This window comes from Microtus oregoni, unplaced genomic scaffold (genome assembly GCF_018167655.1).
Source record: "Microtus oregoni isolate MIOR12 unplaced genomic scaffold, Mior012 000016F_ref0000370, whole genome shotgun sequence".
Lineage (NCBI taxonomy): Eukaryota > Metazoa > Chordata > Mammalia > Rodentia > Cricetidae > Microtus > Microtus oregoni.
The window spans coordinates 40,620,037-40,762,457 of NW_024543075.1; the positions used below are offsets into that span (position 1 = coordinate 40,620,037).

The 142,421-nt window shown below is 43.4% G+C and overlaps 6 protein-coding genes, 1 long non-coding RNA gene and 1 pseudogene across 9 annotated transcripts; 4 read left to right on the forward strand and 4 right to left on the reverse strand.

The window, feature by feature from the left end:
* Nucleotides 1–19,621: 19,621 nt before the first annotated feature.
* Nucleotides 19,622–30,619, reverse strand: Cckbr (cholecystokinin B receptor). Its single transcript, XM_041667210.1, has 5 exons — nt 30,089–30,619; nt 23,076–23,327; nt 22,675–22,924; nt 22,209–22,378; nt 19,622–22,030 (listed from the first exon to the last, which is right to left on the reverse strand). The coding sequence occupies exons 1-5, from the start codon at nt 30,237–30,239 to the stop codon at nt 21,498–21,500; spliced, it is 1,356 nt and encodes a 451-aa protein (XP_041523144.1). The 5' UTR covers nt 30,240–30,619; the 3' UTR covers nt 19,622–21,497.
* LOC121458085 lies at nt 27,878–45,347 on the forward strand. The gene is made up of 3 exons (XR_005975799.1): nt 27,878–27,904; nt 28,830–28,918; nt 45,118–45,347. It is a non-coding gene; the product is annotated as an uncharacterized LOC121458085 (long non-coding RNA).
* A 1,492-nt stretch (nt 45,348–46,839) lies between these two features.
* Nucleotides 46,840–50,268, reverse strand: Cnga4 (cyclic nucleotide gated channel subunit alpha 4). Its single transcript, XM_041667274.1, has 6 exons — nt 50,207–50,268; nt 49,996–50,097; nt 49,708–49,814; nt 48,837–49,482; nt 47,797–48,146; nt 46,840–47,311 (listed from the first exon to the last, which is right to left on the reverse strand). Exons 1-6 carry the CDS (start codon nt 50,266–50,268, stop codon nt 46,854–46,856), a joined length of 1,725 nt encoding a protein of 574 aa, XP_041523208.1. The 3' UTR covers nt 46,840–46,853.
* Nucleotides 50,269–55,355: 5,087 nt separating this feature from the next.
* Nucleotides 55,356–77,648, forward strand: Fhip1b (FHF complex subunit HOOK interacting protein 1B). Of its 3 annotated transcripts, none has more exons than XM_041666645.1 (12): nt 55,356–55,502; nt 65,634–65,962; nt 66,077–66,718; nt 67,038–67,196; nt 67,362–67,448; nt 67,649–67,816; nt 70,490–70,569; nt 70,756–70,961; nt 71,541–72,332; nt 74,535–74,713; nt 74,872–75,034; nt 77,131–77,648. In XM_041666645.1, the coding sequence occupies exons 2-12, from the start codon at nt 65,825–65,827 to the stop codon at nt 77,487–77,489; spliced, it is 2,973 nt and encodes a 990-aa protein (XP_041522579.1). In that variant the 5' UTR covers nt 55,356–55,502; nt 65,634–65,824; the 3' UTR covers nt 77,490–77,648. The 3 variants fall into 3 exon arrangements, with proteins under 3 accessions (XP_041522579.1, XP_041522580.1, XP_041522581.1); XM_041666646.1 differs by having other exon boundaries at nt 70,756–70,919; XM_041666647.1 differs by lacking the exon at nt 77,131–77,648 and having other exon boundaries at nt 74,535–74,736; nt 74,872–75,028.
* Nucleotides 77,649–77,958: 310 nt separating this feature from the next.
* CUNH11orf42 (chromosome unknown C11orf42 homolog) lies at nt 77,959–81,431 on the reverse strand. Its single transcript, XM_041666648.1, has 3 exons — nt 81,079–81,431; nt 78,363–79,161; nt 77,959–78,092 (listed from the first exon to the last, which is right to left on the reverse strand). The coding sequence occupies exons 1-3, from the start codon at nt 81,148–81,150 to the stop codon at nt 77,959–77,961; spliced, it is 1,005 nt and encodes a 334-aa protein (XP_041522582.1). The 5' UTR covers nt 81,151–81,431.
* A 5,162-nt stretch (nt 81,432–86,593) lies between these two features.
* Nucleotides 86,594–87,589, reverse strand: LOC121457475 (olfactory receptor 52W1). Its single transcript, XM_041666163.1, has one exon. The coding sequence runs from the start codon at nt 87,587–87,589 to the stop codon at nt 86,594–86,596; it is 996 nt and encodes a 331-aa protein (XP_041522097.1).
* Nucleotides 87,590–113,675: 26,086 nt separating this feature from the next.
* On the forward strand, nt 113,676–117,626 carry LOC121457383 (olfactory receptor 52B2). Its single transcript, XM_041666055.1, has 2 exons — nt 113,676–113,710; nt 116,669–117,626. Exons 1-2 carry the CDS (start codon nt 113,676–113,678, stop codon nt 117,624–117,626), a joined length of 993 nt encoding a protein of 330 aa, XP_041521989.1.
* A 7,993-nt stretch (nt 117,627–125,619) lies between these two features.
* Nucleotides 125,620–126,517, forward strand: LOC121457451 (annotated as a pseudogene).
* The last annotated feature ends 15,904 nt before the right edge of the window (nt 126,518–142,421 follow it).

Below are 142,421 nucleotides of genomic sequence, written 5' to 3' on the forward strand. Positions count from 1 at the left end.
AAAAAGGGGAAATGATGGAGGAAGGTCATTGGCTAATAAAGGAACTGCCCTGGCCCATTTTATTGGTTAGAGGATAGGTGGGAGGAGTAAACAGAACAAAATGCTTGGAGGAAGAGAAAGTGAGGTCAGAGTCTCGACAGCTCTCCTCACGGGAGCAGACGCCTCAGAGAGACGCCATGCCCCAGCTCCCAGGCAGACGCACACTATGAAGCTCCGACCCAGGATGGACATAGGCTAGAATCTTCCCGGTAAGACCGGTTCTCACAGATTATTAGAGATGGGTTGATCGGATAACAGAATTAGCCAATAAGGGCTAGGGCTAAAGGGCCAAGCAGTGTTTAAAAGAATACAGTGTCTATGTAATTATTTCGGGGCATAAGCTAGCCGAGCAGGTGGCCGGGGTGCTGGGAATGCAGTCCCGCCGCCCCAATTACTACAGTGCTGGGATTAGAGGTGTGCGCCATCACGGTCCAGCTATTCCTAACTTTTAAGAACATTCCTCTGAGAGAAGAGGAATGGTGGACCAAGGTAAAACAAAGTAAACATGCCATTCTTTATGATATGGAAGGTTTATCTGCTGACTTACCCTGGTGTTGGTCACAAGTGATAAATCTGCATTTTAATCTTTTACACTCATCAAAACGCCTTAATCATGGTATTTCAGATTAAGTTATGTCTAAGGGGTAGCCTTTATGGAAATAATGCACATTGTTTGTTGGTTTGGAATGTGAGTTGTCATGCAAAAATCTCACCCCTAAATCATGTTAGTGGATCACAGCGAGATGATGGAAAACCTTGCAATATTTACAGTATTCTTTGAGGGGCGGGAAAGACGATTCAAGTGGAGTCCAGATGGCTCACACAACTACCTGCAACACCAGCTCCAGAGGAGCTGACATCCTCCTTAGGCCTCCAAAGGCACCGTGCTCATGTGCACAAACCCACACGACACACACACACATACACACATGCACATACATGCTCGCACACATACATACATGCACATACACACACAAACCCACACGACACACACAGACACACACATACACACACAAACCCACATGACACACACACATACACACACAAACCCACACGACACACACACACACATACACATACATGCTTGCACATACATACATGCACATACACACACAAACCCACACGACACACACAGACACACACATACACACACAAACCCACACGACACACACACACACATGCACATACATGCTTGCACACATATATACATGCACACACACACACAAACCCACACAACACACACAGACACACACATACACACACAAACCCACACGACACACACACACACACATACACATACACATGCTCACACACATTTGACAGCAGACGGACTTTATTAAATATAGAGAAGTTTCCACCCGCATCTGGGAAGCTGCTCAACGGCACTGCAGCTGGGATACATAAGAAGACAAACAGCAGGACCCAGGCCTCTGCGCTTCCGATGAAGGACATTAAAGGAGATGAGAATGGCTGTACTCCGAACAGCTAATCTAAAGACTCATGCATTATAGATGACCATCAGCTGATGAGTGGGTATAATACAATTTCATTCAGCTGAAAAGAAAAACGAAATCATGAAAATTGCAGGAAAATGGATATACCTGGACGATATTATGCAAAGTAAGGTAATCCAGGCTCAGAAGACAAACACTGCATGTTCCCTCTAATACAAATTTAAAATTTTTTTTATGTTTAATTGACAGTGTCTAAAGAGGCCAGGCAACTCATGACTGGTACTGTGAACCTGACCAAGAGCCCATGGCTATGGAGGCCATAAGCCTCAGCCTCAAGGGGACCAGGACAAGCCTTCTAAATATTTATTTTTATCTCCATAGATTCGTGGGTTGTCAGCCTATGTAGGAGACACTCAGTTTTGCAGTGGTTATTGCAGAAGCTCACAATGATCCCAGTGCAGTGCAGAGAGTAAGTAATGAAAGAACGGTGGCCCCAGCCAGGCATCTGTGTCAAGTCTTCCAAGGCCCCGGAAACTTTGGAGAAAGAGGGACTGAGCAGAATGTGAGGCAGAGGATGCAAAATGTCATCTTCTAGAAGTGACATGACCACTGTAACCATGAACTCACGAGAGCTGTGTTACAGTATTGGACCTGTCATCACTTCCTCACGCATGGCCCTCGTCACACACTGCAGGACAATGGGCACTTGCTTGGATGCCACTCTCTTTGTTGACATAGCTACCGATACATTGCTCATGTTCTGGTAAATAACCTCCTGCTCGTACTTATGCAAGTAACCATTATTAGAGCTATGAAGATTATTTTTACTAGTAAAAACCGCTAACAATTGTCTGTTGCTCCAGTTCTAGGGGATCCAGTACCCTCTTCTGGCCTCCATGGGTACCATGCAAGTATTTGGCACATACGCACATTCAGACAAAACATTCACATGCATAAAATAAAAATAAATAAACCTTTAAAAATGGAATGATTGATAAAGAATTGCTGAATTTTTCAAAGATCAGGCAGGGAAAATATGTTTCATCTAAAAATTTCATTTCAGTTTACAAAAGCAAAATCTATGGAACTGTGTGTCTTGAGGCTAGCGGATAGTTCAGAGGTAGAAAGTGTGCCTAGAATGCATGCACAGGAGCCTGATTTCACCCTCAGCACTAAACAATGAGTGCATTTAAGTGTATGGGATGTAGATAACTTAGCTTCCTTGCATATCTAGACAAGACATGAAAATACCAAAAATATTTTAGACTGATAGCTATAATAATCTCTCATTGGTTCTTTCAGTTCTATGTAATTAATTCCTTTTTGTGTGTGTGCTGGATCTCAGGTTAGAAATACTATAAACCCATCGGCTTATCGACTAAAAGAGCTCAGGAAATTCTGAGTTGGCCTGCGGGTCCTGTCCTATAGTGACTTAAGCAATGGCATCAGAAAACCGCACCTAAGGTGTACTGATTAAAGTGCCAGTAGCTTAAAGTACTTGTCCATATCTTTTCAGTAGTTCCAAGATTGTCTTTGTTGAAGACAGGGATATACCAAGCTTGTGGTTGATTGTAGAGCATTGAAAAAAATAATATAACATAATAAATTGTATAACATAATAAAATAAAAACCTATCCATGGGTAACAAAGACTCCAAATGACTTTGGTTAATTGCTAATGATTTCTTAAAGAATGATCTAATGAGATCCTATTACAAAAATAACCAATAAAGAATTTGTAGTGTGCCATGTCAGAAAAAAAAAAAATCTGATCCTCTATGTTCAAAAGCTTTATAATGCGCATCTACACTGTTAATAATTGCTACCATTTTGGAAAAATACAATGATATTATAGTTAATTTATAAAAATGGACAAACAGAGGGAAAATTTGGAGATGTAACATTTATAATTCTTGAGTCATAATGTAAAGTATTTATCACCATCACTGAGTATGTAGTAAAATATTAACTAGTGAGATATGGAGTCTACCTTAAACAGTTGTACTAAATTAAATTTGATTAATTAATTTCCTAGACAAAGTCTCACATAACTTAGGTTGCTTGCAGTCAAGGACAACTTTAGCTTAGATCCTATTGGCTCTACCTCTTACTTTCTGGAATTTTCAGCATCTGCATTTTAGTAAAATCCCATGGACAAGTCTGATGGTCAACCCTATGTGAAAATCACTAGCTTATGGGACTCAAGATTTGGCTCCCAAAGGACCCAGGATTTAGTTCTCAGCACCCACATGACGGCTCATAATCAGCTGTAACTCTTGTTCCAGAGGATGTGTTTCCCTCTTTTGGCCCCGACAGGTACCACATGCATGTGGTGCACAGACATACACGTAGGCAAAACACCCAAACATTAAAAACAAAAAGTTTAAAAAACAAAGAAAAAGAAACCACTGGCTTAGAATCTGTTGAATTCAAGTTTAAAAGTAAGATTTCAGCCAAGCAAACACTGCAAATGATAACCAAAATCATCAGTGATAACAACACTGTGCTGCTGTGCTGTTTGCTGCCTAACATGGACAAAGCACTATCGAGATTGGTAAACCGAAACACGGACAAGTCTTCAGGGGCCACAGAGGAAGTATTCAACTTCTTAAATGTTTATTATTTATTTACTTTGTGTCCATCTGTATGTAAGCACAGGTGTGTGTGTGTGTGTGTGTGTGTGTCTGTGTGGCAGTAAAAGTACAAATATTGGAGGCTTGGTTCTTTCCTGCTACCTTGTGGGAAGTGGGAATCTAGCTCAGGTGTCAGCCTGATTGCAAACACCCCTCTGCCATTCATTGGCCCATATCTAACTTCCAATGCAATCACACCAGCAACGCTAAATGTAGGGAAGAAAATCTGAACACACTTCTTTCCTAGGTGGACAAAACTCTCATGAGATGCATCAAGAGTAGTGTAACAACTAAAGCTCAATTGTTTCTAATGAATCAGTTAGGATATCAGCAAATTGAATGCAGCAAATTATCGACTTTTCTAGGGAGTGATGGACTCCTCTTCACCGGAATCTGATGTGTTTATTTTACTTTTCTTTTTTTTCCTTTTTTTTAAATAAAGTATTTATTTATTATATATTCAATATTCTTTCTGCATGTATGCCCGAAAGCCAGAAGAAGGCACCAGACCTCACTACAGATGGCTATGAGCCACCATGTGGTTGCTGGGAATTGAACTCAGGACCTTTGGAAGAGCAGGCAATGCTCTTAACCGCTGAGCCATCTCTCCAGCCCCCTAGCCTAGGTCTTTCTATCCAGCCTCTGGATCCTGGCCTTCCAGGCAGTGTCAGGGGTGGGCTTCCTCTCACAGCATGGGTCTCAACTGGAACAGTCATTGGTTGGCCACTCCAACAATTTCTGTTCCGTATTTACCCCAGCACATCTTGTAGGCAGTACAAATTGTAGGCTGAAGGTTATGTGGCTGGTTTGTTGTCCTGATCCCTCCACTGGAAGTCTTGCCTGGTTACAGGAGGTGGACAGTTCAGGTCCTGTAGAGAGTGATAGACTCTTAAAGACATTTTAGGGCGACAAAAATTGTAAGAGTCAGGAGGATGGGGAGGAGTGTTATGAAATTACTGTTTTCAAGACCTGACATCAGTCACACACACACACACACACTCAGACATACAAATATATACACACACATATGCACATGCATACACAGTCACACACACATACACACACTCATGAAAACACATACACTCACACACAAACTCAGACATGCAAACATATATACACACACATACACACATGCATACACACACTCACTCATACACATATTCATACAAAGTCTCTCTCTCTCTCTCTCTCTCTCTCTCTCTCTCTCTCACACACACACACACACACAGACATGAAGGTAGGCTAGGAACTAATTACGAAGAAAGGAGTTGACAGGAGTGCAAAGGAGATAAGAGGGCACAACAACAGGTAAATATGATCGCAGCACATTGTACACCCCCCTCAAAATAAAGAAAAACTTTATGGATTCTGATTAAATTTAATTACATATTGATACACATCTTTTCATAATCTTAAGCTTTAGGAGTGTCCTGGCTAGTTTTTATGTCAACTTGATACAATCTAAAGTCATCTGAGAGGAGGAAACCTCAGTTGAGAAAATGCCTTCATGAGAAAGGACTGCAAAGTCTGTAGGGCCCTTTTTTTTTAAAATTAGTGATTGGTGGGGGAGGGACCAGCACTTTGTGGGTGGGGCCATCCTTGTCTGGTCTATAGCAAAGCAGGCTGAGCAAGCCATAGGAGCAAGTAAGTAAGCAGCATCCTCCATGACTTTGCATCAGATCCTGCCTCCAGGTTCCTGCCCTGTTTGAGTTCCTGTCCTGACTCCTTTGATGGTGAACAGTGCTGTGGAAGTGCAAGCCAAATAAACCCTTTCCTCTTCAAGTTCCTTTTGGTCATGGTGTTTCTTCATAGCAATAGCAACCTTGACTAAGACAAAGGTAATGCTAACTTTTTGACCAGTAGATCTGTAAAAGGTTAGAAAAAGTATTCCAAAATATTATTGCAATATACCTGACACTATTACTTCAGAAAAAACAACTCTTTTATTAAGCTACTTACATTCGTTTTACAAAGACTATTTTCAGTTGATACTGCTGGGAAAGGGGATGTCTGTTTTCTCCAATGGAGTGAGTGTCCCTGGGCATATCAGCCACACCCTAGGGAAGAACCCCAGCAAGTGAGTAGCTGCCAACACAGAACAGACTGTGCTTTTTGATTTTTGTTTTGGGGGCATGGGGATTTTTCTTCCTTCCTTCCTTCCTTCCTTCCTTCCTTCTTTCCTTCCTTCCTCTTTCTTTCTTTCTTTCTTTCTTTCTTCCTTGTCTTTTTGTCTGTTGGTATTTATTTATCTATTTTAAGAGAGAAATAACAAAGTTGGGTAGAGAGGGAGATGGGGAGGATCTGGGAAGAGTTGGGGAAGAAAAGGAGAATCATCAAAATATATCACTTGAAGAAAAATTTAACAAGTCTTTTTAAAGTAGTTAAAAACCAGCAGCAACAACAAATTCAGAGTTTGACTATTATGAATGACTGGGGATATTTGAGCTTCTGAACTGTGACTGATTTATTACTAAAAATGACCAGAGTACTTTTAATTTTTTCCAAGCGTCTGGGAAAAGCTATAGGAACCCATATGAAGTTTCATTAGCAGTTAAGGAAGAAGCTAGCTCCTATGCAAAGGGAGCAGAAATTAAGTTGTTTCAGGTTCAGAACTAAGGAGGCTTACATGATGAAGAGCATATGGCAAGTGGAGACAAGAAATTGCCTTAAATATGAATATATTGAAAGGTGGAATAAAAAGTTCTGCCCCATGTATATACAAACATTACTGTATAAAGGAATCAACCAGATATCTTGTTAAAGTGCCGATTCTGTCTTAAGTCTGAGTTGGGCTTAAGGTCTTTTGTTCCTAGCAATTTTCCAACTGGATCACACCTTTAAGAAGGGAATATGGAGCTGGGTGGTGGTGGTGCACACTTTTAATCCCAGCACTCAGGAGGCAAAGGCAGGTGGATCTCTGCGAGTCTGAGGCCAGCCTGGTCTACAAGATCTAGTTCCAGGACAGCCAGAGTTGTTACACAAGGAAACCCTGTTACAAAAACAAAAATAAAAAGCATCAGCAGCAAAAAAAGAAGGGAATAGGGGCCCTGGTGAGATCGTTCAGTGGCTAAGATCACTCGTTTGCTGAACCAAGATTTGGTTCCTAAAGCCCACAATGCAGCTTGCAATTCCAGAGAATCTGATGCCTCCTTCTGCCTCCACAGACACTGTGGTAGACAGTGCACTTGCAGACATTCAGACAAAAACACTCGTAAGACAACTCACAGAATCAACTAACTTAGGCTCATAGGGTCTCACAGACTGAATCAACAATGAGGGAGCCTGCATGGGGCTGACCTAGGCACTCTGCATATATGTGACAGTTGTGTAGATTGGTCCTCTTGTAGGACTCCTAACAATGGGAACAGGGACTGTGTCCCATTCTTTTACAAGCTTTTGGGACCCTACTCCTATATTAGGTCTCCTTGTCCAGTCTTAATACATGAGAAGGTGCTTAGTCTTACTGCAACTTGATATACCATATTTTGTTGATACTCATGGGAGACTCATCCTTTTCTAAACAGAAATGGAGGAAGAGTGGAATGGGGATGGGAACAGAGAGGGAGTGGGGAGGATGCGCTGAGAGGAGAAGAGGGAGGGTAAACTGCAGCCTGGGGTGTAAAATAAATAAAAAAAGTTTATTTAGAAAACACTCATACACGTAAAATAAAAATGAATAATTTTGAGAGGAGGGAATGCATTTAGACAAAAGACAGGAGAACAGGGAGAAAGGCAGTGAAGACACATTGGAGATTTACAAAGTTAAAAGATCCATCTATTGTGCCATAGCTAGGAAGGACTGGGAAACGTCAGGACTTGAACCCAGGCACAAATATAGTGAGATCCAAGAAAGGCAGTTGGCTTTGGGAATGCAGAATAGTCTGACGGTTATTGAGGCCATGAATCCCTTCTCCATATCATTATAAAAATAAACATTAGTGGCCAGAGTATTCTCTGGGCTGGGTGCCTGTATGAGGGACACGAGGTCATGGAAGTTATTGTGCTAAGGGAAAGGGCACAAACAAAACAATAAGGAACCCTACACGTTTGTGTGTGCTAAAAATTAAAACTGAAAGTCAATAAAGAGAATTTTGGAGGACAATTTAGACTAAGAGAGTAGAAGATATTCTTTTCTTGAGACTTTTAAACAGACTTAACCGAATCAATAGAATAAATTAGTCAAACAAAGAGGAGGGAAACATTTGGGCAGAGGAAATTGCTGACGAAGAAAAGAACATGAGGAGCAACTGGACTTTTACTTTTCTGGGGGAATCTTGTTGAGCGGTAGCCCAGATTGGCCTTGAACTCTTTATTTTCATTTGCCTCCTAAGTGCTGGGATTATAGAGCTGAGACATCATGCCAGACTCCAAACGGGGCTTTTGAACAAATGAAGGAGACTAGAGGCTTAGGAAGCCATCAGGAGAAGTGGGAAATGTTAAATGTGTCAGGGCGTATTAGTGAGGATTTGGGTGTATAGGGATAAAGGCTCTGGATTCCTGGCCAGATATAGAGTCATGATGTGTCTGGAAACTAGGGACAGTCTATACTGACAAAGGAATCAATACTGGGTTGTTAAAACTCCAGATTCCTGGAGTTTGCTTTAGAATTAAAGAATCATGTTTCCAAGGAAAGATAAAAGAAAGGTTCTTATTATAATGGAAATTATGGAAATACTGTTGAGAACCGTTTAGGTCAGAGAATTATCAGGATCACTAGGGGTTCGCTCTCCTCACCTTTCCCTGTACCTCATCTTTCTTGCTCCTACTCACCAATCCAAAGCCCCAGACCAGGAGCTTTTCTTAGGTTTAGTGCTTTAAATAACCACTGAACCCATGTGGATCCTGCACAACAGTCAGAAAAAGAATGGGTAAACACTTTATGCAACAGTCAGGCACACAGGAAAGCCAGCCTAAGAGTTGAGACAGTTGTGACATCACCTCACTTCCAAAAGAACAGAGAACTTCTGTTCTCTGCTTCCAAAAGAAGAGGAAGCATTTTGAAAGAGTTAGGTGTTGTTTGATAAAGGTGCAGCACCCTCCAGCCTCCATTTGACATTACAGAGAAGCCAGCAGGTGTAGCTGTGTCTGCTAGGCCTTGAGAGCCAGGGCCCTGCAAGGTTGTCCAAACAGAGCAGGGTCAAGACCTGTCCAGTCAGCGACTTCCTGGCTTCACAGCAACACAAGCCCTTCTTGGTGAGACTCGTTCCTCCCTGGAGTAGAACTCACTTCACAAGTCCTTTCCTCCATGGCATAACTTCCCTTCCTCTTGTTTCTTTCCCTCTCTCCTCTTGTCCATTTACTCCCCACTTTCTCCAACCTTGCTGCTGCTCTTCTCCTGTAAACCCATTGTCCTGGTCCTGGCTCCTTACTTCCAATTCTTCCTTTTGTTCAACTCCAATTGCTCTCCCCTCTCCCACCTAGTACAGATATTTTCTTCTTTCTCCCCTCCTGGTCCCAAATGTCCATTTTAACTTGTGACATTACTGATTTTTATGTGTCAATACCAGCTTTCCTGACCTCAACCTGTGAGCTTCCCGCGGCTGTTCTTCGTCAGGTGGTAGAAATACAAAGTCCTCTGTTGCTTCGTTCAGGGAGTAGCAGGAGGTCAGGGCCACAGTCCTTGAGAAGGAGAAGCTGACCTGGCTTTTCCTGGGACTTGAAGAGCAGCCTTAACTTCAGTTCTTTCAGGGACCAGAAGTGTGTGTGTGTGTGTGTGTGTGTGTGTGTGTGTGTGTGTGTGTGTGTAGGGGCCTCTCTGGGGGCACATTTAGCGTATTTACAGCTCCTTCTGAGCTGGTTTTAGCTGGTTCCACCTTCAGGCTCTGACCTTGAGGCTGACCTTCCTTCCAAGGAGGAAGTCAGCTACAGAGACCTATCAGGCAAGAACCGAGTCCTGACTGTGGGAGGTTACTCCACACCTGCACTTTGTGTAAAAGAACTGTCCTTGTAATTCTGCGGTTGTTAAATTACAATAACTACGATTAAGAGGGTTATTTGGGAAATTAGAATCTACTGGTGGTGACTTCACAAGAACGCTCAGTATTTTCTCTTCAGAAAGCCCAGATGCAGCCTCAAAGCAACCACCCCACCCCTACTCCTACCCCAAACCTGTAGCTCTAAACTCCCAGAGAAAGACTGAGCAACAGCCTGGGGCTTGGGCTAGTAAAGACTATACTTTGAACACAGTTGAAAACATTCTGTCCTCCTTTCTGCATGAAAATTTTGGTGAAAGGTATTTTTAACCCAATATAGTATTTTCACTTGGGTGAAAGCTAAAGAAAGGTGGGTGAAAAATTTCTTCATTTGCCCCTGCTCAATGTACCTACCTGGTGTTCTCATCTTCCGGTTCTGGCTCCCATTGGGCACCATGCCAAGGGATTGATGGCTCTGATCTCTTAGCTGGATTTAAAAGGACCACCCACCCCATTATGCTGGTGACTGAACCAGGGCCTCGTGTATGCTAGGCAGGTGCTATATTATTAATCTGGACTCTCATCTCTGAAATCCCCTTCCCAACAGACTAAGTTCTCAGAGATGGTGAGAAAAGGTTTTGGAAACCATAAAGAGAAAGATTAGTTTGTATTTATTAGCTTAGTGGACTCAGATAAGCACACTCTTAGCACTGGGAAAGTGAAGAATTGCCACAATTTTATGATAAGCCCTTCAAAGGGCTGAGAAGTCGGTGAGGCAAGGCTTCCCTAGAAATAAAACGGGCATGGGAAGAAAAATAATAATAGAAGATGTGTGAAAGCTGTTGAGGAGAGGGTTAGCTTATTGATTTCCTCCTTAACTCTCTTGTTCCTCTCAACAGACAGAACACTGGTGACCTACCTGGAGGAGGAAGAGTTTAGGGTCCCCCAGGTACCTCTGAGAGCAGCACTTGGCAAACAAGCTGGAAACCTGAGTGTGGATATGGTATGGATATGCATACTAAGTGTCCAGGCAGCCAACCTGCTCCTCTTTCTCCCATGGACTCCCCGAGTTCCAGAATCAAGACTTTACCTCCTAACTAAAGAGCGCAAGAATATAAAAATGTAGATTTCAAAAATAAGTAGAAATAAATAAATATAAAGCTGTAAGCCTAGGAGAATAAGAACAGGCTGTCAGCAGCTTTCTCAGCAGCTTGAGGATTAACTATTAACAGTGAGTTACTTGGCTTTACAACCCATAGCTCTGTTTGCAAGGCTGAAGTGGCCTCTGCAAACTTAGGGTCACTCTGCAAACTGAGGATCAGCTTTTAGATAACCACCCTGACCACTCATGACCAGAAATTGATTTGAGCTTAGTTAACTTTTAAATGATGGGATGTATGTGACTTTTGACTTTTTGGTTGTGCATTTTCCAGTACCCTTCACTGCCCTATGAATCTGACAGTGTCAGGGGAGGTGCAGAGCCTTGGTAAATACTGTCAGGGAATGCTAGGGAAAAACAATGGACTAAATGCAAACACTAATTGAAAAACCTGTTACTAAAAATTGCAAAGAAGGGCAATTTGTATCTGAGTTTCACCTCAAGATTGTAAAAATTCCTTTGTTATTGTCTAATACTTGTTGCTTCTTAATATAAAAAGGGAGGGTTCAAAACCTGTCCTTTGCCACAGCCTCACAAATCCATCTCTGGCTGTGGTCTTGAAAGACCTGGATAAATCAAGACCCCTCTAGCAGAAAAAATAGAGCCAAAAATCTAAGCGGGGAAAGAAGCATCAAAAATCTAGATTAGCTGGTTCAGTGACTCTGTTTCAGGAACTATCTGAAGATAAAGTTAGATTATAATCTCAAAAAACAGGGAGTTAGCCCCTTGTGATTATCACTGGTATTTTCAGAATTTTTCCAATGATCACTGGTAATTTCGGAATTTTCCAATGACGCCCTCCTTACCCACTTTGGATGGTTTCTTCCCTTAAACACTCTTCTCCCAGCTACTCGGGGTTGAACTGTCTACCCCTGAGTGGGAAATGAGTTTCGGCCCCAGTGCCCTGGTTCCTGTCCTGTCAATAAACCTCGTGTGATTGCAGCAAGGACGGTCTCTGGTGAGTTCCTGGGGGTCGTGTTATCCCGAGACTTGAATGAGAGTCACCCCACTACGGAGGTCTTTCAGTCTCAGCTAGCTAATAAGTATTTTGTGCCTCATGGAGATTTTAATTTATTTATTTTTTTCCCTGGAATAAAGTTTGCTTCTGGTTTATTAGACTTTGGTGGTGTGTTCCCATCTTTGCGTGATCCCTGTGGATCCAATGCTAACCAGGAGTTAGGAAAGCATTCTATCAGAGATCTGACCAGCCCTGAAGGAAAGATCTGAACATCTAGGTAATTAAGATTCCCTGCAAAGACCCTAGCCTCTTTACCCCTTGTCTTCTTAGTTACCTTTCTGTCGCTGTAAAAAGACACCATGACCAAGGCAACTTATAAAAGAAAGTATTAAATTGGGGTCTTGCTTATAGTTTTAGTGAGCATCATGGCTGGGAGTATGGTGGCAGCAGGCAGTCATGGCCCTGGAGCAGTAACTGAGAGCTTGCATCTGATGCACAAGCAGAAGGCAGACAGAGAAATTCATATGCACAAGTCATTGCCCTAAAATTTTATCTTTCATGCATACTTTTGACAAAATCTGCTGGATTTGTTAAGCCAGGGTGATGGCCTTGGTCTGGTTATACTATTTAAAGAGGATTAGAAGAAAAAAAAAACAACTAAATAATCAAGCTAGGAAGTATTTTAATATTTTGCACATAGATTTAAATTTAGTATGTATGTATGCATGTGTTTGTGTATGTGTTTGTGTGTGTATGAGTGGGCATGTATGTGCCATGGCACACCTGTGAATGCCAGCGGATATTTGTAGGGCTTGGTCCTCTCTATCTACTTTGTGGGTACTCGTATCATCAATCTTGCAGCAAGCACCTTTATCCAATAAGTCCCTTCACCAGCTCCTATTTTTGTTTTTCCAAGACAGACACTGGTTACATAGCCAGGCTGGCCTTAAACTATCAAGCCTCCTACTTCTAAATCCAAAATGCTTATATTATAGGCCTAGGCTACCATACCTGGAACTTGCTTATTTATTTATTTTTATGGTGCTGGGGATTGGATGCAGGGCTCCAATGAATGTTGAATAAACTATTACTGAGCTACTCTCTCAGTCATAATGAACATTTTCAAAACTCAGCATTAATTTAAAAAGCAATGAGTTAAGGATGGAGCTCAGCTGGTGGTGTTTTTACCTGCCATGTGCAGGGCTTTGGGTCAGTCTCTAGCACCACATAAACCAGATATGGTGGTAGAATCCTGTAATGCCAGCACTGTGGAGGTGAAATACCAGGATAAATCCAGATCCCCTAGCAGGAAGAGTTGAGCCAAAAATCTAGGTTAGCCGGTTCAGTGACTTTGTTTCAGAAACTGACTGACCACAAAGTTAGATTATAATCTTGAGAACAACTTCAAAAATGGGGAGTTATCCCCTTGTGATTATCATAGGTATTTTTGGAATCTTCCAATGACGCCTTCCCTACCCCCTTTGGGTTGTGGTTTCTTCCCTTAAATACTCCTTCTCCCAGATACTCAGGGTTGAACTCCTCTACCCCTGCGTGGGATAGGAGTCTTGGCCTCAGCGGGCTGGTTCCGGTCAATAAACCTCTTGTGATTGCAGCAAGGACGGTCTCTTGTGGGTTCTTGGGGGTGGGGTCGTGTTATCCCGAGACTTGAGTGAGAGTCTCCCAACTCCGGGGGGTCTTTCAGAGGCAGGAGGATTAGAAACTCAAGGTCATTCTGGGCTACACAAAGAACTTGAGACTAGCCTGAGCTATAGAGAGATCATGTCTCAAAATATGAATAAATTAATAAGCTATATTAAATAAAATATTAAAATATTAAAAGCAGGATATAAAAGAGTTTGGATTAAAGTGGAGTGAGGCTAAGTCATGAAACATGGTTGGGGGGGTCTATGTTTATTAAGTATTTTGATATTTATGGGTTGTCTAGGTTAGTCCTACTTAAAACGAGAAAGAGACAGAGACATGGAAGGAAGACTACAAGGTAACAAGAGACTGTCACTGATATTAAGGTGTGTGTGTGTGTGTGTGTGTGTGTGTGTGTGTGCGCGCGTGCGCATGTGCATGCTATTAGAAATGGAAATGTCAGTTAAATCATCCTCCTCCATGCTGGGCAGTGAATATATCATTCTGCCAAACAGAAAAAATAGCAGTAATATTGGCAGCCTGTTAAAAGACATGGAGGAAAGTAAAAAACAAAGCAAAACAAACAAACAAACAAAAAAAACAGGATAAGATATTTTAAGGTGATTCTTTGTTGCAGCAAGAAAATAAGTACAAGACAGGAGCCAGGGACCCTATTTGTCTTTGGGTTATGAAATTAGTTGGCTATTGAAGTGCACCTATGACTAATAAACTCTCCGTACATTTGATGTTTCTATAAGAGACTGAAGTACTCATAGGGAGCAGAAGTTGGCTGGATTCACCGTAGAGATATAATGACCCAATGCCATCTTTAATTTGAGTTTCATAAGTGGGTGCTACTAGAATTGTCTCACTGCTGGGGCCTCTGACACACTGAGCGTGAGCTTTTCTAAAGGAAGATATCTGCTCCACAAGACCCGAGAGCCTGTGGCAAGTATTCACAGATGAGAGATGCTGGCAGCTGAGGGAGAACGGAGCTCAGAAGGGCAAGCATGCTGTCAGGGCTGGTCTTCCAAAGCTGGTAAACGGCAGTGGAGTGGGCTAGGCACAGACCTCTCTGTTGCAGCAGGCTGTGGATTAGCTCCCCGTGCAGTAGCTACGTATTGGTCTCATCTGGCCTGATCCGTTCCTTCCTTGTGTAGTTCTTGTTTGCACTGCGCCCTTGTTCCAGGTTGAAGATGCAGCTGCTTCCTTCCTGATCCACAAGAAGGCCCCCTTTGCTCTGGCTTCAGTAATCAGAAATGTCAGACTTTCCACCACCCCTCCATGAATTGCTCTTGTAGAGTTTAGGACCACAGGAAGGCTGCTTAGGTGCTGGGCTTCAAATGCCATGGAAAGATAACCCTATTATTTCAGGAAAAACCAATATTGCTAAATTTGGAAGCATCAGGATGTCATCTCTAGGTCAGGCAAGAAAGGAATCCTCTTTGCCAACAAGCTGGGTTCTGCCTGGAAGGCTTTGCTTTGCTTCTGTGGGGGTAGGGCCCTTACAGCTAGCTGTACAGCCTTGCACACATTTAGGTAGGTAACCCTGTTTCTTAAAATATACTTGAGGTCCTATATTCCAGTGCGGAGTGTCCTGGCTTTCTGTGTTGCCCAAAGCCTTCTTGCTTTGCCCCGAGAAGCTGGACTTTGTCTCCAGCTACCCTTATCCTTGAAGTGTACATTCCTCAGGAGCCTTCCAGTTCTTATCGATCACGACTTCCGTGCCGACGTAGGCTGCTGACGTCCAAAACTGTTTGATTAAGACAAGCTCTACCTCAGTGGCTCTATTCATTAACTGTTTCCTATCCCTAAGATGTGGCTACATGACAAGGCTGGAAATTATGTTGCCGAAAGCCTGGGTCCTATCCAAAGGGAGGTGATAATCTTTATGCACGTTGCTAGTGATGAAACAAAAGCGTCTGGCTGACCAAGTACTTCCTAAGTTTGAGAATTAGTAAGTGTGGTTCAGAGAGCAACCAGCAGTCCAAGGATCATGGTTGGAATCCACAACACAGGTTGCAGTTTCCTGGAGAGCCCCACATCCACTGTGCCTCCGTGGTAATGCTGAGCTGGGGTCTGCTGTCTTCCCCGTGCCTCCTGCTTTCTTTCCTTTTCCCCTTCCTAGAGGTGACTTGAATGAACAGTCTGTAACTCATCTTCCTCTCTCCACTAGTCAAATCTGATTGGAGATGTGTGTGATGGGACGTGGCTTCTGTACCTTCTAGATGCTCATGGTGACAGCTCCTTCCCTCTAGCTTACCGTCTGGAGATTCTGAGACATCTGCCTTCTTGGGAGATATTAAATGATGAAATTTCCAGGCTGGGTGGTGGTGGCGTATGCCTTTAAACCTAGCACTCAGGAGGCAGAGGCAGGCAGGTGTCTGTGAGTTTGAGGCCAGCTTGGTCTACAAGGACTAGTTCTAGGACAGGTACCAAAGCTACACAGAGAAACCCTATCTCAAAAACAAACAAAAAAAAGATGGAATTTCCAGGACACTACCCAGTACTTTTGCTTTATAGAAGATGATTTCCAAGGGGCTTCCCTATAGGGATTGTAGAACAAGAGCTGCTGAGGGACGGGTCTGAGCCTGTAGAGGTACCCCTGCTGTAAGCCCTGGGACGACTTCGGAGTGACTCGCAGCTGCTCTCAACTATCTCCTCCATGCCTCTATGCCCCCCCCCCCGAAATTAGTCTGGATTTAAGATGGGCTTTGAGGTCAGGCTGAGCTGGGTTCAGTTACTGACTTTACTTTCTAGTATCATCTTACAGCAGGTTCCGATTCTCCTTTTAAACTACCTCTGTCCCTTTTGGTTAGGGGTGGCTATCCCTGTAACAAATTACATGAAACAATTGCCTTATAAAGAAGAAAAGTTGATTTGGCTCACAGTTTCGGAGGTTTGAGTCCATTAATTAAGTAGAGAGCATCTAAACAGTCCCATTGCTTTAAGGCTGTGGAGGGGCCATGATAGAGATCATGTGATATAGCAAAACTATTCACTTCTGAAGGCAGAGGTGGATTTTGACATAGCGGGTTCCGGGCTGGCCAGGGAGCCGGCTCAGTTGATAACGCACTTGCTGTGCAAACACGAGGATCTGAGTTAGATCCCCAGAACCCACATTTAAAAAGCCACATGTGGACGTACATGCTTTTAGCCCCACCTTGACAAGGTGAAGTCAGAGAGATCCTTCCCATTCTCTGTCTAGTCTCCTGTTCCAAGTCAGTGAGAGATCCCGTCTCAACAAACGTAAGGAAAGACATTTGAGGTTGACCTGTCTCCACATGCTAGCATGCACATATGCTAGGCACACTCCACATACACACATGCTCTTACATGCGCAGGTAGACCCACAGCCATGTGAGCACACACAGTTTTTATCACCCTCCCACCCACTTCTCACCATTTTCCAATATCACAAAGCTGGGCTCTAAGGATTTATTTAACACTTCAGCATTCGGGAGGTTATTCTAGACCCAAGGATAGAATGTCTATCTGTAGAGGGCTTGTTTCCTGTTGCTTTTCTTCCTCCTGGTCACAAAGTAATTTCAGGTTTAACCCTTATCATGCCAGACTCAATGACGATCCATTTCATGCTCACTAGTCTACTTAGTTCTGAAATGGTATTATGAATGCAATGTAATTATTCCTATTAGACAGTTGCATCTAACTCATGAGACAACCTGTATAAAATTGTAGTGTTTTTTTAGGGGTGGGGGGACAGGGTCTCACTGTGTGGCCCTGACTAACCTATAACCACAATGTAATGCAGGCTAGCCTTGAACTCACAGACATCCAGCTGCCTCTGCCTCCAGTGCTGAGATTAAAGGCATGCACCACGAAGTCCACCTTCACACAACACAGGTTACCTAGTCCTGTGGTGGGGAGGAAAGGCTTTGGAGTCAGGTGCCTGAACTCAGTTCTGGGCTCTCTTCTGGATGTGGGGACTTATCTAATTCCCCGAAGTTTCCTCAGCTTCACCCTCCTCACTGCTGGAAAATAGGGCTGCTCCGCGAAAGGGTCTTGGGAAGGAAATCCACGAATCTGTCTAACGCCTGTCCCAGGACCTACAATGTCGCCATTTCACCAGCACCCCTCTGTCACCAGGCTCGGTTGTCTCATGTCCTATCATTCTGTTTCCTCCAAAGAAAGAAATGAGGCAAAGAACTGTCAGGAGAGAGAGAGAGAGAGAGAGAGAGAGAGAGAGAGAGAGAGAGAGACCGAACAAGCAGACAGGCCTTTCAGAGTGATCAAACAAGGCCTCCTGGGGACAGTGACAGTAAGTCTGCACCAGACATGGTTGGCCAAGTTGCAGCAAACATAAAACAGATGGGAGATGCTTGGAACTTCACATCTGAAACAGGACATTGCCCAGAGCTGGATGGTCGAGGCATGGTGTTCTGTGAGTGAAAGGCTGTCCGCGTGTGCAGCGGTATTTCTCAGGCGATGCCCTGCATTTACTTCTAAGTCAAGCCTGGGCTACCGTACTTAGACTCACATTGGATGTTCAAAGAAGCTGGACTCAGTCCTCCCCTGCAGCTCCTGCTCTCTCTCCAGGTCCTCAGGAGTCAATGCCTTTCTGATAGAGGAGCCATCCTCACCATCCTCTTAGAAGGTTGTTGGTTGAAGCTACCGAGGAGCCTAAGGACAGCCTATTCCTGCTCCCATAGAAAAGCTGGCATGAGTGTAAAGCCTAATATCTCCTTCCAGCTCCTCGGGCCAGCTGGGATTCTATTTTTAACCAGCACGGCCTTAAGTTGACAGCTTGGAACGCCTTCTCCTTCATTTTCTTCCTTCCCCCAGCTTTTCAGAGCCCAGAACCTGGGAGAAGCGATGGTAAATAGAGAGCCCACGTCCCTCTTCACTGCACTTCCCTCCATCGGGCCATCCTCTAGGGCAGTTGGCTAGTGAGTGGATGGTAGGCAAGGCAAACAAAGCTTTCATTTCAGGGCTCCTGACCTGTGCAGGCCTTTCCCAAGGTGCTGGCTCAGCACTCTAGCAATTTTATGTGTACTCAGTTTGCCTTCTTTTTCTTTAGTAAAGGATTCAAAATTTTGTATACTTTATGTCTCACAAAACTTGGGTCTGACTCTTTCCACCTCGGGGTTTACATCTATATAGTTCTTTAATTTTTTAAAAAAATTATTCTTTGATAATTTCCTACAGTGTATTTTAAATCATATTTACCACCAAATTGTCGTGGACTCCCCTATCTCAACTCTCAGCCTGGAGAGGGAAGAGGCTAAGGAAGTACCAACCCCTAGCTGAGGAGCCATTATTTGTTATTTCTTATTTTAAAGTGATTCACTATTGTTATGTGTGTACGGCGTATGTGCAAGTGTATGTACACGTGCCATAGTGCACAAGTGGAGGTCAGAGGTCAACTTTCAGGACTCAGTTCTCTCTTTCCATCAACAGGATATGCAGTGATATCTGAGAGGAGGGAACCTCAATCAAGACAATGTCTCCATGGGCGTGAAAGCAGAACTGACTCTGCCCCTTGCCCATTGCAGCAAGGGGTGAACTAGCCAGGGCAATGCAGGAGAGCGCCACCCTAGTGGGGAGGACAGGAAGAGTTGGCAGGCAGACCAACCCTGCAACTAACCAGGCCAAGGTTATGAGTTGGTCCACCCTACATCCACTCCATCTGTGATCTACAGGAGTCAGTCCTGCAGTCACAAAGCTGCAGGACCTCCACGACAGAGGGCAACAGGATTTCCAAGAGAAGTCCCAGTGAGGGCCCAGCATCAACACTGTAGCAGACCCCAGGGGCCTTGAGTCAGACCAATGACTCTTCTCAATGACACTCACAAGCAAGCAAAGTTAGTGGACAAAAGGGTTTACTGCATGACTCACTGTGTCACACTGCAGCTTCCATGACAAGATTTCTTTTCTTTTTTTTTCTTAAATTGTGTTTTATTTGGAGGAGGTTTCAAGGGCAGAAGGTGGATATGAAGGAATAGGAAAATGAATAGGATGAAGATGTACAATGTGAAAGACACAAAGAATAAATAAACAGAAAGTTAAAAAGAAGAAAAGAAAATGCCTTCATAAGATCTGGCTGTAGGCAAGCCTGTCAGGCATTTTCTTAACTAGTGATTGATTTGTGGGTGGTGCCATCCCTGGGCTGGTGATCCTGGGTTCTATAAGAAAACAGGCTGATCAAGCCATGTTGAGCAAGCCAGTAAGCAGCACCCCTCCATGTCCCCAGCAGCAACTTCTACCTTTAGGTTCCAGTTTGAGTTCCTGTCCTGAGTCCCTTCAATGACGGACTATGATGTGGAAGTGTAAGCGGAATAAACCCTTTGCTCCCCAGCTTGCTTTTGGTCATGGTGTCCATCACAGCAGCAGCAACCCTAAGCCATCCAATTCTCTATCTATTGCTAGATAAAGGATCAAGGAGTTCTCTTTTTGTCCATTCTCTCCTTATCATCCTCACCTGCTTGCTGCGCTCTCTCTCTCTCTCTCTCTCTCTCTCTCTCTCTCTCTCGCGTGTGTGTATGAAGTGATAAGGTTGCTGTTCTCTGTCCTTCTCTGGGGCTAGATGAGTTTTATGGTGAAAAGAGAAGTTGAGCTGGGAGGCTCACACTGACTGCCAGTTCTACACTCCATCCTCTCACTCCCAGGTCTCTTTGTTGCTACATCTACTGAACGCACTTCTAGTCAACCGTATCCTGGCCAGTTTCTGAAACTAAAGCAGATCAAGTATTTAATACAAAGACCCTACTCTTCAATTAACTTTCCTGTGCCTGCCATAGTCTGGTTCTTGGTATTTCAAACACACATTGAATAATCTAAGTCTTATGTAGTCTTTCACCTTCTATCTTTTCATCAAAAGTTTAACAAGCATTCATTAATATAGTACTTCGACAGTGGCATCAAATGGGAGAATGTACTCAGGAAACATGAAGTGTCGTGAATATCCCACCTGCCATGCTGGATCCCAGAATCATCACTGGACTATGGGTAGATCCAAGACGAAAACCGAGTGAGAGCATACCCAAGACATTTTTGCACAGTGTTGGACACAGGGTTGAGTAGTTGTGGAAGAAAACAGATGAAGAAGCCTTTACACAATCCACACCTGCTCACTTGCCTCCCAAAGTTCAGAACATCCAAGAGGACACTAAGTCATTTATTATTTTAAGAAGTGGTCTGGTGAAAGAAGAGGGTCAGGGCCACAGTCCCTAATAGAAAGGGATAGGGGACTTTTCATTGCGGAAAGGTCTGCATGTTGGGAAGGTATGTGATTAGGCCTCTTGTTATTTTCAGTGCTGGGTGATGAAGGGAATGATGAGGTCAAACTGGGGACAGTCTGCAACGTCCTAGGTTAGTCTGGCATTAGGTATGGGCACTAATGAACAGTGCTATTAATTTACGCACAGGTGCCAGTCAGCTGTTGTCAGAGCTCCCCTTGTGTAGCGAAAATTCACTACTACAGACACTGTGATTGTCTATCCAGTGGGGTCAGTGCCAGGTGTCTAGGGTGGGACTCAGTCCCCTATCAGAAGTGTGCCTCCTTGCTTGTTGAGACTCCAGTCTGTTTCAGGTGGGGCAGCGAAGATAATGCTTTCTGTGTGTAGGCGGCTATCCGTGCTGTTGGGCGTCCACCCGGATGAGTCATGGTGTGTTTCTTATGTGTTTGGATGGATCTGTTTATAGGGATCGTGTGTCCGGTCTTACCCTCCATTCCTTCAACCCCTCATCCAGGTCCCAGTGTGCTGATGGTGGTATAGCTTAGCCTGGACAGTGAAGCGATGGAGGGGGTAGGAGGATCCTCATCCGGAAGAGGCCGGGGGCGAGCTCGTGGAGGCCGTGGGCAACAGCGGACACATGTATCCAGGCAGGCCTGGCGAAAGCGGCGGTGCATGAAACAGTAGACTAGGGGATTGACACAGGCAGAGGCGTAGCTCAGCAAGTGGATGAAAGAGATTGGGGCCCCTGAGAGGGCTCGATGTGCCCCTGGGCCATCGAAGGCGCGCCATGTGTTGGCGCTGTACACTGGCAGCCAACACAGGAAGAAAAGCACAACAATCACCAGCAGCATTCGCACTACCCGTTTCTTAGCCAGCAGCTTGGCCTGGTTGGGCCGAGGGCCAGGGCCTGACCCAGGAGTGGGAGTGGTCAGCGCAGTCATCTCCAGTCGGGAACGCGGAAGTTGCACGTAGCAGCCGTCACTGTCTTCCCCAGCCAGGCTAGTTTCAGGCCGGCAAGCCCCGTTCTGATGGACAGGCCCTGAGCACAGAGCACAAAGCATAGAGCACAGAGGGTGCGATCAAAGCAGAAGGCAAAGTCCTCTAGCCCAACATCCACTCCATGCTCCTTCCCCACGGCTTTTACCCTGATCCACCACTAAGGAGGTCATGTCCATTACCAAAGCTCCGCCCCTCGTGCATTTCACCTTTTCACCCACCTGATGCTGCTCCACCCGGTAGGGCTCCTTGGTTTCGGACCCGACTTTGGATCTCACCATCGTCACCATCAAAGCGAAGGCCAAGGTAAAGCTCGCGAGAGATGAGCCCGTAGGCCACAGCCATAACCACGCCAGGGACGAAGAACAAAAGCATTAGCAGAAGTACTGACCTGGGGACATAACACAGACCAATAATGTCTCCTGTGTGGCCAGTTACAGGTAGAGGAAGAGGCAAAAATTGGCCTGTGGCCAGCTGATCAAGGAAGGGGTGGTTAGGCTTTGGGGATGCTGCTGGAAGGTCAAGAGACTGGCGAGGGACCCCCAAGTTGGAATTCCAAATGTGGGGATGTAGAAAGGGGCTTGGAGGGGAAATTCCTGGAGCGGGAGGACTGCTCTGAGGAAGGGGTGAAGCATCTGAGGAAGGTGGGAAAAGGACTTCCTAAGAGAGTGTGGTGGGTGCCCTCACCAGGTCTGGCGGACACGCGCACTGGGCCAGCGATGCACGCACTGTAGCACTCGAGGCCCCACTGGCTGCACTGCGGTGTATACAGGATAAGGGACCATAAACAGCCCAGACAGCAGCCACGTGGCTAAGATCACCCGCGCTGCGTGGGAGCGGGTCTGCCACACCCGTGCTTGCAGTGGTCTGCAGATGGCGCTGTACCGCTCCAGGGCGATGGCCACGAGATTTAGCGTGGACACACTCACTGACACCCCTAAGCAACATGAGAAGAAACGATCACGTTGGGAACACACACACTGCATGGTGACACTGTGATTTCCTCACCCTCATCGGGAAAAACCCTTGTATTTGCCAAGTACTTTAAGAAGGGAGAGGGCCAAGGCGGGGATGTTTGTCTCACCTACCCATGAGGTAGGAAACGGCCTTGCAGATGACGCTGCCGAAGATGAATGTGCCCATGAGGTTGGGCAGGAGTGTGAAGGGCATACAAGCCACAGCCAGCAGGAGATCACTGACTGCCAGGGAGAGCAGGAAGGCATTGGTGACAGTTCTCAGGCGCCGGCTCAGTCCCAGGACCACAATGATGAGCACGTTTCCTCCAACACTCATGAGAAAGATCACCGCGTAAAGGGTGACTCTAATGGCCAGTTCCAGTTCTAGGTAGAAGAGAGAGGTGGCTGTAGGAGGATTTGAGTACCATATTGGATCATGTCTGTGTTCCCCAAAATACAAACAAACAGAAAACAAAACCAAACCAACCCTTCCCCCAACTAAAAGAAGGGAAAAGCCATTCACTGCTGTGTGCCATCCACAGCCCCTCCTTCAGGGCTGTGACTGCTGTGTGCTGTCCACAGCCCCTCCTTCAGGGCTGTGACTGCTGTGTGCTGTCCACAGCCCCTCCTTCAGGACTGTCCCTGCTGTGTGCTGTCCACAGCCCCTCCTTCAGGGCTATTGCATCCTCTCAGCGCTGCATCCACTCCAGTCTCTTGATGACTCAGTTTCTTGCCTGCACCACGAGCACTCGTGACTCCTTCTTAAGCTGACTTCTCAGCCTTGGAATGAAAACTCTTCATAACCCCCCTGCTTCCACCCCAAACACAAACATTTCCCAAATCTGGTAAATGCCTATAAATTCCTCATCTACCAAGAATCAGACTGATTGCCACTGCTTTGCAAAGGCTATCGTGAGCACCTCATTTGGAGCTAATCTACTTTTTGACCGCTGCGTGTTCCATGTTCCCTACACATTTATTAGAGCCCCTGTTTTCCTCTCCACGTTGTGCTTTAACATTCTCCAAAGATTCGTTCTTCCTCGGTAAACATTTGCAGAGGACTTCCTTTGTGTCAGGTTCTGGGGACAAAGAGGTGACTGCCATTCGAGAGCTGACAGTAGAGAGGGAATCTGAGACACTTAAAGAGGTAATTGCCACACAGTGTGATAGGAAGTGAGTTTGAGAGATGTTCAAGAAGGTATAGGAGCCCCAGGGGAGACCAGTGCTGCTGGGTGAGTCAGAAGGGCTAGAAAGGTGACCAATTCATTTGTGTCATTGTCTATGGGGAGATAGATTCATCCTTGGACCTTTGTATCATAAACATGCAAACCTGAACAAAACTGGATTGAATTGAAGTGGACTGAGTCATCCATACCCACGGCCTCAGTGTCAGGGACATAGGAGCTTGAAGACAGAAAGCCTCCTACACTGTGGGAGTAGGAGTCCAGAGGTACAGCCTCTCTTCCTTAACTGCCCAGCTTGCTTCGCTTAGCTGGCTCTTGGCTTAGTTTTTAAACTGAATTACTGGCTCATAATGATAACTAGCTGATTTAGGGGTTATTCTACTTATTAGATAATAAATAAGCTCTATTTATTAGAAATCCTCAAACAGGGGACTGGAGAGCAGGCTTAGCTATAAAGAGCATTTCTATGCTGGTTGGCGCACAACTGTCTGTAATTCCAGATCGTGGATATTGGGAACCTGATTTCCTATTTTGATTGCACGAATGTACACACACACACACACACACACACACACACACACACCCCACAGGACTTAGCAGTAACATTACTTGCTTCGATCTTGGGGTGTCTGAAATGTCTTGCTGCCTACAGCTGCCTTAGGGCTCAACCATTCCACACACTATTTCTTTCTTCTCCCAATCTGAACTCCTCTTTGCCCCTGTCTCTCTATTCCATCATGGCACCTCACTCTGTTGTACTTCCCTTTTCTGCCAGTGTATCTTAGGAAACACACACTGGAGGGCCTTGATGGACCAATAGCAGGTGACAGGATGATTTTGATGTAGTACTCTTGCTTTTGTATGCCTATTTTTCAAACCTCCTCCTTCTTTCCTTCTTCTTCTTCTTCTTCTTCTTCTTCTTCTTCTTCTTCTTCTTCTTCTTCTTCTTCTCCTCTTCTTTTTTGACAGGGTCTCTTTATGTAGTCCTGACTGTCCAGGAGTTCCCTATGTAGACCAGACCAGCCATGAACTCACAGAGATCCTACGGCCTCTACCTCCTGAGTGTTACAATTACTGGTGTATTACTGACTTAAATTATGTTCTTTTCACAGGGACAGATTATGAAAGGCTTATGTCTGGCAAATTTGAAGTGCATGAGGTGTGTGTGTGTGTGTGTGTGTGTGTGTGTGTGTGCAGAGACAACAAATAAACTCTTGAAGATCTTTGTCAGAGAGGCCCTTGGACGTGGGGCGGGGGAGCAGATAGCCTTTTTTGCATCTTTGTTTTCTCCAAGTTCACTTTCTTCTGTCTCTACCCACCTTAACATTAATTACTACACTTCAGGCTGTGTAGCACTTTGAACTACACAAGTACCTAAAAACTGTCACATCCATTCATGCAGTCGATACACACCCTATGTGTGCTCTTGACCTAGTGGTGGCCCAAAAAGATGAAGCTAGGCTTCCCCTTTATGAAATTCTTAATATACTTGGAATTTTCTGGAAAAAAGACGTTAAAAGTTATAATAAGCATGACAAGCAATTGTATAGCAAATGCGTGTGAACATTGCGAAAGAGTATGTGAGACTGTAAATGTGTGTGTTTATTTGTGTGTGTGTGCGTACATGTGTGTGCGTGTGTGTGAGAGTGTGTGTGTGCGTGTGTGTGTGCATGCATGTGTGTGTGTGTGATCAGCCTGATAATGGCAGAGAAGCATAAGCACAAGGATCCAGACAACATCTAAAGCAAACGATAGGCTTAAGCTGAGGATGTGGTCAGTGGGTAGAGTGCTTACCTAGCACACCCAAAGCCTAGGGTTTGATCCCCAGCACCTTCTAAACCAGATGTGGTGGCACACGCTTGTAGTCCTAGGGATTGGAGGCAGGGGATCACAAGTTCAAGACCAGCCTAGGGTACAGGTAGCTTGTCAACAAACAAAACAAAACAAAACAAAACAGGGTTTTCTAAGAAAAACTTCACAGGAACTGAAGCAGCCAATGCCTTCACCTGGTGTGCTATATTTGGTTTTTTGCTAACAGAGACATCGTTGTAATACTCGTGTATATATGTGTGGTGAGCGTGGATAGGGTTCAACTAACTTGGGGGAATAGCGGGGTGCATGAGACACACCCAAGTGTCAGTGGCATGGAGCAAGTAAGCAGAGGGAATATGCAATGGTGAATTGGCAATATAATTATGCCTTAGAACTTGAGAGTAATATAGAGGTAGGTGAAGGTAGCCCTTATTTATTTGAGTAATAACTGGTAATATCAAATTGAATATAGGCTGTGTTTAAGTTTAAAGAACACCTGAGTAACTGTGATGACAGAGGAGTAAGCAACAACGATAACCAACACTAAGTAACACTTCAGGGTGCAGATGACATCCTCAGGAAGCAAGGCTTGTATGCAGAGCTCTGTATGTGAATGGGGGAGTAATCACGGGCCGGCGGTTCTGACTGAGGGGGTGGCATTAGCCAAGATGTGTGGGCACTATTTAAGTGAGTATAAATGTCAGGTGCTAACACGTCTAGCTCAGCTAAGATGTTAATCTTGATTGTGTGAAATAGCTGAAAGCCTGACTGAACACAGAGACTATCCGAGTCATTACTGAAAATGTCTGAGTGCTGACGAACAATACTGCATGATTTCCTGGGGATATCTTCAGAAGGTTTACCTACGCAGCCTTGGGGAAGATGTGCTATTTTGTAGGTGATTATAAAATAAGAGTAGTATGTGACAGACAAACCACCTCGAAATGACTGCGGACAACACTGAGTGTGGTTATCACCCGTTTTACTATGGACAGCATGTGCGGTAATGGTGAAGTCTCAGATTTGCCTAAAAATAAAGTGCGCAGCATCCACATTTCTCTCGGCAACGTCGTAGTGAGCCAGGTGACGTGTGCGTCTGTGGGGTACTATTTCAGTGAGACTGGCCAGCGCTCTTTGCACGGCGTGTCTGCACACCTGCATAACAACCTGATGTGTCCAAGCAACAGCATCCAGATAAATGAGGTTGTCCTTGTCCTTGGGCTCTGAATCACTGAGCATCTTGCTCCTTCAGCGACCCTCCTCTACTCGCTGCTCTCCCTTGCATGAGAACCTTTAAATATCTCTCTTGATTCTTCCGTACTTTTAAATGCCCAGGATATAACAAATCTGCAGAAAAAAACTTGAAATTGCCATTTTGAGATCAGCCTGGGCAACAAATGAGACCCTGTTTCTAAAGTGTGTGTGTGTGTGTGGGGGGGGGTGCAGTAAAGCTCGGCTACAGCCTACTCTTCCGCAACCACACAAGATTTCTATCACTGTCCTCTTTCTCTTTCTCCCAGCACTTCTACTTCTTGGACACTTTGACTAACTACTCTTGTTCACTTCTTGCTATTCCTTCCCATAGCCCACTCTGAGTCAGGTCTCAGTTTCCACATATCCTCCTAAGGACTAGTTATTGCGCCTAAGCAAACCCATTGTGTTTTGTTCATCTCTGACTCGTCATAGCAATATTTAGCATCACCTACTCCACCTCAGTCAAGACTTTCCTCTCCTTTCTGCAATGACACAGCTACTGTTTCTGTTTCATTTCACTCTTCATGGAATCTCCTCCCTCTGCTTTGCCTTTAAATGACAGCCTTCTGTAGGGGCCCGTGTCAGCTTCCCTGTTCTCGTCTTATACAATGTTTTTATTAAAAAAGATTTTTCTTTCCTGTTCCTATGGTTTCCAGTTCTCCTTCCAGGTGAAGACTTTTCAAGGCTGTATTTCCAGCTCAGCTCTCCTAGGTAAGTTGTAGATCTCTGTACTCAGCTGCTTTGATGAGTTAGCCATCATTGTCTGAACTCCATGGACTCCAAACTGAGTTTATAGTAATCCCCTCTTCCAAAGCTATTTCTGCTCCCTTGTTGCTGGGGACTGAATTCAGAACCTTGCAGTAGCTAGGCAAGGGCTTTAATATGAAGTGCATATCCAGCCCCTCCTTGATTATCTTTCTCATGATATGCCATCTACATCCTTCCAGTTTTCCCAAACTAGAAACTGGATGTCATTCCTTGATCTCATCCACCCTCTCTACTTCTAATCGATCATCAGGGTCTGTTTATTCCATTTCCAGAAGTGGCTCTCAAGTCCATCCACTTCTCTTCATCCCCTCTGCCAGCACCTCTATGTTAGCATCATCTTTCATCCAGATCTGTGTAATGTAATAGCTTTCTAAAGTATCCTTCTGCATTCCATCTCATCCACACATCCATTCTCGACACAACACAACTAACCCTGGAAACACTATTGAATCCTTCATAGATCTCAATGCTACACTCTTGCAAGGTCTTAAAGCTCTCCATAAATAATACTCCAGGCTGGTCCAGCCTGAGTGTTGATTATGTACCTTTAATGGTACATGTTCCGGCCATTCAAAAACTATGTTGTGCTGAACAAATCTGCCATGGGCTTAAACTTTGAGCGTTTTAGACAGCCTGTCTTTACCTAAGACACTTTGTGCTCCTTCTGCTCCTTCACTTAGCTCTCTGTGTGCCATAGTTTTCTGCTTAAACCCATGTCTCACAACCCCAGGAAAGCAATCTTGATTCCCAAGAGCAGGGCAGGCTGGAAGTGTTCCTTGTTTACCTGTCTGTTTCCCTATAAACTCTGAGCTCCATGAAGTAGGATTGTGACAGTGTGTTACCCTCATATCCTTGTTGCCTAGCGCAGTTTCTGCTTCAGTAAATATCTCCTGAATGAAATATTTGAAGTGACAGCGGGTAACAGCCAGACGGAGAAAGAATGGGCTGTTTTATGGGGTAAGTAATTATGCGGATTGTAATTTATTCCAACGTTTCTTTCTCGAACACAGACTCCAACTCTTTCCCTTTCTGTTTACAGAACCCAAGCTCCCAGGCTGCACCCTTGGCAAGGTTATCAGACCCCATCACCCTTGGCTGTCCCTATTTCAATCAGAGCCTTTGCTGGGATTTCCAGGCAATGGTCTTGGTCCCTGTGTACTTGACTGCAGACCGATGATGAGACTGCAGATCCTGTCTAGTTCATACCGGTGTCCCCAGCACTTACCCTAGCAAGTGTTCATTAAACACTGAAAGTGGGTACGGGAAGGGGGAAATGCATCTTAAAATGCTCATTGAAGCACTGAAGACGCTTGCTGATGGGAGGAGGGAGAGTCACTTTAAAGACAGGATGAGTGAAGGCAGTGGGAAGGGATGCCGGTGACACAGGGATGAGACTCATGCAAAAGGAAGGTGGCTCCAGGAAAATGAGACATAAGAAGAGGGGACACTTGGGAGTCTTTGGATGGGACTCCAAAACCTTCAGAAAAACAGAAAAGGCAAGGAAATAGATGAAGGGCTTGACTCTGGGAGCAGAGGAATTTTGGGGCAAATAGAAACAAGAAAGGCAGCATTCCCTAGTGCCAGCTAAATTCAGATTTGACAATCTTTTCTTGGGAAGGCTGGGGTCGGGGGACAGATTACAACTCCAGACTCTCATCCAGGCAGTCCAGAGAGCTCCAGCCCTCACTGACACACTCTCCTGCTTTTTCTTTCTTTTACAGGCTTCTCCTGCTTTTTCTTTCTTTTACAGGCTTCTCTCTTCCCCCCCTTCTCCCTCTCTTCCTCTCTCCCTCTCTCCCTCTCCCTCTCTCCAGTGCTGGCTCTGCAAACTGGATGTTAAAGGAAAAGAGCTAGACCTACTGGCAAGGAGAGGTCCTTGCTCTTTGCTTCCCGGCTGTGGGGTGCTGAGCTTGGGGATGAACAATAGTCACAGGTATAGCAGAGGAAGTAAGAGGCCAGGGCTCTGAACCAGGTTCTGTGAAGGTTTGATGGAGTTGTAAGACCTTGGAGGCACAGTGTGTGGAAGTACTACAAGGGAAAGCAATGGGCAGTTGACAGTGTAGAGGTCGTGAGGGTTATTCATTAGTGCTATGGGGTGCAGTGAGAGGGTTTTAGGGAGGCACCCACCTCTGGTCCCGGTTCCGCGGATGCGAGGGGGCTCGCAGCTGAGGTTCCCGGTGGTGCTACTGTTGAGGAGGGGGACACCCGGGCGGCACAGGGAGGAACCCGGCCCGGTTCCGGGTCCCTGCATACTGCGATTCAGCTTGAGCAGCTCCATGGTCCCCGTGAAGTCCCACTCAGCTCCGCCAAGTGGGCTACAACCCCCGTTGCACCTGGCCCTGAAGCACTGATGGCTCAGGCTCCCGCCCACTACATCGCCCGCCCCTCTTGGTTCCCGCCCCCTGCCCTGTCTCCTACCCCTCCACTTTCCACCAGCCTTGCCTTGACTCCAGCCGGTCCCAGGCTCTGTCTGGGCGGCTTTTGTCCCACCTGGTGACACTTGGCGCACCGCCCCCTCTCCAGAGTTCCACGCCCGCTCCTGGGTGACTGCTCTCCAGGCTCGCCCCCGCGCTAGGTTCTCCACTCTTCTCTTAGATATGTCTTTCCTGCCCACCTCTCATACCACTGCCTCTAGTTCTGGAAATTTGAGCGTGTGTGTGTGTGTGTGTGTGTGTGTGTGTGTGTGTGTGTGTGTGTGTATACAGGGGCGCCTGCGCGCGTCTGCGGAGGGGACTGCACGACGGGAGGAGTGAGTAGCTGCTGCTGAGGGGCCCAACATCTTTCTTTGGTGGTTTAGAAAATGTGGAAGTGGCGGTGGTGATACTGTTTCTGCCCCAGGATCCCACACTACAGAGCAGGTGCGTTAGCCCTCCTGGAGCCACAGTTACCATGCTCTGCCGCAGTGGCCGCAGTAACCACCACAGATCACTCACTACTTTAGCTCTCTCTGCAGCTTTTGTGAGAGCTGGGGTAGCCTCAGCTTCTGCCTCAGACCACCCCATCTTCTATCTGAAACCCAAATCTAAGCTTCTGCTCCAGGGCTTCCAGAAGGTTAGGGAGAGCCGCAGTTGCTCACAACGGAGACTGTACACAGTAAAAGCCTGCCTCTAGTTAGAGTTGACTAGGGCAGTGGAGGCGTCTGGGAATGGATGTGAGAACCGCACTAGCACTAAATGAACTAAATTGAGGTGTAGTGGGGTTCTAGTCCTGGTCCTGTCCCAGATGAATGATGGCAATTAGGTAGCTTGGTCTCTAGGCAGCGTCCATCTGCACCCGAAACGCTGATGCTCCCTGTTTGCCCTTAGCACAGGTGCAGCACTGGTGTAGGGTGCTGGGTTCCCACGAGAGGGGGCCGGAAAAGGACTGAGTCACTGGGATGTAGCGGGAGGGAACAAAGCAGGAGGTGCGTGTGGAGCACAAGACTGAGCGGACGCAGCTTCCTGAGGCAGGCCTGGCCTCTTTTTTCAGTATTGTTTCTTTCATTCTTTCCCATTCCAGTATGAGATAAAGTATCATCATTTGGACTCCCAAAGCGACTGTCAGAAGTGTGGGAGTGGGAGTGGCATTCAGTGGAAGAGGGGATTAGAGTTGGGTGGACTCTGGATAAATGGGGAATTGAAAGTTAGTATCCTTTGACTGCTTTGCAGAGGACCTGACCAGGCACCGCCGAGTTCATAAGGGATGAAGCACTGTAGGAAGGGTTGAGCCTGGGATGTCATCACCCACTCCCCCGTGCTCCGCTGTCTCCCTTGCTCTTCTGAGAGCCCTGGATCAGAGGAACTTGCTGTGCTGTTTGTTCAGCTCCAGCACAGGTGGTATCTCTGATAATCCGATGAATTTTCCCATACTGGGTGACGGTAGCATTGAAGAACAAGGGGACAAAGGAAATACAGGAGGAGAGAAAGATGGAAATAGATGTAGATTGCATTCAGTTATCCAACAAACCATGTATCTAGGTATCAATTATGGGACTGTACACTATTTTCCATGCAGCTAGTCTATCCCTGAAGACCTCCTACTATAGCGGGGATTTCACTAAATAAACCAGAGACTGCAATTCACAGTCCTATATATGAACATTAAGGTGCACAAATTGAAAGTTTAGGAATTAGGCTTGGGGATATGGTTCAACTATTAAGAGCAAGCACCAGCTACTTTTGCAGAGGACCTGGGGCGTGGTTCCCAGCACAGATAAGGTGATTCTCAACTCCAATTCCAAGAGATCCATTGCTCTTCTGGACTTTGTGGGCACCAGACACTTATGTGGTATATATACATATGTGTAGACAAAACATTCATACACATAAAATTATCCTTATCCTCCATGCTCCTCCACCCCTGTAATGGACCTTGTGGTACAAAGTCCAGACTCCTCAAAAAGAAAGGATTCATTGCCTAGAAGACAGTGCTCAAGAATCAGTCCTCTCCAGAAGTTGTCAGAGCAGAGTACCTTCAACATCACTAACTCTTCCTGGGTTATCATGCATCCAATGATCAATCAGCAGAAGAGAAAGAGCCCATTTCCTCATCCCACTGAAGGAATATCTGTTCACAACACCCCAGCTCCTCCTTTGAGGGTGGTTGAGGATTCTGCTGGGTCTGGATTACTGCTCAGCCTCTCCCTTTGCCCAGTCCTATTTTCATCCCCTCTTGCACAGGTGTTGACTTCAAGAGTACTTCTCAGTAAACATCCTTCACAGTGATCTCTGTTTGAGAGTCTGCTTCCTGGAGGATAGAGCTACATCGCTCCCACATTCAATCAATCACAAAGTCCTGTTGATTTTAGCTACTGAACAACTCTGCTTGTATCAACAGTCTCTTGTGCTACTACAATCCCAGGCTCCTAGGATGGCTGCTATACTTTGTTGGTGACCCTTTACATCCAATCCTCTTCCTTATGTCCAGAGTTCTACGTTAAGAATACCATTGGAGTTATGCCAACCTACTGATCTTTGCTTTTAGTAGAGAAGGAATCCGATCTATGAAACCCGTGTGGCCTGGTTTCTGCTGTGTTTCTGTAGTTTTTATTCCCTCTGCTGAACACACATTGGCCTTCCTTGAGTGTTTCCTCCCACCTTTTGCTATGCATTTCCTAGTCAAACAGATTTGGTATACGCTTTCTGGAAGGTTCTCATTTCCTACCTATCTATCTGATTGCATGTAGAGTAGCATTTAGCAAAGACATTTTCCTGATTCTCTTGGCGGGTGATGGCTAATCATGTTCACCCTTGTATAACTGGCCCAGAGACTACAGTGAGGTATGAACTACGTGACTACAGTATGGAAAGTAGAATCAATGTCACTCTCAAAAATGTTGCTCTCAAAAATACAGAAATTACACAGGCAGTCCTGGTCAAATCATACAGGTCCTGTAACAGCCAAGAGTTTTCCCTGGTTGGACCGACAACAGCAGAAACCAGATACTTGAAGAAGTAAGTGCATGTTGAAATAGGGTCTCATGTATCCCCGGTTAGCCTGGAACTCACTGTGTAGCTGAGAATGACTTTGAACTCCTGATCGTCTTGCATTCACTTCCCCAATGCTGGAATTACAGGCCTGTACCACTGTCCTAGTTTTTGGTTATGTGTTTCGTTTTGTTTTTGTTTTGTTAACTTTACCAGAAGCTAGAGTTATCTGGGAAGAGGGACTCCAGTGCGAAAGTGATTTCATCAGATTGCCTGTAGGCAAGACTATCAGATACTTCTTGCTTCATGATCAATATGGGAGGGCCCAGCCTACTGTGAGCATTACCACCTCCTGGGAAGGTGGTCCATGGGGGAGCAAGTCAGTAAGCAGCATTCTTCCATGGGCTCCATACTTCAGATCTGCTCCTAGGTTCCTGCTTTGAGTTCCTGCCTTACTTTGACAATGACTGTGATGTGGACATGCAAGTCAAAAACCAAAACAAAAACAAAACATTTCCTCCTAGAGTTGCTTTTGGCCATGGTGTTTCAGCACAGCAACAGAAACCTAACTAAGATAGCTACCATGCCCAACTTGGTACACTAATGACTTTAAAGACTGAGTTTTAAATTTTTACTTATGTGCATTGCGTCACATTGTCACATGAATATGGATGTTTGTGGAGGCTAGAAGGTTTGTTGGGTCCCTGAATTGGAGTTATAGGCAGTTGTTAGTGTAGTTGCTGAGAACTGAACTCTGGTCCTCTAGAAGAGCTTACTGTACTCTTAACTGCTGAGCCATCTCTCCACCCCTCAACATCCTGCTAATGGCAGAGAGAGGAGAACCCTCTGAAGAAATGACAACCACTGTTACAAGCTAGAGAATTCAGGAGGACACAGGACAAGGACCCGAAAGTTGTCTCTAGCTGAGAGCAGTTACCCTACGGCAGTCAGTGAAACACCAAGGCTTTTAGTTCTTCCTGGAATCTCTGGAATATATTTCATTGCAAATGACAGCTTGTGATACCCTAGACAGAGAATTCAGCCACGCTGGGCAGACTTCTGGCCAACAGCATTAGGAGCTAATAAATGATTGGCGTTAAGCCACTAAATTCATTATAACCTGCTGCATCCGCTGTGGAAAAGTGGCCACATCTTCCAGTGGAGGGGGTGGCAAGTGGAGACCACCGTAAGCCTTCCCAGAAGGATACGGGCATTGGAACAATTGCAGCACTGGCTCATGTCAAAGCACCAATTCAGATGGGCACGGTAATGACTTATTAAAGTCATAGAGATCGTGCAGAAGAAGGATCTAAAAACTGTCCATGAAGCAAGAAGGCAGCATTTAGAGTGTTTGCAGGTAGAGGGTGAGAGAAGGGAATTAGAAAATAAGTCCCTAAGACTTCCAGTAGCTGAATAAAAACTGTAACAGAAACTGTGTTCCAGGCAGGTTACTTTTGATGGATTCCTTCCCTCTCACAGAGAACTATAAATTTAGGCCTCATATTATTTTTAAATTTATGATTATTTTGTTTTAGGAATTTTAAATGAGCATATATAGCATTAGGCTTCATTTTGGCATTTAAAAGTTATTTTTGTTAATTCCCCATGAGCTTCTTCTCCCATATCCCCTGACCTCCTTTTCCAACCCCTTTTAGTCTTCTTTTTGATTTCATGTCATAGTGCCCTATTGCCCTCCCCTACTTCGCAGCACTTCCTCTGCTCACATGGTCTCCTGTAAACACATATCCACTTAGATCCACACACAAACATTGTATGCTAGGATCTGCGTATGAGACAATATTCTATATTTTTTTGTCTTTCTGAGTTACCTGGCTTAATGTAGTATTTTCTAACATCATTCACTTTCCTACAAATTTCATTTGTGTTTACCTCTAGAGTTCCATTGTGTATAGGCTCTGCGATTTTATTATCATCCATCTTTTGATGAGCATACAGAAAGAATCCACTTTCCTGCGGTTGTGATGAATGCAGCAGTAAGCATGAATGTGCAAGAATCTGTGGTCGGACATGGAGTCACTTCAGTATACATACTGGAGTCCTGTAGCTAGGTTATATGGCAGTTGTATTGTTTTTCTTTTAAGCTGTATTTTATTAATCATTATTATTGTATGTGCACATGTGTTTATGATGTGTGTGTGTGGCGGGGTATGCTTATAGCATGGCACAAATGTAGAAATCAGAGGACAATTTTGTAGATTAGGATTCCTCCTTCCCAGCTTTATGTGGATTCCAGGGATAGAATGCCAGATTGTCAGACTTGTGTGAGTGTGTGTGAGTGTGTGTGTGTGTGTGTGTGTGTGCGCGCGCATGTGTAGGCCCGAAGTTGATGTTGGAAATCCTCTTTGTTTGCTCTTCAACCTTTTTCTTTGAGGCAGGGTCTCTCAGCCAAACTCAGAACTCACAGACATGCCTAGTTTCACTGGCCAGGTTTCTGTGCGCTCCCTTCATAGACTGGAATTGCTGCTGGCTGCCATACCCAGTACCTGGCATCATGTGACTCTAGGGATCTGAACTTTGGTTCTCTTGACTCCCAGCAATCACTTTAACTGCCCAGTCATTTCTTTATTTGAGATGTCACCATACTGATTTCCATAATGGCGGGCTAGTTTCCATTCCTACCAGCAGTGGACAGGGCTGTTCTTCCCACATCCTCATCAAAGGGGAATGTGCTGAGTCATTCAAATGCTGTTCCTGGGAAAGAAACTGAATGGCTGAGAAACTGTTCAGAATTTAGTGGCGACCTCAGAAAGAGCCATTTTGGTTAGTAATTGAGGCAGAAGATAGGTAGGTGTACTAAACCTGAATGTGCCTGGAGGGAGTGGAGTGGCTGATTTCAGGAAGGCGTTTTAGAAACGTCATCATTAAGGAAGAGGAAGAACTAGAGAAGAATGTGGAAACGTTGTTTTCAGATGGAATAATTCCAATATAGAGAAGACTTAAGACGAGGCTGGAAGGACGGAGAAGGTGAGTTCATGATGTCAGATTTCCGAGACAACAGGGAGAAGATTCTAGAGAAGCATAGAAGTCCCTAGCTTTCAATAGGAGTAGAGACGCAATCTTGGTGTCAAGTATAAAGGGAGATCAGAAGTGGAAGGTTGTAACAAAGTTGTGAGCACCCGGCTAACAACCATAAATATGTTTTTCTGCAGTGAAGTGTGGCTTGATGGCTAGTGGCTGTGCCTGAAAGACAAAGCAAGGCTTTGCATAGGTGGTGAAGGGGGGAAGCAGACCCTCCCTCCCTGCAAGCTGACTGCAGCTTGGAGGGCAAGCCACCTTTGATGATGCATAGAGGCAGTGTGGGGGAGGTGTGAGGGTGGCGAAGAGGAAGAGGCCTGCATGTTCTTTACTCTGAAATGATTTTTTGCCATCTTCAGTTCTTCTGCACAAAAAAATCCTCCACACACTCAAGTCTCTTTAATTTTTTCACTATTGCCATAGCAACATAATTGGAATCTTAACTAATACTGTACATTTGTGGTTTTGGTGTGCTCTGGAGCTATGGACTGTTAGATATGTGTGTGTGTGTGTGTGTGTGTGTGTGTGTGTGTGTGTGTTGGGGATGTGTCCACACATGCTACAGCTTCTGTGTGGAGGTCAGAGGACAATTTCAAGTGTCTGTCCTTGTCTTCCATCTCATCAGAGAAAGGTTTCTTCCGTGTTCTTCTCCAGTGTGTGTGCCAGCCCAAGTTTCTGAGAATTCCCTGTCGTCACCGGAGTAAGAACACTGGGATTGCAGATATGTGTTGGTAAACTCGGCATTGGGTGAGGTCTTAGGATTTGAACTCAGGTCCTCATTCCTACACAGCAAATACTTTATCTGCTGAGCCATTGCCTTACTGAAAATAGTTTAATAAAGGAAAAAAAAGCACAAAACCAACAAAACCTAAATGGAGTAGGGGTGGGAAGTGAAGAGCAGAGGGGCCGAGTAAGTCTATAGGACAGCAGAGGAGAGCTTTATTTCTTCTGCAGCTTAGCTGGGGATGTTGATGGTTTGGTTCATCAAAGGTAGGAGTTTACCAGAAAAATACAGGGACAAGAGCAAAATACTGAGCCTGGAATCTAAGCTGGAATGGGGAAGGAGCTGTGAGGGCTGTGACAAGGCCTACAGAGAGTAAGGAAGGGCGCAGAGACCTTGGCTGTCCTCAGTAATGAGGGGAAGTGGGGAGTACAAAGAAATTTGCAATTTCTAGGAGTGGGGAGTCTATTGAGAGAGAGGAAACAGCACTTAGGAGGTGTGGGCCCCAACCTGTGAAACACAGGTTGTAAGAGGACGAAAAGCTTTGAAGGGGGGCAAGGAAGATTAAATATGGCCAGAAGCGTCTGGAGAGCTGATGTCCTCACAAGAGAAGGAGAGTGAGCAGATATTCAGACATCTATCTGTCTCCCTTTCCTTCTTCCCCTCTCTCTGCATACACAGGAACGATTGATCAGTCACGTGGGGGCACAGGGAGAAGGCAAGTGTTTTCAGACCCAGAAATGACCACTGTAAAAAGCCGAATCTGCTGGTACCTAGACCTAAGACTTGTAGTTTAAGAACTGTAAACAAATTTATTCCCTTTATTTAAGCTGCCCAGTTTGTGGTATTATGTTATGGTATGCCCATTCTCTAATGGTTTCTCAGACCTTTTCCCATACTTCCTTTTAAAAAAATCTGTGTGTGTGTGTGTGTGTGAGAGAGAGAGAGAGAGAGAGAGAGAGAGAGAGAGAGAGAGAGAGAGAGATTTGTGTGAGTGTTTATGTGTGTGTATATACATTCCTGTGTGTTGTGGTACACACGTGCCTTGGTGTGAGTGTGGCAGTCAGAGGACACCTCGGGCGTTACTCCTCACCATTTTGTTGGAGACTGGATTTCTTTTTGTTTGTGACGGCATAGGCTGGCCGGTCCACACATTTCTGGGAATCTGATGTCTCTGAGTGGATTCTCACTATGGGCTGCTGTGATTACAGACACAGTTCTGTGGACCCCAAGCCAGGCCCCATGCTTGCCTGGCGAGCACTTTGTCCGCTGAACCGTCTCTTAAGCCCTCCACACTTCTTTCATTACTTTTTTCTATGTTTTTGTTTTTGTTCTTGGATACAGAGTTTCTCTGTGTAGTTTGGAGTCTGTTCCAGAACTTGCTCTGTAGACCAGGCTGGCCTTGAACTCGAGATCTGCCTGCTCTGTCTCCAGTGCTGGGATTAAAGGCGTGCACCACCATCACTTGGCTTCATCACCTCTTTTCTCTTTCCTTGTGCTCGTACACAGAGCGTGGCCGCAAATGAAGGTCACACTTGGATTCAGGAGCCTTGAGCTGCTGGCCATTTCTCTTTATTCTTTCTAACAGAGGTTTAAATTGTTTCCATTTTTGTATTTTGATCATATTCTCTCCCTCCCCCAACTCCTCCCAGAAATCACACACCCCCTTTCCCACCAACTTCATGTTCTTTATCCCCCTCTTTCTCTTTAAAAATCCCCAAATCAAAGCAAAGACAAAAAAATGCCAAATGAAACCAAACCAAACCAAACCAACCATTCAACCACCATCCATCCATCCATCCATCCATCCATCCAACCAACAACCAAAAGCACACAAAAGCACAGAGCTCATTTTCTTGACTAATTTCTCCTCAGTGTGAAAGCTCTGCTTATTCACAGTATCTCCCGGCCCTGGAGTGCAGTTGGTTTACCTCCTCCACTGAAGAAAAGAAATTTTCTTTCCCTCAGCAGCATCAATTGTGCACAGTGCCTTGCTCAGGAGCGTGACTTTCCCGCTTCTCTTTCTGCTGGTCTTGTACATGCTGTCACAGACCCCGTGAGCTCATATGTGCACCAGCCCCGTTGTGTCTGAAAGTGGCAGCTTCCTTTTGCTTCTCTACCACCTCTGGCTCTTACAGTCTTTCTATTTCCTCTTCTTTGATGGCAACTTTTTTTTTAACATCATATTTTTACTGATTATTTTATATAATGTAGTCTGATCACACTTGATTCCCATTCTTCCCAGGTTCACTCTCCTATCCTTGTGCCTTTCCCCCCCAAAATGAAAAGAAAATTATATAAAGTCCAATTTGTGTTGCCTATATACTCACTGGAGCATGGTCAAACTCTGTGATACCACCCCCAAAAGAAACAGCCCAGACAGGAAGCCACTGAAGAGACCTTGAAGAAAGGTGAGAAAGAAGCTGACGGGTAGCTCTTCACAGTTGACATAGCATGCTGGTCCTCATCTCCTCTGTCTGCCTGCTGCTGGGTAATGAGAGGTGATGATCAGGAAGTGCTGTAAATAGGCTAATCCAGTGAAAGTTGTTTAGTTAATGAATTCAGCAGTGTTGAAGAGTAAACCTTGGCCTTGCTCATGCTGGACAAACACTCTACCACTGAGCTACACTCTCAGCCAATGAAGTGGTTTATAGGGGGAAAGTAAAGCAGCTACTGTGGAGAAGAGGGACGTCCATGGATGGGGGAGGAAGGGGATGACAATGTGCTGAGGGGATAGATGTTCATTACAACAAAGGAGGAAATTTGGTCCAGGCCGAGGGCCTTCCAGGCTTTGGAGAGAAGGCTGTGCAGGGCCAGGAAATGGGGTATTTAGATAATGACAAGGAATGCAAAGTCAGTATGGATGCTAATAGGAGACAGATGCGGACCCTCCTTCTAGAATCAGTCAAAAACCAACCCACGCGCTCAAGAAGCGGTCAAATTACATGATGTCCGAGCAGAGCCAGGTTCCGGCTGAGAGAAGCTGTTGTAACTTGACCTGCCAGGGTTGTATTTGGCTTTTGTTTGGAGCCTTGGGGCTTCTGGGCCACTAAACTTGACTGGTGTGGTGTGTGGTTAGAATGGTTTACATTTCCCAGGCGTGCTCTGACCCAGTAACACAGGTATGATCCTTTTTTCAGTAATCAATATCACAACTGAGGTGAGGGGGGTACTTGCAGCTTAAGTAAAAGCAGCCAAAGAGAGACCACCTAATGCCCAGCCGCTTAACCTGTGCTGCAAGAACTTACTGCTCCAGGGAGCTGATAGGTCCTCAAAACACTAGTAATTTACTCAGGAAGCCCACCTTTCACACACACAGTAGTGCCAGGATCGTGTAATAAGCTCTAATCCACACACACACACACACACACACACACACACACACACACACATACACACACACACACACACACACACACACACACACACACACACACACAATTGGGGTCCAAGCAGGAGATAAATTACATCTTAGTCCCTGGCTTTCTAGCTTTCTCCTTTTCCCAGTTCCTAAGTCCTTTTCTCTGGGTCTGATTAGGTTGCATTCTCTGTAGTCTGCACCTTTCAAGGCTTTCTCTGCCTTTCTATGATACGTGGATATGCTTCTGTGGTGAGCTCCTGCCTACGCAATCCCTGCCCACACAGGAGGCTCTTCCCTTGGCATAATTAAACAAAGAGGAAAATGGCTGAGAAGGCAGCCAGCTGGAGTCAGGCAATAATGTTGGGCAGCGGAAAGAAATCAGGGGCAGTACTAGCCTTCCAGGTCCCCAGACTTGTGCTGGGGGAGAGCAGAGCCAAGGGCCCAGTGGTCTGGATGATCACACTCGGTGTCAGACTGGGCCCTCAAAGCTGGTCAGTGATGGCCAGAGCTCCGTCAGGTCAAGGCTTCACCCGAGGGCTAATAGAGTCAAAGGAAAGCCACGCAGAGACAGCTCCCAAGAATGTCCCCGCATTATTAGCTTCTGGCATTCCTGTGTAACCTGCTGGAGGCCACGGAAGAAGGTCGAGAGCAACAGGCTGAGACATTGAAACTGGGAAGACACTTGTTAATTTGTTAATCTTGTAGAGAATCTGGGCTCAGCTCCCAGCACTCACATAGTGGCTCATAACTACTGGTAACTCCATTTCCAGGGGATCTGAAGTCCTCTTCTCACCTCTAAGGGTACAAGGGACATACATGCATATATATGTATATATATATATATATACACATAAATTAATAAATCTAAAAAAATTTAAAGTCTGAACAAATGTTTCCACAGACTAGTCAAGACAACAGTTTCCTCCAATATTATCTTTGCCCCTCGAATTCCATTTCTTTCTGGATATTTCCCCTAGTTTTTCAAAGTAATGTAAGTCTGAAGCCTAGAAGAGGGTTGTAAGTGGAGTGAAAAAACCTGGCACCCTCTGCTGGCGATATATGGTACTGCTAGAAGGGCCCACAGGAGCTATGCAACTAGAGCCTCAGAAGGCTCAGAGGAAAATCACAGGTAGAGGATGTAATAGTGACAGACGGCATTGATTGTGGAGAAATCTCCATCTACCTGGTGCTGGTGGAAAGCTGCCATTCATAAATTAATTCACATTGTAAGTCTCTAGTAATAGCTAGGAAAGATTTTGTACATGCTGAGGGGTTCCCAGCTAGTAAGGGCTTCTTCAGAAGCAAACCTCAAGTGGCTACAGTTGTATGCTCTGTCCTACCAGTTGTATTTCAGTCCAGCTGAACAGGTTCCCTGACTCGAGCCATGGTTTTGATCCCGTCTGAACAACCCATCTCTGATTCTAGACTCAAGCCAAACTCCCCTGAGCCCCAAGCAAGAATCCACCCACTCAGTCTCCTGTTGTTAGAGCCTGCATTAGCTCTTACCTCAGGGTGGAAGGCCTGTCTCCATATGAATCAGATCCTTCCCAAGCTTGAGAAGTTACTTCATTTGTCTTTCAGGGCTAGCAGTCAAAAGCATAGGAACAAAGCACAGGAAGGCAGAGGGAGATGAGGGGAGAGGAGGGAATGAAGAGAGGGAGGGAGGGAGGGAGGGAGGGAGGGAGGAAGGGAGAGAGGGAAGGAGGGAGGGAGGGAGGGAGGGAGGGAGGGAGAGAGAGAGAGAGAGAGAGAGAGAGACACGGGCTGGTAATTTTTTCTGCAGGAGAGTAGCTAACTGGAAAAATAGGAGGGTTGAACCTTGAATACCTCAGCCAGGTCAAGGTATCCTGCAGCCAAGAGAAGACGAGAAGACAATGAGCCCTAAGTCTGCTGGGAGGAGGGAGGAGAGCTAAACCTCAAGGCAGCCATGATCTCAGCAGAAAAGCCCTTGACATATTTTGACACTCTGGTGCAGATCTAGCAGCACACATAATGTAGGTGTAGAGATGCTTGCCCTCTACCCCACTTCTCCGGTGTAGCAGTGGTTTCTGCCTTTGTGGCTGCATCCTTGAGATTACATTTGATCACACTGGGCAACCTTGTCGGGAGTCATAGCTTTGCTTTGCAGGAATGACATGGTTTCCCTTGGTTACCACAGCGACTGATCAAAGCACTGTTCTCTGCAAAGGAAGGAACTTGGCAGACTTTAGCCCCAAACCGAGGTTTGCTCTTTCCTATAAAATAAAATAAAAATGACAAGCCTAGGTTTCCTATCATGTGACTGATGAGCCCAGTGATTTGGGGTGTGCTGTTTAATCCCATAGCTTCAGGCTCTTCATTTAAACATGGAGATAATAGCGATATCCTTCTCATATGGTTGTAGTGATGAACTGAGACAATGCATGTGGCCCAGAACCTGTCATAGAGAACTCCTCAACAAATCAAATCTAGTATTTTCAGTTGCTCTATGGGCTCCAGTTTCTGGTCTGGAAAGAGTGAACATAATAATCAACTTCCTGACATGGCTATAAGAACTGAAGAGTTAAACCTATGTCTAGCATACACCTCACTTGCCTCCTTAACAGTGTGAGAAATACTGTATATACCTGTAGAAGGAGCTGTGGGCTGCGTTTCTGCCACCCAGCTCCCGGCCGCCTGGCTAGCTTAACAACTGAAATAACAATACACAAACTGTATTCATTTAAACACTGCCTGACCCATTATCTCTAGCCTCTTCTTGGCTAACTCTCATATCTTGCTTAACCCATTTCTAATAATCTGAGTAGCATCATGAGGTGGTGTCTTACTGGGAAAGATTCAGCATGTCTGACCTGGCGGCTGGCTCCATCACATCTCTGACCTCACTTCCCTTCCTCTCAGCATTCTATTCTGTCTACTCCACCCACCTAAGGGCTGGCCTATCAAATGGCCAAGGCAGTTTCTTTATTAACCAATGAAATCAACACAAAACCCCGAGTTTTACAGATTTTATTAAAGTTTCTAACTAACATTCGGAGGATTTCATCTCAGTTGTATTTTATGGATTTCTGTCTGTTTTCTCTTACCCAACTTAGGGTCTTGCAAATGTCTCTGGCCATCTGGGCAGAATCTATTGTCTTCTGACAGGGCTGGCTGAGATGTACTTGGTTCAAACTTACACACTTTTAGGCGGTGCAGTCTTATTCTCCGGTGCTTCATGATGTTGTGGTCATTCTCCAGGCTCCAAAAGACTCAATTCTGATCTCTTCCTATTCTGCAACCTCTGTGAAAGTGGAGTCCAAGTTTTTTCCTCCCAGGAGATTATAATAGGCAGAAATTTGCCTGTTACTACTCTTGTCTTCTGAATATGACAATGGGAACTTTGCAGATGTAATTAAAATTAATAGCTGGCTTACCTTGAAACAGAGAAATCATTCTGCATTATTCAGGCTGACTTGGCCTAATCTGATGGGGCCCCTTGAAGAAGAGCCTGTTGTGGAATATTTAACCATATAAAGGCGTTACATTTGTTTAATTATAAAAAAATTTGTTGCATTTGTTTAATTATGTAAAGATTGCTGCTGTTTCATCTTGCCTGCCTAAGGCACCTGATTGGTCTAATAAAAAGTTGAATGGCCAATAAATAGGTGGGATTGGGATAGGGAGGGCTGGGGGACAGAGAGAATAAGTAGGAGAAATCTAGGCTAAAGAAGAGGGAAAAAGAAAAGAATGAGGGAAAAAGAGAGAGACATGCCTGGGGCCAGAAGCTAGGCAGCTGCCAGCCAGCCAGACACAGAATAGATATACAGAAAGAAAGGTAAAAAAAAAAAATCCCGAGGCAAAACGTAAAGAGAAACGTTAAAATAAGAGCTAAGATAAAGCCAGGCATTCATAATGAACAAGTCTCCATGTCATGATTTGGGAGCTGGTTTGTGGCCCAAAATAAAATCCTGGTACAAGAGCCTTTCCCTTGCTTTGCTCCTAGAAGTGGTATTGTTTTTTTTTTGGGGGGGGGGAGTTGGGGCATGGTGTTTTAGGAGAAATGTATCAAAAAACTAGAGAGGTGAGTCCTATAGTCTAGACGGATAAATTCTGCGGATAGCTGGGATGAATCCGGAAGCAGATTCTTCCCCAAAGCCTGCAGCTAAGAGCCCAGCCCAACGGCCATTTGAAGAGAGCCTAGATTTGAGTCACACACTGTGAGGTGATAAGAGGTGCTGTTTTAGCCTGTGAAGTTTGTGCTAAGATACTAGAGCAAGGAAAGAAAGCACTAACGGAATCTTCAGTTCCTGTTCCTTTAGTCTTAAGGAATATTTCACCCTCAGGTCCAGAAGTTTTGATTCTTTCAACTCTAAGCCTGTGTAGACAGATGGGAACGTTTGCTTCTGAGTGAATTGTTGTCAAGTCCTAAGGGAACTGGGGCAGAGGTTTCTGATGATTCCTGGTTTGGATGCTGCAGTTCAAAGAACCTTACAGTCAGGGGATGTAAACATTTCAGTTATTCCCTGTGATGGAGAGGAGGGTGAAGAGTGCAGTTCCCAGTGACTGCTTCAGCAACATTTCTTTTCGTACACAGAAGTGTCTTGCTTGATGTTCGTTACATACTAAGGCGTTTTTAGACTAAAAGAATTGATTTTTATTTTTGTTATTAAAGGAACTTAAATTTGTGCTCTAACCTACCTCAACCCAGCACAATCCTGAACCGTGAAAACACTGGCTCCAAATCAGAAATGGGAACTGCTCTACCACTGGAGGACTCCATATGGTGACATCAAAACCCTCATCCTAGAAAAACACAGGAAGAAGATGCACATCTGGCCTTGAAACTTTACTGTCCTGCATAAAGGAGGTTGGAGCTGGTCCATTATCACTGTGTTGCTGCAGATGAGGGTTCTATGGAGTGACAAGATTCACCTATTCTAAGAGTGTCCATCCCACTAATGAGCCTATTTTCAGCTCACTAAGTCCATCATGTGTGTGATGAAATCGTTCACATCATACCCACCCATTCTAGTTCTGTGGGATTTGAGACAGAGATGGGAGCGAAGGCTCTTGAGGAACTGACACTTACTTTCTTTTAACACTGGGCTTCTGTGCTTATGGTGTGGGAGGCCATTTTGTTTGTGTGTTGCTTTTATTAGTTAATGAATAAAGAACTGCTTTGAGCCTATGGCAAGGGCAGAACAGAACTAGGCCGGGAAAGCTAGGCTTTATGCTGGGAGGAAGGGTGGAGTCAAGGAGAAGCCATGTAGCCCTGCTGAAGACAGACACCAGAACTTCAGCTGGTAAGCCACAGCCATGTGGTGGTACACAGATGAATAGAAATGGGTTAAATTAATATGTAAGAGTTAGCCAATAAGAAGCTAGAGCGAATCGGCCAAGCAGTGATTTAATTAATACAGTTTCTGTGTGATTACTCTGGGTTTAAGCAAGCCGGCAGGCCAGGAACCAACAAGCGGCATTTCCTCCAAGATGCTTAGGCTCACTTCACTTTGGTCATCACATGTATATGTGCGCACCCACTATGTACCAGGCAGTTTGGGCTATGTGTGCACCCACTATGTACCAGGCAGTCTGGGCTATGTTGCACCCACTATGTACTAGGCAGTCTGGGCTATGTGTGCACCTACTATGTACCAGGCAGTCTGGGCTATGTGTGCACCTACTATGTACCAGGCAGTCTGGGCTATGTGTGTACCTACTATGTACCAGGCAGTCTGGGCTCTGGCAACATAGAGATGAATGAGATAAACCCATTGCCAACCTTATGAACCTCAGATTTTATTAATAACTCACAAAATAATTACACATTTTAAAATGTTTTAAGGTGCAATAACCGTCTCAATCTCTCCTGATAATGACACTTATCATTCAGCTAAATCTCTAAGTTACACATCAGGTTCATTTACAACCCCACCTGGCCGAGCTCAGACCTGAAGTCTGGATGACCTGTTGCAGCTGAAGTGGTGACCTGGAGTGAACGCAGGTCAGACATTCTATCAGACTTCCTTCCTGTGACTCCAACACTGCCTTTGTCCTACACCAGCAAGGCTCCTTTAAATGACACTCCCCGCACATTCATCATTCTCTGTGACTGTGGGTTACCTGGGTGTAAGTCATGGTTGTGCTTATGAGAATGTGCATGTGTGAAGACAGAAACATTGTATGTGGAGCTAGCCTTGAGCCAGTGCTTGCGGGTGTATGTGTGTGTGTGTTCTGGTGAGTATGGGGCAAATGTATGCTATCACCCACATCTCTAGCTAGGCATCTACAGACCAATTTACCGAAGTCTCTGTGGCCTAGCAAATAGGATGGCAGTTTCTGCAGGCAAGCTTTCCTACCATTCTGGAGTCACTGGAAGCTGGGAGCCCTGGGGTCAAGATGGGGTCATTATATGCCTGAGGGTCCCTCCTGGCCAGGCTTTTCCTCTCCATCCTTGGAAGTTCCTTCCCCAGGCTCAGCCTCATCATCAGCCTCAGCCATGTCCTCTGGCATTGGCCACTCTCGAGTCTGCCACTCCAGTCTTTCAATGCGGTAAGCAATCTTCAGCGCACTGGACTCCAGCTCAGCTAGCAGGCGAGCAAACTTGGTCTGTAGATCATCCAGCTGCTGGTCAAGGCCTTTTAGCCGAGACTCTGTGGCTTCCTGGAGGGCGATCTCAGCTGCCTCAGCATTTACATCCAATTTATTCATTTTGAGCAGGATCTCACGGCCCTTCTCCTCCATGACGGCCTGGGCCTGTGGATACTCACTCAGCACCTCCCGCAGATCCTCCTTGCTGAGGCAGAACAGGTCCGAATAACCTAGACTCTTGATGTTGGCTGTCCGTCGGTTTCCAGACATGTTTCCTGTGGTCCAATGGCAGACAAATGTGGGGAGAGTAGTTAGTAGGGACAGGAAGGTGACATTTCATTTCTGAACCAGGATATAGTCTCCACACTGGTGCTTCTGACTTCCTTTTTTCTGCTTTATTCTAGTAATGTGTTGGTGACCAAGCCCTGTGCTTATTCACCTGCCTTGATAGATATTTAATGGGGCAGTTATATAACAACATGGCTGGTACAGTAACTTTCTGCTGGTCTGTTGGTATTTCCACCAGTGCCCATGGAACATATCTGCTTTGTTTTCTAAGAAACCACTCCAATCACTGACCTTGGCTCATTTCCTCCTCAGGGAACAAATAATGTATACCTTGCTTCTCTCCTGAGTCCTGTAGCAACTCAGACAAGGGCCAGATCTTCTTAATCTATGTGCCCCAAAATACCATCTTGTCCTAGGGTTCTATCATTCCCCAGCCCAGTCCTATCCCTAGCCCTTCTCCTTGGGGACTCACCTTTGATATTGATGATACTGATCTCCCCAAAGTAGAGCCCTGCACCGAGCACAGCATACTGTGTGACACCATCATCTGCCACCACAGCCAGCTGACCCTCACGGATGATGTACATCTCTCGGCCGATGTCTCCTTTGCGGCACACGTACTCCCCTGGTGAGTAGGTCTGGGGCTGGAGCTTTAGCACCAGCTCCTCCAGCAGGCTGGCTTCACAGTTCTGGAAGATCTGGACTCGGCTCAGGGTAGACAGGTGGACAGACACAGCAACCTCTGCCCGCAGCCGCTCTGGCAAGTGCTGCAAGATGGCTACCTCGTTGGTCATCTTCTTGTTGATCTGCAGATGCTGGTACCTGGGAGAAAGGCAGTATCATTTCCTTACCAGGACCTGCGCATCTGCTCCACCCATTCCATCAGGACTCCGCTCAGCCCGGAACCCAGGCACATTGAGTTCTCATAAGAACAAAGGGAGTACCTCACAGTTTTCTGGTCGCCTTTCTTGGTGACAGACATGGCCTGTTCTACTTCCTACAAGGTGTGGTGGCACCTACCCCTCCTTCACCTTCTGTCAGGCCCCACCCCAGCCACAGTGTCTGATACCACTTCTACACTGAGTTGCTTTAGTCAGCAAGCACCTGCCCTCTCAGACAGCTTTGTGGTGGCACCCTGACATTGAGACGTTTCCTTTTATTCAGAACATAGCTTGCATTATCGTGATGTAATCAACCATGTTGGCCATCTCCTGGCTGGATAGTTCCCTTCTCCACCCCCTTTCAGAGTCTCCCGGATCCCCCAGGCCATGGCAGTCTCATTCTCGGGTCTCTGTTACTCTAGTACACAAATGCCTCTTCTTGTCCTCTTTTGCCAGCTCTTTCCCCCTAGTCTACATCTTAGTGGAAAACACCACTGTCTAAGCCTATCCAGCAGACCTACTAATGAAGTCTATCTTCCAACTGCCTGGTATAGCCAGTAGGTAATAAGGACAGGGTCACTAAGGCATCCATCCTTTCCCCTAGCGGGGTCTGCAACCAGCCTTCTCTCACCAGTCAATGACACGCCGCTCCAGTCTCCGGTTGACACGCTGCAGCTTCATGTACTTCTTTACCAGAGCATGGTCTGGGTAGAAGGCTGCATCTGCAGTGTTCATGTTGTAAATGACAGAGCTCATGCTACCCATGATGGTGGCGAAACCCATGACAGCCAGCAGGAAGTCACCCACCATGAAGAGGTACTCTTCCTCCCGGGCTGGCAGTGGCGTGTCACCCACAGTGGTCAGAATTAGAGTGGAGAAATAGAAGCTGTAGAGATACTGGCGCCGCAAGCGCTCAAAGCCAGGCTGTGCGGGATCTGGGTATACCCATGCATCCCGTCCGAACCCCAGGTACCTGGACAGGGCAAAGTATAAGCAACTGTTCCAATGGATGACAACAAAGATGTAGAGCATCAATTTGGCGATACGGAAAGCATTCGGGTAAGCTGTGCGGGTCTCCGTGCGATCAAATGCCTCAAAGAGGCGGGGTACCCGGAGAAAGCGGTTTAGCCTGAGTGTGGGAATGTGGGGACCCAGCCGCACATAGGCTGCGTCCGTGGGCACCAGTGAAGCCAGGTCCAATAGGAAGCTCCAGGTGCGGACATAGCGACTGGCGATCATACCTTTGTCCACCACCAGGATGCCTTGCTCTAGGAATCCTAGGTAGAAAGGAGGAGATAGGGGCGGTCAACTGTGGGCAGGTCGGGAACAGGCCAGACATGAGGGCAAGATGGAAGCATGCATAGCCTTCTCCATGGTGTCTGGGGTGAGTCCTGGGACATTGTCAAGCACAGAAACACGTGACAGTGCAGTCCTAGAGCTGCTTTCTTAACACGTTCTTTAAGGAAATGTGAGGAAAAGGTTAGCCCCAGAAACTCACTGACCTGTGTGGAAGCGCACCCCGATGTCTAGTAGGTACAGCAGGTCACTCGTGTAGTCCAGGACAAACCAGGCCACCAGGTAACTGTGCTGCAAGTCAGGAAAGCAGGCTCTGCAGGACAGGTAGCGGAAGGGATTGGCTTAAAGGTACCTACTGTGTGAGGAGCCTGCTAGAACAGGTCTCTCAGTCTCTTCCTTGAGTCCTTCCAGGGAAGGTGCCCTCCCGGCCTGCCCTTCTTGGCTTCTCTCTTTAGTACAGCGTAAGGTGCCCTCTTTTTGCACCCCTGCCAAACCTGCATACAACGATGATGAGGTTGTACATGACAGGGAAGACCATCGTGTTCAGCCACCAGTAGTAATAATCCCCAGAAGGGTCTAGGACAGGCAGCCTCTTCCTGTAGGGAGAAGAGACTCCTCTTGTTTGTCCACCAGACACTCAGTGCTTTGGCTGTGACCAGGACACCAAGAAAGAGGATGCCCCAGGCATCGGCAATTAGATCTCACCTGGCTTTGGATGGGGCTGAGGGGCTGGACTCTGTTGTCTTCACTTTGTTGTCTTGACTCATTGTTCTGTGACTTGGTCCCAAGCCTGTAGGAAATCCAGTGCTTCTCTGACTATGGTGGCTTGAGAAAGTGGGGGCTAGTACCTGTCTTCACAGAAGAGGCTGCTCTGCGCTCCAGCTATGTATTCTGTCTTTGAAGCTCTTAGCAACATGACTAGGGTAGCAGGTATGGAGTGGGTGGAGGCAACGTAGGTTCAGCACACTGCGCTGTCTCTCAGGGCCGAAGCTGGTTTACACCTGCCCAGCTAAACACCTTTAATGAGGTCCCTGGGGTGGAGGGAGGTGGATGCTTTGGAAGGAAGCTTCACTTTCATTGTTGTCTTTTTTTTTTTTTTTTTGATTTCCCCTTAAACCCATGGTATCAAGAGCAGGAGATCCAGCCTGCCTTCAATGTAGGTTTGAATTCTGTTTTACCTTATGTACCCTCTCCATTTGGGCCTAGTTATTGGTATAACAATTATGTTCCAAGTGGCTCATTCTTGTCAGGTGGTAAACTAGTCTCTAGGGACAAAGGGGTGCCTCTCACATGAGAGGTGTTTTCATTAGCTACATCTTAATCTACGTACATATCACCTAATCTTCTGGGGTGTATGTGTGTCATATTATGATCCTTTGCCCTCAATCTTTTCCTATTACCTTCCATGCCCAATACCACCAGCCACTGGACATATTTCATGGACCCTCAACTTCCTCAACTTTTTCTGTGAACATTTCTTTTCATAATAGAACAAACAGATCTCCTATAATGTCCCCCATCAAGCTGATGTCCCTGTCAGTATCATGATCTTTTTCAGTCAAGAAGTCATCATTAAATTCTAGCTATGTGCCAGGCCAGTATTGTGCTAAGTGAGTGGGACAATCCCACGGAAGCTCAGTCTTGTAGGAGGAATGTTCAGTAGGGTAGGATACATTTAGGTAAATGCACAAGGGCAATCCTTGCAGAGACTGGCAAGTACTCTGTTAGTTGGGTTTGTAGAGGGCTCTTATGGTAGTACCAAGAGTTGTGCTCTGTAGGATAAGTTAGAATTCAGTCTAGAGATGGGAGAATGGACAGGTAAGGTGTTCAAAGCGTGTAACAGCAGAGGCATGGAAAATTGTGGTGACTGGGAGAATATCGATAGTTTCAAAATACTTAAAAAATGTTATTAGTGTATGAGAAGTGTGTGTGTGTGTGTGTGTGTGTGTGTGTGAGAGAGAGAGAGAGAGAGAGAGAGAGAGAGAGAGAGAGAGAGAAGCCAGTGGTGACACACACCTTTAATCTTAGCACATGTTGAGGCAGGTGGGTCTTTGTGAATTCTATAGAGTGAATTCCAGGACAGCCAAGACTAGACAAAACAAAACAGAAAGGAATAAAGAGAGACAGAGAAAGTGCATGGCCACAATGACTATGGAGGTCAGAGTACAACTTTTGGAGTCAGTTGATGTATCTAGGGATCAAACTCCAGTGGTGAGCTGGTGTAGCGAGGGCTTTCATCTGCTGAGTCATCTTGCTGACCCCAAAATTGTCAAAAAGAGAGAGGTGACAAGAAAGGGAGGTAGTGATGAGAATGAGGATGAACGGTGGACAGAGGCCAGATCAGAGGAGTTCTAACATGCACGAAATTAACTTTGATTTTTTTATAGGCAATGGGGTAATGTCAGATTTATATTTTTGCAGTTTCTTGAAAGAAATATCTAAGTCTCTAAGAATTTTTTTGAGATGCTTTTATCCATAGCTTTCGTAATGTTACCATTTCTTGGTTTTCTGTTTATTTCTTAGTCTCTTTTATAAGCTTCTTTGCCCATCCCTTCTAGGTTGGTGTTTCCTAGAACTCTTAGCTCTCACTCTTTCCATCTTCCATACACTTTCTGGCTGATCTTGGTCATTCAAAGAATTGCTTTGACATCTAGTAACTCACGAACTGCCTTGGGCTTCAGCCACCCACACAACTAACTGCACACTAGGTTCTGATTTGATACCCACAGCCACACTGTATTAGCCACTGTCCTGATGCTGCGAAGAGACACCATGAACATGGCAGCTCTTATAAATGAAAACATTTAATTAGGGTTTGCTTACAGTTTCAGAAGCTTGGTCCATTTATCATCATGGCAGAGAGCATGGCAGTAGGCATGACAGGCATGATGCTGGAGAAGTAGTTGAGAGCTACATCCTAATCCTAGGCAGATGGGGGGAGGGTGGCGTGGACTTTTGAAACCTCAAAGCCCACCCCTAGTGACACGCTTTTCCCAACAAGGCCACACGTATAAATGTTTTTAATCCTTTCAAATAGTTCTACTCCCTGGTGACTAAACATTCAAATAGATGAGCCTATGGGGGGTCATTCTTATCCAAGCCCCCACAGTCATTTTCAACCTATTGCATCTGTAGGCTCACCTTCCTCCACCTACTCTTTTTGTTCAACACTCACTTCTGTCCTTTCAGCAAAAAACATGGGACCAGAATTTACTATTATGTAACGTGGGAGATATTTGCAAAAATGACCCCAATTCTTTTATGTTTGTTGCTTATGACAGCCAACTGCTGGGACATAGAAAGAGTGATGGTGTGTGACATCTGAGGCTAGACCAGCAAAGATTTGGTTGCGTCTCTGGGAATGCATATTGTCAGGATCCTCGCTCTTTTAGATCTTGTGTGAAACTCTGGAAGTCTGAGCTGAGTGCAGCCTTTTGGTTGTCCCAACCCAGACATAGTGCACAGGACTAAGTGAAGAAGCCTTTGGAGCAGCAGTTCTCAACCTGTGGATCAAGACCCCCTTGGGTCCTGCATATCAGATATTCATATCATGATTCACAACAGTAACAAAATTACAGTTATGAGGTAGCAGCAAAATAATTTTATGGTTTGGGGTCACCACAACATGAGGAACTGTATTGAAGGGTCATTTAATTAATGCACCATTAGGAAGGTTGAGAGTCATTGGAAGGGGGCAGGTAGCATGCCAATGGGGATATGCCGTTGAAGAGGATATTGAGACTCTGACGTTTTCCATTTGTCCCTTTACTTCCAGGATGCCATGAGGTGAGCCGCCTCCTTTGCCACATACTTGTGCCATGACATCCTTCCTCACCACAGGCCCAAAGGCAACCAAGGGCAGAAATTTCTGAGCTAAGATAAACTTTTTTCTTTTACCTTATTAATCCCAAGATTTGTTGCAGCCATGGACAGCTGACTAGTACATCCAGGATAGTAACTACCGCTACCACCATAACAACAATAAAGAAATACAGCTTGATAAATTCTCACAAACTGAGCTCACCCATCTCAGCACTCAGATGAAGAGGCAGAACTGCTATTGGCCTTAGAGATCATTCTTCTCCTTTCTAGTCAATGCCATTCCAGTGGTAAATACACCTTCATTTCCAATAGCAATGTTGTTTTACATGTTTTTAATTTTTTTCTTTTTCCATTCTTCATGGTGTGTATGTGTGTGTGTGTGTGCGTGCACATGGTTGTATGTGAATGTGGAGGCCCCAGACTGATGAAAGGAATCATACTTGCTTGCTCTTCCACCTTATTCAATGAGACATGTTCTTTCCAACAGACTTAAGAGTTACCTTCAAAGCAGGGTACAGCTGGGCCACCAGACTCACCGGTGTTTCTGTAGGTTCTGGGGAATCTGAACTCTGTTCCTCACACATGCTCAGCCAGTGCTTCAACCACAGTGGTGTCTCTCCAGTCCCCTTTATTGTTTTAAAATTTATATAAGATATAAATATTTACTCATCTCTCCTTTTATAGTCGTCCAGTCTCTAACCCTTCTGATGTCCACGTGCTCCCTTCTCTACAGTCTTACTATCCTATTTTGGCCTTGCTCTTGAAAGACCTTCTGCAAAGGTACCCTGTTAACTTGACCTTGTATAAAATTGTATCTCTCTATTGTTCCAAGAATACAATATAGACTAACATAGCCTACTAGTTCTGCAGTACTTTCTATGTCCATTTTGTCCTCATCTGATCTTTGCTTTGCATGTTTCCAGGCTCCAGACACACTGAACTAGTTGCAGTTCTCAGTGTCTTGAGCATTCTGCCTTCCCTTAGGTCGAATTTCCATTTTTCGTCTTTTTGAATACTTTTTACTGTGAACCAGTTTTCGACTTACAGAAAAGTGGCAAAAATAAAATTGTAAATTCCTTACCCATGTTTCTGTAATCCATCATTTTATGTAACTATTTTATAGAACAATGATCACAATTAGGTAACAATAATATAAGTCAACAGACTTTATCAGACTCTATCTTAGCGTTTCTCACTCTTGTTTCAGCCAGCATCTCCTCTTGGAAGCTATCCTCAGCTGCTTCATCTTCTGTGCCCAGATATCATGTTAAGTGCGGCTTCTAGATGTTTCTCCTTTTACAGCCCTGATATTGCGTTCTAACTGTTGGAGAGACCGGTTCTAATGGATCAGGAACCCAGGCTGTCGTGTAGGAACTTATTCGGCGTTCTACGGGGTCATGGAAGCTTTGGGGAGGGCAGAAAAAGTCGGTCCCCGCGGATAGGAAGGAAGAATCCAAGCGGCGTGCACAAGCCTGGCGAAAATAAGCTACCTTGGTGGCAGTCAGCACAGTCTAGATGCCTTCTCCACAGGCCCTGCCCACAGACTGGCCCTTGGCGCAGACTTCAGAAGAAGCCCCGCCCACTTGACGCTGGAGCACCGCCTAGGACCTGTGGTCCCGCCCCCCGCCCTGGCCCTCGCCTCCGCCCCCTGTGGGGTGCTGTCCAAGGCCAGGTCGTTCCCGGTCCCGAGGCTTGTCCCTCCCTAGGAACAAGTTCTGCCCTCCGGTGCCAAGATTTCTCCTCAGGCCCCGCCCCTGCCCGCAGGCCACCGCCTCTTCTCAGGTCGTCCCCTATGACAGGCCGGAATCCTCAGGAGGGCGGAGCCTGAGGCGGGAAGGGGCGGGGCCTGCGGGTGTGGAAGCGCTTCTTCCTCGGAACGCGGACTGCGACCCCGCCCCTGCGCTCGGTCGTTGCCGGGAAACGAGCGTCGACGCTCTAGCTGGGGCCTGGGCGGGCCAATGAGCTGGCACGCCGCTGCCCAGCCGTGCGTCGCTGGGCGGTTGCGTGAGGTGCGCGGGGGCGCGGGCTGCGTGTGGCGCGGGGCGGGGCGCGGCTGGTGCGCCTGAGGAGCGATGGCGGCGGCCTGAACTCACCTAGCCCGGCCGCCGACAGGCCGGGGCAGGGCGGCGTGGTGCAAGCGAGAGCGACGCGTGGGCCGCGGCGCGCGCACAGGCGCAAGGTGCCGAGGGGTTGGGGATGACGGCACCGGGCTGGGGAATTGCTGGCGTGAGGGACGGGGTGAGGGGTTGGCAGGTGGTGAGGGGCTGCTGCGAGCGGCTGAGGTAGGGGCGGGGGACAGCCTGGGCGCTGTGGACCGGGAAGCCAGGCTGAGGAGATCCTGGGATGCTTTGTGAAGGGCCAGGTTGGGGGAACTCATGGACCCCGTCTGCAAAGGGTGTGGGTTCTCTGAGCTTGGGAAGGTGAGGGACGTCCTGGGACGAGAGTTGAGGGGGTAAGGCCTGTGCGAGGATGAGGAGCGTTAAAGGCCAAGGCGGGAACTTGCGGGGGCTGGCTGTGTCTCGATGGAGGAGTAGAAGGCAGAGCAAAAGAGGAAAGAGGGGCCGAGGGTTGTAAGACTTGGCTAAGAGATAAGGTTGGTTGCGGGGCCTTCTCGGATGTCCAGTCCTGTCCAGGGACAGCAATAGTTTTAGAGCAAGGAAGGACAGTACAGGTGCATTTGTTGTGCACATGGCTGCCCTGTGAGTGGGGGAAAACCAACACAAAACAGCATCATGAGCAATAATAGCTATGGTAATGAAAATGTTTGAGTTTTAGTCCTCCACAGAATAATAACTGAAGCACAGTTTCCTCAGGTGCCGCTTTCGTAAGCAGACTTTAAGATGAGACCCTCACGAAGTTTTTTTGGGAGGGGTGGAGAGATAGAACTGCTTGTATTATTTTCTCTGCCTATTTCTCGACTCCCTTACTCCATTCCTCTTTACCCGTGGTTGTCATCTATATTGGACGCAGTTGCTAATTCTAAGTCACATGGCTTGTCACCTGCATTAGGTTTACTCTCCTCAGGAGTTTGAAACGCAAAAACAAGACATTGCTTTGTGGAGGTAAATTTTGCACAATAAACTGTTCTTCCTTTAAACTGATAAGCTTTGACGTACGTGCACACTTGTAAACCAAGATGCCAAACACTTGTATCACCCTGAAAAGTTTCCTCTATTCATTCACAGGTCATCCCTCCCTCTATACCCTGTAACCGAGTTCATTTTATTTGAATCTAATAAGCCCATCTCCTTACCAACCCACACAGACATGAAGTTTGCAAAGCTGGACTCACTCTGTGAGTGATAATGGCCATTTTCCCATCACTGGGTCTTCTCTACTGACAGTCGGCGAGGTAGCTGAGGCACTGTGAGCCTCCTTAACCATCGTTTCCTATGAAGATCATCCCTTGAGAATTAGAATATCAGCTTCAGAGCTAGTTACTTTAAACTGTGATATAGATATATTTTCTTCTTTCTGGAGGCCAGAGAGTCCTTCTTCACAATGATAAATCTGTTGGCCACCTGCCCAGACTATCAGAACTTATAGGACCTACAAGTATACCAGGCTGGTGAATAATGGTCCCTCAACACTGAGCCATCCAGTTCCTGGCCGTGCACATCTATATGAGATCGGAAGAAAGAACTGGGGGTGCAGCTCAGAGGGAGAGTGCCCTACTGAGTTCAAGGCCCGAGTTTGATCCCCAGTACTGCTAAGGGGGTAGGGTTACCTTATTCCAAGGTTATTGTTCTTACTCTTTTGGTGTTAAGGTACTCTTTGCTGTTCACCGAAGAAATAAATATTGGTAAAGTAGATGTTAAGTTTAAAGAAAATCATGAAAATAAGAAGTGACCACCATATATTTTTTTTCCCCCTCGAGACAGGATTTCCCTGTGTAACAACAATCCTAGCTGTCCTGGAACTAGCTCTTGTAGACCAGCCTGGCCTCAAACTCATAAGGATTCACCTGCCTCTGCTTCTCAAGTGCTGGGATTAAAGGCGTGCACCACCACAGCTTGGCTGACCACCATATTTTTAATTAAAAATATTTCACAGGTTTATGAAATCCTGACGTTTGGAATGATAGTGGTGTATGTGTGTTGTTTTAGGTGGAAGAAATATGTACTTAGTTATTTTATGTAACTTCAGGTATCTGAATAGCATTCATGCTTTCATATTAAATAATAACTCATTTTAAAATTAAAGTTTCATTCTTTACGTAGCAGCCTCAAAATTTGCTGAAATTATATTGATACCTGGTGAAGTAGAAAAAGGGATTTTATTTCAGAGATGAGTCAGGTTCAGCAAGTAGAGGTCACACAGGATAGTGACAAGACACTCAGAGTTTGGCATCTTCATAGTGCTAGTTACTTGAGGAAGGAAGGTTTGTAAGAGAAAGGAAAGGTGATGGAAAGGACATGACATAGTTGTTGAAAAAATTGTGATGAAATTGGGGACCTCATACTGGCAAGAAGTATAGCTTTATGATTTGTAATTGTCTACTTGCAAAAGAGATTAAGGGGACAGAGTGGTCATAGAGACAAGGGCTTTAATATTGTGATAATGACATGGACTAGGCATGTATATTATCTGGTGCATATTCATAATCACATGTTAAATAATTCCTTTTCCTTTTCCTTCCCTCCCTCCTTTCCTTCTTTCCTTCCTTTCTTTTTTTTGGAGACAGGGTCTCACTATGTAGCCTTGGCTGGCATGTTAGAGCATTCTTAGGATTTGTCTAAATTCTCGATTGTGCTAGAGAAAGCACAGAATCTGGAAAGCTTTTTATTCGATATACTAAATTCTTTGTTGCCACAGTAACGCATCGATTAAAATGGGGTTTGACTTCTGATATATAGAGGATTGTGGTAGGTCTGAGAGGACTAGACGTGGATGCGGGTGCTGTACTGATAGAAACATTTTGTGGTGGTGTATGTAGCCATTTTCCCATATCGTTCATATGCCAGCCACTCTTACTAGGACTTGGAAAACAAATTCATTCATTTATTCATTCAGTAAATTCTTGTTGGGAACATAAGGTAACAATAGAAATAAGTTGTTGAAGTTGCATAGGACTTTCATAGAGTTGCACAGAGCTCTTATTTTGGTTTGGAGAGAGAATGACAGTTTTAGTTTAGAGGGAGAATATGGAAATACAAAGAATATATCACAGTGATGTGATTGCTTCTCTATCTGTCTCAGTCTCTTCCTGTGTTCTGTATACATATCCATGTATCTATATTTATCCACAGATATCTTTGAATTAACATGCCTGGAACAGAACTTAAGAGTTTTGCCCTGACCCATTTTTGCATCCATGTGTCTTGTATCAATCCAGAGGATGACTTCGGTGTCATTTTCTTTCTGCTCCTTCTCCTAAATTTAGTCACTAAGATGGTAATGTACTTTCCCCTCCGTTATCTCTATTGCCACATCTTCACCAACCTTAGCCTTAAAGCTTTAAAAGTTGGTCTTTTCTTGCCCATTCCTAGAACGATCTTTCTAAAAATACAAATGCAAGCACGGAACTACACTGCTTTAAAACTTTGGCTCTTTGTAACATGTAGGACAACATCCAAATTTCTTAATATGACCTTGGCTCACCTCTTCATGCCTTGTCTGTTGCCACTCCCTTGTGTTCTAGCTTGAATAAATTGTTCACAGTTCTCTAACAAACATGTTGCTTCTTTAGACTTGAAATCTTTGAAAAGCTGCTTCCTCTTCTAGGAACATCTTTTCTTTGCCTAGTGAACTTTTCTTACCCTTTAGGATCAATTTCACCCAGTCTTTGACATCCTCTTTGTCACCTTCAAACAACAGGGTTAGAGATAACTGTGTGACATTGAGGAGCCACTGTTGTAAAGGCAGTTACTATGTGCTACGAGTTCACTTTGTGCCTATGGGAATCCACTCAGATGAACAGATGTCTGCAAGAGGCCCAGGTAGTATTGGGGAGGTGGTTCATATCCTGGTAGTTCATTTGTCTGAGACATGTAAAAGCGGGGAGGGTACGTGTGAGTTGAGCTCCAGATAGGCTATTAGGTGCCCCCACCCCACTGTATTTCTACAGGTTTAATCAGGTCTTTCCACTTTTAGTGTTTGGGGTAACAGCCTTATCCTCCTTCCTTAGGAAGAGGTCTGTTCTTGGAAGGTCATTTGGTCTCCTTGATTGGTAAAGTCCCTTCCTGCTTCTTTCTCTTTGCCTCTCCCAGGGCAAAGGTTATTAATGGAGGCTGAGGTTGAGCCTCTTCCTGTCCCTGCTTTTCTGAGGTTGGTTGACACCTTTTGCTGTGTAGGCCTATAAAGCTGTATTGTGTTTTGGACCCTGAGGAGAGTGGCTGACACTGGCCATGTGTAGATTGGAGAAATCAACTGCTTCTTTCTTGTTCGTCTTATGATTGAAACTGCAGATAAATGGGGGGGGGGGGGGGGAATCTATCTTTTCTTTGGACTTTGCTGTGGGACAAAGGGTGTCATAACTATATGGCAATTCTGCCTTCTTTATCTTGTCTTGAATTTTGCTTGTAGTTTAAATAGGTGGCAGGAATACCAAGGCCTTTTGTATTTTTAAGTATTTAAGCAAAGCCTAGATTAAGTGTTCAGTTTTGATTTCTGAGATGCATATTCCAAGTGGTTATTTTTCAGGAGCTACAAGAGGTAATAAGAAAAGGCTAAAGCGGGTGTGGGGGGTCATTCTTACATCTGTAGATGCTTTGTCGTAGTTAAGCAGGGGAGCAAAGAGAGGGCACCCCAGATATATTACAAGATAGGAGTTTTTTATATTTTCAAACCTGGAGGGGGTTTATTTTGGACATATTATTTTGCTGGGTTTAGTGAGGCTTGAGTGTGAGAGATACACATTAGAGCAGATTAGATCTCTTATCTCAGAGATGGGAACACCCTGGTCAAACAGGATCAGAAAGGAAAAGAGCAAAGAAACAGTTTACAGAATATGTACTTTATGCCCAGAGTGCTGTTCTCTTACTTAATTCTTAAAAAGAATACTTATTTTCTTAGGAAATTTTTGATAAGGAAAGAGGCTCAGATTTGTGGTTTAAGATCACATAACTGGAACAGGGTGCATTGAGATTCAGACTTTTGTTTGAGGAATTTCGGAGCTCATGCCTTACCTACTATTTGTGTTATTCTTTTCTGAGCATAAGGTTCTATTTGTTTTCAGTCCTCAAATGAGATATGTTGTAGAGAGTACTCTGTAAACAGTGATATTCTTGTATCAGTCAAGCTCCTTGGCAGGTGGCAGGTGGCAGATGGCTCAGGCTGGGTTTCACAAGAGTTTAATTAATAATGGGACTATATTTACAAAGGTATAGGCAGTGATTAAAGAAACCAACATGAAATGTTAGTAGCAGTTAGAGGGAAGAATTTCTATTGTTTAACTCTGGGCTTTGCATTTCTTAGCTTGTATCTTCCTGGGACCTCAAATCTTGGGACTATAAGTACTTCTTCCAGTGCATCCTTTGTGGTCATAGCTGCTAGTGTGTGTGTGTGTGTGTGTGTTTGATGGTTTATAGGAAGCTGTTTATGAAATAGTAAAGCATCCACTCTGGCTTCTCTGCTGTCTCACTCCTTTCCCCTGACTGTTAGTCTCCGGAGTGAGGGGTGACTAGGGGGTAAGGCTGTAGATACTTCCCTTTGATTTTGCTCTCATCCTGTGCTAGTTTTCCTTCCTTCTTGAAAAGGTGGTATATGCCTTTCTCAGATATCTTATTCCTTGTTTTTGTCTGTTATTCCTAACTTATTTATTCATTATATCAACTTTTCTTTCTTCAGACTTGTTTTCTCAGTTGACAAAAAAGACTTGAAGCTTCCTACTCAAAACCCAAACAAAAGCCCCCTCCTCCCCATTTTTGACACAAATTCTTCTTCTGCACACACTGTACACAGGCTGGCTTGGAACTGTGATTTCCCCCTGTTCCGGCCTTCCAGGTCCTAGAGTACAGGCCTGGGCCAGCACTCAGATCAGAACCATATGAACTCTTGACCCCCCCCTTTTTTTTAAAACACAAACTGCCCTATGTTTTTTTCTATGTCACTGAAATTTGTTAAAATACATCATATATTTCTCTGGTTCTCAGTTGTTCTTGAATTTTTTTTATAAGATTATCTAAAAAAAAAAAAAAAGACCCTCAATAAAACCAGTGAACTGTTTTCTATCTTCATTCTACTTCTTTCTATGGGATTTTAGGCAATCTCCCTCCAGTCTCTTGAAACAAACATTCTTGATTTCTATTTTGCTATATTTTGAATGTCTCCTTTAATTTCTGACTACTTTTACTGTTTTTGGTGTCTTGTGTGGTGTGTGTGTGTGTTTTTTTTTTTTTTTTTCTTTTTTGAGGTGGAGGGGCGCAGTGTCTCTCTTTGTACTCCTTAGCTTGTCTGAAGTTCTCCATGTAAGTCCAGGCTGGCTTTGAATTCATATACCTCTACCTCCTGAGTGCTGGTATTAAAGGCATACATACACCATGCCTGGCATTTTTGTCTTGTTTTTTTCTTTTTTTTTTTTGAGAAATTATCTTGTTATATAACTCAGGTTGGTCTCAAACTGACTATCTTTGTACCTCAGCTTCTCAAGTGCTGGGATTATAGACATGCAGCACTCATTACATCTGGCTAAATCTTTCTTACCAAATTCTCTGTGTGTCTTAGGGTTTCTGTTGCTGTGAAGATACCATGACTATGGCAACTCTTGTAAAGGAAAATGTTTAATTGAGGCTGGCTTACAGGTTAAGAGGCATGGCTTGCAGGTAGACATGGTACTGGAGAAGGAGCTGAGAGTTCTCCATCTGGATCAGCAGGCAGCAGGAAGAGTGAGAGACACTGGACCTGACTTGAACATTTGAAACTTCAAAGCCCACTCCCAGTGACATACTTCCTCCAATAAGTCCACACCTCATAATAGTGCCATTTCCTATGAGCCTGTGGAGGCCATTTTTATTCAAACCACCACACTTGGCTTCCCTAAGTCCTGGTGTTCTTAAGATTTAGCTCTTAGTTTTTTTTTCATTTTAATAATATTATTCACAGCTTCCTTATTTGCCTATATGCTGTAACTTCTGAATTTTTTTCTTTTTTTTTGAATATTTTTTATTATTATTAAAAATTTCCACCTCCTCCCATTTCCTTCCCCCATCCCCCACTCCCCCTTCCCCCCTTCCAGTCCAAAGAGCAGTCAGGGTTCCCTGCTCTGTGTGAAGTCCAAGGTCCTCCCCCCTCCATCCAGGTCTAGGAAGGTGAGCATCCAAACAGACTAGGTTCCCACAAAGCCATACATGCAGTAGGATCAAAACCCAGTGCCATTGTCCTTGGCTTCTCAGTCAGTACTCATTGTCCGCCACGTTCAGAGAGTCCGGTTTTATCCCATGCTTTTTCAGTCCCAGTCCAGCTGGCCTTGGTGAGCTCCCATTAGATCAGCCCCACTGTCACAGTGGGTGGATGCACCCCTCGTGGTCCTGACTTCCTTGCTCCTGTTCTCCCTCCTTCTGCTTCTCATTTGGACCTTGGGAGCTCAGTCCAGTGTTCCAATGTGGGTCTCTGTCTTTATCTTCATCCATCGCCAGATGAAGGTTCTATGATGATATGCAAGATATTCATCAGTATGGCAATAGGATAGGGCCATTTCAGGCTCCCTCTTGTCAGCTGCCCAACGAACTAGCTGGGGACATCTCTTTGGACACCTGGGAACCCCTCTAGAGTCAAGTCTCTTACCAACCCTAAAATGGCTCCCTTAATTAAGATATATACTTCCCTGCTCCCATATCCACCCTTCCTCCATCCCAATCCTCCCATTCCCCCAAGCTCTCCCCATCCTCCCCTTCTCACTTTTCTCTCCCCATCTCCCTTTGCCCCCACCCCACCCCCACTCCCAAGTTCCCAATTTTTACCTGGCAATCTTGTTTACTTCCAATATCCAGGAGGATAACTATATGTTTTCCTTTGGGTTCACTTTCTTATTTAGCTTCTCTAGGATCACAAATTATAGGCTTAATGTCCTTTATTCATGGCTAGAATCCACTTATGAGTGAGTACATACCATATTTATCTTTTTGGGTCTGGGTTACCTCACTCAGAATAGTGTTTTCTATTTCCATCCATTTGCATTCAAAATTCAAGATATCATTGTTTTTTTACCGCTGGGTAGTACTCTAATGCGTATATATTCTACATTTTCTTTATCCATTCTTCCATTGAGGGGCATCTAGGTTGTTTCCAGGTTCTGGCTATTACAAATAATGCTGCTATGAACATAGTTGAACAAATGCTTTTGTAGTATGCTAGGGCATCTCTTGGGTATTTTCCCAAGAGTGGTATTGCTGGATCCTGGGGTAGGTTGATCCCGAATTTCCTGAGAAACCACCACACTGATTTCCAAAGTGATTTGCAAATATTTCTATGTATTTTGCCTACCCAACCCTATTTTTGTCTTAACCTGTGTTTCTAGTGCTTACTTAGCAGAGTGCCCAGTACTTTATTAGTACCATTATACCTTGAGTTAATTAGTTGAATGTACCTTCCCTGATCTTTAGGACTGGCTTTCCCTTTATAAGATCTCGTCTATAAAAGGTGTCCTTCGGCACAGTTGCCACCTTCCTTTAGTTGTGATGAGGTGACTTAGTGAAATAGATGAAAGGAGGTGTTGGTTAGTGTAACCTTAGGTCAGAGTATGGGACTGCTATTATATTTCTGGGTTCTTTAAGTTCCTTTTGAGTCTAAAATGGAAACATGACTGAACCACATAGTTCTTCTGAAGAGTTTTTACTCATTAGAGACAATACTGATAAAAAGGTGTTAGGTGATAGAGAGGGAGCTGTGGGATAATAGCTAGTTTGGTGCATGTTATTTGTCCATTAATTGAGCAGATATTTATTCAAACATTGAACAGATAGATACTATTCTTGACACTGAGGTTAAAAAAAGTAATTAAGGGCTGGGTGGTGGTGGTGCACACCTTTTATCCCAGCACTTGGGGGTCAGGCAGGCAGATCTTTGTGAGTTCGAGGCCAGCCTGGGAGAGCTAGTTTCAGGACAGGCGCCAAAGCTACAGAGAAACCCTGATTTGAGAAGAAAAAAAAAAGTAAGATAGGCAAATCCGGCCTTCAAAGAACTGATTTCTTCATGGAGAAGATAAGAAGATAGGTAAGATAGATAGTTTTCAGATCATAGAATCTATTAAGAAGGGATTAAGAAGCTAGAAAATGAAGGTAGGAAGATAAACTATTTGTAAAATTGTTAAGTAAGGTGGACTTCTCTAAGATGCATTTAAGTGGAACTGTGGGAGTAAGGGGAAGAGTGCAGAACATTCTAGGCTCAGGGAATAGGAAATAAGACCTGTGACCAAACTATGAGTGAGGAGGAGACTGACAGAGATTACGTTGTCTAGGCTTCTGTAGGTTAGGGTTAGGGCGATTACTAGTGTGATAGGAAGTCGCTGGCTGTCCAGTAGAGGAGAGATGGAGTAAAATTTAGGTTTTACAACTTAAGCTTGCCGAATGGAGACTAAACTCTTAGGAGGGCAATTTAAGCCAGGCATAGTGGCATGCATCCCTTAATCACAGAATTGGCAAAGGTGAGGCCGTGAGGCAAGAGGATGATGAATTTGAGGACAGCCTGGGTTACATAGTGAGTTCAAAGCTAGCCTGTTCAATATATGAGATCCTGTCTCAAAACTGAACTATAATCCATTGTAATAGTGAGACATGATTTTAATTTTCTTTTTTTATCCGTTATTTTCTTTGTGAGACAAAGTCATAACTTTGTAGCCTCAGCTTGTCTTGAACTTTATGTAGCCCAAGCTAGCTTTGAACTCATAATCTTCTGAAATGACAAGATTTGTTGTAGAATTAGATATTGGAAGGAAAAGGATAAGAAAGGACCATGTCCGGACTTTTGATCTGAGCATGTAGGTGAGCATTGGTGACATTTACTGAGATAGAAAAGGCTGAGGAAGCTACAGGTTTGGTGGTAGAAATTATGTGTTCTATTTTGGGCATGTAAATTTCATGTGCTGACTGTGTGGATCTGAGTTCCTTTAGTTGTTGTTGTGTTTTGTTTTGTTTTGTTTGAGACAGGATTTTCTGAGTAGCCCTTGCTGTCCTGAAACTTGCTCTGTAGACCAACTGTAGTCTCAGACTCACAGAGGTCTGCCAGCCTCTGCTTTTCCATGCTCTCAGATTAAAAGTATACACTGCCACCAGCTATGTGGAATTTTCAGTGGAAAGCTGCTGAGTTATTCTTCCAGGGAAGCTGAGAGTGGTGGGCTCCTATTTATTCTTTTCACCTTTTCCCTTTGAATTAGGTTTGCAGCTCTGGACTGGGCAGTGAACTCTGGGCTTGCTATTCCAGTTTGGTGTAATCTGTGGCTCCATGGCCAGCTACTGGCTCCTACAGACCGGATGAAGCAGATTGGAGACAAAAGTGGAGAAAGCCTCCAGCTGGTACAGTCTCAAGGTATAGTCCTCAGGCTGCTGGCCCTGTCCAGCCTGCCTCATGGAGAAGATGAATTGGCTGAGCAGGCTGGCCTCCCGGGTCCCTGGGCACCGTGTACCTCAAGGGGCCAGTCTGCAGACCCCTGTCGTGGCTGACCCTGAGACATGCCTCATGGTCTTCAAGAATCACTGGTCTCAGGTAGGAGACTCCATGACAAAATACCTAGTCTGTTACTCACCCTAGTAGTCGTAACCTTCAGAGTTCTGTGTTCTTATCACCCCATTTTTTCTTCTTTTCTGTCCTTTGTCTTAGGTGGTGCGAATCCTGGAGCGGCAAGGCCCTCGGGCAGCTGCTGGAGGCACAGCTGATGATCTCAGTGCTGTGCGAAACCACACGTACCAAATGCTAACATTGCTGGCAGAGGATCGAGCAATCCCTTCAGCCCCTTCAGGCCCTGGGCCCCTGTTAGAGTTTGCTCTGCGTGAAGATCTGCTGAGCCGAGTGTTGACATGGCAGCTGCAATGGGATGAGTTTGGGGATGGAGTTGAGGAACGGCGGGCTGAGCAGCTGAAACTATTTGAGATGCTTGTGAGCGAAGCTCGCCAGCCTTTGTTGCGGCATGGGCCAGTTCGTGAGGCTCTGCTTGCCCTGCTGGATGCCTGTGGTCGTCCTGTGCCCAGTAGCCCAGCACTGGATGAAGGCCTGGTGCTACTTCTCAGCCAACTGTGTGTGTGTGTTGCTCGGGAGCCTTCATTGCTCGAGTTTTTCTTGCAGCCACCTCCTGAGCCTGGAGCTGCTCCACGTCTTCTCCTCTTTTCTCGCCTTGTCCCATTTGTCCATCGAGAAGGCACCCTGGGTCAGCAGGCCCGTGATGCTCTACTTCTGCTCATGGCTCTCTCAGATGGGAGCCCCACTGTGGGCCGCTACATCGCAGATCACTCTTATTTCTGTCCGGTTAGCAAACCCTAGGATGGGGAGTAGGGTGTGGCATGTATGTGACATTGAACATCATCTTCCTATCCAGGAGATGTGGAAAGGCTAGGTGTCAGGAAGAGAGAGACCTTTATTTCAGATTTGAAAGCAACTCCTTGGAGTTGGAATGGGGGTGAAACATGATCATAACTAGATAGCAGGTGTTTTAGGTGAGGGCCTGACACATGGCAACTTGCTATCAGCATTGGTAGTGTTTTTTAACCTGTATTCCCTTCAAATCTTATGACTAGTTAGTTCCCAAAGCCATTACATTATCTGAATCTTTGGTAATCTTTCTTAGGTGCTGGCCACAGGGCTGAGTGCCCTATACTCCTCACTGCCCCGAAAGATTGAAGTTCCAGGGGATGATTGGCACTGCTTGCGACGGGAAGACTGGATAGGAGTGCCAGCGCTTGCACTCTTCATGAGTTCCCTAGAGTTCTGCAATGCAGTCATTCAGGTAGGACTAGGGTTCCTAAGGAGTGTGACCCTTGGTGCTTCTGGGAAGTTGGGGTAAGCGGGTCTGTTTCCTGGGGTTAGGATGTCTATCTTTACTATATTACTCTGCTCTCTTCCAGGCAGTAGACTCTTCATAATCCCCCCTTTCCCCTCTTGTTCTGTCTAGGTAGCTCACCCCCTGGTGCAGAAGCAGCTGGTTGATTATATCCATAATGGTTTCCTGGTGCCTGTCATGGGCCCTGCCCTGCACAAGGTAAGGATGATAGGTGAGGCAGAGGAGGACCTGGACTGCTGGGTGGCTGACCAGTGAAATGAGTAGTATGGGAGGTGTTGGGTAGCGTTTTCCTCCTCTTTTCCCTTTCTGATACTTCTTGTTCCCTAGAACCCAGGGAGTATGAGCCATGTATGTGCAGGGAAACCTAAGTCTCCAAGCTTTGCCTCCCCTTCATCCAGACCTCTGTGGAGGAGATGATTGCCAGTACCGCCTACCTGGAACTTTTCCTGCGGAGCATCTCTGAGCCTGCCTTGCTCCGTACCTTCCTGCGATTCCTGTTGTTACACCGGCATGACACCCACACCATCCTTGACACCCTTGTTGCCCGTATTGGCAGCAACTCCCGGGTATGGCTCTTAAACTCTGTCCTGGCTTACTACCTGGGTGAGCCATCTTTTTCTGATTTCTGTTGTCAAAAGGTGTTTCTGCTCTTTTTTTTGAGTTTTGACTCTGGTATTCACTTTAGCATGGCAGTTTGTCACACTAAACTTTAGCCATTTTGAGTAAAGAATTTAATTTGCTTCACTGTTTTTATACTATGTTCATCTACAGCACAGTCATCCATTATGGGCAGAGACTTTGCCATGGTGCAGTGATTGTTATGTATTGCTCCATAGTTCCTTTAAGCTGTTTATACTCTCTCAGTTGCTGTGGGTGATAGAAGAGTGCTTTGAGTTTTGTGTCTGTACTAATAAATGGTTCAGCTTTTCCTTGTTGGCCTGCCTTCTCTTCTCTTTGGATTCACTGCATTTGAACTGTAATTAGGGCACATATCCATCCACCTGCCCACTTAGATTCCTTCTACCTGCACAAGTTTATTGATAATGACATCTTGTTGGGTCACTAGGTGTTAGGAACACGATGGTAGTCACTACTGCTGCTGTCTTAGAGCTCATTTTATGGAGAGTATAAATATCAAGTTACTAAAATAGTTGAAAATTGAGGTTACTATTTGTGCAAAAAAAAGTTTAGTAAAAAAATGGATTGGCCAGGGAAGACATTTCAGAGGATGTCATGTTATGCCTAAGATAATGGAGTCAGCTATTGAATATTAAGTAAGGAGAGCAGTTTAGGCAGAGGGAACAGCATGCAACAGGGAATGAGTATTGTGACTAGAGATGGAATGAGCTAGAGGGAGAAGGCAGTGAGAGTGGAGAAGATTCCAGTCATGCATTTTAGAGAGAGGAGAGAAAAGAAGAGGTGGGTAGGTTTCTGATATGAGATGCTTAATTTTATAAAGATAAACTTTTATTCTTATCGTAAAGATAGAGCATGCCATGGTATTAGCTCTGTCTGACCTCCTGGATTGCTTTGACAGTTAATTTCCTTCTTGAGATTTATTTCCATTCTTCTTGTGTTTATCTGCCATTCTTTCATCCTAATCTTAACCTTTTTGGTTTTCTTTCATTGTTTTTAGTCTCTAGCATTTCTGTTAGTCTTCAAGATTTTTTTTTTTTATGAACTTTTCATGTTCTTGGGTTTCTACTTCTTAGTTTCTGGTTCTTAGAGGAACCAGTTCTCTTCTGATTTAAGGATACCCATGTTAAATATATAAATGCTTTGATTTCTACTTTCCAGTCCTTTTTAGGTAGTTAGCTTGGCTTTTGTGCCTTTAAGTGAGCCACTTTGGCTAACTTGTCTGTGAGCCTGACAAGTTATCTGGGTTAGTTACTAGTTGCTATCAAAACAAATTACCACAAATTTAGTGATTTAAAACATTTTATTATCTTTTAGTTCTGCAGTACATATTTGGACTGTTCTTTCTGTCTGTTGAAGTCCATCCCCAATTTGACTTCTTCCATCTTTGGAGCCAACAATGATGGGTTACATCCCTGCTATATTTTGAGCCCCCCTATCAATTTTTTTTTCTTTACAATTTTTTCTTATACAGTCCTGGGAGCCAAACCCAGGGCTTTGTGTGTGCAAAGGCAAGCACACTATCACTGAGCTGCTTTCCCAGGCCTTCTTTTTCTTTTATCTTTGAGACAGTCTCACTGTGTATTTTAGGTTATGATGGCTGTATATTATACCCAGGACCTCATGCATACTAAATAAGTACTCTATCACTGAGCCACACTGTAAGGCCCACAAAGTCCATAATTTTCATCACATCTGTAAAGTCTCTTCTGGTCTGCCAAGTAAAATGTTTATAGGTTCAGGCAGGAGCTCTTTGAAGACCTATTTTCCTGCTCTCCCACTATTCTTGAGCGAGTCTGAGATCTCATTGCTGGCTAAAGTGGTCATTATGACATCCATGTTACCCCAAATGTGAACTTTCTCTTACTATCGATCCACTTAGTTCTCTCACAGCCACCCAACAAGCAGTGCCCAGACTATACAAGACCAAGATGTCTGACGTACTTGCTGTAAGAAAAGTATAAAATGCTGTAGGGATTCAGAGCAGTGAGGTTAGCTTACTGTACGTGTTATTTTTGTCTAGGTAGAAATGAGTAAGGTTTCTTTTTCTAAAACAAAAGTTTTGTCTGCTCTTGGCCTTCTCACTTACTTTTTCCTTTTCCTGTCAGTGGCCCTGAGCTTCTCTTTATCCCACCTCCTCAAAGACACTGGGGTTGGAGAGGTGACTCAGACTCCACCTACTTCCCAGTTGGGATTCAGCCATTCAATTACTATGTGACTACAGTCTCTTCTGACAGGTGTTTACTTGACTGTAATATTGCTGTAGTTTCCTGTGAATTATTTGCTTTGGTATAGTGTTTCTTAGTGTCTGTTTTCTTGGGGTCTCTTTGGAGCATTGATGGAATCAGTATGTTGACAGTTCAGTTATGTATAGGGTCTGTAGAACTCTAGTGGATCTGACACTAGTAAAGTCTTGTTCACAAAGATTATGTGTTTATCTGGTTAATACATAACATACTGTGTATGTGCTAGACTTTGGTACATAGGCTGTTCTTGGAGTGATTGGTTAGGCCTGGGGTTGGGGGAATGAGAGTTCCCATTGGTGAATACTTTGGAGGATAGACAGCTTTTATGGTGACTCCCTCCCTCCCCTTCCCCCTCAGCTCTGCATGGTCTCTCTGAGTCTCTTCAGGACCCTTCTGAACCTCAGCTGTGAGGATGTTCTGCTGCAGCTGGTTCTCAGGTACCTGTGGGGGCAGGGCTGAGGGATGGCTGACCCTCAGGGCCTAGTTTTGTTGGGGTGATGGGGCTGTATTGGGATTGCTTATGAGAGTCCTCCTGAGCCTAGTTTAGCAATGTAGTTCACTTGGCCTGCTTTTAGGTGCTGTCTTTCCTGATGACGCCATATTTTCTTTCTGCTATCTCCCAGGTATCTTGTCCCATGTAACCATGTGATGCTGAGCCAGAAGCCAGCTGTGCGTGACGTGGATCTTTATGGACGAGCAGCTGACAAGTTTCTCTCCCTAATCCCTCGCTGTTGTCGGCACCATGCCCCTAGCCCACCTCGTCCAGAGCATGCCTCATGGGCACGAGGTGGGCCTAGCAGAGAGGCAGGGAGAAGGGAGGACATCACGGGTATGGCCTGGGTTCTGTGGGAGCCTAGAGAGAAAGCAGGGGTATGGTGAGGGGAGGAAGGTGACAGTGAGAGGAATTCCATTTCTGGGGAGATTGATGAGTGGTCTTGCAGAGAAGATCTTTAACCTTCCCAGATAAATTACTTCTGGAAAGGTCTAGTCTGCCTCTCTCCTTTATTTCCATCATGTGTTCTGTTTGGGTGGGTTCTTTTGTTTGATTTTTGTTTATTGTTTTTTTTTTGAGACAGGGTTTCTCTGTTACAGCTCTGGCTGTCTTAGAACTTAATCTGTAGACCAGGCAGGCCTCAAACTCGTAGAGATCTACCTACTTCTGCCTCCCAGAAGTGCTGGGATAAAAAGGAGTGTTCCACCACCACCTGGCTCTGTTTACATTTTTTTTTCATTGATGGAGGTGGTGAGGGGTGATCGATTAGGGTGAATTAGTCTGGGGACTGGAGAATTAGCTATCAAAATAGTTCCATTTCTGCTTCCTCACTATCTTGTCCTTTAGCCTCTATATCTCTTGTTCACTCTCTTGATGTATCCCCTTGATTTTGCTTATGTTTTCTTCCCTGTAAAGGCCCTGGAAGCCCAAGTGTTGATTCTTCTTCAGTGGTAACAGTGCCTCGGCCCTCCACACCATCCCGTCTGGCTTTGTTTCTTCGGCAGCAGAGCCTAGGTGGCCCTGAGTCCCCAGGTCCAGCTCCACGTTCCCCAGGGCTTAATGCATCCCCAAATTCCAGCCCTGGCCGACGGCCTAGCCCTGCAGAGGAGCCTGGTGAGCTAGAAGACAATTATCTGGAGTATCTTCGTGAGGCTCGCCGTGGTGTAGACCGCTGTGTCCGTGCCTGCCGAACCTGGTCTGCCCCTTATGATGGCGAGCGGCCCCCTCCTGAGCCTAACCCTCTTGGCTCCCGGACTAAGAAACGCTGCCTACTGCCTGAGGAGGACAGGGACAATGTGGGGGAAGGGGAGGAGGAAAACCTAGGGAGTAGGGGGCTAGCTGTGGGTGTCGGGGATACCCCTGGCCACCTACTCCCACCCCAGCTCAATGGGGTACCAGGACCATGGCCAGAAGGAGCCAAGAAGGTTCGTCTGGTGCCACGACTGGTGCCACAGGAAGGAGTTAAGGAATTATTAGAGGGTACCTCTGAGGGTATGGCAGGATTAGAGAGCTTTGGGCAAGAGCTCCGGGAGCTGGAGGTGGCATTGAGCAATGGTGGAGCTGGTTCAGAGCCTCCCCTAGAGCCTCCACTACCTCCTGAGGAGGAGGAGGCCTACGAGAGCTTCACCTGCCCTCCTGAGCCCCCTGGCCCCTTCCTCAGCAGCCCTCTGCGAACTCTCCACCAGCTGCCAAGCCAGCCCTTCACTGGTAAGCTATTTAACTTAAGCCTTTTCTGTGTACACTTGCATGTTCTCAACATGTTTGTGCAGAGTTCTAAGACTTTTTGGCTGTGCCATTTCTGTGTGTTTGCTTAGCCCTGATCCATTTTGCTTGAGTCCCTTCTGCATACAACCATGTAATACTGTGTCCTCATGTTTCTTGTTATGTGTTTCCGTGCTTGTGCTAGTTTGTATATTGACTTAAGTCTGAGCCTTGTTTGTCCTTATATGCATGCTCCTCCTTTTCCTTTAGTCTGGCCATTTCCTGGGATTGGTAAATAGGATGCTCTGTGCTTGGTTAATAATATATCTGAACCACATGAATGATGTTTGTACTATTCTGTGCGAAAGACACATATGCACCTGTTTTGTGCCATTCCCACCAGTCTGTGTATTTGGGTTTTGAGTCTTCTGCTAGGTCTTTAATGGCCCTGGAGTCAGCTCTTTTGGTGCTTTCCCTTCTGTTCAGCACCTTCTTCTCTGTCTCTTCAAAGAAGGGCCTGATTTCATTTTCCTATCCATTGTCTTGTACCTTTTTGGTTGCCATGACTGTCCAATACAGTTATTTTAAGAACATATGATTAGTAAGGATTGGGAGTGTGTGGGTGATGACAAAGTGTACTTGATAGGCCCTTTTGGGTTGATCCCCTGGAGCTAGATCCAACCTGAGATTTCGGACTGGTTCTTCTTTGTTTTGTTTGTGAGCAAGACAAGTCTTTATCAAGCTGTAATCTACATCTTAGCATGGGAAAACAAAACAAAACAAAATCTCTGGGAAGCAGTATAGTGGCTAGGGTTAAGACTATAGAGTTTAGATTAAGCACCCTTTAAGTTAGCATTCTGCCTACCATTGGTACATGAAAAATCATTCAATTTAATATTGGCACATTGTAAAAACATAACAAATGGTAGCTTTTCCCTGGGATTTTTATTAGTGGGTCATGGAAGATTGAAGTTCAGTAAGGCACCACCTATCCTAGTTGTCAAGAGTCAAGTCTGTGTGCTGCATTTCTCGATAAACCTGGGATTGCTTCTGTCTGGAGCCATATTCCTTCTTTAGCACACTGTAGAAAACTGTCTTCCTATTCGTTTAGCTTCTGCTCCGCTCCTTTTTTGCTCAGTACCTCTAGGTTGTGGTGTGGTTTTTCCAGAGTCTTTTGAGTATTAATTGATGCTTCTTTCCCTTTTCTTTGTAAAGTCATTTCTACTCTTTGCATTAACCCTTAGAAGATACTCCCAGGGAATGAACAGAAGGATAAAGCTAGGGATTTTGTTTGGACCCTTAAGCTAGTATTACTTCTGGGCTAAGACTAGTCCTATGGATACCTCTAGTAGATGGTGGTATAAAATCTGTTTCAGAATTCACCACTTGTACATCATTCTTCTATCATAGTTTAAATATATTCATTTTCTATAAAAATCTTTCATCGGAAATACTGTGACGGCTTCAGTGGTCCAGTGTCATGTTATGTCTTTAGGCATTTCTCCTAGGATAGAATGCTAATCCCTTCTTCTCATCCTGAGTCAGTTTCCTGTGCCTCCGAACTAAGCTATTCTATTCCTGTAGAGCCTAGTCTACCTCCTTGATTCCCTGCTCCTGAAAGACAAAACTGATACTGTCTCTACTTGCTTTGAAATTCACAGTCTCTTTCTTTGTTGTTGTTTTATCTTTTTTGCTTTCTTTCTGACCACTGTTTTGTTACTCTGTCTAACATGGAACTAGTTTTGTGACTTGGTTCTCTGTGTATTCTTCTGTTGTGTTCTTGAATGAAGCTTCTTAAAAACTGAGAAATACAGTGTAGGATATGGTTATAATAAAATGAAAAAACTTGCCAGCTCTTGTACTTGATATTTGACATTGATATCTCATTGGTCCTCTTAATTATCTTATGAGGTAGGTATAGTTATTTTACTATAAATAGGAAACTAAATATTGTCAAGCTTTCAACTTATCAAGTCACAGAGCACATCTGAAATCTGAGATGTGTCTACACTCTAGAGCTTAAGATCTGACTCTTTAGTCATAATACTATAATGCTGGCATCTGGATACCTTAATTGTCCAGAGAAAGTGGTCACAGGTCATTTAACACACTCATAATTTTCATCTAGTGGGGGTCTTGTTAGGGGAGGAATGCTTGCGATGTGCATTGTGTTCAGGCTTTGTATCCTTGTGCCCACCCCCTTCCCAGGCCCCTTCATGGCTGTGCTCTTTGCCAAACTCGAGAACATGTTGCAGAACTCCGTCTATGTCAACTTCCTGCTGACGGGGCTGGTGGCCCAGCTGGCCTGTCACCCCCAGCCCCTGCTCCGCTCTTTCCTGCTCAACACCAACATGGTCTTCCAGCCCAGTGTCAAGTCCCTGCTGCAGGTGTGCGATGCATGCATGCATGGGTGCGTCCAGGCTCAGTGGTGGGCTAGGCCCACAGCTAGAGTGACTTTGGGTGGCCTGGGAACAGGTGCAGTGGGGCTAGGAAGGCTTGTGTCAGTGTGAAACCACTGGAAACATTCTAAAATTGTGTCTCATAGGTGCTGGGATCTGTGAAGAATAAGATTGAGAGCTTTGCAGCCTCCCAGGAGGACTTCCCTGCTCTGCTATCCAAAGCCAAGAAGTACCTCATTGCTCGTGGCAAGCTGGACTGGGCTGAAGGTCCTACAGCAGGCCCTGCTCCCCGCCGCTCTGAGTCTGTAGGTAAGGACTAATTGACAATCCTTCCTTATTCTCCCTGACACCTCATTAGCCCAAGTTAGTTAAGATCCAGAAACTGAAGAGTTTGAGTCTTCATTTTTTGCTTTTCCAGGTTTTGAGTCAGAGAATAGAGTCATTATATTAAGACCCTAATTGTCAGTATCTACAAAAACCTACGTAATGGTAGAAGAACAAGGAAAGAGAAAGAAGTTCTTGGGTATTGGATATTGTGAGAACTTGATGTGGTATTTGCCTTCGAATGATGAGAGTGGGGGGCTTTACAAGGCTGTGGAGCAATTGGCGATATGGCTAGAAAGGTTTGGCCAGAGTAAGAGGCTTTTAGAGTGGAAGCTTTTCGAGTTAGAAGTAGTGATTTTTCTTTCAGACACTAAGAAACTAGGAGAGGTTTTTAAAATCTTATTGTTAGAAGTGATTGATTGCAGATGAATTGGAGTTAAGAGAAGGGATTCAGGAAGAACAATCAGGACCAGGGAGGTTTGAATTTGAGTAGTGGGAAAGAAAGGCAGCAAGCATCTGGTGGAGCAGAGATGAGAAGGAAGTTTTTTTTTAATTTGTAAATTTTTATTTATTTATTTTTTTATTGATTTTTATTGAGCTATACATTTTTCTCTGCTCCCCTCCCTGCCGCTCCCCTCCCCTCCAACCCTCTCCTGTGGTCCCCGTGCTCCCAATGTACTCAGGAGATCTTGTCTTTTACTACTTGGGAAGCAGGTTTTTACAGAATTATCAGTGGTTAAGGAGATACGGAAGCATTAAATATGACAGGATTTGGTAGTAGTTTAGGAGCTAAGGAAGCATTACATGTGACATTCTTAAGTTCTTGAGTTTATAGTTTAGTGCATGAGAGAGAAGCCTTGGGAAGAAATTATTGATGTTGAGTTAATGATAGAAGAACATGAAGTCAGCATAGGGAAGATCACAGAAGTATTTTCAGGGTTTTCCCAGGTGGAGATAACTAAGGCAGAAAGGATAAAAAAAGTCGGAATGACAAATTGTAGCCGAAGGAAGCTGCAGATAGATAGATATAAGATGCCTATTGGATCCAATGAAGGTAGGTTGCTGAGTGAGACCCTGGTTGTGAAGGCTCTGAATGCAAGATTAATAAGTCTGTATGGTGTTTCTGTAAGCACTGTTAGAGGTGGCGATTAGAGACATTTCCCATAATTGAGGGGCTAGAGTCTAGGCTACTTAAGTGATGGAATCCAGAAAGTTAGACAGAAACAAATGTGAAGCTGTCTGGGCATACCCAGCGGGAGGGAGGTCTTGGTGGTATAGGGCGGGGACTGGTGAGTGATGAGGTAGTATTTAGTTAGTATAAGGACACGGATCCTAGACAGGCAGTGGAGTGTTAAGAAATGAAGCCATCCCTGAATTGCAGTTGTACATGTAGGTATTGAAGGAGCAGATGATGTAGGTCAGCTTTAGGTAGTCAGAGCAAAGTAGAAGTAGTTGGCTGGATGTGGTGCTAGAGCAATGGTTCTCAACCTGTGGGTCGTGACCCCTTGGGGGATTGCATATCAGATAGCCTACATATTAGGTGTTTATATTACAGTTCAGAACAGTAGCAAAATTACAGTTATGAAATGGTAACGAAGTAGTTTTATGGTTGAGGGTCAGCACAACATGAGGATCTGTATTAAAGGGTCACAGCATTAAGAAAGTTTAGAACCACTGCTCTAGAGAGTGATAGGAAACACAGAGTTGGGGCATATTATATATGGGAGCCATCTAACAGTGGTTAGAATAAATTCTTTAGGATGAGGGGTCATGGGGAAGGAAGGAGTTTTAGCTGGGAATAAAGTAGTTCAAATACTGGCTGCTGAAGAGACTGGATAGAGGGGAAATGCTGAGCAAGTAGGATTTTGGTATGAGGAAAAACTCCTGTCTCAAATCTTTAGTCATTTTTAGAGTTGAGACAAAAAAGGAACTTCAATTCAGTTTTTGTCCATCTTGTCCTTCCATTCTTCCAGAACCCAGGGGAGAAGTTCAAGAACCTAAGGGGGTTGGGGAATCTGTTTCCCAGACTAGGGCAGGTTCCCTAATCCCAGCACCTTCTTGATACTCCTGTTTCTTCTCAGTGAGGAGCCGGAGGCCATCCTTGGGGGAGTTACTCCTGCGGCATGCACATAGTCCCACCAGAGCCCGGCAGGCGGCACAGGTTCTTCAACCTGGGCGAGAAGGAACAGGATTTGGACTAGGTGGGGGTTCTCCAGGCGCTTCAACCCCAGTTCTGCTCCCCCGGAGTGGGGCTTCTGAACGACAAGGTGAGGCTCTGCGAGTCAAGAACGCTGTCTACTGTGCAGTCATTTTCCCTGAGTTTCTCAAGGAGTTGGCTGCCATCTCCCAGGCCCATGCCGTCACCTCGCCTTTCTTGTTGGATACTTCAGAGGAGGTATCTGTTCCTCCCATCTCAGGCTTTGGGCCCCTCAATCCTTAATTTTCTTCCATGGACAATCAGGGCCTTCTGTGGCCTGGGCTGAATTCCAGGACACGGGCTCCTTTTTATGTTTGGAGGCAGTAACAAATGGACTTTTTAATTTATTTCAGATGAATGTTTTATGAGAATTTGTTGCAATATGTATAAAAGGGAAACCTCTATTTTGTGCTCATTCTTCTTTGGCACCCTTTATCTCTGGGGCTGTGGCCCTGTGAAGGTTGTATGCAGGTGGGACATGAATCATCAGGGGGCCTTTCTGGTGATAACACTGATGGTTGGGTTTCACTTACTCTTAGAAGTGAGAGGACTTAATGCTTAGGGGAAAATGGAGACTCATTTTCTGCATCCCAGAAGGAAGAAGCACACAGGCCCAAGGTGGTTTGGGGGTGCAGCAGCTGATGTTTATTGGGGACCAGTATCCCTATGTCAGATCTTAGGGGCCTTGCCCCCTGCATCTCTTGCCTCAGCTTCATTCGTCGCTGTCGAACTCCGAGGACAGACCCTGCAGCAGGGGCAGGGACATGGAGTGCCGGTCGGGGTCCCCGGGGCCCCCACCCTGGGCTCCTGGTGGGGGGTTGCGGGGGCTGAAGAGCCAGTTCTCTGCTAGGGTTGGGGATAGTCACAGCTTGACTCATGCCCGCCCTGATCTTCCACCCTAGTCCCTCCCTCTGATTCTGTTACACACATCCCCTCACCACACACCCTTACCAGGGTCATGCTTCCATCTCACCCTCCCTGGGCTCCCACAAGTCTGTCCCTTCATAAGGGTCCTGTACACACTCGGTTGCTGAACCCATTCATGGGCTATACTCCCTGTACCCTCTCCCTCCAATGGTCTTTCCCATCCCTCATCTTCATTTCCTCTAGCAGTACCTGAAAGCATATAGGGGCCCCTCCGGAAGGGGTTTCGACCCTTATAGGAGAATCTGGTGGGTCTGCTTTCTGGCCCTTCTTGGGGAGGTGGTGTAGGTGGGGCTGGGACAGGTGGAGATACATCAGCAACTTCAAGGGTATCAGCAGGTACTGATGTGGGGGCCAGAGTTGATAAGATGCTAAGGCTAGGTCTAACCCAGATGGCTCCTTGGGGCAATGGGTCTTTGGTTAGAGACTTCTGTGGTCCCAGCACACCCTTGGGCTGCAGTGAAAACTTGAGGCAGGAGAAAGCAATAGGTAATGACCGCTGTAACCGGAGCAGCTGGGGCTCACGGGCTGTCGGGAACAGCCCTAGCTGCAGCCAGGTGCAGGAGAAGACCTGGTAGATGACGTAGATGCTGTGGGTGCTTCGGAGCCAAGGAAGATTCTGCTGTAGGCTCACCAGCCCTGGTGGTAGCAGTAGGAAGGCAACTTTCTTGCGCAGGCCTCCCATATGTAGGCGGATCCGGCAGGGCTGCCCATCCAACATTCTCATTTCTTCATAGGCTATCTCGGCTTGGCCATTTGGTGAGTATTCCCGAGTGCAGTGGGAAAAGACACCATCAGACCCTACCTGTTCTAGAAGATTTGGTAGCAGCCCTACTGATTTCAGTGCCCTTCGACCCTGCCGGCCTGGCAAAATTAGGCGGGTGTGGGCTGGACGGGACTGTTTCACTAGAACGCCCAGTAGATCATAGCAGGCTGCATCCGACAGGAAAGGTACTGCCACTACATTGGACCCAAAACGTTCCTCGATGACCTGCAGGTGGCCAGTTTATAAGTCAGGGTCTGAGTTAAGGTCAGAGGTTAACTTGTGTTGTCTAAATTGACCTTCCCACCACTGTTCACTCTTTAAGTACATTTCTATGGTATACATAGACCCACACTTCTTATCACCTAGTTCCCTTCTGTAGTAAAACCTTGAATGTCTTATTTTGTGCCAGATTATGGTAGATACTTGGATACATGAAAGAATGAGACTTCATTCTTATCCTAAAGTAGCTTGGGCTAATGGAGGAGACAAAAATGTGAACAGTAGTTAGCTAAGTAAAATGATAGCAGTTTGAGATAAAGACAAGTGATTTAACAGCCTTTGTCTTTGATAGAAAGATGGTCAAAGACGTTTGATAGTGGCAGTACTTGAGCTTTGGCGGGATTAGCAGGTTGGGCAGTAGTTATTCCTAGCAGAAAGGACAGCCAGGGAAAATCCCTGAACCATCAAATCATGTACATTTAGGAACACAATTTCATACTGCTTGCATTTAAGGTAGGAAGAGGGAAGGCACACAGGAGTTAGTTTATGGAAAGCTGTGTGTGTAAGCCTTTTATAAGTGATTGTTTTATCCTGAGGCCAATGGAAAGCCATTTGTAGGCTCTGGGTGGAAGATGGGATCAGGAAGAAGAGAACTGATTTTTCATAGTTATAAAGCGGGAAAGGGAAATAACAAGACTGTTGAAATAATGCAAGCAAAACATGATTTTATTTCCTGAGCTAAGGTAATGGGAAGTCGAAGTCACAGAATTGGTAGAACTTAGTCTCATCATGAATGTGGAAAAAAGGAATCTTCAAAGATCTTGATTAGGAGATGGGATAATATTAGTGAGAAAGGACACACAGATGTAGGCTTACAATGCCTGTTGTTTGTGGGGGTTAGTTACCTCTTTTGTGTTTTCTACCCAACCTGCAAGGGATAGTTGTTTCTGTGTGTGAGGCCTAATCATTGTCTCATTCCAGTATCCATTTAGGGTTTTTAGTTCCTTAGGTTTATCCTTCTTTATTTCTTGTTTTTGTTTGGAGTATGTGTAACTGGTAAGCAGTTATTGAGAGTACCTGGGAACATTGTAAGATCCTCTTTAGTAGTAACTTAGCTATTAAGATAGCCATCCATTCAAACTTTCATTGACTGAACCTTCTGGCTCTCAGTTATGCTAGAGAGCAAGGGCACATAAAAGTTCCAAGTGATCTACTTTTTTCCCACCAGATCCCACATATCTGTGCTCCTACACTGAGTTCATCCAATGGCCCCTGAAGCTGCCCTGCTCTTACTTTGTACCATAAAGCTGTTTTTGAAATGCTGGCCTGTACATTGAAAGAAGGAAATGAGGGCACTCAGAGGTGCCCTGTTCTGTTTGAAGTCGTCCCACTTACTCTGTGTATCTCTGCGCCGAGTTATTCACTGAGATAATATAAGAAGGGTTTTCTTTTTTCTTTCCTATGGAGGAAGGCCTCATTTATATGTTCACTATAATTTCAGCAGGTCTAGGGTAGATACAGATTAGCACTGTTGAAACCAATTACTCTTAATCTTGGGAAAATCCTTTGCTCTCTTATTTCTGCTTCCCTTGCCTCTGTGGTGAGCATATTTCCAAGCAATGGTTTTTAAGGGCCATTAAGGCTGCCTCAAGTCTGATGGTCGCTTCTCTAAGATGGTGGTTTAAGCTTGGAAATACACATTTTTTCCTTTTTCCTCTGAAGAATTTTGATGTTTGTCTTAAATTAGTTGTTCATCCTCAGTTCATTCATTCACTCAGGTGTTTGTTTATTTTGTGCTTTTATATGTCAGTTACTGCTGCTACTATTGTCTTAGATGTCCCACCTCTTTCTACACAGAGACCACCTAAGAATCAGCCTGGTCACACTTAGCCACTTCCTTCTTAGCCTCCTTATTTTACCTACCTTATCCTTGATGAGGGTCCAAGTGGCATCTGCTTCATCCAGTGTTAGCAGGTGGGGGTTACTGACCAACATGGTAGGGAGTGGGAGGGGTTGGGCAAGGTAGTGGCTGCTGCAGGAACCCCTAAGCTGCCCAGGGAGGTAAGCCCCCCACCCCCCACCTTGGGCTGTGATCTACTTCAGCATGAAGTCATAGAGGTTCTGCTAGGCAATGGAGCCTTGGATACAGAGAGGACAGTAAGTAACTCTACTGCTTCCTTGCAGCCTGCAGGTCATAATATTTACAATTTATTTCCTTCTCCCTTTTCTTCCTCTCTATTACCCTTTGCCATTTCATTTTCTCCCTGTGTGCCTGCCCTTTGAATAACATGAAGATGTTCTCTTCTTTCTTCTCTCCTCTTTTCACTCCCTTTTTTTTTTTTTTTTTTTTTTTATCTTCCAGTCTTGTTTCATGGTCTCAAGGTCTTCCGTCTCAGCCCAGAGTCATTCTCTTGCTTTGGGGAAGTAAAGTGCAGTACACTCTTTCTGTCTCAGGCTCCTGATCTGTAGTTCTTTAAGGAAACAGGGTAGGGCCACTTCTTTTTTACTGTTTTACTAGAATAATTGTCATCTAGTTAGTTGTAGATTTCTTTAAGTTGCACTAGAGTCCTGAAAGATAGGGAAGTATAGATCAAGACTTACACTGAAAACAAACATAAACAACAATAACAACAGTAAAGACTCCAGTGATTCTTAACCTATAAATTACCATATTCTTTCTCCTATTCTCAGAGATTCTGATTTAACTTATCAGGAGTATGCCTGGGAATCCTGACTTCTAAAAGCTCCTAGGTTGAAACCAGCTATTAATGAGTGGGTTATAAAAGCAGCAGAAAACAGGTGTGTGTAGGAGGCTGTGAGGCTGAGCAGTGGCGACGGGGAGAGTAAGATCCAAATGAGATTTTGTTCCCTTAGTAACTGGCAAGAATTTTCAGGAAGCCAGAATTACCCGGGTAAGCATGAAGATTTTCTTCATGCTCCATTCCTGTCCTAGGCCGATTTGTATGTAGTATATGTAGTAGTTTCACACTCTTGTTATTACTCTTCTTTTTTCTGTCTTTGTTCTAGAGATCTCACCTAGTATTTTGCTGGAGAAGAATAAGTCTTTGAAAGAAATCATGTTAGAACTTTCTAGTATTCATCTTCCCACTCCATCCCTTGTCTGTCTCATAGTCCCCTTTCTGAGGCCCCTGGAGGTCTTCTGTCTAGGGGTGTCCTGTTGCAACCAGACCTAGAGGAAATTGCTGTCTTGCAAAGCTGGCTATCATCTGAGCCAGCCAAAGTGAGAGGTGTCATACATACTCCACAGAAGGTTACTGCAGTGATGGGAGAGGGTTATCTAGAAAACTTTCCAAAAGGAGCACAGTTGACTCCAGGGTAGGCAAGCATGTCTCCTCAGAGAAAACCAAATGTACAGGTGCCAGGTCTTTTAGCAAAGGAGTGATAGTAGTCTGAGTCCTGTTTTCAGGAAAGAAACTAATGTCAAGTATTTTTTGAACTCTTCTGTGCTAGGGCCTGTATCAGGTACGGAATGTGTTATCTTAGAGGATTCTTTTAGGAATCTCTTGGTGTTTTGCTTTTTTTTTTTTTTTTTTTTTTTTTTTTTGAGACAGCCTCACTCTGTAATCCAGAATAGCTCTGAGCTCATTATGTAGCTGCAAGCTGGCCAGAACTCAGAGCCGTCCTCCTCCCTCAGATTCTTGAATGCTGGGGTTACAGATGTGTACCACTGTGCCCACCTTCTTTTCTGGAGTAGGTATTGCTGTTTCTTTTTATAGTGAAGCAAAGGTTCAGAAAATAATAATTAGCCAACAATACAGTGAATAGTTAATAACAGATCTAGGGTTCCAGCTCTTACTATTGAACAGTAGCTCCTTCTGGTGTTGTTGCAAGGCTCACTTCAGTGTGTGATGAGAGAAATACATGTGGTTTAGTGAGAAGGAAGTGGGCAGGATGCAAGAGAAGCCACAGCAGTTTGAGTGAGAAATCCTGGGTTTCTTAAGAGTACTAAAACCAAGTTCTTTCTTTTTTGTGCCTATTTAACACCCTATCTTTAACATTAAGACTCTATTTTTAATGTTTTGTCTACATGTGATCTGTGCATCATGTGTATGCCTGGTGCCAGCGGAGGACATCGGATTCCTTGGACTGGAATTCTCTCCATCCCCTGAGCCAGCATGTCACTGTGTCACTGAAGCTGGCCTCCTACTTGTACTTTTGTCTTCTGTGTTAAGTGCTACTATTGCAGGTATATACCATCACACCTAGTTTAGCACATCCTTTCATTTTGGTTGACAAGGAAAGGATATATATATATAGTGTAGTGTAGTTGGCAACTCTCTTCCCTTGTGAAAGAAATTTTGTTAACACTGAAGTAGAATAAAAGGCAGAGTCCAGTAGAAGGAACAGAACTGTGGACCTCTGCACCTGTGCAGTATGGAAGACAAGCTGACGGAGAGGCAAAGAATGATGCACGTGTAGATGACAAGGGGAGTCAAGAATGAGAAGAGAGGGATGAGATCAGTACAGGGATGGTGGCTTGTTGGTCAGATAGGAAGCAGAAGACTTTAGAATGTTTGTTCATGGACAAGGGTTCAGAGGGCAGATTGGATTCAGTTCAACTGCTTAGCTGGAAGCCCACACCATCTGCCTTTTTCTCACCTTCTGATTCCTGTGAATCTCTAGGCTTCCTAAATTCTATGATGATCTACCTTAACATTGACTAAGTCTGTCTTTCCTTTTTGTTCAGTGTCTAAGACTGAAAGGTACTGAAGGAAACCAGATGGTAGTTGAGTCCTGGATGAGTTGGTGAGCCCAAGGGTTGGGCTGTTGGGCCTTGTTTTGCTGGGATTTGCCTCCCGTGTGGTATCAGTCTGTGGTATCTTTGGAAAGAGGCACTGATCATCTTGAGGATATCAGAGAGTGATCTGGATGGAGACTAGGAGTAAATAAATAGGATGATTTATGCAGAGAACATGAGATAATCTGCATGAATCTCATGGCAGCATAAAATCTTAGCATTGACCGTAAAGACTTTAAGGTGATAAAAATCTTTAATAATCTCTTATTTCAGGCTGCAGGAATAATTAAATAAACCCTTGTTACTTTATTTTAAACTTTTTGGGATAAATATATACTAAAGCTGAGATTTTTTCAGTTTTAAGCCCTGTAGTCAGGCATATCAACATTCTTTCCAATTAAATATGTTAATATTTACACTAAGTGAAATAAAGGCTATTTATTTAAATAAGATCACAATGGTTGGGGCTAGGGGTTGGGCCAAAGCTATAGAAAAAAATGTTTTTACAGAGATTATTTATTTTGAAAGTATAGGTGATGGACTGTGGCATACAGTTAATTCTCAGGTTATTATGAAGAATGAGAATGTGCTGGTAAAGCTTTCTGAACATATCACATGGTAGGTATGTGTATGCAGTGTCAACAAAACACAAATGTGTTAGATTTTTGGCTCGAAGGAAAAACATTCTCAGCACATAGCCGTGGAACAAGCGACCTTGCAAGAACTGTGCACAGCTAGGAGCTGAAGGTGCCTTAGAACAGTCTCTCACGGTGGGATGGTGATGGACTCATTCCTCATGAACATTATTTGCACATGATATCCCTTCCCATGTATCAGAGGGAAAATGGTGTGTGTGTATGTATGTGTGACATGGGATTATCACACAGAATTCCTTTATATTTCTTTATAATGTAATAAATATCCTACTGCCATATATTTGTTCACATCTCAGTTATTTTCTCAGAATAGATTTATCAAAGGGAAATTTCTTAAGAGAAAGATGGATATCTTAGCTTGTGATCCATCAGGTTCAGTATGCCTTTGTATGCACACATGTGTATAGCGGAACCAGAGTTGAAGTTGGGTGTATTCCTCTGTCATTCTTCACCTTGTCTTTTGGGACAGTCTCTGAACCCAGAGTTTGCTGAATGCCCAGGGTGTTTCAGAGATCTATCTGTCTCTTCTCTGTCCTCCTCCTCAGTACTGGGGATTCAGACTTGCAGCTGGCTTTTATGTGGGTGCTGGGAATCTGAATGGAGGTTGTCGCTTTTTCAGACAAGGAGTTTTCCCACTGAGCCATTCTCCACCTCTAGGACTAGTATTTCATTAGTTTTCTACAAGATCATTTCTTGGAGGTTTTTTAAGTTCATGGGAATAACTAAATTTACACATGATTGACTGACCAGTGGTTCTCGACCTATGGGTTGTGGCCCCTTTGACAAGCCACTATCTCCAAAGATATTTACATTATGATTCAAACAGCAAAATTAAAGTTATGAAGTAGCAACAAAAATAATTTTATGGTTGATAGTCACCACAGCATGAAGAACTATCTTAAAGGGTTGCAGTGTTAGGAGGTGGAGAGACACTGGACTAGATGCTCCCTTCAACCATGCAGATTCAGTGGACAGACATTTTGAGGTACCTCTTCCTTGTTTATTGGGGTCTAATGAGACCCATTTAGTCTTAGAAATGACAAATGTCCTACACAGGAGCTGCCTCGTCTGTGTCTTGTCCCGTGGCGCTTGGTCCAGCTCTCTGAGCTGCTGTGCTGGGTTTTGTTTCAGGTCTCTGTGACTAACACCATGACTTGATGGCTTTAGTTTTCTCTGTCCTTACAGCTGTGGCTCCCTGCCTATTATATTTTATTCCTTCTATTATCCATCCTTAACTGAAAATGAATTCCCGCATTGGGCAACACCATGCCACTTCCTGTTTAGTATCTCTGTTTGGGAAGTGGTAGCAGCATGAAATACTCCCATGATGATGTTGCACCATGTGATACAGTATTGCATGCTGTTGTGACACCGGGACATATAGGGGTTCTGGTGGGAATTTTACATTCTTGGCTGAGGGTACACAAAAGGACAGGTTGACAGGTGATTATAATGATTTGATTGTTTAAATACAAGCTTTATTTTTTAGGTGGATTCTTGACTCTCAAAATCTCAACACCAGAGAAAGAAGTTGTAGGTATTACTTTGGGGTTCTTTGTTGGAACTGAAGGAAGAGGAAGTTGTAATTATACACAAGACCAAGAGAATCCTTTTTTTCTTTTTCTTTTTTTTATTATTACAAATTTTCACCTCCTCCCCTCCTCCCATTTCTTTCCCCCTCCCCACCTTTCCCCTTCCCCTCCCTCTCCAGTCCGAAGAGCAGAGAGGGTTGTAAGTCCAGACAAGTACCACCAACACATTTAAGAAGCATAGTGAGACTTGGGTTGAAATGGGGGTGGGGGCAGGAAAAGAAATTCTCAAGCTAGATCTTTGGGTCTCAACTTCATCTTATTTTCCCTGCACGGTAATGTGCAGCACCTGCCTTTGCCTTCGTTCAAGCAAGACATGACTGACTAGGCCAAAGTCTTCAGGTACCAGGGGTATTCACTCAAAGGGCTTCACAGCAAATACCTTTTGGGTCATCACAGTTCTATGCATATATAGGACAATGACCCACTGTCCATTAAAACTGCTTTTTTCTGAATTTAAACATTTCTAAGAATCGGTCCCTGATCTGCTTGGTGCGGACCCCATAGATGAGGGGGTTGAGGGCAGGCGGCAGCAGCAAATAGATGTTGGACAAAAGGATATGCACTGACTTTGGGACAGTGTGACGACCAAAGCGGTGTGTGAGGTAGGAGAAGAGACCAGGCACATAGAAGGCCAGGATGACACAGATGTGAGAACTACATGTACCAAAGGCCTTTGCTCGGGCCTCCCAGGTAGGCAGCCGAAGCACAGCATGGGCAATGAGCCCATATGATCCAGCAATGCCCAGAATATCTACACCAGACACAGCCAATGAAAGTGCTAGCCCATACAAGTTGTTGACCCGTGTGTTACCCACCACTAGCTCCACGACTGCCATGTGTGCGCAATAGGCATGGTGTATGATCCTGGCACGGAAGTGCTCAAACCGTGCTACCAGTAGGGGGAAAGGCACCACAATAGCCACAGCTTTCAGTGTCAGTGCCGAGACTGCATAGCCCACGCGGGCTTTAGTAACCAAGATAGGGTAGTGTAGTGGACGCCCCACTGCCACAGCACGATCACAGGCCATGGCCAAAAGCACACCAGATTCCACAGCAGTCAGGGCATGTACAAAGAACATCTGGATGAGGCAGACAACGTATTGCACAGATTGGGGCCCAAACCACAGGACAGCCAACAACCCTGGGGCTATCGATGTGGCTAAGCCCAAGTCGGTAGCTGCCAATGTAGCCAGGAGTAGAAACATGGGCTGGTGCAGTGCAGAGTCTATTCGGATCACTGTCAGAAGTGTTGCATTGCCCAGCAGGGCCAGCAGATACATGGGCCCAAACACCAGTGTCAGCCAGGTCTGTCTGTCTCCCAACCCTGGGATGCCAGTCAGTATGAAGAAAACTGGGTATTGGAAGGTGGAGTTGGACTGTGAAGTTCGACTGTGTGTCATCCTATAAGGATAAAGTTTGGGTCTCATGGGTATTATTCCTGATAGGGGAGGCAGGAGGAGACATTCTAGAGATGTCACAGTGACACAAACCCATCCATGGACTGGCAAAGGGCTGAAATATTACAGGAGCAAAATCTTTCCTTGGCATGGGTTGGATGGATAATTATGGTCATGATACTAGCTAGGGTGGGAGAATCCGTGAGTGTTGTAGGGAGAGCAGAGGCAGGGGCAGAAAGGAAGGCTGAAGGAAGTGGTTAACTGATACAGTGGCTGGTACAGGCAGAGCCCTCCAGTGTGAGGTCATCTGAGGAGACAGCTGAGATGACTGCCTTCTCTCTCACAGTGGGGTCCAAGAACGTTCAGTCTTGCTCTATGTATTTGGGGAGAAGACTGGTATGGAGTGACCAGTTATCTTGTTTTAATTATATTTTTGGGAGGGACTTTGAACCTCATTGATTTTGATTCTGTAACAGGGGTAGACACAGTGATCTTAACTATTTCCTTGAATTAATATTTGGGGTACCAATACACTAGGAAGCTAGGAGGAGGCAGACTAGGAAGGCAGGAAGAAACTGTAATGGGGCACAAGTAGGATCACGAGTGAAGCTGGGAGCCTGGAAGACAGAAGGAAATCTTTTGATTTCAAGGGATGCTTACATTATTCTGGATTTGGTGCTGAAGCTGTAATCTTGAACATCAGGTGGAGAGTTAAGTTGGGAGTAGGGAGCAATGAAGAGAGAGAGACGATGACAGCAAAAAGAACTTGTCTTGTTGGAATTCTTCCATTCTTCTGGATCCAGAAGGGGGTTCCACTAGAGACTTATTCCTGGAATGTCTCCCAGGTAAGGCAACTGGAGGAGGAAAAGGTAGAAATACTAGAGTACTGAGTATGTGAAGAAACACCTCTGATGGAGGAGGCAGGGTGAGTAGATGGAGTCCCCACAAGCATCCAGCTCCAGCAGAAACTTCAGTGTTGAGTGAAGACAAAACCACAGCTGAAGACTCGACTAGGAAATTACTCTGAGCACTGTGTGCTGGCAGCCTCTTTTTACCTTGCCCAGTGCCTCTTGGGGCCTTTTATGAGCCTGTTCTACCTGCATCCCTCAGGGCCCTATCCTTCCCACCTGTGCCATATTAACTCTTCTCTTTACTGTACCTGCCTCAGTGCTCAAAGACTCAGCATGCTCAGGAACGCGACAGGAAAGGGGCAAGCAAGGAACAGACTCAGCATGCTCAGGAACACGACAGGAAAGGGGCAAGCAAGGAAAGCCTTTGAAATATGTGGGAAAGGGGAACATTTCCTCTGGGAGGTCTTCGTAGCTGTAGAGAACTTGTATAATTCTATAGAATGGCATCCACCCCACCCTGTTGTAATAACTATTTGTCTCTCTCTCCTCACTAGAGTAGAAGCATAGAGCAAGCATTACTTCTCATTAGCCACATTGTCTCCACAGCTTCACATTGTCTAGTATTCATTCAGTTGGAATGAACATTTATTCCTTTCAACTGGGCAGATCTGCTAGTCCCAAAGCCTAGGATGACAAGTACACTTGTTACAGTTTTAGGAGTTAGGTTTCCATGGAGCATAAAAGTATTGTTCACTACTGACCAGAAGATACTGAGTGCAGTTCTTTCTGCTATAAAGAGGCGTCCTTAAAATGACCACACTATGCAAAAATCATAGTGAAAAATGGAAGTAAGTCTTACTAGAAAAAATGGAAGTAAGGATGTAGCACGCCAAAATATCAGTGACACACATGTAAACAGTAGCAATGGAGACCAGACTTGGGTTCCTTAGCCCCTACCTAACAGCCAAGTGCGTTGGCTAATTGTAATTATTACAAGTGGCCTACCTGTAATCTGGCAGTTGGCACAGGCAGGAGGTCACTTGAATAGCCTTGCTAGCCTAGAGTCGCTCTAGGCTTAGCAATAGACCCTGCCTTCATAAATAAATGGAAAGCAACTGAGGAAATCAACCTCTGACCTCCACATGCATACACACACACCAAAACAAACAAACAAAAAACCCAGCAGAACTGTTTTAAGCGTTATATGGTTAGAAAGTGCAAATACTACAATAAATGCAGCATTTTATCGAGAAAAAACCGTTGAGTTCCATAGAAAGACTTGTCAGAATTGGATTGCAAGTTCTAACTGACATATTTGGGGAAGAATACATACTGAGTTTTCCTGCTCAGCCAGGATCATCTGTGTGAAGTTTTCTGTGTTTATCTAGTTTCTAAAATTACAAAATCGCTTAGAAGCATGAAATTCACTACTCAGTTTCCTACTGTGTTAGCTGCTTTTTAAGAAAGTTGCATTTCAAAACCAGCACTGTAGCAGAACTGACTGAACCTTTTGTTCCTAGTCCTGTGCCACTTGGGAAAAGATGTAGTGGCCCTAAGGAGACCTAATGTCCTCCAGAAGTTTATTATCTCCCCCTTTTTCCCATCATACTTGTGGGGAGGTACTAAGGCAGTTATACTAACTGAGGTCAGTACTTGATACAATGGCAACACAGAAAAAGAAACCTCTTGTTTGTAGGCTGAACTTTATTGTTCTAGCAGCTGCTCCCAAATAATCACCCAGAAACTTACCAGTTATAAATGCTCTGCCAATAGCTCAGGCTTGTTACTAGCGCCTACACTTTAAATTAACTCATATTTTTTATCTATGCTCTATCACATGACTCAATACATTTTTTCAGTACAACAAGTTCATCTCCTCTCTGCAGCTCCTCCTGATTCTCAGAGACTCCTCTTCTTCTTTATGTTCTCTTTTTTTCTGCAAGTCCTGCCTAACCTCTACCTGTCCAGCTATTGGTCACTCAACTTCTTTATTAACCCATTCACAAAGACACATATTAATATAGTGTAAAGGAATATTCCACATTTTCTCTTTTTGTCTAATTAAAAAGAAATGTTTTGGCTTTAGCATAGTAAAATTATATACAACAAAAACAGCAAGTAAGAATTACAGTTACAATATCCAGTCCATTTGTATTTGGCATAAAGAAAATATTCCATCAGTTGTCCTCCCCTAAAGAGTCCAGAGTATTGTACCTATAAATTATGTTTTATAATTTATAATTAAATTTATAATTTACTTCCTATTATAGTTAGAGAGAACTGTAATTGTAACTATCTAGTCTTCAACCCCATCAAAGACCTGAAAAGGATATCATATTACCTGAGTAAACAGGAAGTGCAGAGCAAATGACTTCCAAAACTATAGAAATGACAAAGATATCTAGCTGCTTAGACAATCACCCATGGTTCCTCTGCAAGGTTGGGGCATCCATCTTTGGCCTACAGGCCTAGAATATCTGACAGATTTTTCTGAAAAGCAGGAATTTTAAATAACTATTTTCTTTTATCTTGGCAGTGTTTGGCAATTGCTTTCTTTTGTGTCCTTGTCCAATTTGGAAAACACACTGTCAGAAGTTGAAGAAAGGGCAGTTCCTTTCCCAGTAGCTAACTTTTGCCACAAAGAAAGCAAACTCTATATGGAGTTCTTTGGTGCCCATCATCTTCTCTGAAGTAGATTGATGCTGCCAGGAGCAGCCATGTCTCATTATCAAAAGAGGAAAAAAGAAACCAAAAAAAGAGGAAAATTGAAAAACAGGAAAAAAAATCCACCAAAACAGACAAAGCCTTATATTAAAACATCTTAAATGCCATAGTCTATAGATCTTTGAAATGTCTGAAGACCATCATCTATCTAAATATTTATATGTGACCTTGAAAACATACCTGACTATAAGTTTGACTGTTATAGATGGCTATTAATCTGTAGTTTTTAATTATACATTACAATTTTAAATGAGCTGCATAAACACAGTACCCCAAACAAGAGTAGAAACATACAAACAGCAAAAATATTAACTTGAAATTTATATCAATAAACTAAAATCCATACCAATGTAAAATATTGTGAGATTAATAGTTGTTTTTTTTGGTTTAAAGTAGATTCAATAATCTATCCTTTTTCCTATCATCCCTATATCATATTCTCCTTTTTCCTTTAGAAAGATACCTTTAAATTTAACTCTATTGTATGCTCTTTTGGACTATGTCTAATAACAACTTATAATAAAAAACTATAAAAATGATAAATATGCATAATCCATTGAATAGTCAAAACCTGTTCATTTCCCATCTCTTGGTAATGTGGGCATCATTTGCTAGAATACTTCCTGTTGTCTGTAGTCCCTGCTATCTTTGGGGGAACCTTGAAAAAAAAATCAGAATACTTGTTAGGTTTTGACTGGAGTAGTTTGTGAGGTTGGTCCATCATAGCCAGCAGCCTTGAAACTGTTTTGTGTGTAGAATTCTGGGGAGACTGTAACAAAGGCATTTTGAGATGCTCCATTATCTGGGTCTTCTGTTTTCATTGGTGTCTGGTCACTTTATTTTGAAAAGTACATAAACTTCTAAAGGTAGCATGCATGTCTGTATTAATACAAGTATAGATTGTGCTTCATACACAAGCCAGCCAAAGATGTTTTTTTTTTGTTTTATGTTTAAGCAGGTAAAATATAGATCACATGTCTTTTTTTTTTGCTCCTAGAACAGAATTTTATTTTAATATAAATTCCATGATATTTACTAACATTTAAAGTATCTTTCGAGACTTTTGCAAGTTTCTTTTTTTTTTGAGAGTTATCAATAAGCAGTGTTTATTGATTCTTGTTTTTTTTGGCACTTTCTTTTTTATTTTTATTTTTATTTTTTTTTATTGAGAAAAGGAGAAAAAAAAACAAGTTTCCACCTCCTCCCAGCCTCCCATTTCCCTCCCCCTCCCCCCACTCCTTTCCCCCTCCCTCTCCAGTCCAAAGAGCAGTCAGGGTTTTCTGCCCTGTGGTAAGTCCTAGGTCCTCCCTCCTCCGTCCATATCTAGGAAGGTGAACATCCAAACTGGCTAGGCTCCCACCAAGCCAGCACATTAAGCAGGATCAAAACCCTGTGCCATTGTCCTTTGCGTCTCATCAGCCCTCATTGTTCGCCATGTTCAGAGAGTCCAGTTTTAACCCATGCTTTTTCAGTCACAGTCCAGCTGGTCTTGGTGAGCTCCCAATAGATCAGCTCCACTGTCTCAGTGGGTGGGTGCACCCCTCGTAGTCTCGACTTCTTTGCTCATGTTCTCCCTCCTTCTGCTCCTCATTGGGACCTTGGGAGCTCAGTCCAGTGCTCCAGTGTGGGTCTCTGTCTCTATCTCCATCCATCGCCAGATGAAGGTTCTATGGTGATATGCAAGTTATTTGTCAGTGTTAATATAGGATAGGGTCATTTCAGGTTCCCTATCCTCAGCTGCCCAAGGAACTAACTGGGGACATTGCCTTGGGCTCCTGGGAGCCACTCTAGGTTCAAGTCTCTTGCCAACCCTACAGTGGCTCCCTTAACTAAGAATTGTGGTTCCATGCTCCCCTGTCCAACCTTCCTTTATCCCAATTCTCCTGTTTCCCCAGGTCCCCCCTCCTTCCCTTCTAACTTTTCTCTCCCCATCTCCCCTTACCCACATCCCACCCCACCCCCAAGATTCCAATTTTCTCCCCGGCAATTTTGTCTACTTCCCTTAGCCAAGAGGATAACTATATGCTTTTCCTTGGGTTCACCTTCTTACTTAGCTTCTTTAGATTCACCTATTGTAGACTCCGTGACCCTTATTTATGGCTAGAAACCAATTATGAGTGAGTACATCCCATGTTCATCTTTTTGGATCTGGGATACCTCACTCAGGATAGTGTTTTCTATTTCCATCCATTTGCATGCAAAATTCAAGAAGTCATTGTTTTATAGGATTATTTCTTTATGTCTCTTGTCAGGATTTTAAGGGGTCTCCCCATTTAAACTTGGTCCATATCAACTTGGAATAAATCCACAGCCTCTCATTTCCTGTGGAAACAAAAGCATAACCTTTTCCCCCAAAGTAACATATCTCTTGATTTCCATTTTGAAGTCAAGATGTTTTTGAAATATATAGGTTGATTTAATCTAGCAGTTTTTATAAATTTATAAATAGGATCCAATGTATCCTAGCATATCTTGTTTGTTCATTAGCAGTCAGAAAACCTAAAGACAACACAATAACATACAGAAACCAAACTCTGTGTATTTCCCATTTTTACATGGCTTAATATATATATTATATTACTTTATTATATTACTTAATATATATATTACTTTATTCCTTTTAAAAGACTTTATTATTTTTAAACATTTTTATCTGTGACTGTGTCTACCCTTTTTTTTTTCTCTCCCAAGCCTATATATATTTTTAAATACACTGTAATCCATTTGGAGTTTTTTTTCCCTTTGGGTCTGACTTTACTGAGCATCCATTATTTTTAGATCACATGAGATGAATCCTAAGATACTGTGTTAGTCACCAGCATTGCTCAGCTTAGTGAGTGGTGCCAACATGTGGCAGTTGGTGGTTGGCTTATCCCCTTTGGTTCTCTGAGAGCTTAGCCTCATGTTGGAGGTACCCACGAGAGCCATGTTTACTGCCCCAGTTCTGAGTTGTTGGGTCCATACTCACCAAGTAGTACACCACCCACTGCTCATAAACCCCATTTAAGTGTTCAGTAGCAGGGCCTCTTAAAAGAGCTGCACTGTGTTAGCCTCTAGCACTGATTAAAGGAGCCATGCCTCTGCTTCTAGGAAACAGAGCTTAGCTGAGAAAAGGCAATTATCAAGAAGCCTTAATTGACTCTGATTTTGTCTGTTTAGAACCTTTTATTTTATTTTTTTAAAAACTTTCTCAGGTTTTATATGCATCTCTTTTGCCCCATATTGGGTGCCATATGTAGGTAGAGTTTTCTTGTCTCAGCAACTGCTCCCAAATAACCACTCAGAGACTTATTATTGATTATAAATGCTTGGCCAATAGCTCAGGCTTGTTATAAGCTAACTCTTTACATTTTAAATTAACCTGTATTTCTTTTCTATGTTCTGCCACGTGACTTGATACCTTTTTTCAACATGACAAATTCATCTGCTTCTCTCTGCATCTTCTCCTGATTCTCAGAGATTCCTCCCCTCCTTCTTTACACTCCTTTTCTGCAAGTCCCAACCTCTACCTGTCTAGCTATTGGCCAATCAGTTTCTTTATTAACCCCATCATTGTGACACATATTCATACAGTGTAAAGAAATATTCCACAGTTCTTTCCCTGGAGAAATCTGAAAATCTCAGCATCATTGATCATGGTGCCATTTGTTCCCCACATGCATGTGGTGAGCCATGCCCTCATCTCCAATCAGGTTTTAAAGTAAGTATGAATCTTTCGCTTGTTTTACAAAACAAAGTGACCAAACTAAAAACCTATGACACAAGATAAAATAACCTGCCAGTAGTCACAGCCAACAAACAACAAAGTTAATGCACAAGCTCAAATAGTTGCTCTTCATCACCACGAAGTGTTTCAGCTGAAATTTAGCACATGATCAAAGTATATTAGGATAGCTATGGATGGCAGGTCCTTGTTCCTGGGACAAATAGTTCAGGAGACTTTGGTATTGACGAGTGGTCCCAGTTTGGTGTAATTATTAGGCAGTGGATAATGATTGCTTAAGGAAGAAAGGGCATACTCAGGGAGTAGGAACTGTAGATGGACAGTTACAGAGAGAGTTGGAGAAAAATGCTTTGACTTCAAGAGGTAATCCAGAGAGTTTGGGCTCAGAATGGCTCACAAGATAAATCATAGACTCTTAAATCCAACAAATCTAAAATTGAGTATTTGAATTCTTGGAAACCTGCTATGTTTTGGGTTTACAAAATGCACCTGCAGATTTGTTTTTAGAAAGTTACTTTGTTGGTATTCTAGACCATAGATCATAATTATAGAAGTTCTCTGAGTGCATATTGGGTTCACCTGACTTACGGAGATTTGACAATATACCTATGACTTTATATGACTAATGTGACAGGACCTGCTTCCCATAGGAGGATTTGAGACATCCCAGGTTTGTGGGTAGTAGCATGGGAAGAGAGGTGTTGGGAACATAAAGGTCCTTGTGTTCACAGAAAGCCTCAGGGAAATAAGGAATGCTAAACATACTGGGATGTCCTCTCAAAGGAAAAGATGTAAAATGTGTTTTCTACCCAGAGGCCTGGGAATGGGGGTGACTAATAGCCTAGGTAATCCGTGTGCTATCTGTAGGGCCAGGCCATATCTGGCTCCTCACAAGCTCCCATAACCAGGACCAGTTGTGGCTAATAGTCTAGATGACTTCTGTGCTGTCTGTATGGCTAGGGGCTCCCCCAGACTCCCCCAGGAGGACTAGAGGTAGTTAACAACCTAGGTAACTTCTGTGCTATCTCTATGACAGACCACACCAGATCCTCCCCTAGACCCCTATCTCCAGAACCCATCTTCATAGAACAAGTGACATGTACTTTGAGAAGAGGTTCAAAGTAATCATGCCTCATTGTGCATAGGGGCTTATGTTATACCAGGATTGTTTTCCATATTGTACTGCACTTAATATGCCTACAATAAGCTGACACCAGATTCTAGAAGTTTTAACCAACGTTGGCTATGGAGTTGTGCCAAACCGAATTTCCTTCTTGCCTGACACAGATTGTAACTCTGACAGCCCTGGTGTTTGCAGAGAAGAGGACATTGAACCTCTCAGTTGCTTTGGGACTGGCATAGAAAACAGGATAGGGGAGGCTCTGTTTGGAGTTTGAGTCTGACTCTCATACTCTGATGAATGTAGCTGCTGCCATCATCTTCCATAGAGCAGGTTTGTCAGAGAGCAGCATTGGCTAGGTAGGCCTCTTCTATGTTTTGTTTGGTCTTGTTTTTTACTTTACATGGTCTGTGAACAATAACATATATTACCATTTATACAGTAGATTACATTTCAGAAAACCTTGGGCTTACTGGTGCCACTCAACACTGAATCCCCTTTCAGAATCTCAAGTAACTCTGAAATACCAGACCACGATTACCAGGTCAGTGTGAGACCCTGGTGGAACTAGCAGCATCACAGTAGTTGAGCTTCATCTTCCCTTAACTCCAGAGAAGAGAGAGCCCTTGTAAGGTCAGGTGGTACTACCAGATGGACATGTGGACAGCTCATGGAATCACCACACACACTCACTGTCTTCTAGCACCAGTCACCCCGGCCAAATAGAGTCTTCTAGCTCTTGAAACCACTGGGCACTATCAGCCTCTACCCCTTAGGATAGTAGATGTGCTTGTATAGAGGTCATCTCCTTTATAGTAGGATCTTGTGGAACTTACAGTCTTGTAGAAAAGATCATGTCCAGTATGTATTTTTGTATGTATATATGTACATTTTTGCCTCACTGGGAGTTGAATCTAGGGCTCATATATGGTCTTGGCAAGTTATTTATCACTGAGTTATATCTCTAGTCCTTAATTTTTTTCTTTTCACTAAGTTACCCAACTTGTGCTGGAACTCACTACGTAACTCAGGTTGGCCTCAGACTAATGATCCTCATGTCTCAGCTTCTTCAATATCTGAGATTACTAGTGTGTGCTACTATACCCTGCCATATCTAGTTTTGCTAACCTTGTGTGTATTATCTGTTCTCCCTGTATATTTCCTCTTCCCCTGAAACAGAATTGCTTATTCTAACCATAGAATTCTGGGACTGACACTGTCTTTGCCTGTATTTAACCAGTAACTAACACTAGACCTATGAGACTGGATTGGGGACACTAAGGAACTCTTGTAACATACAGAATATTTTGTTTCAGAAAAAGCATGGAAGAGGTATTATTATTATTATTAATAATACTACCACTGGTTGAAGACATAGACCTGTACTGGGGTGTTTTCCCAAAGCTTTCCATGTGGAAGATACGGATTTTTGTAAAGGTTCTCTAGCTTTTAGAAGAGGCTCCTGAAGTGACTCCCTTTCTTGGAATTTGGCTAAGGGCATCAAGAAATTACTTCCTGTCCAGACATGGCGTCTCGTGCCTAAATCCTAGCACTTAGAAGACTGAGATAGGGGGATTGTTATTAGTTTAAGGGTAGCCTGGCTACATTCCAAAACAACAAACAAGATTTCTCAGAGGTACTAGACAGTGAACTCACACTGCATGGGTGACTTGTAAGCAGGAAAAACACTAATGTTAGACACAGAATTCAGCAGACATTATTAAGAATTCATTATATGCCAAGCACAATACTGTAGATGGATAAATAGTCTTACTACATTTTGGTAGGAAATGTATATTTGTGTCCCCAATTCATATGCTGCACTAATTCAACTCTGATATTTGCAGGTGGGGCTTTGGTGCTATGGGACAATGGTCTGTACCCTGTCACTTGTATTTTAAATAAACACTGATTGGCCAATAGCTAGGCAGGAAGTATAGGTGGGGCAACCAGACAGGAAGTAGAGGCAGGGCAATGAGAACTCTGGGAAGAGGGAAGTTTCAGTCTGCAGATGTCACTCAGACACAGAGGAAGCCAGACCCATGATGGAGGAGGGTCATATGTCTATGTGTTACTTTCATTGGTTAATAAAGAAACTGCCTTGGCCCTTTGATAGGACAGAAAATTAGATGGGAAGAGTAGACAGAACAGAATGCTGGGAGGAAGAAGGCAGTGAAGCAGATGCTATAGCTCTCCTCTCCAAGATGGATGCAGGTTAAGATCCCTCCTGGTAAGCCACCACCTCGTGGTGCTACACTCATTAATAGAAATGGGTTAATCAAGATGTGAGAGTTAGCCAGTAAGAGGCTAGAGCTAATGGGCCAAGCAGTGTTTAAAAGAATACAGTTTCCGTGTAATTATTTCCGGGTATAAAGCTAGCCGTGCGGGAGCTAGGCGGGAACGCAGCCTGCAGCTCCTCACCAAAGACCCAGAGCAAGCAAGATGTGACTGCCTCACCAAAAAAGGTGCCAAGCCACGTGGCTAACACAGACAAGACTTATGGGCTAATATAAGTTATAAGAGTTAATAAGAAGCCTGAGCTACTAGGCCAATCAGTTTACAATTAATGTAGACCGCTGTGTGTTTCTTTGGGGCTTAATGACTGCAGGAATGAGGCAGGGCAGAAACCCCAGTCAACACTTTGGGAGATAATTAGGTTTAGCTGAGAGCACTAGACCCTCTGAATGAGATTAGTGTTCTTGCAAGAAGGGAAGAGCAGGCTTTCTCTCTCCCTCGGCCCCTCCCTATCTCCTCATGTCTTACATGTGACCCAGGGAGAAGGCAGCTAGCTGACTCAGTCAGGAACAAACCTCCCCTTGGGAGATTCTTCAGAAGATGCCCCGAGAATGGTGAGATGGAAATGCTGGCTGTGTAAGCCACACGATCTGCAATACTTTATCACAACAGCTTGAATGTACTAAGACAACACTCACATAGCCATCAAGGCCTTCTCATTAGGCCTCGTGGGTCTGAGCGCCCGTCCCCCTGGAGTGTGTCCTTTTTCATGCCTCCTGCCTTATTCTGAAGCGCTGCAGCACTCTTGCGACTGGACCTCTTGTCTCTAGTATGTCTTTCTTTTGTGTTTTACTGGAAAAAATTACACTTTTGCCTTAGAAGTGGCCAACATATAAATGTACAAAAAATAAGAATTTGCACAAGAATCAGGAGGCCCAAGATTATAAATTGCTAATATTTTATCCCACTTGCTTTGAGTTATTTTTTAATATAGGTAATAAAAATTACAGATACTAGGTATCTTTTATCCCTTATGATGTCCTGTTCTCTCATGTTAAAATAATTACTATGAATTTTAATGTTTTTCTTAGTTGGTGCTTTTATATACCTACATGAAGTAATTCTTATTATATATAGACATTATGTTTCTGAATTCTGCTTATACAGGTTAGCAGATTTTTATCACCCTTTTAAATTGGTCTATAGTTTAATAGCCTATGATCACACTAAATATGTATTTTAAAATATATTTAAAAATTGCTTCCTGTTATTTTTCTATATATACTATATTGACAAATTTGTATACATCTTCTATATAAATGGAGATGTAAAAATTTCATGTCCTTCTCTAGAGCATATTTCCATGTGGAATTGTGGATTTAGAAGATATGCAAATTTCTTTTTTAGTAGAGTATTGTAAAATTGTTCTCGAAATTGTTCTAATTTGGCTTCTTTTTAGGAACTTTATGCAAAAATCTTATTTTTTAAACATTATTGATAACTTTATATATCAGACTGATATTTTATGACTATAATTAATATTATCTTGTTTTAATATACATTTTATGTGTATTTATTGGTTATTCAGGATTTCTCGACTAGAAATTCACATGGTTTCTTTTGTCGGTTTTTCTAGCCAGTTGTCTTCCTTCTTGCATAAGTACGTAGATGGTGGTAAGTATTCTAGACAGCAGCCCTTCATTTTTACATTAGAAATATAACCTTCCAGCTGATGCTTCCTAATTTTGTTTATGGTCTCTTTTACCTTGTAGGAAATTTGAATTTTAATAAAGCCTTGTCTAGGACATATGCTTTTTATATATGATTTATTATGTCTTTTCTTCCCTGAGGTTGTAAAGATGGTACTCTTCCCTGATGTGTACAGACCTAACAGCTCTCAAATCACGAGTTACCAAATGCTCCTTAGTCAGGTGCTGGCTAAGCATTGTCCATTTATCGTCTCAGAGTGGAGCTCGATGCTGTTATCTGTATGTTATATATGATAGAGTTGATGAGTACATAGCTTACTGATGCCCACGAAACGTCTAATGAGTGTGAACTTGAATCCAGGTCAGTGTGAATGGATTCTCTTGATGACAGCATGTTTCAGGGTTGTGTGGACTTAATAAAACAAAATCAGCTTATGTGTTCCTGGGGTAATTTCATTTCTCCTCAGCTTGCACTTCCTGTTTGAGATTGAAGAGCAGCCTCCCCCCACCCGTGAAATCAGCAGGCAAACAAATGGCCTTTCTTCTGTCCTCTGTGCTCACTCGATGACCCTCACATCCACTCAAATTTTCTTTTAAAGAATTCTCACTGTGGTTCCCATCTGTGATGCAGAGCTTTCTGCCTTTGCTCTGGAGTTGCTCTTTTGAATTTGATGTGTCACAATTCCCCCTGCTGAAGACACACAGATATTTTCTACAGATTTTATAAAAATCCATCCATTGCCCCCTGGTTCCTTGGTTAGCACCCCTTATCACCTCCTTTCCTTGAGTGCTGAGCAGTGTTAGCTACTCCATGGAACTGGCTATACTGAACGCGTGACTGTCGGAGCCTGGGAAGACTCATTGAAAATATCAGTTTTCTCCACTTCCACATTGCTCAAATACACATCTTTAAGAGTTTACTTCTTCCTCTTCTGCATTGGCCAGCCAGTCCTGTGTGTGCTGAGCCATCCTCCTCCATTTCTGTGTGGTGGGTAGAGTCACAGGCTGTGGAGCCTGAGAACACAGTCCTTGAGTCCCCTAGAGACACCTGCCTCAGTTCGTTGATTGCTTTTGTGCTCAGCCACTTTCTTTTCTCTTGGGGCTGTCACTGCAAGGTCCAAGACAATCAGGATTGCATTTGCCTACTTTGGATCTTTTATTGTCTATTCTGACTGTCCTGCAGTTGCTCTCACGTGACCCACCGTGTTTCTGTTTATTTGCTAGGTCGTTGGCTTTTTATAAATCATCCAAATTATTTTCAGTATTGTTTATTAATGGTCTCTTTATAATCTGTAAATAAATAAAATAAATCTCACAAGTATTTGCTAAATAAAATGAAGGCATATAAAAATCAAATTAATAATAATCTCTATCCTTGGTTTTTTTCTTTTTTGTCTTTTGAATTTTCCAGACAGAGTTTCTCTGTAGCTTTGGAGTCTGTCCTGGAACTCGCTCTGTAAACCAGGCTGGCCTCGAACTCACAAGGATCTGCCTGTCTCTGCCTCTCATGTGATGGGATTAAAGGTGTACACCACGTGTGCCCAGCTTTGTTCTTGTTTGACCATCTCCTCATGCCTAAGGTACTTGTTAGCATCCCACACACCCTTCTCCTTACTCACAGAGTGACTGCTAATGACTGCTGTCTCTATCCCAGGCGCTGCATTTGTGTGCCTGATGAGAACACCCTGCAGACTTTCTTCAGGTCAATAGACACAACTTTTTTTTTTTGAGGTGAACTTTTCAACTTTATTTCAGAAAGAAGAACTCCAAATGTGAGCTTTTTTCTTTTCCTGTGAAACACTGCTCCTCAAACAGCTGGAGTGAATTGTCTCAGTTCACATTTTGAAGTTCCAGCACACTCACTTGGCTATGGATGGTCGCTGGCTACTGAAATTCTAGCCTATTAGTACACAGGGCAGCAAAGTTCCCTAACCAGCAATGACAGAGTGCCCCCTTTTCATACATTACATAGATACACTTATTTTTGTGTTTTTAAAAATTATAAAATGTACACATTTATTACAGAATTTTAGTGGAGACTGGACATTAAGGAAATATGAACACAGCAACAATACAACCCTGGAAGCCATCAGACTGTGGCAATTGGCATTCTCTTCTGTACATTGTCATATTCTTGCAGGAAGCCTGCTGAAACTGCCTTTCGAAAACAGAAGGGGAAGTAAAATGAAAGAAGCAGGTCTTGCTTGTCTTTGCAAATGAAATACAGTAAGGAGTGTCACATAAAAACACAAACATCCAGGTGGTGGTGATGCATGCCTTTAATCCTAGCACTCAGGAGGCAGAGGCAGGCTGATCTCTGTGAGTTCGAGGCCAGCCTGTTCTACAGAGTGAGTTCCAGGACAACTAGGGTAGTTACACAGAGAAACCCTGTCTTAAAAAACAAAAACAAAACCCACAAACATCTGTGATTTTATTTCTAATAATGCTACAATGAATGATGCGAATGTTGTCATCTAATTTTGTTGAATCAATTTCATTAACTTATTTTTAAAGGTTTATTATTATAATTTTTAAAATTAATTTTTGCCTGTACATGTACATGCAGAATCCAGAAGGGGGCATTGGTTTCCCTGAAACAGAAGTTACAGATCTCTGTGAGCCTCCATGTAGATGCTGGAAACCAAACCCAGGTCTTCTGCAAGAGCAGTCAGACTTTTAACCCCTGAGCTATCTCTCCACCCCGTTTTCTGTTCTTAATGATATTATTCTGTTTACGTTGCTTCTGTTGATTTTTTTTCCAAGACAGGGTTTCTCCGTGTACCTCTGGCTGTCCCAGAAGTCTCTCTGTAGACCAGGCTGGCCTTGAACTCACAGAGATCCCCTTTCCTCTGCCTCCTGAGTGCTGGGATTGAAGGAGTGCTGGGAAGGACTTTTCCTGTTTTAATGTAGGTCTGCAGTGCTTTAAGAATTCTTAGAACGGCTTTAAGCTATTGCTCCGTACAGTCTTTCTGTGTTGTTCCCTCTCTCTTCATCCCGTCTTAGGGTTTATACACAGGAGTGGATAGCTGGGTCGTGTGGCTGATTGTTTTTGGCTGATTTCCATGGTGTACACCAGCTTATACTTTCATGAGAAGAAACCAAGAGTCTGTTCTCCCATATCCTCACCGGCCCTTGCTGGTATTTACTTTGCTGATTGCCATCATTCTCACTGTGGTGAAGCGGTCTCTTAATAGCTTTAAATTGGCCATTTGGATTTCTTCTTTTGAGAGCTGGCCATTCAATTAAGTAGCCCATTTACTGATTGGATGCTTTGGTTTGTCGGTGTTTTACTTCTTGCAGTTAATTTTTCTGTTCTTTTCTTTTTGAGACAGGTTCTGTGTAAGCCAGGTTAACCTTTATCCTGAAAGTCGTTTTGTATCAAAGACTGGCTTTGAATTCCTGATTCTCTTGACTCCACCTCTCAAAAGCTGGGATTATGTATAGGATGCACCACTCTGCTTGTACTGCAGTTCCTTACTGCAGTATTCTAGGTAGTAATCCCCAGTTTTATGTATAATTGGGAAAGATTTTCATCTCCCTATTTTTTCTTTATTTTTTTAAAAAGAAACAAACTATATTTTTTTATTTTACATACCAATCCCAGTTCCCACTACATCCCCTCCTTCCATTTCCCCCACCTAACCCCCCATAAACTCCTAAGAGAGGATAAGGCACTTTGCCTTGGAGAACGTCCAAGGCCCTCCCTATTATATCTAGGCTGAGCAAGATATCTATCCAAAGAGAATGGGTTCCCAAAAAGCCAGTATATGCAGTAGGGATAAATCCTGGTGCCAATGCCAGTGGCCCCAAAGTCTTCCCCAGCCATACAACTGTCACCCACATTCAGAGGGCCTAGTTTGGTTCTATGCTGGTTCCTTCTCTGTCCGAATGGAGTTGGTGAGCTCCCATTAGGTCAGGTAAACTGTTTCAGTGGTTGTCCCCATCATGGTCTTGACCTCTTTGCTCATATTCTCACTCCTCCCACTCTTCAACTGGACTTTGGGAGCTCAGCCCAGTGCTTCACTGCGGATCTCTGCCTTTGTTTCCATCAGTTGCTGGATGAAGGTTCTGTGGTGACATTTAAGATATTCATCAATCTGACTACAGGCCAAGGCCAGTTTAGCCACCCCCTCTACTATTGCTTAGTGTCTTAGCTGGGGTGTTCCTTGTGGATTCCTGGGAATTTCTCTAGTTCCAGGTTTCTTGAAAGCTCCACAATGGCTCCCTCAATCAAAATATCTTTTTTCTTGCTCTCCATCTCTGTCCTTCCTCCATCTGAACTATCCTGTTCCCTCAAGTTTTCCTTCCCCCTTCCCTTCTCCTCTCCTCTTCCCCTTCTACCTTTCCTTCTCCCCTCACCCCCATGCTCCTAATTTTGTCAGGAAATCTTATCTATTTCCCCTTTCCAGGTGGATCTATATGTTTTTCTTAAGGTTCACCTTGTTACTTAGCTTCTCTAGGGTCGTGGGCTCATTATCCTTTGCTTTACAGCTAGTATCCACTTATGAGTGAGTACATACCATATTCACCTTTCTGGGTCTGGGTTACCTCACTCAGGATGTTTTTTTCTAGTTCCATCCATTTGCATGCAAATTTCAAGATATTGTTTTTTACAGCTGAGTAGTACTCCACTGTGTAAATGTACCATATTTTCTTTATCTATTCTTCAGTTGAGGGGAATCTAGGTTGTTTCCAGGTTCTGGCTATTATAAATAATGCTGCTGTGAATAGTTGAACCAGTGTCCTTGTAGTATGATTGAGCATCCTTTGGTATATGCCCAAGAGCCATATTTCTGGGTCCTGAGGTAGGCTGATTGCTATTTTTTCTAAGAAAATGCCATACTGATTTTCAGAGTGGTTGTACAAGTTTGCATTTGCACCAACAATTCTCCTTACTTCACATCCTCTCCAGCATAAGCTATCATTGTTTTTGATCTTAGCCATTCGGACTGGTGTAAGATGGTATCTCAGAGTTTTTTTGATTTGCATTTCCCTGATGGCTAAGGATGTTGAACATTTCTTTAAGTATCTTTGACTATTTGAGATTCTTCTGTTGAGAATTCTTTGTTTAGTTCTGCACCCCATTTTTAATTGGATTATTTGGAACTTTGATGTCTAATTTCTTGAGTTCTTTATATATTTTGGAGATCAATCCTCTGTCTGATGTGGAGTTGGTGAAGATCTTTTCCCATTCAGTAGGCTGCCTTTTTGTCTCATTGGCTGTGTCCTTTGCTTTACAGAAACTTCTCAGTTTCAGTAGGTCCCATTTATTTATTGTTGCTCTCAATGTCTGTGCTACTGGTGTTATATATAAGAAGTGGTCTCCTGTGCCCATGCATTGAGGACTATTTCCCACTTTCTCTTCTATCAGGTTTGATACAGTCAGATTTATATTTGATGTCTTTAATTCATTTGTACTTGAGTTTTGTGCATGAGGATAGATATGGATCTATTTTCATTCTTCTACATGTTGACATCTAATTATGCCAGCATCATTTGTTGAAATGCTTTCTTTTTTCCATTGTACAGTTTTTGCTTCTTTGTAGAAAATCAGGTGTTCATAGGTGTGTGGATTAATATCTGGATTTTTTATTTGATTCCAGTGGTCAACCTGTCTGTTTTTATGCCAATACCAAGCTGTTTTCATTACTGTAGCTCTGTTACAGAGCTTGATGTCAGGATTGGTGATGCTTACGGAAGTTCCTTAATTGTATAGGATTGTTTTGGCTACCCTGGGTTTTTGTTTGTCCATATGAAGTTGAATATTGTTCTTTCAAGGTCTGTGAAGAATTGTGTTGGAATTTTGATGGATATTTCATTGAATTTATAGATTGCTTTTGGTAGGATTGCCATTTTTACTATGTTGATCCTACCTATCCAAGGTCATGGAACACTTTCCACTTTCTGGTATCTTCTTCAGTTTCTTTCTTCAAAGACAAAGTTCTTGTCAAACAGGTCTTACAATTGTTTGGTTAGTGTTACCCCAAGATATTTTATGTTATTTGTGGCTGTTTTGATGAGTGATATTTCTCTGATTTCTATCTCAGCTTTTTATCCTTTGTGTATAGAAGGGCTACTGATGTTTTTGAGTTGATCTTGTATCCTGTCACATTATTGGAGGTATTTATCAACTGTAGGAGGTCTCTGGTAGAGATCACTTATATATACTATCATATCATCTGCAAATAGCGAAAGTTTGACTTCTTTCTTTCCAATCTGAATCCCCTTGATCTCTTTCTGTTGTCTTATTGCTCTAACCAGAACTTCAAGAACTATGTTGAATAGATATGGAGAGAGTGGACAGCCTTGTCTTGTTCCTGATTTTAGTAAGTAAAATTGCTTTTAGTTTCTCTCCATTTAATTTGATGTTGGCTGTCAGCTTGCTGTATATTGCTTTTATTATGTTTAGATGTCACTGATATCTCCAAGACCTTTATCATGATGGGGTGTTGGATTTTGTAGAATGCTTTTTCATCATCTAATGAGATGATTATATGGTTTTTGCTTTCAGTTTATTTGTATGGTGAATTACATTGATAGATTTTTGTATATTAAACCATCGCTGCATCTCTGGGATGAAGCCAACTTGATCATGGTGGATTATTTTTTTTGATGTGTTCTTAGATTTGGTTTGCAGTATTTTATTAATTTTTATATCAATGTTCATCAGTGAGATTGGTCTGTAATTCTCTTTCTTGATTGAGCCTTGTGTGGTTTCAGTATCAGGGTAACTGTAGCCTCATGAAAAGAGTTTGGCAATGTTCCTTCTTTGATGTGGGATTCCCCTCTGTATGCTGTGATTACCATTGATTAATAAAGAAACTGCTTTGGACCTATAGCAAGGCAGAACTTAGCTAGGTGGGGAAAACTAAACTGAATGCTGGGAGAAAGAAGGAGGAGTCAAGGAGAAGCCATGTAGCCCCACAAGAGATGAATGCTGGAACTTTAGCCTGTAAGTTACAGTCAGGTGGCGATGCACAGATTAATAGAAATGGGTTAAATTAATATGTAAGAGTTAGCCAGTAAGAAGCTAGAGCTAATGGGCCAAGCAGTGATTTAAATAACATGGTTTCTATGTGATTATTTTGGGTCTAAGTGGCTGGGAACTAACAAGCAGTCTCCTCTAACACTTCTCTTTCTATTATGTGAAATAGTTTGAGGAGTAAAGGTATTAGCTCTTCTTTGAAGTTCTGGTAGAATTCTGCACTGAAACCATCCAGCCCTGGGCTTTTTTTGGTTGGGAGGCTTTTGATGACTACTTCTGTTTCCTTGCAGGTTATATATAGGTCTATTTAAATTGTTCACCTGGTCTTGATTTAATTTTGGTATGTAGTACCAGAAAATTGTCCATTTCTTTTACACTTTCCAATTTTGTGGAGTACAGGTTTTTTTTAGTATGACCTAATGATTCTCTGGATTTTGTCAGTGTCTTGTTTTGTCCCCCTTTTCATTTCTGATTTTGTTAATTTGGATGTTCTCTCTCTGCCTTTTGGTTAGTTTGGATAAGGGCTTGTCTATCTTGTTGATTTTCTCAAAGAACCAACTCTTTGCCTCATTGATTTTTTTGTATTACTATCTTTGTTTCTATTTTATTGATTTTAGCCCTCAATTTGATTATTTCCTGTCATTTACCTCTCCTGGGTGTGTCTGCTTCTTTTTGTTCTAGAGCTTTTATGTGTGCTGTTAAGTTGCTGATGTGAGATTTCTCCACTTTCTTTATGCAGGCACTCAGTGCTATGAACTTTCCTCTTAGTACTGCTTTTATAGTGTCCCATAGGTTTGGGTATGTTGTGCCTTCATTTTCTTTGAATTTTAGGAAATCTTTAATTTTTTTCTTCCTTGACCCACAGGAGTAGTTCACAGTTCAATTTCCATGAGTTTGTAGGCTTTCTGAGAGTAGTGTTGTTGTTAAATTCTAACTTTAAACCATGATGACCCGAAAAGATACAGGGAGTTACTGCAATTTTTTTTTTTGTATCTGTGGAGGTTTGCTTTGTTAGTGAGTATGTGTTCAATTTTAGAGCAGGTTACAAGAGGTGCTGAGAAGAAAGTATATTCTTTTGTGTTTGGGTGAAATTTTCTATAGATGTCTGTTAAATCCATTTGAGTCATGACATCTGTCAGTTCTCTTATTTTTCTGTTAACTTTCTGTATGGTTGACCTGTCCATTGTTGTGAGCTGGGTGTTGAAGTCTCTGTGGGGTTTGATGTACAATTTAATCTTTAATAATGTTTCCTTTACATATGTGGGTGCTCTTGTATTAGGGGCATAGATGTTCAGGATTGAGACTTCATCTTGATAGATTGTTTCTGTTATGAGTATGAAGTATCTCCATCGCTTATCATTGGTTTTAGTTTAAAGTCTATTTTTGTTAGATATTTTGATAGCTATACCGCTTGTTTCTTAGGTCCATTTGATTGGAAAATCTTTTCCCAATCATTTACTCTGAGGTAGTATCTCCTTTTAGGTTGAGGTGTGTCTCATGTATACAGCAGAAAGATGGATCCTGCTTTCATATCTATTCTTTTGTTCTGTGTCTTTTTATAGGTGAATTGAATTCATTAATATGAATATTATCATATCAATATATTAATGACCAGCGATTGTTAATTCCTGTTATTTTTCAGTGGTAGTGTTTATGTGTTTCCCATCTTTGGGGTTTACTGATGTGAGGTTATCTGTTGCCTGTGCTTTTGCGGGTGCAGTTAGCTTCCTTGGGTTGGGGTTTTCCTTCTACTACTTTCTGTAGGGTGGATTTGTGGTTACGTATCATTTAAATCTGGTTTTGTCATGAAATATCTTGTTTTCTCCATCAATGGTGAATGAAAGTTTTGGTGGGTAGAGTAGTCTGGGCTTACATTCGTGGTCTCTTAGTGTCTGCAGCACATTTTCCCAGGACCGTCTGGCTTTCATGGTTTCCACTGAGAAGTCAGGTGTAATTCTGATAGGTCTGCCTTTATATGTTACTTGATCTTTTTCCTTTGCAACTCTTAATATTATTTCTTTATTCTATGTGTTTAGTGTTTTGATTATTATGTGGTGAGGGGACTTTCTTTTTGCTCCTGTTTATTTAGTGTTTTGTAAACTTCTTATATGTTCATAGGGATATCCTTCTTTAGGTTGGGAAAGTTTTCTTCTATGATTTTGTTAAATATACTTTCTGTGCCTTTGAGCTGGAGTTCTCCTTTTTCTATCCCTATTATTCTAGAGTTTGGTCTTTTCATGGTGTCCCAGATTTCCTGGATGCTTTATGTTAAGAATTTGTTGGATTTAATGTCTTCTTTGGCTGATGAATCTATTTCTTCTACAGTATCTTCAACACCTGAGATTCTGTCTTTCATTTCTTGTATTGGTTATGCTTTCCTCTGTAGTTCCTGTTCATTTACCCAGATTTTCTATTTTCAGAATTCCCTCAGTTTGTGTTTTCTTTATTGCCTCTGTTTCAGTCTTTAAGTCTGGAATTCTTTGAACTATGTGCTTCACCTGTTTGTTTCTTTTTTTTTTTCTGAGTTTTCTTGAGTTTCTTTGAGAGATTTATTGATTTCTTCCAATTTTTTTGTCTTTTCCTCCATTTCTTTAAGGGAAATTTTCACTTCCTCTTTAGAGGTCTCCATCGTCCTCATAAAGTTATGTTTAAAATAGTTTTTTTCTGCTTCTTCTGGGTTAGGATGATCAAGTCTTCCTGTTGTATGACCACCGGGTTCTGGTGTTATGATGTTGCTTTTTGGGTTGTAGAATGAACTCTTGCCTTGGCGCCTACCCATCTTTTTCTCTTGGTCAAATCGTTGCAGTGGCATTCTGTGACTTTGTGGGAATTGTCCTTGGTCTGCTCTGTACACTGTGTCTGTCTGTGTCTCAAAGAGCCAGTAAGATCTTTCTTGGCTCACTCTCTTGGTCTGCACTGCTCTCTTGGTCCATTCTTTGCAGTCACAGCCTGTGCTGCAGAGTTCCGCTCTTGGTCCTTGCTGTGTAGTAGCAGCCCGTGTTTCAGAGTTCCTCTGAGGTTATGGGGTGGGGGATAGGAGGGTTTCGGGATGGAGTGAGACTTGCATCTTATAGGGTCTGATCGATGGGATGGGTGTATTGGAACAACCTACCTCTTGGTCCTCTTTGTGGAGTTGCAGCTTGTGTTTCAGAGTTCTTCTGAGGTTACGGGGGGATATTAGGGTTTGGCAGAAACATGGAACTTGTAGCTTGCAGGGTCCGATCAATGGTATGGGGGTGTTGGAGCAGCCTACCTGCAGGAAGCTTGCTTGCTGACTGACTAGAGAAACTGAGGCAGGTGGGGGAGGGTCCCGGGGTTTTACCCATAGAGAGCCTAGACAATGGGGTGTCCTGCTTGGTGGGTGGTCACTCACCTCTTGGTCCTCTTCTTTGTGTAGTGGCAGTCTGTGTTTCAGTCATCTCCCCGTTCTTTAAAATAAAAATTGTGTGTGATTGCACATGCATGCCGAGGTGTCTGTGTGTGTGTGCGCGCGCATGTGTGTGTGTGTGTGTGCGCGCGCGCGTGCGTGTGTGTGTGCGCGCACGCGCACGTGTGTGTGTGTGTGATTGCACATGCATGCCGAGGTGTCTGTGTGTGTGTGTGTGTGCGTGCGCGCGCGCGTGTGTGTGTGTGATTGCACATGCATGCCCGAGGTGTCTGTGTGTGTGTGTGTGTGTGCGTGCGCACGCGCGCACGCGTGTGTGTGTGTGTGTGTGTGCGTGATTGCACATGCATGCCGAGGTGTCTGTGTGTGTGTGTGTGTGCGCGCGCACGCGTGTGTGTGTGTGTGTGTGTGCGCGTGCGCACGCGTGTGTGTGTGTGTGTGTGTAGGTCAGAAGACAGACTCAGGTATTGGCTCCACCTTTTACCTTGTTTGAGTCGGTGTCTGTTGTTCCTGCTGCACACACCTGGCTACCACATGAGTGTCTGTGTATTCTTCTGTTTCACCTTATACCTCACTGTAGTGTTTTCTAGGGGTAGAAAATGAGATCTTCATGCTTGTGTGGCAACGATTTGCCCTGTCCTGCTTTTTCCCATCCTCCAGGCTATCATTTCTCTCTAGGGTGATTTCTTTTGTTGCACAGATTTCTTTAATTGTAATGTAACACATTTGCCAATTCTTGAGAGATTTTTGTGCTGTCCAGCCTTCAGTTTGGGTGTATGCCCAGAAATGAAGTTGCTAGGTCATATAATAATTTTGCCTTTCCAGGAATGTACTGGGTCATATTTTACCTTTTGAGGAACTGGCATGCTGATTCCAGAGCCATTGTGCCATTTGAGATTGCCATTAACAAAGCATAGTTTCTAATATCCTGGACAACTTATTTTCTGTTCTTTTAATCTTAATTTAAATTTTTAATAGTAGCTTTCCTAATGAGTACACAGTGGTATCTTGCTGTGGTTTTGATTTGCATTTCCCCGACAATGACTGTGAATTTGTACATTTTGCTTTAATGATGCAAGAATTTTAATCGGATTTTCCTTAGTTCTGTCCCTTTTTCTTTGAGATTACCTTGAGGTATTGGCCCACCAGGGTTACTTCATAATTAGTCAGGGACTGAGTTTAGGGCTGAGTCAGAACACTTTTATATATTCAGTTTTAGAATTTTATATTTTTCTCTTGATGAACTACTTAGTGTCTCAGTCTCTTTAAAAATCTAAAACATGGATATAATAATAGTGCATTTTATTATTGGGCTATTTTGATAATTAAATGCTATAATTTGTGGTAAAAACTTGTAACAGTGATATGACAAAGGCTCAGCACATCAAATGTTACTATGTTATTTTGTTGCTGGGATTTCTAATACTGCTCTATATAATGTCTTTTTTTCCTGGAGTTACTAACTATCCTTAGAGTTAGTGTTCCTGCTGGCACCAGTGACAAGGTTTTCATTTCCCCTGTGGTTCGCTGGACACATGCTTGGTAATCCCAGGGGTAGCACTGACACCTGCCTCTGGAGAAGGATGCCCATGGCCTCTCAGTGTCTAATATATAGGTCCTATACAAGCCAGGTGCAGTGATAGCCACACAAGCCAACACGATCAGTGTGCAGCCTGTTTCCTATTGTTCCTCTCCTCAGAATGAGTGGTCCTTTAGCTTTTCTCCACCACTTTCTCAGTTCTCAGCTAATACTGTCATGAAATAGGTGAGTTTAAGAACACTGGTGGTGACAGATGGAGGGACAGGTGGGGATGTGTGTGTGTGTCTGCAAAGGGCAAGGACTGAAGCTGGGAGAGAGAGACGTATGTGGGAAGAGAAAGTCAAGGAGTCAAATGGACAAAAGATATGAGAGGGATCAGACCATGTTAGGACGTAGATGGGGAGACACCATTGGAACTTCTGGTGGATACTGGGAGGGAGAAACGAGAGTCCAGAGAGAGGACTAGAAAGCACCAGCAGGATGTGGGGAGGAATCTGTTCTTGACAGAGACGTGAAGGCAGCTTGAATCTGACTGTAGAAGGAAAGGGTGCCAGTGGACTACTTACAGAAATAGTTCAGATTTTTACCTCTGTCTCCATTTGGTGGAACAAGGAAAATATTAGATAAATGTTAATTTACCAGCTTTGTAGCTCATTTGTTCAAATATTTCTTAAATGCTAGTAGTGTGACAGGGTCTTTGACTAGTGCCACAAATTCCTGTCCTAAACTGAGGAGAATTCTTTAAAAATTGTTTTATTTATTTATTATTATTTGTATGTGTGTTACATATATGTCATGGATGCTGCACGCGTGGCGACCAGACGACTGGTTTCAGGAGTTGCTTCTCTTTAGTGAGTTCTGCATGTCTAAATCAGTCCTTAGCCTTGTGTGCTTTTACCTGCTCTGCCACACCAGGGGCCCAAGCGAGAATTGTTCAGCACATTTTTCTTGGCAATCTGGGTGTCAGGTTCAAGCCTGGGAAATCCTTCTCATTTTGTCTTCCTGACCTGCATTTTGTAGAGCAGATGCTGACACTTGGAGAGACTAGGTTGCTTATGGAGTTGGGGCTCCTGCAGTTTTGCTATGTCCCAGAGCACAGTAGATAATCGTCACACATGGCATACTAGGTCACTCAAATTTTGATACTATCTCCAAAATATTTATGGATAGTTAAGTAATAGGTAAGTGGACATTTTCCCTGAACTACTTTGTCTTTAAAAACACAAGCCATGCTTAGTAGCAGAGGCTGTGGGGTCCGGGACCTAGAAAGACATCGATAAGAGCATGTGCATTTTTGTTAGGCAGGGAAAACAAATTCAGGGGTCGATTTTATACCATACTGACTGTGGTTAATAAGAGAATATAATAGATTTAAACCTACTTAGAAATTAGATTTTTAAAGATATTAACATTTAAAATGATGCTAAATATATGCATAATACTTCACTTTATTAGATATGCCCCAGTGATTATATATGTGTGTGTGTGTGTGTGTGTGTGTGTGTATGTATGTATGTGTGTACATAGTGCTGTATACAATACATACATTTTAACTTGTTATTTAAACATGACTTACTGACTCTGTAAAGATGTGATAGTGAGTTAGTTAGGGGACTCTCAGAGCCTCTGCAGCACAGCTAAGTCTGGCTTTAGCTTGTGAGAACATGGGACATGCTCTCTGAGTGCCTGTGAGCAAGGTGAGAACTTCCAATACGTTAAAAGGTAAACACTTTCCAAACTGGATCCCCTATTATATGCATATATGATAATTAAACTCTACCCCATTACTATGTGTAAGGAATGCATGTTATTGAGCAAAGTTAAAGAACACATGTCTTGTGACATGGCTGCAGTAAACCTGCTGCAAAATATGCAGCTGCATGGCTTCGGCGTGCAGTCGGGAGTCTGAGTGGAGAAGAACACTTTTAATATGAAATAAATGTACAAGGAAGATGGCAAAGTGAAATTAATATGTGTATTAATAACTGTCCAGATAATTTAGCTAGGCACAAAGTGTCTCATAGAGTCACCTGACAGTTGCATAGGATAGGATTTGTGAGTACATTCTAATGTATTGTGATATTAACAGTCTTCCAAATTCAGACTATAGAGATACAAAAGACCTTTGTGTAACTCCAGAAGGAAGGAATGGACAATGGCAAAATCTATAGCTAGGTAGGATTTGACCCAGAAAAGACAAAGAACAGAGCCTGGACAGGAGCCACAAGGAAGCCTGGATGTCTTCCCTGCAGCCCTCACCCCAGCTTTCTTGGCACTACCCTTGCCACTGCACCATGTCCCAGGAACTTCTGTAGATGACAGGAAAGATGGGTGGTTTTCAAAGCACTTGCAGGAAGTCTGCTGGGTGGTTCTGAGCCAGGCTAAGTCTTGGTCTGGTCTGGGTCTAGGCATGAGTTCTCAGACACCAGGTCCACAGGAGAGACCTGCTCACAGGTCTTCTCCTTGGTGCTTCCTCTGCTCGATTTCCTCCTCTCGTACTGGGAGAAGAGTTTCATTCGGTCCCGTCTGGGTGAAGACTAGGCTCTCACCACAGTGCTCACTCCAGCATGGTGCTCAGGTTTTGCTTCCAGGAAAAGCACAGTAGGATGATGGCCAAACAAAGGGGTTGAGATAACAGCAACACCCTCACTGTCTCAGCATGCTGTCTGGGTGAACTCTGCAACCCTCACAGTTACTTCCTGACTTGATTACTGTTCTCTTTGCTGAGGAGGAAATAGAGGAATACAGGAGGAAGGAGATGTTATTTATCTGGACCTGGCTCCTCAAGTCAGTGTTCCCATCACCGCACAGTCTCCTTTGCTTCCATGTCTCCTGGCCTCTTCTCTACCATTCTGGCTCTCCTTCTCTTTTGTAAAATCATGCTAATATTCCTTTAGAGCCCTAGGAAGTGCTTTCTGAGAGCACATGTCTTTTTGTGACCCTCATTCCCAGCTTCAGTGCTGTTGGCAGAGCAGGGCTGAGGTGGTGGCCCCAGAAAACACTCGGTGACACTTCTCCTTACCCGTCACTCGTGTCCTTGGCTTCAGCAGCCGCCGCCATGCCCTTGGCGTCTCAGTCTTGTGGTTAGACCACGTAGCTGCAAGCAGAGAGAGGGACTAATTGAGGGCTTGTATCTGCAAAACTGCTTTAGTAAAAAGGGGATAAACTTGTAAGTAGCACTATTGCGAGAAGTAGTAAAGAATTTTTTTTTCTTCTTAGAAAAATAAATTTGTTTCCTGGTGTGGCTTTTGTTTCTATAAACCTGAGGGCAAGGCTTTAAAATAGAGCATCCCACCCCCTCCCCTGAGTGCTTATTTCAACAAAGCTCAGTTTCTTCTGAGTGGATGCGGAGAAATGTTCAGGAGAATCTGGCTGGAAAGGTGTCCCATGCTGGGTCTGCCTGGGCCTTTACCTGTTAGGGTCCGGTTTTATTCTCTCCCTAGTGTCTACTTGTTGTCCCATTGTCCCTCAAAGCAGGCTGTGTTCTGACCCAGGACATCTTCAGAGCAGAAGAAACTAATGATTTTATGCCTTTGCATGGCTTCTTCCACAGGACACCTAGGACAAGTTTATCAGAATGTGTCTAGTTTTTATGTGATGCCTTTATAGTTTTTATTTTTTCTCTCATGGCATTTATTTATTTGAGACAAGAACCTATGCTCTAGCTCTGGTCTATCTCATGCTCACTGTTTATCCCAGGCTAACCTCAAATTTGTGTCCTTTCTCCTGCCTCAGCTTCCTGAGTGCTTGCATTTTAGGTACTTGTCACCATGGAGTTATGTTCAAGGACCTGTCTAGATTACTAATGACTAACAGCTGACTGACAATTCGTGCCAGAGACAAATGTTCCATGAGCTTTGGAAATCTAAGAGAAAGAGGGTTTAGAACATGTTTTAGTAACAGGGACACTTGGGTACTTCTGGAATGAAGGAACGAGTAGGGAGGAAGCAGGCCGTGTTGGAGCTGGTAAAGGTCAAGGGGACAGACTGATTGCCTCTTGTCAAGACAGTTTCTCCAGAAGAGGGATCTATATACTTTGGGTTTAATGTGGATAAAGAGTTGCAGACTCGATCAAAAGGCATTTTATGGAACTTTCTGAAGTACCAGTTTATGAGAAGGTGATGAAAAATTGCTCTTTTGGTTTCATTGGCTGCCCCTGTTTACTGCCTTCAGGGAGGCTGTGAATCTGGGTCACAGTGGACAAACACATCTCTTAGTTGCCTTCCAATTTCCACCTGGTTCTCAATGTCCATCACAGGGAGTCATGAGGGCAACTTTCCTGAGAATCGTTCAAGGTAATAGGCAGATAAACAATCCGATTACATATAATCAAGTTTAGTTAATATGTCTTCAGGAAGGAGATATATTACGAACACATTACAGAGTGGTGTGTCTTGAGGAGCTATTTTAAGGATTTTTAAGGATAAGATTTGGGCAGAGAGAAGAGAAAAGGGGAGAGAAGTGTAGGTAAACAGAACAGAATGTTCGGGAAGGAGTAAGAATAAGCTGTATAGAGAGCAATCTGTACTTATGTGGAAATGTTAGATGAATGTTGAAATGTTGGGTCAGGACACTGGGGGCAGGGCAAATGGAGGCAGGTGCAGCTTCTGTTGGTTCTTGAAGCACTTCACCACAGAGACTGGGCAAATGAGACACCAGGGCCAGAAGCCATTCCTACACCCTAGCCACGATCCTCTAGATGAACTTTCTCTTGGGAACTCAGCAATTCACAGGTTCATGTCTGTCTTTGAGCCTCCGCACACTCGCAAGAGTTCCTTCTGCTCCTTCCCTTCCAGCCTCTGATCAGCACTGATCAGTAAGCGTCATGAATCCCAGCAACATCACCATCTTCCACCCTGCGATTTTCGTGCTCCTCGGCATCCCTGGGCTGGAGGCTTATCACACCTGGTTGTCTGTACCCCTGAGTCTCATGTATGTTACTGCAGTCTTTGGGAACAGCATCCTGATAGCGGTCATCATCACAGAGCGGAACCTGCATGAACCCATGTATTTCTTCCTCTCAATGCTGGCCATCACAGACATCCTGCTGTCCACCACTACTGTGCCCAAGGCCCTAGCCATCTTTTGGCTCCAAGCCCACAGCATTGCCTTCGATGCCTGTGTTACCCAAGTTTTCTTTGTTCACACAATGTTTGTGGGGGAGTCCGCCATCCTGTTAGCCATGGCCTTTGATCGCTTTGTGGCCATCTGTGCCCCACTGAGATACACAACGGTGCTGACAAGGCGCACAGTAGGTAGGATTGCTCTAGCCATTGTTATCAGAAGCGTCTGTATCATCTTTCCCGTGATTTTCTTGTTGAAGCGGCTGCCATTCTGTCGAACCAACATCGTCCCCCATTCCTACTGTGAGCACATTGGGGTGGCCCGCTTAGCCTGTGCCGACATCACCGTTAACATCTGGTACGGCTTCTCAGTGCCCATCGTCATGGTCATCATAGATGTGGTCCTCATCGCTGTGTCTTACTCACTCATTCTCCAAGCAGTGTTCCGCTTGCCCTCCCAGGATGCTCGGCATAAGGCCCTCAGCACCTGTGGGTCTCACCTCTGTGTCATCCTCATGTTTTACGTCCCATCCTTCTTCACTTTACTGACTCACCGTTTTGGGCGGAACATTCCCCGGCACGTGCATATCTTGCTGGCCAATCTTTATGTGGTGGTGCCCCCAATGCTGAACCCCATTGTCTATGGAGTTAAGACTAAGCAAATCCGAGAGGGTATAGCCCACTGGCTCTTGGACATCAAGACTCAGTGTTGTTCCCCTGTTTTAGACTGATGGGTCCTTGTGACCCTTTCCATCCAGCTCCATCAAGGAAGCTAGCCAAGCAGAACAGACTGGATAGACAGGACTTCCCATCTTTTGCTTCATCCTTCTCCTCTTCCTACTTTTCCGTTTTCTAATTTGTCTTCCTTATCTTTTTCTCTTGTTTCATATTTGCTGTCCACTTCATACATTTATCCTTAAAAACTAGAAATGATAAACTACATGCACATTTCTCTGATATGAGAATTTGACTTTCTCAAAATTGGATCTATCACAAGGGGTAAGGGTATAAACAAATGAATATATTTAAACACATTTAATATTTGGAGAGGCTCTGTTATTTTAAAGTCCCTAATATTGTTTCTTTTTATAGAATCAAGTAAGCTGGGCTTGTTGGTTTGTGCCTGTAATCCCTTCACTCAGGAAGCTGAGGCAGGAGGATTGTTCTGGATTTGAGAACATTCTGGCTTACATATTTATAAACTGAGTTATAAAGCAAATCTCTGTCACAAACACCAAACAACCAAAACAAATAAAAGTTCTTCACTAATCTCTCTGGTGTCAAGTGTTTATTGGAGAAAAAAGAAAGAAAAAGGGCATACGTATCTTTCTGCCTTTTGGGAAACTGTCTCATTCTTTAAATTTCAACTCAAGAACTACCTTCTCAGGTAGGAGGCGGTGGCACACACTCTCAATCCCTTTAACCCAGCAACACTTGTAAGACAGAGGCAGTGGGGGCGGGGGAGGAGCGCAGAGGAACGACTGGATGATGACTACCTTCTCTGTCAAGTCTTTCCCATTTTCTCCAGGCAAGCCAAGGCTCCTACTTTTACATGGCCAGTTCATCTCATATACATCTCTACATGTGCAGAATGAGTTGTTCTAAGCTCCTCATTTCTTTGTCACCAGAAATGACTGTAAATGCCTTGAAACCATTTGTACCTTATATGAAAAATATCTGGCATTTAATAAATGGGAATTAAGTGAAAAGATGATGACCTCCTGAACTTAGAACACAAATCTTTAGAATACATTGAAATAGCCAATGACATCAGTCCACAAAACCAGTGATGGTTTATCCTTCCAGATGCAAGTCAGCTGCTGCATGTGGCTCTCACTTCTCACACCTTGGCTCTAACTCAGACACTAAGGAATGGGCAAGGCAGGGAGACACAGGGCACTCTTGACTTTTCTGCCTGGCTCCTGACAACTTACTGTTGGGTGTATGTAACAGTACTCATGAGATCAGAGTAGCAGAATTGGAGTACTCTCTTAAGAATTCATGTTTTGACACATGCTCCTTCTTTCTTATTTAGGAAAGGCCATTTCCCATTTAATTCTTCAGCTACCATCCACACTGTGAGCCGCATATTCGTGTCTCTAATCTAGAATCTGCATGTGTGTGTGTGTTTAGACACACATAGACAGTCACCTCTGGAACATAGAACCTCCATTCAAGACAGATTGTTTTCTGTGTTCCTTTTCTTGGGGAGCAAATTAGGGCAAGCTCATCAACTTCACCAAGCCGGGAACCCTAGAATTTTCTCAAATTCTTCCTCTGGAAGCTGAGCGGTGGTGGCGCATGCTTTTAATCCCAGCACTCGGGAGGCAGAGGCAGGCGGATCTCTGTGAGTTCGAGGCCAGCCTGGTCTACAAGAGCTAGTTCCAGGACAGGAACCAAAAGCTACAGAGAAACCCTGTCTCGAAAATCCAAAAAAAAAAAAAAATTCTTCCCCTGGGGCTGGCTTCTCAATAAGTTATTATCAATCCTACTAATGATGAAAGGTCTACATAGTCATATGAGTGGTGCTTGGAGTCATAAAACTTCATTTGAGTCTTGCCCCCATTATTCCCTGTCTATGGAGACCTGGAAATTCTTTTAACATTCTTTAGTTCTCACTTTTTTACCTATAAAATAAGTACCTTGTGATAACTATGGGACAGTTTCACAAAGTTGTTGAGAAGGTTAAATGAAATAATCCATAAATACAAACACACACACATACACACACATCACGGAATCCTTAGCTCATATTCTGCAGCAAATCTGCTAGCCCTAAGTTCGTTAATTACAGTCTTAGTTTAGTGCCTGCTTCTGCAATTACTAATTAATTTTATCTTATTTTATCTGAGGTTTTGTATGTTTCTTTCTCTTTTTCTCTTTCTCTCTCTTTCTTCCCTCCATCCATTCTTCTTCTACTCCTCCTTCTTCCCTCCCTCCTTCTCTCTTCTCTCCTCTTCCTCTTCCTCTTCTTCTTCTTCTTCTTCTTCTTCTTCTTCTTCTTCTTCTTCTTCTTCTTTTTCGTTCTCTCTTCCTCCTCCTCTTTTTTTTTTAAAGACAGGGTTTCTCTTTGTAGTCTTGTGTCCTGGAACTTGCTTGTAGATCAGGCAGGCATTGAACTCAAAGATCCACCTGCCTCTGTCTACCATATGCTGGTATTAAAGGCATGCACCACTAAGTCTGCTTTTAATTTCTTAACTGAGTTAATGTTTGAAATCTTTTCTGTTTTAGCCTAATTACAAGTGACTATGTTAAGTATTGTAAAGTACGAACATAGCAAGTTGCTACTCTCTGTCAGATGCTTACCACAGAATAGTCTGGAGATGTAGGCATGGAATACTGATGCATATAGTCTGATGTTCCTTGGTCAAATAAGAGTGAAAGATTTTGACTTTTTTTGAGTCACACACATGACTGTCCAAGAGAAGATAGCGTTCACAGTTTTTCATTTGTTTCTGTGGCCACAAACAACTGTTTCCATGTCCACAAATTTATTGTTGATTACACAGCAATTTACATTTATAATATAATCTAGTATTCCATTAGTCAAAGTCTGGTAATTAGAGTCACTCATAAACTAAGCATTAATTTAGTAATATGCTCCTGACTTAATCTTCCATCTCTATTTTAAAATGTCACTGTAAAATAATATGTTAATATACAACATAATAGATAGTATTAATGATGGCAATAATGACAATTATGATGTGGATATAAAGTGGTCCCCCCACAAAATGGTCAATGATAAAGACTTGGTCCCCATGCAACATATTTAGGAAGAACTTTTCTTCTTCTTTTTATATATTCTTCTCTCAGATAATATACCCCAAGAGCAGCCTCCCTACCCTACCCTCCTTTCTTCTCAGTACCCCCAAACATCCCCTCTTCCTCAGATTTGCCCCTCCTCTGTTTCCCTTCAGAAAAGAGCAGGCTTCCCACGGATATCAACTGAATATGGCATAACAATGGACTAAGCCTAGGCACAAACCCTCATATGAAGGCTGGGTGAGTCAACATTTTATCTATTTTTTTATTAAAAATTTCCTCTTCCTCCCCTCCTCCCAGTTCCCTCCCCATTTCCTCCCTACCCCTCCCTCTCCAGTCCAAAGAGCAGTCAGGGTTCCCTGCCCTGTGGGAAGTCCAAGGTCCTCCCCCCTCCATCCAGGTCTAGGAAGGTGAACATCCAAACAGACTAGGCTCCCAGATGAGTCAACTTTTTAAAAAATGAATTGAATTAGATGGATTCCTGTTTTTTCCCATTTTTAAAATGATTAAATTATTTAACTTTATGTATATGGGTATTTTGTCTTCATGCATGGATATGCACCACATGTGTGCCTGGTGCCAACAGAGGCCAGAAGAGACTGTCAGATCTAACAGGAGTTAGAGTTACAGATGATTGTGAGCCACCATGTGGGTACTGGGAGCCAAACACGGGTCTTCTGCAAGAGAGCAGTGCTCTTAACTGCTGAGCCATCTCTCCAGCTCCTACAGGTGGGAGTTTGGAGATGTGAGTGGGTTGTGATGGCCCTGGTTTATCAGTGGATTCACCCACTGATGGAGTTGGGACATGGCAGAGACCATGTCTTACTCACCATTATGGTTTCAGCATATTAGTATAAAGGTAAATCTCTCTCTCTCTCTCTCTCTCTCTCTCTCTCTCTCTCTCTCTTTCTCGGCCTTGCATACATGTACTTAGTGCTTTCTGATCCTACTATTTCTTCTTTTTCTACAATTTTCTATATATTGTATACAATATAATTGTATATTGAAGATTTGTGGGTATAGATGGGATCTTAATAATCTTCACATTGGGTAACAGCAGGATCAAAGTTACATATGCCTTTATGTTAGCGATCTGGGGTCATCAACAGATGTTGTATGTGCAGAGACCATAGGAAGGACCTGCTCTGGTTTCTGAACTAGTGACCTCTGCAGACTAGCTCTGCTGGGGTTTGCTTCTGTCTAACCAAACCAGACAAGCTCTACAGAGCCCTGGGAAGGAGCTGTCTCCTGATCTAAGGGATCCTTCCAAAACTGCATCTTATGTGGAGGAAGAACTATCCCTCCAGCTGGGGTAAACTGTGGGCTAAGCATTTGGTTCTTAGGATTTTTAGGTTTCCTCTGCATAATAGCTGATTTTAAGAGGCTCTTTTTAGTCCTCTAGGGAGTGGGCTATTGTCAAAGTGCTCATTTTGACTTCATGAACTGCCGTGCTGTGTAGTAGTGGGACTAACGTTATTTTCCCCAGAATAGTAAAGTAACTTAAAATGTTGAAATATTGAAAGCAGGTATATTAAAAATTATAATTTCAGCTTGCTTAAAACATTTTCCTGATACAGAGTTGGGATTTATTTACATTTTACTGGCTATAATGCAAGAAAACCAAAAGAATTTAAAACTAAGATTATAAAGCCAATTTTATCATTAGTTTATAAAAGTATGCATCTGGGTTTCTGTTTTCTTTTTTCTTTCATGCTTCAGCCATGGCTGAGAATTGTGTTGTCAGATACCATCTGTACTTCAAATGCTGATACTTTGTTCACTGTGGAGTCTGACTTAGTCTTTCACTAAAATATTATTGTTCTTGGTTGGTGACTATTTTGTACACAAGATAAACTCCTCACTCACTTTATCTTAGGAGATTCAGCTCCTGGAAGCCCAAGTCGTAAAGAAATGAAGACTCTTATGATATCATGAATCCTTACGTGACTTTGAGATAGAAACGTGTGTATGTGTGTGTTGGATATGTGAGCATGCCCTTGTTTATGTGCAGAGATCAGAAGACATTCCACATCCTGTCCTATCACTCTCTGCCGAGCTCGTCTCTCACTGAACCTGGAAGTAGCTGGGTGGCCAACAAGATCCAGTGAACCTCTTGTCACCAACCTCCATGGTGCTGGGACTGTAGACTTGAATGACCACACCTGTCTTGTTTAATGCATATTAAGCACCTTCTGAACTGAGCTATCTTCCCTTAGAAAGATTTTTATTCAGAAACAGAGTAAAGACATTGTCTCCTCAAGCCAAAGTGGACTTGGGTTTTCTGTTGCTTATAATGTATTGTAGTACATCTCACAGAAATCAGATTATGCATTTGGATATACAACTAGCTTTTTGTTTACTTAATTATATGCCACAGTTGACACATCTTTGTGTGTACATATGCGTGTGTTCATGTGTGTAGATGTACACATGTGTGCTTGCACATGTGTGTGCATCCATGTGGAGATCACATTCAACTTCAGTAGTCTTTCTTCAGGAGTCACGCATCTTGTTTTGTGAGACAAGGTCTCTTACTCATCGTGGACGTTGCTGAGTATCTAGGCTGTCTCCAGCAAGCCCCAAAGATTGCTGTTTCCACCCCCCAGCAATGGGATTTCAAGTACATACCACCACACAAAACTTTTTAGGTGAATGCTGGGGCTCAAATCAGATCTTTATGTTCATGTGGGAAGTACTTCAAGGAGAGAGTTATCTTTCCAGCTCCTATACATTAAAAATGGAAACAAAACATTTCATTGCAATGTAGGTACTTTGACTTACTAGTCTAGGGTAGTTATGAAGTCTTACAACCAACTTGATACTGTAATAATGTAGATGTCTGTAGATTCTTATGCTGTAATTTCAGAAAATAGATGGCAGAAGTTACTGAGCAGAAACATTTGCAAGGTTAAGACTTTTTAAAAGCTATTGTCAATTTACTGTCCAAAGTGGCCATAGAAAGTTACATGTCTCAGCTTTGGGAGCTGTTTCATTATGTTTTTAAGATGACATAGTTAATTTCTTTAAATTTTATATGATTGATCATTTATTCATGTGTAAAGACTGATTTTATTATAGCACATATCATCCATTTTGTTTCTTTGTATGTTTAAAAATATATTATGTACTTTCACCAACTTTTATTATTTCAGGACATTAATCTTTTCTTCTGTTGCAAGCTTCATATATATCTTTCTCCTAGAATTATTTACTTTTGGAATCCTCCACTCCTTTTTTACAAAATTGCCAGCGATTTGCTACTTTCTATGGAATTTGATTCTCTTATTTACTCAGATCTTTCCAATAGAAAAATGCTTTATTTTAAAAACTTGTTTTAATTTTGAGTATTTTTATAGTTTTGCTATTTAGGCATAACACTGTGGAATTTCTATATGTTCACCTCATGAGTTTGGAAATAATTCTATATCCCAATGATATTTATTGAATAGACGTTTTTCCCCATTAGACTGAAATTGTAAATTTCTTTTTATAAAAAAGATTTATTTATTTAATATGGATACAGTGTTCTGTGTCTGAATGTATGTCTGCAGGTCAGAAGAGGGCGTCGTATCTCAATACAGATGGTTATGAGCCACAATGTGGTTGCTAGGAATTGAAATCAGGACCTCTGGAAGAACAGCCAGTGCCCTTCACCACTGAGCCATCTCTCCAGCCCTGAAATTATAAATTTTAAGTATATTTTCACTAGTAGTTTGGACTTCTGTTAAGTTGTACTGACTCATTTGCTAACAGTAATTAGTATTGATTTTGTACTTCTATGCTTAGCACTATGTTAGTCAGAATGTAGAGTGTATTTAATTCTGACAAGAAAAACATGAATAATTCAACATTATCGATCATGCCAAATTCCTAAGATGTAAAAATGTTGCCCTTAAAAAACTCAATAACAATGAGTCAGAAGAAGTTCAGGATTTGAGCTGAGGAGGGCTTCCTGGGTGGTAATATATAGGCTGCAAACTGGAAGACCTTCAAGGTAGAAAAATTTGTTTTAGATGAAGAAATGCTTATCAAAAGCAAAGACAACTGGAAAGTCCAGGTTGAGTGGCGAGCAGGTGACACTGTAAATTAACTTTGACAATGTGTTTAAAGCTCGAAAGACGAGTAACACAAGATTGCAGAGGCCTTTTTCTGACTGCAAAGTGGTGGCTTTAATTTCTAGGTTGATAAGCTTATTTCAAAAACATAGGAACTGGGACGATAGCTAGTGGTCAGGAGTGATTGTGAAAGCAAGAGGATCTGGGTTCAAACTTCCATTACCCACAAAAAAAGCTGGGTATGGTTATATAAGTACCTGTAATTCCAGGTGGGAGGTGGAACAGTAGGTTTCTGGGAGTTTGTGACCAGCAGCCTAGCCAAAACTGCAAGCTTCAGGTTCAGTGAGACATCCCATGGCAGGTGATAAGGATACCTGATTTCCTCTTCCTCTAGCCACCACATGCACACACACACACACACACACACACACACACACACAAACACACACACACACAAACACACACACACACACACACACACACAAACACACACACACACACACACAAACACACACACACACACACACACACACACACACCAAAACAGACCATAGCATTGTGTTTAGAGCCTGCCACAAAGTCTGTATCAGAACTACTGAGTGTAAAGGAGTGAGGATGGGAAGCAGGAAATGGGGAGCCTTGTCTGGTGTAGGATGCAGTTGTAGCAATCAGGGGAATGATCAAAGCCTGGGAAAGAGTTAATACAGAAACGAGAACACAGATGTGTATGGGTTCTAGACACTGCTGAGGTGTGGTCAGGAGCCCTTGTTTGTATTTGCCGTGCTAATGTGGGAAGGGGAGGGTGACACTACACCATTGAAGTCACTATGATGTTTGCCCTCTCTCTCTCTCTCTCTCTCTCTCTCTCTCTTAAAGTTTTCACAGGGAGACTTCGAAAACAAGCATGTTTGGAGCTAACCTCACCACTACCCATCCGATTGTGTTCATGCTGCTTGGAATCCCAGTACTGGAGCAACACCACATCTGGCTTTCTATCTTTTTGTCTCATGTAGTTCACCACATTCTTGGGAAATGGAGTCCTCATCCTTGCTGTTTTGAGTGAACATGCGCCCATGTATGTCTTCCTATCCATGCTGGCTGGCACTGACATTCTCCTGTCAACCACCACTGTGCCCAAGGCCTTGGTTATTTTCTGGTTCCACGACAAGGAGATCCCCTTTGATGCCTGAATTACTCAGATATTTTTATGCATGTTGCTTTTGTTGGGGTCAGGAATCTTGATGGCCATGGCATTTGACCGCCATGTAGCCATTTGTACTCGCTTGAGATACTCAGTCATTTTAACTCCCATGATTAATTGGAAAAATGGCCCTGGCCATCTGGGAATGGAACTTGGGACCATTTTCCCTATCATATTCTTGCTGAAGAGATTGTCATACTGCAGGGCCAATAGCATCCCACGATCATGCTGTGAGCCTATTGGTGTAGCGAGGTTGGCTTATGCGGACATCATTGTCAACATCTGGTATGGTTTCTCAGTGCCAATGGCTTCAGTTTTGGTAGATGCTGCACTCATTCCCTCCAGGCTGTGTTTAGACATCATTTCCGGATGCCAGAACAAGGCTCTCAACACCCGTGGTTCTCACATTGTCGTCTCCTCTTCTTCATACCTTCATTTTCCACACCACTTTGGCAAGAACACTCCCCACCATGTACACATTTTTCTGGCAAATCTCTATGTGCTAGTTCCCCCCATGCTTAGCCCTGTCATTTTTGGTGCAAAGACAAAGCAGATGAGGGACAGCATGACTCACATGGTCTGTGCTGTGTGGAAGTCTTGAGATCAGTCACAGCTTTCAATGCTTTCTCAGTTTCTCTTACCAACATGAGAAAGAGAGAGAGAGGGAGAGAGAGAGAGAGAGAGAGAGAGAGAGAGAGAGAGAGGAAGAAGAAGAAGAAGAAGAAGAAGAAGAAGAAGAAGAAGAAGAAGAGGAGAGAGAGAGAGAGAGAGCGCTTGCTGGTGAGATCCCACATTCAGGTACTGTATTTTCTGCAGCAGAAAGCAAATGGGTTTGAGAAAATGTGTATGAAAGTTCAAACCTTGGTTCTATTATGATCTGATTGTGATCCATGGGGAGTTCATAATTTTGAAATTTAATCTTAACTGATAAAATAAGACCTCTTCTTCATGTTCTAAGCAGTTTCTTGCCCAAATGGCTAACTAACTCCATAAGGAGCCTCTTCAAAGCCCATCTCCCTCTCAAAGTAACTGGTGCTGCCAGGAGCAGATGTGCCTCATTATCATGAAAAATCTTAAGTTTTTATACATTTTAAATGCCATATTCTGAAGGTCTCTGAAAGATTTGAAGAATACCTATCTAACTGAAATATATCTCTATACATCTAGAAAATCTAACTAATATGACTACAAGCTTTACTATTATAGATGAGTCTCTATTTAGCTATATTTCTTAATTATATATTATATTTTTAAATGAGCTGGACAAACATAATACCTTAGTCAAGATTAGAAATATACATATAACAAAATTGACCTTAAATTTGTATCAATAAACCAAGATCCATACCAATGCAAATTATTTATATCTATATCATATCCCCCTTTAAAGGTAAACAAGCATTTATAAACAATATTTGGGAATATGGGTGTAGTATTGTCCATACTACTTCCTGCTGTTTGGGGCGCTGTTAATCAAGTCTTTTATGGTGTATCTTGTGTGCTAGGTTTACCTCAGTCAGCAGTTTGGCGAAGTATTTTTTTTTTTTTTTTTTTTGTGAGGATGTTCACAGCAACCTTTCAGGGGTCTTGTTCTGTGAAACCATATTGGTCTGGAGGCAAACCATGGGTTCTTATCTTCTGTGGAAACAAAAGAAGAACTTTTCCAAAGCAGCATATCCTTAGACCCAAATTTGAAAGTCACAATACCTTTATAATATACATGCTGGTTTAGCTCTGCAGTCCACACAATGAAATGTCTCTCTGTACTTAGCTCATTAACAGTCAAAAAATTCAAAGAAAACACAATAATATACATAACCCAGACTGTGAATTTTCCATTTTTATGTGGCTTATTTTTTATTCTTTTAAATCTATGACTATTTGTACTCTGTCTCTTTAAAAAATTTCTTTTTACTTATTTTTCAATTCTCTATTGTCTTTTTCTTTCTCTTTCAAGCCTATGTACATTATTATCCAACATTATGACCCGTTTAGAGTTCTTTTATTTCTGAATCTGTCCTTATTGTGTTATTTGTAACTCTTTACTGTCCTGAAGAGTTTTTAAAATGGTAAGCCTTTCTTAAAACTTAAGATGCTACAATACTAGATCAAATACAGTACTGAGTGCTTGCCAGCCCAGTCTAAAACTTAAGCTGCACCATTACTAGGTCAAATATGGTAAATCAGTGCTTGCTCCACCCAGCCCAGCATGGTGGAGCCACTTGTGCCCCTGAGCCAGGCTGTGCACTGCCTTGCTTTTAGGCACTCAGCTGGTCCACTTTGCCACCAAGAAAGCCTTATCACTTTGCTCACAAACCCCATCCAAATACTCTGTCAAGCTGGCAGCAGAGCCCAGAAAGCTGGCATTTCAAAACCACCACTATATTTTTATGCTGTGGCTGAATCAGAAAAATCTCTCTTAAAGGAGCTGCAGCATGCCTCCAGCAAACAGCAAGAAGCTGTGTTAAACTCTGCATTTTCTTTTTGTCTAGAATTGCTTTTTAAGCCCTCTCAGGTTTTATGTGGCTTTAGTTGGCCATGTGAGTGCCAATTTGTTGGAGGAGAGGGCTGCTTGTTCGTTCCCAGGCAGTTGGCTAGTTTAGCCCTGAAATAACCATACAAAACCTGTATTATTTGCTTTTTATTGGCTACCTCTTACATCTTAATTTAATCTGCTTCTATTAATCTGTGTACCACCATGAGGTCATGGCCTACCAGCAAAGTTCCAGCATGTCTGACTCTGGCGGCAGCTCCATAGCGTCTCTCTGACTTCACCCTTCTTCTTCCCAGCATAAAGCCTAGCTTTCCCTGCCTAGTTCTGTTCTTCCCTGCCATAGGCTCAAAGCAGTTCTTTATTCATTAATCAATAGAAGCAACACACAGGCAGAAGGACCTCCCACACCAGTCTTAGTCTTTTCCTTTGAGATCCACACTCATGTATTCAGCCTTTCTTTATCATTACTGAATTCTATCTTTGACAATTTCATGTATTATATGTAATACATTTTTATTGCTTTCACTGCCACTTTTTTGTTAAATTAAAAAATATGTGTATGGGCATTTTTGCCTGCATGTGTGTCTGTGCATTATGTACATGTCTGGTGCCTGCAGAGGCCAAAAGGGTGTCAGGTACCCTGGAACTGGAGTTACAGACTGTGTGGGCTGGGAGCTGAACCTGCATCCTCTTTAAGAACAGTTAGTGTTCTTAACCACTGAGCTGTCTCTCCAGCCCCTCAGTCCTCAATATCTCCTGCCCATACTCCAGTTCTTTCACCATATGCATGCTCATTTGTTGTTGTTCTGTGACCCTCAGAAGTTATCCAGGGCTACCTGTGCTCATGGGTTTGGAACTACAATGAAGCCTGGTGGGCCCAGCAGTGTAGATAGCTGAGGTTCTGGAGAGAAGGTTGTCATTGTCTTCAGGTACATTGAACTGTTTCTTGGCATCTCATGGGCATCTCAAAATAAAAACGACTACATCAGAAAGGATTGCTTAGGCTACTCTACATAATAAATCATAAAATTTCTGAGGAATTAGCAAAATAAATGTCATTGTTATTTCATTTAGAACATTGCTTGTGGCAATAGGAGCTATTCGGCTGCCGTGGCGAAAAGGTGAAATATCGCTATATTCTCATGTACTTTTGGACACTCACTCTCCTTTCCTGGTGCTGAAATGTAGAACTAAGAATTATATTGGTTCTTATTTATTTATTTATATCCTTTTGAGACAGAGTCTTGCTATGTTGCCCAGTTGGTCTTGAACTCATCATGTAGATCAGGCTGGCCTCAAATTTGCAATCTTGAGTGCTGGAATTACAGCTAATATGCCTAGATTTATGTTAATTTTTAACAGTTCAAATGTTTTCTTAGTTGAGCTGCTAGTTTCGTTGGTAAGATACATTTATTAGAGCCCTAAGACACTTCTCATGGTTTGATTTCACTGCATGCCAAATAGCATTTTCCGAAGTCCTTCAGACATAACTCTAAACTTTTCTTTATTTCTTTTTTTTTTAAATTATTTATTAAGGATTTCTGCCTCATCCCCGCCACCACCTCCCATTTCCCTCCCCCTCCCCCGATCAAGTACCTCTCCCTCATCAGCTCAAAGAGCAATCAGGGTTCCCTGCCCTGTGTGAAGTCCAAGGACCACCCACCTCCATCCAGGTTTAGTAAGGCCAGCATCCGAACTGCCTAGGCTCCCCCAAAGCCAGTACGTGCAGTAGGATCAAAAACCCATTGCCATTGTTCTTGAGTTCTCAGTAGTCCTCATTGTCCACTATGTTCAGCGAGTCTGGTTTTATCCCAGGCTTTTTCAGGCCCAGGCCAGCTGGCCTTGGTGAATTCCCAATAGAACATCCCCATTGTCTCAGTGTGTGGGTGCACCCCATTGCGGTCCTGAGTTCCTTGCTCGTGCTCTCCCTCCTTCTGCTCCTGATTTGGACCTTGAGATTTCTGTCCGGTGCTCCAATGTGGGTCTTTGTCTCTGTCTCCTTTCATCGCCTGATGAAGGTTAATATTCAGGAGGATGCCTATATGTTTTTCTTTGGGTTCTCCTTATTTAGCTTCTCTAGGATCACTAACTATAGGCTCAATGTCCTTTGTTTATGGCTAGAAACCAAATATGAGTGAGTACATCCCATGCTCCTCCTTTTGGGTCTGGCTTACCTCACTCAGGAGAGTGTTTTCTATTTCCATCCATTTGCATGCAAAATTCAAGAAGCCCTTGTTTTTACTGCTGAGTAGTACTCTAATATGTATATATTCCATACTTTCTTCATCCATTCTTCTATTGAAGGGCATCTAGGTTGTTTCCAGGTTCTGGTTATTACAAACAATGCTGCTATGAACATAGTAGAGCATATATTTTTGTTGTATAATAAGGCCTCTCTTGGGTATATTCCCAAGAGTGGTATTGCTGGGTCCAGGGGTAGGTTGATCCCGAATTTCCTGAGAAACTGCCACACTGCTTTCCAAAGTGGTTGCACAAGTTTGCATTCCCACCAGCAATGGATGAGTGTACCCCTTTCTCCACAGCCTCTCCAGCAAAGGCTATCCTTGGTGTTTTTTATTTTAGCCATTCTGACAGGTGTAAGATGGTATCTTAAAGTTGTCTTGATTTGCATTTCCCTGATCGCTAAGGAAGTTGAGAATGACCTTAAGTGTCTTTTGGCCATTTGGACGTCTTCTGTTGAGAATTCTCTGTTCAGCACTGTGCCCCATTTTATAATTGGGTTGATTAGCCTTTTACGGTCTAGTTTCTTGATTTCTTTATATATTTTGGAGATCAGACCTTTGTCTGTTGCGGGGTTGGTGAAGATCTTCTCCCAGTCAGTGGGTTGCCTTTGTGTCTTAGCGACAGTGTCCTTTGCTTTACAGAAGCTTCTCAGTCTCAGGAGGTCCTATTTATTCAATGAGGTCCTTAATGTCTGTGCTACTGGGGTTATACGTAGGAAGTGATCTCCTGTGCTAGGGGCCCATTTTCTGCTATGAAAATGATAGAACAAAATTTTGTCAGTGGACCCAAATTTTTTTCTTGCAATTTTTAAATTGCAATTTAATTGAATATTGAACTATGATTCTCATTATTGATCTGTTTAGGTTTGGTATATTACACATATTTCGAAATTTGCCTTTTCCTAATAGATAGGTTAGTCATTGATTCTTTTGTCTACTTAAGGTAACATTTTCCTCCTTCTTGATATCAGAGTTTAGTTTTAAGTTGATAGCGTGTACACAGTCTTATAGAATCATATTATACTGGGTTTGATTGATATGCCTGGAAAGCCTGCCTTTCCTGAGGAGAGATGGTGGTAAAGTAAATCTGGGAAAGAGAGGTGAGAGCATAGGGGAAGAGAGGGAAAACTAGGGTCAGAGGGAATATATGAGATAAGAATCAATATTTTACATGACTATTAAAAAAGAAAGATAAAAGTACTAGTAAACTTGAGAAATTTGAATTATCAATGTGTTGACATTATTGACTCCTTAACAGCCTTTTTGTTTTATCTCTATGTAGAAAACAGAGAAACCTTGGGACATTGGCTTCAAACGTTTTATGTTAACAGGAAACATCATACCTGTTACACCTGCCCTTAAAGAACATGGGTACTTGGTGGGGAGGGGCAGTATAAAATAATGTAAATTGAATAATCATGTATAAAATTGTTAAAGAATATTAAAAGATGAAAAATTAAAATTTGAAACAAGTTGAAAATGGGCACATGGTTTAAATTATATCATTGATGCCATAGATATCTGAAAAATATTTTATCAATAAGTTTGCATGAAAGCAAGTGGCTAACACAGAATGATATTCCACATTAAAGACCACTTTTCAGTATCAAAAAGAATGATATCATCATATTCACCAAAGAATCTCAGAGAAAATATAAAATCATGTAACTGAAAACTAGACAAATTTGATGGCACAGACTGTTAAAGAACTATTGGTAATGGAAATATTTTTATAAGAAATTTCAATTCTTTCCCTCAGCATAAAGTAGCATTTGTAAATTACATATCATAATTCATACGGTTCGCTCTGATTTAGTTATATCTTCAGGGATGTTTATCTGCAAGTTACTATTTGTAGTCGATAATTTCCTAAGTGACTCTGATTCTATAATTTCCATTGTTCCAGCTAATGGAAAGAAGCAAAATTCTTCCCAAGAATTGTAAAGTAATGGTTTTGTTTTCATAAAATTATTAATAAATTTTGCCTTCAGAAATGTTTACAAAATAGATATGTTATCATCTACATAGCAAAATAAAATCTCTGATTAGTAAATAATAAAAATTTTTCCAAATGATTCTTTAGTCATCGCCATTTTATTTTATTGAAATTTGTAGAGCTCTACATATTTCTCTGCTCCCCTCTCCCCTTCAACCTTCCTCTCAGTTCCAAAGCCAAGAAAACTAGCCTACAGACCATAATCCCAAAGAACTTTGACAACAATGAGGACACTAAGAGACACTGACATAGATCTAATCTACATGGAAAGTAGAAAGTAGAAAAAGACAAGATCTCATGAGTAAATTGGGAGCAGTTGTAGCCATTTTTGCTGTAACAGCACCGAATGTGGCTAAAGACTTCAACAGTATTTTCTCCTACTTGATCAGTTTTGGTAAGGTTGCATTAAAAAAAAAATTAAAAAACTGAGAAAAAAAACGAGGAAAGTCAGTAAGGAAAAGAGTGGTTTGATATAGTTGTGTTTAGTGCTGCTTTAATTTTAGGCTATTAATGACCAGTGTCGGTATAACAAGGCATGAGTAGTTGACAATGTAACGTTAGAGTTTATACAGCAAAGGCTTTTACATAGACCGAAACACTGCTCTTAAGGAAAGATCTGCATGCACTCAATAGATGGATGCTGGATTTTGAAAAGAGCCTGACTTTTCGTTATAGATTATTATTTCTTTGAAGACAAAAATTTCTGGGGTCCTGTTGATCTTGCATTTATGGGTGTTCACAAGACAACAGTGCACCAATATAGCCTGATGATCCTTTCACTAAGGAAAGCCAAGAAAAAGACAGCACAAATCCCAAATTCAGAAACCAGGTCCATTTTCACAACTGAAAGGGAATCCTGGAAAGGAAGAAGTGTGCATGTGATGCTGACCAGCGTCGCAACACAAAAGACACAAAAAAACAAAGCCTTCTGCTCTAATTCTGTTCTCACAGGACTCCACGTGCAGTCAAAGCATTCTCGTGCAGACATGCATCCCATGATTTCAACCTGGCCAATGAGGAAGTCCTGATTGTCTACCCAATTCGATTGGCTCAGTTCTGTACACGTCACCAATCAGGTTACAGATCAGGATGCATAGCACGAGCTGAGTGGCTACCTACCAGACAGTTGGTGCTAGTCCTGGACGGCTGAAGGCGGAGCTTTCACTTCGAGGACACCAGTGGCAGAGGCAGTACCTACAGAGAGTGTATGAAGCCACTCTTGGAGGAAGACTTTCCGATCTACTCCAACAAATCCGGTACAGCCTGATTGACTGTAGTCTTCCAAGAAGACTTTTGTTTTCATGGGACCCACACTGTTCTCTTTGTTTGTCAAAATAACTTTGGGGTGTGGATTTGGCCACTGGCCCTTGTTCCTACTGGTTGATTAATGAGGATCCCAAGCCTGGATTCTGAGCTACCTAGGACTCTGTTCATCACTGCTGTATCTAAAGAGTCTGTGCCAGCTGAGACACCCAGGTCCCAAGACTGTGAACTGCGCCCGACTAACCAATGTCCGCTTATGGGTACTCAGTGGCATGTTTTAGGTTCCCTCAAAATTTACATTTTGAGACTATCATGTCACAAATAACAAAGTCATCTGCATTTGCAGCAGTTTTCTGAAAAATGATTAATTTAATTATTGGAGCTATAGGCCTTGTAAACTGTATCCTCTTCATATATCGACTTGTCGTCTTTTATGTTATAATTGTCTTTCTGTTCTTCAGTAATGAACTGAGCTTGAGCATGAACATAACTGGTTTCATGTGCTGTTGAACTTGTGGGAAAATTTCAAGTACTTTTAATATGAATTCTCATGTCCAAGTACATAGACTCTTGGATTATAATTTTTTATTTTAGGTTAAGCAATATTTTCTTCTATTTATTTATTTAGATACATGTGTATTTATCTGTCTGTGCCACAACACACTCTGTTTTTTTTTATTGAGAAAAGGAAAAAAAAAGTTTCAGCCTCCTCCCAGCCTCCCATTTCCCTCCCCCTCCACCCACCCTTCTTCCCCTCCCCCCACTCCTCTCCCCCTCCCTCTCCAGTCCAAGGAGCAGTCAGGGTTCCCTGTCCTGTGGAAAGTCCAAGGTCCTCCCCCCTCCGTCCATGTCTAGGAAGGTGAACATCCAAACTGGCTAGGCTCCCACAAAGCCAGAACATGAAGTAGGATCAAAACCCCGTGCCATTGTCCTTGGCTTCTCATCAGCCCTCATTGTTCGCCATGTTCAGAGAGTCCGGTTTTATCCCATGCTTTTTCAGTCATAGTCCAGCTGGCCTTGGTGAGCTCCCAATAGATCAGCCCCACTGTCTCAGTGGGGGGTGCACCCCTTGTGGTCCTGACTTCCTTGCTCATCTTCTCCCTCCTTCTGCTCCTCATTGGGACCTTGGGAGCTCAGTCCAGTGCTCCAGTGTGGGTCTCTGTCTCTATCTCCATCCATCACCAGATGAAGGTTCTATGGTGATGTGCAATATATTTGTCAGTCTTGCTATAGGATAGGGTCATTCCAGGTTCCCTATCCTCAGCTGCCCAAGGAACTAACTGGGGACATCGCCTTGGGCTCCTGGGAGCCACTCTAGGTTCAAGTCTCTTGCCAAACCTAAGGTGGCTCCCTTAACTAAGAATTGTGCTTCCCTGCTCTCCTATCCAACCTTCCTTTATCCCAATCATCCTGTTTCCCTAAGTTCCCCCCATCCTCCCCTTCTCACTTTTCTCTCCCCATCTCCCCTAACCCCCATCCCAGTGTGCAATATATACACATTGGAGTACTATGCTGCGGTAAAAAACAATGACTTCTCAAATTTTTCATGCAAATGGATAGAAATAGAAAGCACTATCCTGAGTGAGGTAACCCAGACCCAAAAAGATGAACATGGGATGTACTCACTCATAATTGGTTTCTAGCCATAAATAAGGGTTGCGGAGTCTATAATTGCTGAACCTAAAGAAGTTTAAGAAAGTGAACCCAAGGAAAAACATATAGTTATCCTCTTGGCTATGGGAAGTACACAACACACTCTTATGGAAGTCAGTGTATTATAACAACATGTTGTTTCAAGGGAGAAAAGCTCAAATCGCCTGGTCTTGTAATAGGCTCCTGTAGGCTATGTAGATCATATTGAAAAGTGTCTTTTCCTTCTTCATCATTGAATAGTTATATAATTGTTTTTGAAAGTCATGTAGAATCCATACATGAGAGCATTCATACCAGTCTTTTATTTTCTTGGCATTTGATCATTTTCCCATTCCCAATTTCCTCCAACACCACCCTATCTTCCCATAACACCTATGGTTATGGTCTTATACACTTTCTATTATATAAAAAACACAAAAACAAAATAAAAAATTAAGACCTATAAAATTTACCCCCAAAAGAACAATGAGTCCAAAAGTCTACCACATTTCTATTGAGTTGATTTTGTGTTTGCCATCAATACCAGGGTATGGGTCCTACCAAGAAAAGTGGTTAAGTTACCCAGTGAGAATCCATTGGAGGAAACTGGTTCTTCTTGCCATCAGGAAACAAATGCTGATGTTTTCCTGGTCGGGAATGGAACCCTGTTTCCCCTCTTCAGTGACAGAGCCCCCATCTGACTTGAACCTGTATATGCTTGTGCGTATTGCAGCAGTCTCTGTGGGTTCATGTATTCATCAGTTTCATTGTTTTTTGGAATCATCTATGACCTCTGGCCCTTAGCATCTTCCTTCCACTCTCCTGACTAGCTCTCTGAAACTTGAGGGAAGGTTTTCATGAAGACTTCCAATTAGGACAGCGTATTATGAAACCTCTCACTCCCTCTCCATTGCTGTGAGCCTCGGGGTGAGTGTCATCTCCCATAAGAAAGGGCTTCACTGCTGTGGGGTGTTTGAGACATTGATCTCTTTGTGTAACAATCTGACATCAAAAGTAATTTTGTTCACTGTGTTCCTGTAGCTGAATAATAGTAGCAGGTTTTCCTGTAGCCCATGAACTACCCAGTCAGTATCCACTCTTGTCCACGTGAGCAATGTCAGTAATGGTGCCCATCTCCTGGAGGGGTATTAAATCCAATCAAAAAGTGACTGGTTACTGTTATTGTACTCATGCCAATAGTACATCAGTCCATTGTGCTAGTGGGTCACTGTTGTCCTAGGGTTTGGAGCTGCGTGATGCTGATGATTATCTTTCTCCTTCAGTAGAATACAGAGTACTTTTCTGTATCATGAGTGTCAGTCAGAATTGGGGAGGCTTCTAACTGTTGAAGCACCTGTTCTACTACACCATGTCAGCTGACATCCATGAGTGTTGTATTCAGCAATAGGACACAACAGTAACGTTGCATAATAGCAAGAGTTTTGGCAATAGGTGTGAGCATCGGGGTTTTCATGAGGCTGACTTTCTGCTATGAAGAACAACCCAGTCATGTCACTGAACTCAAACGTTTTCCTTGTGATTTTTTTCAAAGAATATTGAACTATATTCTCATTATTAATCTTCATAGGTTTTTATATGCCATCTTTTGAGATTTAAGAGGTTACATATACTTAGAAATTTGCCATTTGCTCCAGTTTCACAATTCATGGGACCATAGGTTTCCAAAATGCTTCCAAATGAAGGATCAGAGCACCAGGGAGTCAGGGACACCGTGGGTATCCAGCCTACAAAATCAATTGACTGGCACTCATAATTGCTCAAGTCAGGGAGCCTGTGAGACAGGGATCTTTCCTAGATCCTGTGCATATATGTTGTTTTCCATATGCTTGATGTCACTGTGGGATTCCTAACAGTGGGTGACTGTGGCTGCAAATCCTTAGGCCTAATTATGGTGCTTCTTCCTTCATCTAGGTATCTGAGTTCAGTCTTGATAAGATAGTATGTACACAGTTTAATAGAAGAATATTATGGCATGTTTGGTTGATGTCTCTGGGAAGCCTGCCCTGTTCTGTGGGGAGATCAAGGGACAGAAAACCTGAGGGAAGAGGCAGGAGAGCCTGGAGCAGGGGAGAGAGTGAAACCTGGGTCAGAGTATAATATATGGGAGAAGAATAAAAACTTCACATTACTGTTAAATAATGGAACAATAATATTATTAGGAAACTTGAGAAATTTGAATGAGAAATGTGTTGACATTATTGACTCCTAAATAGCCTTTTTTGTTATATCTCTACACAGAGAAAAGAGAAATCTTGGGACATTGGCTCCATTATTATGTTTTCAGAAAACATCACACTTTTTACACCTGCCCTCAAAGTAACATTGTCAGATCTTTAAAAAGGAAAAAAATATAATAATGTAAATTCAATAATCATGTATGATATCAAAATTAAAAAAACTAAAACCTCAAAAGCAGTTGTAAATGTACAAATAATTTAAAGCATATGATTGATGCCATAGATTTCTGAAAAATGTTCTATCAATTATGTTTGCATGAAAGCAAGTGACTAATACAGAATAATATTCCACATTATTTAAAGACCACTTTCCACTATTGTATTGACAAGTGTGATATCATTATATTCACCAAACTATCTCAGAGCAAAATATACAATTGGCGAACAGTAAAATAGGTAAATTTGATGTCATAGGGTGATAAGGATTATGTAAGACTCCGGTAATGTAGAATGTTTTTCTTAGAAATGGCATTTCCTTTCTCTCAGCATAGGAGCAGATCTGCAAATTGTGCCTTACAATTCTTTCTACTCCCTCATTTTCATTATTTCTGCAGGAATGTTGATTATCTGCTCTCACTTGACCACTTTACTTTCACTAAGAATGTTTGCCAAGTGTATATGATTCCATGATTTCATTGTTAAGGTTAAAGAGAACTTAGCAGTGAAAAAAGACTCAAAATTTTTCCTAAAGACTGATTCAGAAATGGTTTGGTTTGCATAGAATTTTTAATTCATTTTCTCTTCAGATATGTTTACAGAATGAATAGGATATCATTTTCATACCAAAATAAAACCCCATGTTAGTTGTCAAAAAAAAAATGTCTTGCAAATGGTGTTTTAGAAGTAGCCATATTTACTGTAACAAGACCAAAACTTGCCTATAAATTTAAACTGAACTTTCTCCTCTTTGATCACTTTTGGTAAGGTTGTTTCTGCTTTGCTTGTTCTTTTCAATAATTAAGCATTTATGTCATTGCAATGTTCTCTCTGGTCTATTTCCTTAGGTTTAGTTCTCATCTTCAGTACGTTTCTCAGGATTTCTTTAGAGTTTGGCTTATTCTTATTTTCTGTGACCCAGAAGTTCACTGTAAGGTTGTTTGCATCTGTCACACTTGTCCATAAAGAAACAGAAAGCTAAAAACTTTACCCCTTGACTTACTTCTCATTGTTTTTAATCTGATTTTCTCAGTTGGCGTTGGCATGGAAATTATCAAGAAGCTTTCTAGCAAGAGCAGAGAGGAGGAGACCATGCAGCTGGACCTGAATGCCAGCACCTATGAAGAGGAGACAATTACAGATCACTATGTCTTACTAAATACCCTTGGCAAAGGGGCCTTTGCTGAGGTGAAGCTGGCTTGCCACCGCCTCACAAATATGAAAGTCGCAGTTAAAATCCTTGCGAATGGTGAGGAGCGTGACGGTAATAATAGGAAAGAACTCAACTTCATGAAAGAATTAGACCACCCGTACATAATAAAGCTCTTCCAAATCATTGAGAGCAAAGACCATACCTATATGGTGTTGGAGTTTGCTGCACATGGCGATCTAGTCACGCTCATTGAGGAGGGTGGCCCTCTTCAGCAGAAGCAGGCCCAACACATCTTCTGCCAGATTGTGTGTGCAGTGCACTACTGCCACGATAATGACATCGCCCACAGGGACATCAAGCTTGATAACATCCTGCTTGATGGCAAAGGAAACATCAAACTGTGTGACTTTGGCATGGCCGTCAGAGTCAGCTCTGGGCAGAGATGCAAGGGATTCTGTGGCACTATTGAATACTGTGCTCCAGAGCTATTTTCTGACACAGAGTATGATGCAAGGGCAGTTGACATCTGGAGCATGGCAGTGGTTTTATATGCAATGGTGACAGCGAGCTTCCCATTCAAAGCAAGAACCTATCCAGACATGAAGGAGGTGATGCTGAATCCCATATACTACATTCCTTACACACTCTCTCAAAACCGTTTGCTTATGCACCTCATTGTGCACTTGTTCACTGTGAACCCTCAGCAGAGGCCCACAATATATGACATTAGGCAGCACCAGTGGATCAGAGACAGGGAAGAATTTTGGAAACTCCCATCATCCTCAGAGTCATTCTGTAACAAACCAAATCCCAGCATTGTTCAGGCTATGTGGGGTATGGGCTACCATCCCAAGGCTATTAGTGATTGTCTACGTGAGAAAAAATTCAATAACATCATGGCCACATACCTAATTTTAAACCATGGATCACCTCAGGACCACACTAAATCTATCACTAATTCCTTGCAGGCCTGTGTGGCTGTGTCATCAGCAGATCCTCTCATGTCCCTTCCTCCTAAGAGGAGAGTGAGTGAGCCTGCCCTTCCCACCCTCGCCCTGCTGGCTGAACATCAGGGGCATGATGAGAAGTGTTCAAGCAAGCAGGGGAGCAGAAGTCTGAGCATGCCTGCCACCCTGTGCTGCCTGCTGGAGGAAGAAAATCCTCCCCACCCAGTACCCACAAGTTCTTCTGAGGTTACTCCTCTCCTGAGCAGAAGTCTGGCAGTAGGTAGCGTGGTTTGCAATGAGTGGTCCTCAAGAAGCCCAGTCTCTGAGTGCATTTCTTCTGCACAGTGTTTGTCCTGTGAGAAACCCCAGGAAGTGAGCACCCCAAAGAATAGCTCAGATGCTCAGAGTACACCCTCTGTAAGAAAGGAAAGGGAGACACCTCAGGGTATGAGCACCACTGAAATCCATGTCACTCAGAGATCTTCCCTTCAGACAACATCCAAGAACAACTTAAAAGGTGTCCTTCCCAAAGATGTAAGTGCAGCCTCTGCCAGCAGTCTGTCCAAAGGCTGGAAAAGGGTTAAGAAGAGAATTGGGAGTTGTGTGAGATTTCTGTGCTGCTGTCTGCCACTCTCAAGAAAAAGCTATGTTTCTCAGAAGAAAGAGGCACCACTGGAAGGAGAGAGCAGTGCAGGTGCACACACACAGCTAAATGGGGTGCCCAAGATGCACTTCAGTGTTTATTAATCTATATGATTTCTAATGTCCTTTGCGACCATCGTATGATAGTTAGGGTAGGTAAATTAGGAAATCTTATTTCAAAAGGAATGCTCCAAAACCCCACCACAACATTTACCCTGAAATGTTTAAGCTAACGTAGACAATAGTTTATGGGAAGTAGAGGCTTTAGAGGCAGTCAGAAGTAGTGTTATCTAAAGGAAGAAAGAATTGTAGAGCATCAGAGGCTTTGAGGGAAGAAAACCAAAAAGACCACGAAGAGTATAGGAAGAAGAGCCAACGGAAAACAGATGATCCAGAAGGATATACGAATCAAGAGTCTGAAGAATATATTCCAAAGTTCTTAAGACTGTGCCTTCCATAGGTCATTATCATCTTATGTACTGAGTCATTGTAGAAGATGAGGTTCTAGTTCTATTGACTGAGATAGCCAAATTGGGAGCAAATTGGGAGCCATGCAGGAAGTCCAGATGACAGAGTGTCGTGTACTCCAACAGAGAAGTCCAGCACCTACCACAGGCTTTTCCGCAGACAACCATTATTGAAAGGAGGTATGTCCAATGGCTGGCCTTCAATAGCATCATTTTCTGAGAGCAGCCCTGTGCCAAAATTCTCCCCAAAGATACTCTTGAATTAGAAGTCCCAATGTGCTGGTCTTCCATGACAAACAATATCAATATTAATTCATCTGTCTTTCCCTTCAAGGTCAAGGCCAAGAGAGATTTTTTTTTCCACACTGGACAGAAGTGAGTCTCCTGCCCCCTCCCTTCCCCTCCCTGTGTTGTGTTTGCAGGCAGCCTGTATCCATTTCCCTCTTTTCACGGGAGACACACCCACTGCATGCTGGTTCAGTCTAGCTGTTGGTGAAGGGGCCATTACTTATGGGGTGCTTGTCAGAACCATATTTGTCTCCTAACAGGAAAGTGACAGCAAGCAGAAAGGAAATGGTTACCACTATAGAAGGAATTCTGGAATGTTGCTCCAGTTTGCAAGGTGGGTATTGTTTGATTGTCCTGATCCTGGGGAACAGTGAACACACAACTCAGTCTGCAGTCTTGGAACTCCTTTTTGGTTAGATCCCACATCATGGGTCAGAGGGTCAGACCTAGACAGAATCTCGTGACTGTAGATTAGAAGCATTCTGCTAGGATCCTCTTGTGAAAGTCGCATTGGTGTTGTCATGGACACCCTCTATGCAGAACCAATGATGTAATGAAGAGTATCCACTCAGAAGCGACTGAATACCAGGGCTTATCTGTGAGTCTCATGGCTGAAGGCAACCCTGAGACCACTAATTTTCATCCTGTTGTATTAGAGAGGTATCTGTGATGTGTTTTATCCTTGACACTGATCCACAGAAAGATAAGCGTGAGGCTGCCAGAGTCAACTGTTTTCAACTCCAGGGACATGGTCATTAAGCTCAAGATGCAGAGGAAACAAGGTAAGAGGACAGACAACAGAGTCATGTATTCAGAGTGATCTTGATATAAACTGGGGCAAGTAGCTCATCTTTCCCCTCTGCCCCTAGCTGCCATGGAGGAACAGTTTGTGTATAACGGGTGAATATCATCTTACCCCTGTATGGAAGAACAATCACTACAACTGGCAAGATGCTTAGTCTGTAC

Excerpts from the sequence above, each read along its gene's own strand:
- Cckbr (XM_041667210.1), bottom strand. The coding sequence starts at position 30,239 with ATGGAGCTGCTCAAGCTGAATCGCAGTATGCAGGGACCCGGAACCGGG. Across the intron at positions 22,925-23,075 it reads GGCCGTTTCCTACCTCATGG|GGGTGTCAGTGAGTGTGTCC; the intron begins GTAGGTGAGACA and ends CATGTTGCTTAG. Across the intron at positions 22,031-22,208 it reads ACCGGGTGGAGCAGCATCAG|GGCCTGTCCATCAGAACGGG; the intron begins GTGGGTGAAAAG and ends CTCTGTGCTCAG.
- Cnga4 (XM_041667274.1), bottom strand. The coding sequence starts at position 50,268 with ATGAGTCAAGACAACAAAGTGAAGACAACAGAGTCCAGCCCCTCAGCC. Across the intron at positions 50,098-50,206 it reads TCAGCCCCATCCAAAGCCAG|GAAGAGGCTGCCTGTCCTAG; the intron begins GTGAGATCTAAT and ends TTCTCCCTACAG. Across the intron at positions 49,483-49,707 it reads CGGGGTGCGCTTCCACACAG|GATTCCTAGAGCAAGGCATC; the intron begins GTCAGTGAGTTT and ends CTTTCTACCTAG.
- Fhip1b (XM_041666645.1), top strand. The coding sequence starts at position 65,825 with ATGGAGAAGATGAATTGGCTGAGCAGGCTGGCCTCCCGGGTCCCTGGG. Across the intron at positions 65,963-66,076 it reads TCAAGAATCACTGGTCTCAG|GTGGTGCGAATCCTGGAGCG; the intron begins GTAGGAGACTCC and ends CCTTTGTCTTAG. Across the intron at positions 67,197-67,361 it reads TCTGCAATGCAGTCATTCAG|GTAGCTCACCCCCTGGTGCA; the intron begins GTAGGACTAGGG and ends TGTTCTGTCTAG.
- CUNH11orf42 (XM_041666648.1), bottom strand. The coding sequence starts at position 81,150 with ATGTTGGTCAGTAACCCCCACCTGCTAACACTGGATGAAGCAGATGCC. Across the intron at positions 79,162-81,078 it reads GGACCCTCATCAAGGATAAG|GTCATCGAGGAACGTTTTGG; the intron begins GTAGGTAAAATA and ends GGCCACCTGCAG. Across the intron at positions 78,093-78,362 it reads GGGCCCCTATATGCTTTCAG|CAGAGAACTGGCTCTTCAGC; the intron begins GTACTGCTAGAG and ends CCCCAACCCTAG.
- LOC121457475 (XM_041666163.1), bottom strand. The coding sequence starts at position 87,589 with ATGAGACCCAAACTTTATCCTTATAGGATGACACACAGTCGAACTTCA.
- LOC121457383 (XM_041666055.1), top strand. The coding sequence starts at position 113,676 with ATGGCTGCAGTAAACCTGCTGCAAAATATGCAGCT. Across the intron at positions 113,711-116,668 it reads CTGCTGCAAAATATGCAGCT|CAACATCACCATCTTCCACC; the intron begins GCATGGCTTCGG and ends CATGAATCCCAG.